Source organism: Salmo salar, chromosome ssa15 (genome assembly GCF_905237065.1).
Source record: "Salmo salar chromosome ssa15, Ssal_v3.1, whole genome shotgun sequence".
Classification (NCBI taxonomy): Eukaryota; Metazoa; Chordata; class Actinopteri; order Salmoniformes; family Salmonidae; genus Salmo; species Salmo salar.
This window is the reverse complement of record NC_059456.1, coordinates 67,829,596-67,961,363: the sequence shown is the minus strand read 5'-3', so window position 1 is coordinate 67,961,363 and position 131,768 is coordinate 67,829,596. Positions and strand designations below refer to the sequence as shown.

At 43.3% G+C, this 131,768-nt stretch overlaps 3 protein-coding genes and 1 pseudogene across 7 annotated transcripts; all 4 read left to right on the top strand.

Annotated features, from left to right (window-relative positions):
- The first annotated feature begins 26,600 nt into the window (after nt 1-26,600).
- Nucleotides 26,601-74,118, top strand: LOC106572271 (cAMP-dependent protein kinase type II-alpha regulatory subunit). Of its 3 annotated transcripts, XM_014146326.2 has the most exons (11): nt 26,606-28,055; nt 59,401-59,436; nt 59,816-59,952; nt 67,676-67,782; nt 69,031-69,184; nt 70,700-70,801; nt 70,905-70,979; nt 71,092-71,157; nt 71,320-71,328; nt 72,372-72,510; nt 73,151-74,118. In XM_014146326.2, exons 1-11 carry the CDS (start codon nt 27,809-27,811, stop codon nt 73,273-73,275), a joined length of 1,197 nt encoding a protein of 398 aa, XP_014001801.1. In that variant the 5' UTR covers nt 26,606-27,808; the 3' UTR covers nt 73,276-74,118. The 3 variants fall into 3 exon arrangements, with proteins under 3 accessions (XP_014001800.1, XP_014001801.1, XP_014001802.1); XM_014146325.2 differs by having other exon boundaries at nt 26,601-28,055; nt 71,092-71,328; XM_014146327.2 differs by lacking the exon at nt 71,320-71,328.
- Nucleotides 74,119-87,108: 12,990 nt separating this feature from the next.
- LOC106572273 (aminomethyltransferase, mitochondrial-like) lies at nt 87,109-90,816 on the top strand (annotated as a pseudogene).
- A 168-nt stretch (nt 90,817-90,984) lies between these two features.
- Nucleotides 90,985-107,794, top strand: LOC106572274 (interferon-related developmental regulator 2). 2 transcript variants are annotated; one of them, XM_014146328.2, is made up of 13 exons: nt 90,985-91,432; nt 92,756-92,818; nt 98,131-98,247; nt 98,364-98,454; nt 100,692-100,816; nt 101,173-101,330; nt 101,440-101,493; nt 101,655-101,833; nt 102,052-102,160; nt 102,394-102,528; nt 102,698-102,826; nt 103,019-103,111; nt 106,970-107,794. In XM_014146328.2, the coding sequence occupies exons 1-13, from the start codon at nt 91,393-91,395 to the stop codon at nt 107,048-107,050; spliced, it is 1,374 nt and encodes a 457-aa protein (XP_014001803.1). In that variant the 5' UTR covers nt 90,985-91,392; the 3' UTR covers nt 107,051-107,794. The 2 variants fall into 2 exon arrangements, with proteins under 2 accessions (XP_014001803.1, XP_014001804.1); XM_014146329.2 differs by lacking the exon at nt 92,756-92,818 and having other exon boundaries at nt 90,986-91,432.
- A 4,927-nt stretch (nt 107,795-112,721) lies between these two features.
- Nucleotides 112,722-126,142, top strand: zgc:136971 (S9 family peptidase). Of its 2 annotated transcripts, XM_014146331.1 has the most exons (22): nt 112,722-112,832; nt 113,110-113,242; nt 115,503-115,635; nt 115,812-115,899; nt 116,014-116,089; nt 116,268-116,419; nt 116,628-116,762; nt 116,969-117,060; nt 117,192-117,229; nt 117,368-117,489; nt 118,726-118,786; nt 118,955-119,049; nt 119,129-119,180; nt 119,293-119,381; nt 123,052-123,187; nt 123,285-123,368; nt 123,586-123,666; nt 123,754-123,842; nt 123,980-124,188; nt 124,423-124,525; nt 124,617-124,723; nt 125,868-126,142. In XM_014146331.1, exons 1-22 carry the CDS (start codon nt 112,821-112,823, stop codon nt 125,974-125,976), a joined length of 2,196 nt encoding a protein of 731 aa, XP_014001806.1. In that variant the 5' UTR covers nt 112,722-112,820; the 3' UTR covers nt 125,977-126,142. The 2 variants fall into 2 exon arrangements, with proteins under 2 accessions (XP_014001806.1, XP_045551936.1); XM_045695980.1 differs by lacking the exons at nt 123,052-123,187; nt 123,285-123,368; nt 123,586-123,666; ... (3 more) ...; nt 124,617-124,723; nt 125,868-126,142 and adding an exon at nt 119,458-122,303 and having other exon boundaries at nt 119,293-119,426.
- The last annotated feature ends 5,626 nt before the right edge of the window (nt 126,143-131,768 follow it).

The window sequence follows — 131,768 nt, the reverse complement described above, 5'->3', positions numbered from 1 at the left end:
GCGGGAACGGGATCATTGCACCCAATATTGAGCTACAAATGGCTAGGAAGTTGGTAGCCTAAATCCTGCCTGATGTTACTGCTGTTCCTGAAACCATTGACATACGTTAGCCTACTGTAACCACACACAGAGAGGGTGTGTGTGTGTGTGTGTGTGTGTGTGTGTGTGTTGGGCGATTGTGTACAAGCCTACATCGCCCGATTGCAATCCTCGATAGTCGATCGCTATGGGGGGAGACCAAGACGCAGCGTGGAGAGTGCTCATTTTCAATGTTTTAATGATGACACTTGACAAAATAACAAAAAACAACCTACACAGTCCCGTCAGGTACAAAGACTATAACGGAAAACAACTACCCACAACCCCAAAGGAAAAACAGGTTGCCTAAGTATGGCTTCCAATCAGAGACAACGAAAGACACCTGCCTCTGATTGGAAACCATACCCGGCCGAACATGAAAACCAACACATAGAAAATGATAACTAGAACAAACCCACATAGAAACAGAAAACCCAAAATACCTACAAAACAAACTCCCCCTGCCACGCCCTGACCACTCTACTATGGCAAATGACCTCTTTCACTGGTCAGGACGTGACAACCAATGTATTTCCATGGAAATATGTTTATTTGGAAAGTAATAAATCTATATATTTTTTAAAGCATTCATGATTTACGTAAATGTAATATACTAACTATTACTCTTGTTAAAAATATGAAATGGTATTACATTTGGTGAAGAGCACATTATGACTTGTTTAGGACTCGAAATTCAAAGTTTAGGACTTGAGACTTGACTCGGACTTGCCTGTCTTGACTTGGGACTTGACTTGGGATTTGAGGGCTAAGACTTGAGACTTACTTGTGACTTGCAAAACAATGACTTGGTCCCACCTCTGCTGGTAACTAACCTCTTCATCTGTGTTGTGACTTTTAGCTAGCAAGCTACTTACCAGCATGCCGGGAAAAGTACACTGTGTTGTAACTGGATACCATAGTGTTAATTTAAAATGGAACTGACAGCCTTTAAGCAACATGAAAACGTATTAAAATCTGTTCATATGCTCCCCCAGGAAGAATATGACACTTTTTTTTTTCTTCTGACAAGCGAGCACTTACATATGTTAATTTTCACGTTTTGATACATTCATAGAATGTTTGGGAATGACATATAGTAAGGCATTTGGGTAAATTATATAGCAAATATAGCAATATATTTGTTATAAAAAACATGAAACTATGACCCAAACTGGCCATTGTGTTATAAGAAAAACTATGGCCCTTTATAATGTCCACTTATGTACACAGGAGGCTGTATATAGCCTTTTAACATATTTAAACAAAAGAAGATAAATAATATTTATCCACCCCTTGCTGCTAATTAAAAAATATTGAAAAACTCCAAATAACAAAAACGTAGCTATAGGTTGTTGTAACATTTATGTGCACTGCATGGATCAACAGTGCAGTTGAATGCAGCATTGTTGCATGGTGCTGTAAACATGTATTGTTGTTGAATTCACCAATGTGAGCGCATCAGGCTGTAATTTCATAAAGTAGATGACTCAACTGTTAGCTCATTTATACTCGCTTGTGTGTCCTATTCAGCCCGCGGGCCTTTTGTTTGACAAATGTGCGCTAACCTATTAGCCACTTTGACTGACTTGTGATCATTGACATTGCTTGTATGCAGTGGCGACCCGTCATTCAGGCCAGAGCCCCAATTTTATTTGCAAAAACAAAATAATATATATAATTTTGGGGGGGCTTGCCTGCTTTGCATGTTTTGCCAGCAAAAAATAGAAGCATTGCACCGTAATTGGCTCAGTGTTCTGTCACTCATGAGGACACTACGTCATCGCGAAGTTTATGTCCTTAGTAAGGGTATATTATGCCATAGAGTTATATTACAAGTGCCCTTCCAAGAAGGCTCAAAGTCATTGGCCACAGATAAAATGACGTCAAATCATGTTATATGTACAGTAGCTTTGATTGGACTGATCATGTCAACATCTAGTGGTTAGGGCATTGAGCCAGTAACCGAAAGGTTGCTGGATCAAATCCCCGAGCTGACAAGGTAAAAAATCTGTCGTTCTGCCCCTGAGCAAGGCAGTTAACCCACTGTTACCTGGGCGCCGAAGACGAGGATGTTGATTATGGCAGCCCCCTGCACCTCTCTGATTCAGAGGGGTTGGGTTAAATGCGGAAGATGCATTCAGTTGTACAACTGACTAGCGCGGTGGAAATTCGAATCAACAATGAGGAGAGACAAGGTCAATCACCATTCAGGATATTACTTTATTCAAAACATATTAATAAGGAAAGCATAGAGTAATTAGCCCATCTGTAAATGGCCCACCCAATCTACCTACCTCATCCCTATATTGTTTTTATTTACTTTTCTGCTCTTGCACAGCAGTATTTCTACTTGCACATCACCATCTGCTCATCTGTCACTCCAGTGTTAATTTGCTAAATTGTAATTACTTGCTACTATGGCCTATTTATTGCCTACCTCCTCACGCCATTTGCACACACTGTATATAGACTTTTTTTTCTATTGTGTTATTGACTGTACGTTTGTTTATTCCATGTGTAACTCTGTGTTGTGGTTTGTGTCGCACTTCTTTGCTTTATTTTGGCCAGTTCGCAGTTGTAAATGACAACTTGTTCTCAACTAGCCTACCTGGTTAAATAAAGGTGAAATAAAAAAATGTAAAATAAAAAATTGCTTCTATAATGATGAGGCTGGTCGGCTCTACACTTCCAAGTGTTGTGGCGAGTAGCTCTGACATACAAAGAATACAAATAACTTTTATAGAAAAGATACGCCCTTTTAGTCTTCTTCACAAACAACAGATGTATGGAATGGGTCACAAGGGGGAAACTTGATATATGAGAAAGCAGTATACCGCCAGATAGCATTTGCTATGAAGACTGTTCTTATTGTTTAGTCTGGCAGGTAAGATGAGGCTCCGATGTCTTTCCTGGTACTTCATAGCACAGTAACACCAGTTCATTCTATGGCATAAATCAATTGTCAACTCCAGATACTCCCATCTCAAGTAAAATCCCTTCATGACCACACGCCTGGACAAGCTCAATGAGGGGAGAGAGCCTCCAGGTCATACACTCCCCCAGGATAGGTGCAACATCAGAGATGACATACAATTGTTCCAGACACTACCCCACCTATCTTTTCTCAGACCTTATCTCCCCCAAGGAGGGAGTGACTGGCTCACAGACATTGTGGAGACAAGTACATGGTTCCCCATCAATCACGCCATCCCTTCACATGGTTTAGAATAGGTGAAGACACATTCACATATGAAGACAATGTTCCCTCCTGTGCTCTTCTCTTTCTGATATTCTGCCTAGCACCAGAGATGTTTGAAAGACAAGCCTGACTTCTCCCCTCTCTGGGCCCCAAGTGACTGAGCCCCAGCTGAGGGAGGAAGTTCAACTGCCAACACCAGAGTCCGAAGTGATACATTCTAATAACAAGCATATCATATAAGACATGTTACCTAACTAATTCTGATTCTTCCGCCACACTAGGTATCCCCTTTTCCCTTTCCCTTTTTTACTTTCAAAGTCTTAGCTAGCAGTCATCATCATGAATCAAGTCGACAATCTACTGGCAAATCCTTTTTAATCCTTGTCATATGACGAGAAATAATGAAGAGAAATTAAAGATAAAACGTCTTGGTGCTCATGAACATAGACAGGTCTCTAGCTCCACAATGAGATAGGGTGCAGGCCAGGCAGCAGGCTGTTAGCCACCCTGCCAGCTTAGTGGAATCTGCCACTAGCATAGTCAGTGTTGTCAGCTCAGCTATCCCCATTGAGACTGTGTCTGTGCCTCGATCTAGGTCGGGCAAAACTAAACATGGTGGTGTTTGCCTTAGCAATCTCACTGGAATAAAAATCTCCATAGATGTCATTATTAAAAGAGATTGTGATATGTCACATCTCAAAATAGGGCTACTTAATGTTAGATCCCTCACTTCCAAAGCAGTTATAGTCAATGAACTAATCACTGTTCATAATCTTGATGTGATTGGCCTGACTGAATCATGGCTTAAGCCTGATGAATTTACTTTGTTAAATTAGGCCTCTCCTCCTGGTTACACTAGTGACCATATCCCCCACCCATCCTGCGAAGGCAGAGCTGTTGCTAACGTTTACGAAAGCAAATTTCAATTTACAAAAAAAAATAAAATGACTGCGTTTTTGTCTTTTGCGCTTCTGGTCATGAAATCTATGCAGCCTACTCAATTACTTTTTATAGCTACTGTTTACAGGCCTCCTGGGAGGTGTACAGCATTCCTCACTGAGTTCCCTGAATTCCTATCGGACATTGTAGTCATGGCAGATAATATTCACATTTTTGGTGACCTTAATATAAACATGGAAAAGTCCACAGACCCACTCCAAAAGGCATTTGGAGCCATCATCGATTCAGTGGGTTTTGTCCAACATGTCTCTGGACCTACTCACTACCACAGTCATACTCTGGACCTAGTTTTGTCCCGTGGAATAAATATTGTGGATCTTAATGTTTTCCTCATAATCCTGGACTATCGGACCATCATTTAATTATGTTTCGCAAACAAATAATTTGCTCACACCCACCCAACCAAGGATCATCAAAAGCCTTGCTATAAATTCTCGGACAACCCAAAGATTCCTAGATGCCCTTCCAGACTCCCTGCACCTACCCATGAACGTCAGAGTACAAAAATCGGTTAACCACCTCCCTGAGGAACTAAATTTAACCTTGCGTAATACCCTAGATGCAGTCACACCCCTAAAAACAAAAAACATTTGTCATAAGAAACTAGCTCCCTGGTATACAGAAAATACCCGAGCCCTGAAGCAAGCTTCCAGAAAATTGGAATGGAAATGGCGCGAGACCAAACTGGAAGTCTTCCGACTAGCTTGGAAAGATAGTACCGTGCAGTATCGAAGAGCCCTCACTGCTGCTCGATCATCCTATTTTTCTAACTTAATTGAGGAGAATAAGAACAATCCAAAATGTATTTTTGATACTGTCGCAAAGCTAACTAAAAAGCAGCATTCCCCAAGAGAGGATGGCTTTCACTTCAGCAGTGATAAATTCATGAACTTCTTTGACAAAAAGATCATGATTATTAGAAAGCAAATTACGGACTCCTCTTTAAATCTGCATATTTCTCCAAAGCTCAGTTGTCCTGAGTCTGCACAACACTGCCAGGACCAAGGATCAAGGGAGACACTCAAGTTCTTTAATACTATATCTCTTGACACATTGATGAAAATAGGCTTGGCCTCTAAACCTTCAAGCTGCATACTGGACCCTATTCCAACTAAACTAAACCATTCCTCTCTAATTACATTTTTTTTTTAACTGTTGCGCAGCAACTCACTGCCTTTCTGAAGACAATCAATGTATACGAAATGCTTCAGTCTGGTTTTAGACCCCATCATAGCACTGAGACTGCACTCGTGAAGGTTGTAAATGTCCTTTTAATGGCGTCAGACCAAGGCTCTGCATCTGTCCTCGTGCTCCTAGACCTTAGTGCTGCTTTTGATACCATCGATCACCACATTCTTTTGGAGAGATTGGAAACCCAAATTGGTCTACACGGACAAGTTCTGGCCTGGTTTAGATCTTATCTGTCGGAAAGATATCAGTTTGTCTCTGTGGAAATCAACTGACAAATCAACTGTAAATTTCGATGTTCCTCAAGGTTCCGTTTTCGGACCACTATTGTTTTCACTATATATTTTACCTCTTGGTGATGTCATTCGGAAACATAATGTTAACTTTCATTGCTATGCGGACATTACACAGCTGTACATTTCGATGAAACATGGTGAAGCCCCAAAATTGCCCTCCCTGGAAGCCTGTGTTTCAGACATAAGGAAGTGGATGGCGGCAAATGTTTTACTTTTAAAACCTGACAAAACACAGGTGCTAGTTCTAGGTCCCAAGAAACAAAGAGATCTTCTGTTGGATCTGACAATTAATCTTGATGGTTCAGTCATCTCAAATAAAACTGTGAAGGACCTCTGTGTTACTTTGGACCCTGATCTCTCTTTTCACGAACATATCAAGAATATTTCAAGGACAGCTTTTTTCCATCTTCGTAACATTGCAAAACTCTGAAACTTTCTGTCCGAAAATGATGCAGAAAAATTAATCCATGCTTTTGTCACTTCTAGATTAGACTACTGCAATGCTCGACTTTCCGGCTACCTGGATAAAGCACTAAATAAACTTCAGTTAGTGTTAAACACGGCTGCTAGAATCTTGACTAGAACCAAAAAATGTGATCATATTACTCCAGTGCTAGCCTCTCTACACTGGCTTCCTGTTAAGACTAGGGCTGATTTCAAGGTTTAACTGCTAACCTACAAAGCATTACACGGGCTTGCTCCTACCTACATGCCTACACGTACGCTACAGTCACAGGACGTAGGCCTCCTTATTGTTCCTAGAATTTCTAAGCAAACAGCTGGAGGCAGGGCTTTCTCCAATAGAGCTCCATTTTTATGGAATGGTTTGCCTATACATGTGAGAGATGCAGACTCGGTGTCACGATTCCTACCGACGGTGGCGCCCCCTCCTGCTCGGGTGGCGCTCGGCGGTCGTCGTCACCGGCCTATTAGCTACCACCGATTCCCTTTTTGTTTTTCCCTTTTTTTATGTTTTCTCACCTGCCCTGAGTTAGTCAATTAAGAGGGCTATTTAGTTCAGCTGGCCCGCTCCCTATTGTGCGGGATTGTCCTTCTGTGTGTCGACTGCGGTTTGTTCGACTGTGCTTGTCGATTGTATTTTCCCTGTTGTTGGGAAACCTTTTATTTTGTACATGTGGTTTATTAAAATTACCACACAGTGTTCGCTGCTTCGTGCGCTTCTTTCCGCCACACAACAGACAAGCCGTTACACTCGGTCTCGACCTTTAAGTCTTTATTGAAGACTCATCTATTCAGTAGGTCCTACGATTGAGTGTAGTCTGGCCCAGGGGTGTGAATGTCACGTCCTCGCCAGTATAAGGGTTAATTGTTATTGTAGTTTGGTCAGGACGTGGCAGAGGGTATTTGCTTTATGTGGTTTGGGGTGGTGTTTTGGTAAAATGGTGTTTGATTTAGTATTTCCGGGTTTTTGGTTTATGGTCTATGTTTATGTATTTCTATGTGTAGTCTAGTAAGTGTGTTTCTATGTAGAGTTTATTGGGGTGGACTTCCAATTGAAGGCAGCTGTGTGGTGTTGCCTTTGATTGGAAGTCCTATATTAGTTGGGTGTGTTTGTCTGTGTGTTTGTGGGAGATTGTTCTGTGTTTAGCCGTGTGCCTTGCCAGACTGTCTATTAATCGTTCGTTCTCTTGTTTTGTTATTTTTGTACGTTCATTTTGGAAGTTAATAAACGTCAAGATGAGCTTACACATACCTGCTGCGTTTTGGTCCTCTATTACCGACGAAAACCGTGAAGGTGAACGAAAAGGCACTGGAGCGACGAACCGCCCTTGCTGTCTCTGCCTGGCCGGTTCCCCTCTCTCCACTGGCATTCTCTGCCTCTAACCTTATTACGGGGGCTGAGTCACTGGCTTACTGGTGCTCTTCCATGCCGTTCCTATGAGGGGTGCATCACTTGAGTGGGTTGAGTCACTGACGGGATCTTCCTGTCCAGGTTGGCACCCCACTCGGGTTCGTGCCGTGGGGGAGATCTTCATGGGCTATACTCGGCCTTGTCTCAGGGTAGTAGGTTGGTGGTTGAAGATATCAATCTAGTGGTGTGGGGGCTGTGCTTTGGCAAAGTGGGTGGGGTTATATCCTGCCTGTTTGGCCCTGTCCGGGGGTATAGTCAGACAGGGCCACAGGTTCTCCCGACCCCTCCTGTCTCAGCCTCCAGTATTTATGCTGCAGTAGTTTGTGTCGGGGGGGATAGGGTCAATCTGTTATATCTGGAGTATTTCTCCTGTCTCATCCGGTGTCCTGTGTGAATTTAAGTATGCTCCCTCTAATTCTCTCTATCCCTTTTCTCTCTTTCTTACTCTCCCTCTCTTTCTTTCTCTCTTCTCTCAGAGGACCTGAGCCCTAGGACCATGCCTCAGGACTACCTGGCCTGATTACTCCTTGCTGTCCCCAGTCCACCTGGTCATGCTACTGCTTCAGTTTCAACTGTTCTGCCTGCGGCTATGGAACCCTGACCTGTTCACTGGACGTGCTACCTTGTCCCGGACCTGCTGTTTTGGACTCTCTCTCTACCACACCTGCTGTCTCTAACGCTGAATGATTGGCTATGAAAAGCCAACTGACATTTACTCTTGAGGTGCTGACCTGTTGCATCCTCTACAACCACTGTGATTATTATTATCTGACCCTGCTGGTCATCTATGAACGTTTGAACATCTTGGCCATGTTCTGCATGTTCTGTTATAATCTCCACCCGGCACAGCCAGAAGAGGACTGGCCACCCCTCAGAGCCTGGTTCGTCTCTAGGTTTCTTCCTAGGTTCTGGCCTGTCTAGGGAGTTTTTCCTAGCCACCTTGCTTCTACATCTGCATTGATTGCTGTTTGGGGTTTTAGGCTGGGTTTCTGTACAGCACTTTGTGACATCGGCTGATGTAAAAAGGGCTTTATAAATAAATGTGATTTATTGATTGATCGGCCATTGGACATAAAGATTACACAACAAGTTGGAAATCACAAATTAAACAATACATTTTTCCGAGTTCCCACCATAAATCCAGAGAATGCCAGACAAGCCAAGGTGAGTCCAAAAATGTCTTGTATGCTGCTGCATAAATGATGTAATATGCAAGGTAGATATGTATACTGTAGCTAAGAAAGTAATACTAAGTGTATGTTGTGTAGTAAGCTGTTAGTAGCCCATGTGCCTCACCCTAATAATTTGGTCTATTTTCACCTCTTGATTTCACCTAACGTTACTGTTCTGACTTGGTGGTGCTGCACATGTAGCCTATAACCTGTTTTTGAGAAATATCATCATCCAATATTGTAATAGGTTTCATTGTCTGCGTATATGCCCCCTTTATTTATCCTATGGTTCTGACGTGGTGTACAGGGAAAATACTCTAAGAGCAGCCCATGTTCTGCATTCTGTCGCTGTACATTTCAAAAGTACTGAACACAGTTATATTGACCACGTCCGTTGTTGCTCACTCATGTCTTAATCGAAATTACGGAATGCCTATTATCCGCTCATTGTTTCCTTTTGCCATAGATTGTACATCTCAATTGTCAGTAGAAACTGCATTTGTTTAAGCAAGTCAGCCATATCAGCTATGTTTTTTAAAAAGGCAGTAAACGAGGCTGAATTCATTGTTTCGCTGACAGACAAGGCTCCGCTGATAGCCAGGTGTAGCGGTGGTAAGGATTCACTCCATGGTGCTGAAAAGAAACCTCTGCTGTTGGGACAGCTTTGTGTAGGCCCTAACAGTTTGTGGGCACCGCTTGTTGCCGTAGTGTCTTGGCTGGCATGCTGCTAAACATTTGTATTTATTTTTTTCCCCAATAAGCTAGATTTACATGCTAAAATCGCCACTGCTTGTATGATTTTATTGAAGCCTTAGTGTAACGTTCGCCGTAAGGAGTGGACCAAACTGCAGCGGGTATATTTATCATCTTTTATTTGAAGGAAAAAACAACAAAACACTTACACAAAACAAACGACGGAAAACAGTCCCGTAAGGTGCTCAGACTATACAGGGAAACAACCACCCACAAACACAAGTGAAAACACACACAACTAAATATGGCCTCCAATCAGAGAGGACAAGAAACAGCTGCTTCTGATTAGAGGTCATTGACAAAACTAACAGACATAGAAAAACCACATAGAAATAGAAAACATAAACCAAAAACCCCGAAACACACTAAACAAACACCCCCTGCCACGCCCTGACCAAACTACAATAACAAACAACCCCTTTTACTGTTCAGGACCTGACAGTTACACCCCCCCCCCCCAAGGTGCAGACCCCGGACGCACCGAAACAAAAACCCCACAAAAAATAACCCCAAACATAAAGGGACGGAAGTGAGGGTGGCTACCGTTACCGACGGCTCCCGTGCTACACCCCCCACCCCCTCCCCAATCCTCCAACTACGGAGGTGGCTCAGGCTCTGGCTTTAGTCCCCATTCCAACCTGCCCACCCCCCTTGAAGGCTCTGGGCTGAGGTGCGTCGCTGGAGACCTCGGGCTGAGGAGTGTTGCTGGAGACCTCGGACTGAGGAGTGTTGCTGGAGACCTCGGGCTGAGATGCGTCGCTGGAGACCTCGGGCTGAGGAGTGTTGCTGGAGACCTCGGGCTGAGGAGCGTCGCTGGAGACCTCGGGCTGAGGAGCGTCGCTGGAGACCTCGGGCTGAGGAGCGTCGCTGGAGACCTCGGGCTGAGGAGCGTCGCTGGAGACCTCGGGCTGAGGAGCGTCGCTGGAGATCTCGGGCTGAGGAGCGTCGCTGGCGACCTCGGGCTGAGGAGCGTCGCTGGCGACCTCGGGCTGAGGAGCGTCGCTGGCGACCTCGGGCTGAGGAGCGTCGCTGGCGACCTCGGGCTGAGGAGCGTCGCTGGGGACCTCGGGCTGAGGAGCGTCGCTGGAGACCTCGGGCTGAGGTGTCTGTGGATATAACTGTAGCTGTTGACTTGTGAATGGTATATTTTCTGTAACACACCTGATAGTCACTATATGGTTTTTGTTCCATTCCATCCCTTCCATCCCTACGTTGAGTCTGAGAACTGCCAGCACACAGCTGACACAAAATCATTTTGTCCACAAAGGGAGTTGTGGTGTGTGTGTAGCATTTGTACACTGAACATAAAAATATAAACAATAATTTCAGAGTCACAGTTCATTTAAGGAAATCAGTCAATTGCAATCAATTTATTAGGTCCTAATCTGTGGATTTCACATGACTGGGGATACAGATATGCATCTGTTGGTGACAGTTACCTTATAATAAAAGGGAGTGGCGTGGATCAGAAAACCAGTCAGTATCTGGTGTGACCAACATTTGCCTCATGCAGCTCGACACATCATTCGCAAAGAGTTGATCAGGCTGTTGATTGTGGCCTGTGGAATGTTGTCTTTCCTCTTCAATGGCTGTGCGAAGTTGCTGGATATTGGCGGGAACTGGAACACTCTGTCGTACACGTCGATCCTTGCAACATGGGGCTGTGCACTATCATGCTGAAACATGAGGTGATGGTGGTGGCAGTGGCGTGTATTCATGGATGCCAGGCTTCGCCAAATATTTGATCAATACATTTATCTTTTTTCTCTGTTTTCATAATTTTCTGTCAATTCACAAGTGCCCGAGGGAGGGAATCAGCGCCCCGTAACGGTCGTCATAGGAAGTGGACCAAGGCGCAGTGGGTTGAGTGCTAATTTTTAACATTTATTGAACACTTAAACAAAAAACAAGAAGACAAACAGTAATGCAAAATCAACCTCCCACAATTCCCATAACAAACCCACCCCTATATATAGGACCTTCAATCAGAGGCAACGAGAAACAGCTGCCTCCAATTGAAGGCCCAATCCCAATAAACTAAACATAGAACTAAACCCCCTAGATCAGACATAGAAATACACAACATAGAACCTAACCAAAAACTCCGGACTAATCTAAACAAACACCCATCTACAAAACACATACTCTAACACACCCTGAACCACATAAAACAAATACCCCCTGCCACGTCCTGACCAAACTACAATAACAAATAACCCCTTAACTGGTCAGGACGTGACAGCCCCTCTGTCTCAGTATGTGCAGCCCATGTATCTGATGCTGTCTGGACCAAAAGAGTACAACATGTTGCTGCTATAGCATTTGATTGATTGATGCCAGCAAGCATTTGGCCTCCCTTGATAAAAAATTAAAAATAATTAACCAATCAGCGTTGAGCTAGGCTCAACTGTGGGTTGTCCTGGTGCAGCCACATGCTCCCCAATGAAGGCCAGTTTGGTTTTGGCATCACATCAATCAAATCACTTCCTCAGCAAAACGTCATTTTCAGAAAAACACGTCTGTTTCTGGTCTACTTGTGTTGATGTCCTGCAGTAGCTAGCTTGCAAAAACATTTCCTAAGCCATGGATGAAGGTGGGGGATATGGACTTGTGGTTTTGACTTAATTCTCTGTACAGGCCAATGATTATGGCAGCGATTCTGATGTAACCATAAATTAATATGTTGTGCCACTGGCCTGAGACAATTGAAGTTCAATGTGTAGCCTAGATGTAGACTAGTAGGCTCACATTAACTAGCTAGCTAACTTAGCTGGTTCATTGTTGCCCATGCGAGGAAGTTAGCCTAGCAAGCATTTTAGCTAGGTAGCCTATGACAACAAAAACTACAAGTGTACTGTATGACAGAGCCATAGACCGTTTTGCCAACATGAAAGAGAGGAGGATGGCATTGGCGTTCAACTAGTCTACAAGAATGGTCAGTCAACATTTTTTGTTTTACTTGTTCGCGCACACACACAGATGGACAGAAATCAGTACCAAGGACAGCCACAGGATATTTAGCAACATTGATTGGACTTTATTGTTTTTGGTATCTCTAAGTTTGTTTTCAGTGTATTAAACTAAGCATATATAGCCTTGTTGATTTGATGATGTTTAAGTTGAAATGGAGCTGGAATAACGGAGGCAGTGCTCCTGTTGTTTTTGTGCTGACTTGCGGTAACTCTGTGGCTCTAAATCAGTAGTTGTTTAGTAAACTGTCTTAAACATTAACTTGCTTGACCATGCTGACGGTGATATAACTGTTTGTACTCAATATATGCTTTGCGGACTTCACGAACAGATGCTGCTTTCCGGTTTTGTGATGAAACAAATATGTGAATTTATTCCGCCACTGTGTGACTGTTACATTTTTTTTGTCACAGCCTTATTGTATATTACAGTGGCATATGGACTAATGGGTTATAGAGCAAACAATGCAATTATCATAACATAGGTTGTAATATGGCTTTTTTACTGGCTTGGCTTCCTCAGTGATTTTACCCACGCACCGCTACTGGGTGGCAGATGAATGGGACGTACCAGCCCGGTACAGTTGTAACCGGGATTCATTCGTGAAGCGCACACTTCTCCAGCGTGCCAGTGGCCATCGAAGGTGAGCATTTGCCTACTGAAGTCGGTTACGATGCCAAACTACAGTCAGGTCAAGACCCTGAGGACGACGATCATGCAGATGAGTTTCCCTGAGACGGTTTCTGACAGTTTGTGTAGAAATTCTTCAGTTGTGGGGTCTCAGACGATCCCACAGGTGAAGAAGCCGGATGTGGAGGTCCTAGGCTGGCGTGGTTACACGTGGTCTGCGGTTGTGAGGCGGTTGGACATACAGCAAAATTGGAGGCAGTTTACGATAGAGAAATGAAAATTACATACTCTGGTAACAGCTCTGGTGGATATTCCAGCATTGCACATTTTAGAATGGCCTTTTATTGTCCCCAGCACAAGGTGCACCTGTGTAATGATCATGCTATTTAATCAGCTTCTTGATATGCCACACCTGTCAGGTGGATGGGTTATCTTGGCAAAGGAGAAATGCTCACTAACAGGGATGTGTCACGTCCTGGCCAGTATAAGGTTAATTGTCATTTTAGTTTGGTCAGGACGTGGCAGAGGGTATTTGTTTTATGTGGTTCAGGGTGGTGTGTTAGTTAGGAGGGCGTTTGATTTATTATTTCCGGGTTTTGAGTTATGGTCTATGTTGATGTATTTCTATGTGTAGTCTGGTTGATCTGTTTCTATGTTGAGTTAATTGGGGTGGACTTCCAATTGAAGGCAGCTGTGTGGTGTTGCCTATGATTGGAAGTCCTATATTAGTTGGGTGTGTTTGTCTGTGTATTTGTGGGAGATTGTTTAGTGTGTGTAAACCTAACAGGACTGTCAGTGTATCGTGCGTTCGTTTTTTTGTTATTTTTGTATGTTCGTTTTGGAATTTATAAAAAATTCAAAATGAACCATCTCAACTCTGCTGCATATTGGTCCTCATTTTCCGATGATGATTTCGCCATATCGTCCTCCGACGTAGAAATCCCTGACAGAATCTCCCACCAAACCAGGACCAAGCAGCAGAGGAAGGAGCAGAGGAATTTTGATTTGGACAAACGGGAGAGATGGACTTGGGAGCAGGTTATGGCCGGAGAAGGCCCATGGAGTAAGGCTGGTATGGACCGGGAACGTTTCCGAGGATCACGACTGGCGGTGAAGCACGAGAGGCACCCCCAATAATTTTTTTGGGGGGGGCACATAGGTAGTTTGGCTAGGCCTAGGAAGAGCCGGAAGCCAGCTACCCGTGGTTATATGGAGGAGCGTATGAGGTGGAGAGCGCCATAGTGCGCTCCTCAGCGAAACATCTCACCCATACGCACGCACAGTCCGGTGCGAGTTATTCCAGCTCCTCGCAGGTGCCGTGCTAGAGCGGGCATCCAGCCTGGTAGGAGGATGCCTGCGCAGCGCATCTGGTCGCCGGTACGCCTCCGAGGACCAGGCTACCCAACTTCCGCTCTACACACGGCTACCATCAGGCCCCTGCACAACCCAGTCCGCCCTGTACAAGCACCCCGCTCGTGCAGAGACTACTAGTTCAATCCAGCCAGGACGGGTTGTGCAGGAGGTAAGATCAAGACCGCCTGTGCGCCTCCATAGCCCTAGGTTTCCAGCTCCTGTCTCTCGTGCGGACCCGGAAGTACGTCAGCCCAGTCTGACTCGTCCTGTTCCCGCTCCCCGCACTAGCCTGGAGGTGCGTGTTCCCAGTCTGGTACGCCCAGTACCAGCACCACGCACAAGGCATCTAGTGCGTAAACCCAGCCACCAGTCTAAAGTCGCCAGAGCGGCCCGTCAGTCAAGAGTCGCCAGAACGGCCCGTCAGTCAAGAGTCGCCAGAACTGCCCGTCAGTCAAGAGTCGCCAGAACTGCCCGTCAGTCAAGAGTCGCCAGAACTGCCCGTCAGTCAAGAGTCGCCAGAACTGCCCGTCAGTCAAGAGTCGCCAGAACTGCCCGTCAGTCAAGAGTCGCCAGAACTGCCCGTCAGTCAAGAGTCGCCAGAACTGCCCGTCAGTCAAGAGTCGCCAGAACTGCCCGTCAGTCAAGAGTCGCCAGAACTGCCCGTCAGTCAAGAGTCGCCAGAACTGCCCGTCAGTCAAGAGTCGCCAGAACTGCCCGTCAGTCAAGAGTCGCCAGAACCGCCCACTAGTCAGGAGCTGCCAGAGTGGCCAAACTGCCCGGAGATGCCAGAGTGGCCAGACTGCCCGGAGATATCAGAGTGGCCAGACTGCCCCGAGCTGCCAGAGTGGCCAGACTGCCCCGAGCTGCCAGAGTGGCCAGACTGCCCCGAGCTGCCAGAGTGGCCAGACTGCCCCGAGCTGCCAGAGTGGCCAGACTGCCCCGAGCTGCCAGAGTGGCCAGACTGCCCCGAGCTGCCAGAGTGGCCAGACTGCCCCGAGCTGCCAGAGTGGCCAGACTGCCCCGAGCTGCCAGAGTGGCCAGACTGCCCCGAGCTGTCAGAGTGGCCAGACTGCCCCGAGCTGCCAGACTATGTTATTTTATCTCAGCATATCTACAGCTTCTCCCTTCTCACTGTTTTTGTTTGCTTGAAAATGTTGATACTGGAAACTGTTATCAGAAGAAACTAAGTAGCCTAGCATTTATAGCGGCTAAGAAATGCATTGCCATGAATTGGAAGGTTGGTTGTCCTCCCACAATGTCACAATGGATGGCAGATTTGATTTATTTTCAAGATTAAGGGTTTACTGTGCAACTTTCATAAGGTCTGGGTGCCTTATATGGAATACTGTGTGACAAAAGGGGTCTGTATTGAACACATGAGATTGTTTAGTCCAGCAGTCGCAAATAGATCATTTTTTTAGGGCACAAGAGACACCTGTCGGATTTGCACCTCTCAGTGGACTAATCCATTGAGGAGGCCACAGGGATGACACGGTCCAAGATTATGTGTATTGTGGCTCAGATGCACAAGGTATGTGTCTCTCCAGAATGAGTTCTCTCCCGCCATTTCATTGGTATTTTTTTTATTGGGTTTCATAACTTTGTGTGCATTGTTTGCTGTGTCTATCAATTCCCCAATACATGTATCACCAGTAGTAGCCTACATTTACCGTTAATTCCCATCATTTCTAATTTTTTTATTTATTTTATTTCACCTTTATTTAACCAGGTAGGCAAGTTGAGAACAAGTTCTCATTTACAATTGCGACCTGGCCAAGATAAAGCAAGCAGTTTGACACATACAACAACACAGAGTTACACATGGAGTAAAACAAACATACAGTCAATAATATAGTAGAAAAATAAGTCTATGTACAAAGTGAGCAAATCAGGTGAGATAAGGGAGGTAAAGGCAAAAAAGGCCATGGTGGCGAAGTAAATACAATACAGCAAGTAAAACACTGGAATGGTAGATTTGCAGTGGAAGAAAGTAGAAATAAAAATAATGGGGTGCAAAGGAGCAAAATAAATAAATAAATAAATACAGTAGGGGAAGAGGTAGTTGTTTGGGCTAAATTATAGATGGGCTATGTACAGGTGCAGTAATCTGTGAGCTGCTCTGACAGCTGGTGCTTAAAGCTAGTGAGGGAGATAAGTGTTTCCAGTTTTAGAGATTTTTGTAGTTCGTTCCAATCATTGGCAGCAGAGAACTGGAAGGAGAGGTGTCCGAAGGAGGAATTGGCTTTGGGGGTGACCAGAGAGATATACCTGCTGGAGCACGTGCTACAGGTGGGTGCTGCTATGGTGACCAGCGAGCTATGATAAGGGGGAACTTTACCTAGCAGGGTCTTGTAGATGACCTGGAGCCAGTGGGTTTGGCGACGAGTATGAAGCGAGGGCCGGCCAACGAGAGCGTACAGGTCGCAGTGGTGGGTAGTATATGGAGCTTTGGTGACAAAACGGATGGCACTGTGATAGACTGCATCCAATTTATTGAGTAGGGTATTGGAGGCTATTTTGTAAATGACATCGCTGAGGTCGAGGATCGGTAGGATGGTCAGTTTTAAGAGGGTATGTTTGGCAGCATGACTGAAGGATGCTTTGTTGCGAAATAGGAAGCCAATTCTAGATTAAACTTTGGATTGGAGATGTTTGATGTGAGTCTGGAAGGAGAGTTTACAGTCTAACCAGACACCTAGGTATTTGTAGTTGTCTACATATTCTAAGTCAGAACCGTCCAGAGTAGTGATGCTGGACGGGCAGGCAGGTGCAGGCAGCAATCGGTTGAAGAGCATGCATTTAGTTTTACTTGTATTTAAGAGCAGCTGGAGGCCACGGAAGGAGAGTTGTATGGCATTGAAGCTCGTCTGGAGGGTAGTTAACACAGTGTCCAAAGAAGGGCCAGAAGTATACAGAATGGTGTCGTCTGCGTAGAGGTGGATCAGAGACTCACCAGCAGCAAGAGCGACATAATTGATGTATACAGAGAAAAGAGTCGGCCCAAGAATTGAACCCTGTGGCACCCCCATAGAGACTGCCAGAGGCCCGGACAACAGGCCCTCCGATTTGACACACTGAACTCTATCGGAGAAATAGTTGGTGAACCAGGCGAGGCAATCATTTGAGAAACCAAGGATATTGAGTCTGCCGATGAGGATGTGGTGATTGACAGAGTCGAAAGCCTTGGCCAGGTCAATGAATACGGCTGCACAGTATTGTTTCTTATCGATGGCGGCTAAGATATCGCTAATCTGCAATGTTTGATTGGTTACGGTGATTTCTGTTAACGCATTCAATAAATTATTATTACAGTTATTTACCGTTCTCATTGTCAGATTGGACATGTGTTTTGTAGAACTCACAACCTATGCTACACTTGTGAGAAACACGTTTTGGTTTATTTCATTCCTTTTCTGGGTTTGTTTGAAATGCTCCAGTCAATGTTGAGTAAGGACTCACACCTGTTTACACATAGCACTAGTTTACCTGGCTTGCATGCAAATTTAGGCTTAAAAATGTGCCCAGTTGGGGATGTCTGGTAGTATTTCTGATTTTCTTAACTCACCACCACTAATGGATGAGCTGTGGAGCTTCTCAACTTCATTTTTCCTTACCTCAAACAGCAAGTAAACAAAGTCTGTTTTTAGAATCCTCAAAGTATTTGAACAATATTTCCAGCTCTCTCCCTTTTTCTCTCCCTTATAGCCACTCGGCAAGAAAGGGGAAAATGTAATGCTCTGATCCAGTGGAAACGTCCTAAATTATGTGATTTTTTTTTGTCAGGGACAGTAGAAATGTAGAAATGCAGGAAATGAGCTTTAGATGGCCCAATTGAGATGATTGTTTCTTATCGATGGCGGCTAAGATATCGCTAATCTGCAATGTTTGATTGGTTACGGTGATTTCTGTTAACGCATTCAATAAATTATTATTACAGTTATTTACCGTTCTCATTGTCAGATTGGACATGTGTTTTGTAGAACTCACAACCTATGCTACACTTGTGAGAAACACGTTTTGGTTTATTTCATTCCTTTTCTGGGTTTGTTTGAAATGCTCCAGTCAATGTTGAGTAAGGACTCACACCTGTTTACACATAGCACTAGTTTACCTGGCTTGCATGCAAATTTAGGCTTAAAAATGTGCCCAGTTGGGGATGTCTGGTAGTATTTCTGATTTTCTTAACTCACCACCACTAATGGATGAGCTGTGGAGCTTCTCAACTTCATTTTTCCTTACCTCAAACAGCAAGTAAACAAAGTCTGTTTTTAGAATCCTCAAAGTATTTGAACAATATTTCCAGCTCTCTCCCTTTTTCTCTCCCTTATAGCCACTCGGCAAGAAAGGGGAAAATGTAATGCTCTGATCCAGTGGAAACGTCCTAAATTATGTGATTTTTTTTTTTGTCGGGGACAGTAGAAATGTAGAAATGCAGGAAATGAGCCCAAAGAATTCTGAGGGAGGACCCCTAAACCCACTGCCAGGTTATCCCCCCCCCCCCCACACTTTGAAAACCAAAGTTGCGCTCCTGTGTAAATTTGGCAGATGTTGGAATCTGTCTCTCGGGTCTTATGCCATGTCTTTGTGTAGTGTTTTTCTTCGTTTTTTTTCTTTATAGGTGGGTGAGGAGTGTGCCCTCGCCAGCAGCAAGGCCTACAGGAGAAAAACAAAGTGGACACCCCTTCAAATTAGTGGATTCAGTTATTTCGGGCTCACCCGTTGCTGACAGGTGTGTAAAATTGAGCACACAGCCATGCAATCTCCATAGACAAACATTGGCAGTAGGATGGCCTTACTGAAGATCTTGAGTGACTTTCAACATGGCACCGTCATAGGATGCCACCTTTCCAACTAGTCAGTTCGTCAAATTTCTGCCCTGTTAGAGGTGCCCCGGTCAACTGTAAGTGCTGTTATTGTGAAGTGGAAATGTCTAGGAGCAACAACGGCTCAAACGTGAAGTGGTAGGCCACACAAGCTCACAGAACGGGACCGCCGAGTGCTGAAGCACGTATCGGTCCATGGTTGCAACACTCCCTAATGAGTTCCAAACTGCCTCTGGAAGCAACGTCAGCTCAAGAACTGCTCTTCGGGAGCTTCATGAAATGGGTTTCCATGGCCAAGCAGCCGCACACAAGCCTAAGATCCCTATGCGCAATGCCAAGCGTCGGCTGGATTGGTGTAAAGCTCGTCGCCATTGGACTCTGGAGCAGTGGAAACGTGTTCTCTGAAGTGATGAATCACGCTTCACTATCTGGCAGTCGGACGGACAAATCTGGGTTTGGCAGATGACAGGAGAAAGCTACCTGCCCGAATGCAGAGTCAAAAGTTTGGACACCTACTCATTCGAGTGTTTTTCTTTATTTTTACTATTTTCTACATTGTAGAATAATAGTGAAGACATCAAAACTATGAAATAACACATATGGAATCATATATTAACCAAGAAAGTGTTAAACTAATCAAAATATATTTTCATTTGATAATATATCAATTCTAAATATATCAAAGTAGCCACCCTTTGCCTTGATGACAGCTTTGCACACTCCTGGCATTCTCTCAACCATCTTCATGAGGTAGTCACAGGTGTGCATTGTTAAAAGTTTATTTGTGGAATTTATTTCCTTCTTAATGCATTTGAGCCAATCAGTTGTGTTGTGACATGGTAGGTGTGGTATACAGAAGATAGCCCTATTTAGTAAAAGAACAAGTCCATATTATGGCACGATCAGCTCAAATAAGCAAAGAGAAACGAGATTCCATCATTACTTTAAGACATGGTCAGTCAATCCGAAAAATTATTCAAGTGCAGTCGCAAAAACTATCAAGTGCTGTCATGAAACTGGCACTCATGAGGACCTCCACAGCAAAGGACGAGCCAGAGTTACCTCTGCTGCAGAGGATAAGTTCATTAGAGTTATCATCCCAAATAAATGCTTCACAGATTTCAAATAACAGACACATCTCAACATCAACTGTTCAGAGGAGACTGCGTGAATTAGGCCTTCATGATCAAATTGCTGCAAAGAAATCACTAGTAAAGGACACCAATAAAAAGAAGAGACTTGCTTGGGCCAAGAAAAACGAGCAATGGACATGAGACCGGTGCAAACCTGTCCTTTGGTCTGATGAGTCCAAATGTGAGATTTTTGGTTCCAACCGCTGTGTCTTTGTGAGACGCAGAGTAGGTGAACGGATGATCTCCGCATGTGTGGTTCCCACCATGAAGCATGGAGGAGGAGGTGTAATGGTGTGGGGGTGCTTTGCTGGTGACACTGTCAGTGATTTATTTAGAATTCAAGGCACACTTAACCAGCATGGCTACCACAGCATTCTGCAGCGATGCGCCATCCCATCTGGTTTGCGCTTAGTGGGATTATCATTTGTTTTTCAACAGGACAATGACACAACACACCTCCAGGCTGTGTCAGGGCTATTCTACCAAGAAGGAGAGTGATGGAGTGCTGCATAAGATGACCTGGCCTCCACAATCACCTGACCTCAACCCAATTGAGATGGTTTGGGATGAGTTGGACCGCAGAGTGAAGGAAAAGCAGCCAATAAGTGCGCACCATATGTGGGAACTCCTTCAAGACTGTTGGAAAAGCATTCCAGGTGAAGTTGGTTGAGATAATGCCAAGAATGTGCAAAGCTATCATCAAAGCAAATATATTTTCCTTTTTTGTTTACTACATGATTCCATATGTGTTATTTCATAGTTTTGATGTCTTCACTATAATTATACAATGTCGAAAATAGTACAAATAAAGAAAAACCTTTGAATGAGTTGGTGTGTCCAAACTTTTGACTGGTACTTGTATATATATTGGTGCACAATTTCTACTTACACACAAAAAGTGCCTTTAATTTTTTTAACGACCCACATGAATGTTTCCCTTCTTCTGATTCTCAAGTGTGTGCTTTGTAGCGTCCACAAAGACTCAAGGTCTGTTTCTAAGAAAATAGCCTTGGAACCCAATCTGACCAGGAAAACAACCTCTCAGTCAACGTCAACAAAACAAAGGAGATGGTCATGGACTTAAGGAAACAGCAGAGAGAGCACCCCCCATCCACAAAGACGGGACAGCAGTGGAGAAGGTGGAAAGTTTTAAGTTCCTTGACGTACACATCATGGACAAACTGAAATGGTCCACCCACACGGACAGTGTGGTGAAGAAGGCGCAACAGCGCCTCTTCAACCTCAGGAGGCTGAAGAAATTTGGCTTGTCACCTAAAACCCTCACAAACTTTTACAGATGCACAATTGAGAGCATTGGGTCGGGCTGTATTACCGGCTGTTACGGCAACTGCACCGCAGACAACCGCAAGGCTCTCCAGAGGGTGGTGCGGTCTGCACAACACATCACCGTGGGCAAATTACCTGGCCTCCAGGACACCTACAGCACCCGATGTCACAGGAAGGCCAAAAAGATCATCAAGGACAACAATCACCCGAGCCATTGCCTGTTCACCCTGCTACCATCAGGTGCATCAAAGCTGGGACCGAGAGACTGATAAACAGCTTCTATCTCAAGGCCATCAGACTGTTAAACAGCCATCAGTAACACAGAGAGGCTGCTGCCTACATACAGACTTGAAATCATTGGCCACTTTAATAAATGGATCACTAGTCACTTTAATAATGCCACTTTAATAATATTTACATTTCTTGCATTACTCATCTCATATGTATATACTGTATTTTATACCATCTATTGCATCTTGCCTATGCAGCTCATCCATATATTTATATGTATATATTCTCATTCCATCCCTTTACTTAGATTTGTGTGTATTAGGTAGTTGTTGTGGAATTGTTAGATTACTGTTAGATATTACTGCACTGTCGGAACTAGAAGCACAAGCATTTCGCTACCCTCACAATAACATCTGCTGTATGTGACCAATACAATTTGATTTGATTTGACCAAGAATCTACTTGAACAAACCACATTTCTATTAAAAGTGTAGTTTATTTTGGTGTGTGATTCGTGTTGCGTTGTGCCTTATTCCCATGACCTGTGTGAAAATAACGTATACTCCTTGGTCACTTAAAGACTGACTGAACATTGCTGAAGGGCTTAAGCTACATTCTCATGTGATCCACTAGAATCAGCCACGCCACGCAGCAGTCAGTCTAGACAGGGGCTTGAGCCAAACAAAAGTTATTTTTGAATCACCTCATACAGTAGGTGTTCTCTGCAGACCTAGCTCAAATAGATAATTACTTTCAAGTAGATTAGCTGCACTTGATTTGGCTTGCCTACAATGGAACCAATGAAATAGTCCCAAAAGTGCAAATGCCAAGTTAATTGAGTGCAGCATGTATTTGACCTAGGTCTGGTGCTATGATGGTTTTGGTTACATACAAGATGTTGATGAGAGACTGACGAAAGATGTTGGAACAATGATTAATGATCTGTCGTTTGTGTTTCTCAAACTGAAAAAACTCTGGAACACTAACTGCTGTATATGTTGCATGATATATATTGAAATGACTTGTGACCACTGAGAAACAAGCAACTTATTAAACTAGCTAAAACCTATTCAAACAATGTTACAAATAAACCTTGACTGTTGAACTATCTGACTTGAGCTATTTCCTTGCCTCTTTTTATTTTCTAAACTGTTGACAGTGATCATTATCAGGTCTGTCACTATGGGGATGGTGGGAAGTGAGATATGCTTGTCTGCTTGATAGCTGGGAAATTATTATGAGATTCTCATCAATGATAACCTACTTGCTGATGACTGGGCTATTATAGTAAATTGACAAAATTACCTATTTACAGTATTTATCACTAATTAGCACGTACAGGGACCTTTATCTTCAACTTGGATATGTAACATTACACATTGGCCAAAAGATGGCGATATAATGCCACATTTCTTCCAGCCATGTAAAGGGTTTTGTCTGGCATTTCTGATTCTAACTTAAGACACAACTACGGAAGTCCAGAGAGGACACATGAATACAAATAAATGGTTCCCTCATTATGTTGAGATCACAACTTATTAACTCATGATCACGACATAACAAAAGTTATTTTGTTGAGATCACAAGATCATTTTCTGGTGATCACGACATAACAAAAGTTGTTTAGTCGAAATCACAATAATCAAAAGTACTACACATTAGCCATTAATTTGTTCAGTTGCATGATAACCACTTCATCAAGGAGCCCTGTGGCTGCGTAGATCACTATTTATTTTATTTTATTAGGATCCCCATTAGCCGACGCCAATGGCGACAGCTAGTCTTACTGGGGTCTGACACAACAAAAAAATAAGTTACAGACAAAATACTTTACAATTTACATACATGTTATTGTTTTTAAATGTAACACAATGTGGGGCATTTAAGCCCTGAACAATGCCTGACAGGCATCCCCGTCTCCCAGACAGCTTGCCGCCCCAAGACCACAGCCAATCGCATGTAAGGAACAACACAGCTAACTTTGTCTTGTGAGCCAGCTAGTTAGCTACGTAGTCTTGTTAGATAGGTAGCTAGCAAGCTAGCTTGTTATCTATGCTGGTTGTTAGCTTGTATAAGTGATATGTGTATAATTAAAAGGGACACTTTATGCTTTGTGGATAATACTTACATTTACAGTGGGTGAGCTCCATTCCTGACAGGCTGATCAGATTCAATTTCAGCCTTTGAGGCTGATAAGTCAGGAGGCTGTGTTATAGGTAAGGCTCCATGCAGGCAGATTAGCAGTCAAAGTGCTTTATAGGCAGATGCATATCTGATCCAGGGGGTGAGCTCCATTTCTGGCAGGCTGATCAGATTCAATAGCAGCCTCAGAGGCTGATGTCAGGATGCTGCTTTGTAGGCTATTTCATAGGTAAAGCTCCTTGCAGGAAGCCTACTAGGCAGCATCCTGACTTAACAGCCTCTGTGACTACTATTGAATCAGATCAGCCTGCCAGGAATAGAGCGCACCAGTCTTGGTCATATACATAATTCACTGACTGCTAATCTGCCTGCAAGGAGCTTTACCTATGAAACAGCCTACAAGGTAGAATCCTGATTTATCAGCTTCTGAGACTACTATTGAATCTGATAAGCTCACCCACTATGTAAATATTATTAGATTTTTTGTTACTGGCCTACACACAATACCCCATAATGTCAAAGTGGAATTGTGTTTTTGGAAATGTTTACAAATTAATAAAATATGAAAAGCAGAAATGTCTTGAGTCTTGAGTATTCAACCCCTTTGTTATGTAAATTACATATTTCTGTATTTCATCTTCAATCAATTTGCAAACATTTCTAAAAACATGTTTCCACTTTGTCATTATGGGGTATTGTGTGTCGATGGATGGGGTATGAATACTTTCTGAAGGCACTGTAGCTGCGTTGTTGCTTGCATGCGATTGGCTGTGGTCTTGGGGGTGGCATACAGCCTGGGAGACAGTGTTGCCTCTCAGGCATGTTCAGGGCTTAAATGCCCAACAAGGGCTTAGATTCCCCAAGAGTTCTTAGATCAAGGTAACGGACATTTAGCTTGTTAACATTCTAATTTATGAACTGATTCTAACTTATGAACTGAACTGCCATACTGTCAATCTATTATCAATGCATCCACTCCTGTTCATAGAGTTTATCTCGTGATCTCGACAAAACAACTTTTTTTATGTTGTGATCATGCGATAAATAAGTTGTGATCTCGACACAAGGGCTTTTTTTTCTTCATATGTCCTCTCTGGACTTCTGTGAACAACTCGCATAGGTAAACATTTAAAACATTAAACAAATACTTATCATACATAAAAAATCTATCATATTGTAACACGTCATATCAACGTAGAGAATTGTAGTGTTCCATAAAGCGATTTTGTGAATTGTCCAGTCATTTCATGATATGGGGTTGACACCACTGATGCCATATTGGGAGCACAATAGAATGGTAAATACAGAATGGATGTCTGTGATGATGAACACAGCATGAAATCCAAATCCATTATTAAGTCTGGCTGTGTCCACCTTATTCCACTGTTTGGTTCTCTTTCAATCAACAAACAAACACAGTCATGAATGCCTTACTGTCACACTATAGACACAGACTGCTGGGACCCACATTACCGTAACAACAAACCTTGTTTCTAAAAAAATAATAATAACAAGGAGCACTGTGAGCAAATTGGAGGGGTCCAAAACATTTGGATCCCCATCTGTCACTGTCAATTATTCTCAGTGCTGCATCATTTTTTTACCCAGTAAAAAAAAACAGAGCCTGTGCCAAAAGATGAACCTCCCCAGGGAGTGAATCACTGTTTTACCATAGAGATTAACCACTAGTATTATGTAGCTCATTTTACAGGGCCTGGGAAATATTGTTCAGAACGACACTGTTGTTGTAGTATGACACTGTTGTTGTAGCATAACTACATACTCTTTGGCTATTGTATTTCTTTATCCACCAGAGGGAGACTCAAGGCAAGACTCTCTACAAGTGGTCGGTTAATCTGAGGACTTGAAGTCAATCAGTTCCAATGTGATCATGGCAACTGCTTTACCTATGCCTCTGAGGTAAGAGAAACCAGGAATAGGCTGCATTATATTTGCTATACAACCTGTTGCATACATGTGGGAAAGCCATCCATGAATTGGCTCCGGTGATTATGTGGGGAGATTCTTAACACAGTTGTAAGAAAGGCCACAACTAGGGTCTGTTTGATTTGGCCCATATAGGCCAAATATGGTCAAAATATATAGGGCCTAAATAGACAGGGCCTACCTGTTGGACCCCAATGAAACAGACAGGGCCAACTACAGGTAATACAAATACTGTTATCTTGAAAGAAATACAAATACACTGTGTATTCTTATTGAAATGCATTGACCAAATATATATCGATTATAATACAATTGTGTTCACATTCCCTTCCCTTTGATATGCTTGGTGCGCCACTCTAAGGCCGTGTTTCGAGAGCATCAAAACCATGATATTTCATGGGTACATTTTGACCGACTGAGTGATCTACAAACAATACTGAGTAGTTAATCAGACAGACGTCACTGGTCAGCGTCTGTCGCCCCTCCCTTTATCGTCCTCCGCTGTGCACGCCCCTTACGCCTTAAAAACGAACGCGATAAATCCTCGCGTGTCATGAGTCTTCGAGGGGATTGGTGAATCAACCGTGTCTACGTTCGTCCCTGTAAAGTGACCACGCCCCCGAAAATAACGCTCGTGCGGTGGAGCAAAAAAAAAAACAAAAAAAAAAGAAGAGCCTCAACTGTAGGCAGAAACGGATTTACCGAATAGCACAAGTAACGATACCAACATACCACACATTTTTATTGTACGTTTTTTTTTGAAACACTGGGTAATTTGGATTCAAGGTAACGTCTTGGTTGTCCCTGCCGCTCCTTGTTTACGGGAGTTTGGGATACGCCGGTTTCGAATTGTCTGAACTGTCGTAACATCAGACGCTTCTTAGCTAGCCAGTTTGTTGGCTAGTTTAGTTACGGGTAGCTTGCTAAAAAGTAACGTGATCGATTAGCTATAACCGCTGTTACTTATGCGTATAATACTAAATCAGCCCTCGGGTATTTAATTATATGTTGTAGTTAGTTTCTTTAATCGGAAGAAACCGGTTAGCTAAAGTTAACTGTTACATTCACAAGTCCCACCCTCCAAAGTGTCATTAATTATATGCTAAATTAGCTGGATAGTTTGCTAGCTGGTGTAACAGTAGTAAGTAACTACGTCGTCCGTTCGCTAATCAGTTAGCTAGTTTAACTCAGATTGGATATAATTGTTGTATAAACTGTTGATATTGATCAGTTATACCACTAGCTGGAGGGTTTGAGTCGCTACCCTGGCAAGGAGACGGGCGAAAAAGAGGAGGCGAAATAAAGAGAACAGGGAGGCCAGCGAGGGAACCAGCTAACGGTCGTTATCATTTGTGCTAACGTTTACGGGTCAGTTGTCATAAAAGCATCTAGCGAGCTATCTAGCTAACGCTAACTTGCCCAACTTGACAGCTCAGTCAGATATCATAAACTAACGCTAACGTCACTGGTCATATTTCATTCTTTACACAAGACCGACCTCCCTTCGATAAAGAAGTGTCACTATTTGCTTGGACATTGTGTTTGCTGGCTAAACTAAGCAACCTCTCCAGTGAACTGCTCATCAATGTCAGCAAGCTAACCCAGTTTCTCTGAAGCTATTACCAGTGTCAGCTATCTCACAGTAGCAGTAGCTAACTAGCGTGCTACACATGGACTGATAGAATTCGTAGCTAGCTACATTTATATTTTTGTAAGAAAACCACAGTATACCTGAACGTATTTGTAGTTAGGTAGCGCCATCTAAACACAGCCATGAGTATCGAGATACCGGTGGGATTGACGGAATTGCTGCAAGGCTACACGGTGGAGGTGCTTCGACAGAGGCCACCGGACCTGGTGGAATTCGCCGTACAATATTTCACGCGCTTGCGGGACACCAGAAGCCAAGATGGGGCGGGTGCTGGTGTCACGCTCGGGAAAGGAGTGATGTTTGATGGGGAGCCGATGCAAACAGAGTCAAATGGAGACGAAGACGGGTCAGACGAGTCTGATTTCGAGCGTAAGTTACTGCCTGATAAGGCCTTTCACCTAATATGACCCAGACTGAATACGATCATGCTTAGTTGGTCACTTGAAACAGATGTGATAGTGATGAGTACAGATGGACTAAAGGTCTACACTTCAGGACTGGAGTTGGAGAACCTTAGTTAAACTAGTTAGTCTTTATGACTGCAACTGTCAGTGACATCCTATAGGCTACACATGTAATATTAGATCCCGCTGCTGATCTTATTTGGTTGGTTATAATTGTCTTCAATGATGACATAAGTGCATGCACCACACACCCATGCCATGAAAAACATATTTTCAGAAGAAAGATGCGGCCAGCTAATGTCTGCCAGCCCTGGCCGGACATAAGATGCCAAGTTTAAGTTCTATTGTTACATGCACAAGTACAGTGAAATGCTTAACTTGCAAGCTCTACCCAACAGCGCAGTAATCAATATCAAAATAGTGTAACTTATTCAAAGTAAAAATAGTTCCTACACCCCCTTGAAATGTTTCACATTTTGTTGCGTTACAAAGCGGGATTGAAATGAATTTAATTGTAATTTTTGGTAACACTTCATTTTAAGGGGTCCTTATTACATAAGTAATTAAACTGTAATAAGTATTCTAATTCATAGCTACACTGTAATTGCAGTCTAAATATAGTGGTGTAACAAAGCATGTTACCATGCTTGTTACAAAGTGTTAGTGTCCTATAGCATCCCAACAATATTTCTGCCTGCACAAACCGTGTGATAATTGTTAGCCAATTGATAACCTACCACCTCCCTGACACAACTCTGCAGTAAAGGGCTCTGGAGTCTTGATGGCAAAAACGGGTTCAGAAACAATTAAACATTTTTTTTTTAAATACTTTAAATTGTAGAATCATTTGACTGCATTTGACAATGGGTCGATTATTGAACCATCAATATAAATTTGAACACATTCTAAAAAGTTATGTTTAAATTGTGGGAGTCATTTGTGCTTGCCAAATTGTATGCTTATAAAGCTTGGTTGAATAATGGGTTTAGGGCTGACCCCAATTAGTTGACTGGTCGATTGTTAGGCTGTTGGTCGACCGAGATTGTTTTAGTCGAGCAGTTATACATACATGCATGCATGCAGTGCCTTCAGGAAGTATTAAGACCCCTTGACTTTTCCCCCATTTTGTTAGGCTACAGCCTTATTCTAAAATGGATTAATCTACACACAATACCCCATATTGAGACAACATAAACAGGTTTTCAGAAAAAGTTGCTAAATTATAATGAATAAAAAAAAACGAAATATCACATTTACATAAGTATTTAGATCCTTTTCTCAGTACTTTGTTGAAGCACCTTTGGCAGCGATTACGGCCTCAAGTCATCTTGGGGATGATGCTACAAACCTGGCACACCTGTATTTGGGGAGTTTCTCCCATTCTTCTCTGCAGATCCTCTCAAGCTCTGTCAGGTTGGATGAAGAGTGTTGCTGCACAGCTATTTTCAGGTCTCTCCAGAGATGTTATATCATGTTCAAGTCTGGGATATGGTAGGGTCACTCAAAGACATTCAGAGACTTGTCCTAAAGCCACTCCTTCTTAGGGTTGTTGTCCTCTTGGAAGGTGAACCTTCGGCCCAGTCTGAAGTCCTGAGCCCTCTGGAGCAGGTTTTCATCAAGGATCTCTGTACTTTGCTCCATTCATCTTTCCTTCGAGCCTGACTAGTCTCCCAGTCCCTGCCGCTGAAAAACATCCCCACAGCATGATGGTACCAGGTTTCCTCCAGACGTGAAGCTTTGCATTCAGGCCAAAGAGTTCTATCTTGGTTTCATCAGACCAGAGAGTCTTGTTTCTCATGGTCTGAGATTCTTTAGGTGCCTTTTGGCAAACTCCAAGTGGGCTGTTATGTGCCTTTTTACTGAGGATTGGCTTCCATCTGGCTACTCTACCATAAACGCCTGATTGGTGGAGTGCTGCAGGGATGGTTGTCCTTCTGGAAGGTTCTCCCATCTCCACAGAGGAGCTCTGTCAGTGACCATCGGGTTCTAAGTCACCTCCCTGACCAAGGACCTTCTTCCCTGATTGCTCAGTTTGGCAGGGCGGCCAGCTCTAGGAAGAGTGTTGGTGGTTCCAAACTTCCTCCATTTAAGAATGGAGGCCACTGTGTTCTTGGATCTTCAATGTTGGAGACATTTTTTTGGTACCCTTCCCCAGATATGTGCCTTGACACAATCCTGTCTCGGAGCTCTACGGACAATTCCTTTGACCACACTGCTTAGTTTTTGCTCTGACATGCAGTGTCAACTGTGGGACCTTATATAGACAGGTGTGTGGCTTTCCAAATCATGTCCAATCAATTGAATTTCCCACAGGACTCCAATCAAGTTGTAGAAACATCTCTAGCATGATCAATGGAAACAGGATGGACCTGAGCTCAATTTTCTGAATACTTAAGTAAATAAGATGGTTCAGTTTTGTCTTTCTTTTCGGGGGGGGGGCAACATTTCTAAACCTGTTTTCGCTTTGTCATCATGTGTAGATTGAAGAATTTTATTTAATCAATTTTAGAATAAGGCTGTAACGTAATAAAATGTGGATAACGGGGCGGGGTCTGAATACTTTCCGAATGCACTGTAACCTTGCAAGGGTTTCACTGTTGAGGAACAGTCTCACTTTTGGATGAGATTCCTTGGTGCAGAATAAATATCAACCTGCACAGAGAAGCACAAGATAGAACTGAACTCAATTTTCTAGAGTTTTCCGCCTATCAACGTTTCCCTTTACTTTGGGAATTGTGATCGAGTCAACGCAATATTAGCCACTTTCAATGCAACATACCGAAACACAACAAACTATACAAGAGATTTTGTTTTAGGCAGAACATATCGGAGTAGGATTCTATTGTGTGAACATGCTCGACCCAGCCCGTACTCTACGCAGACCGGTGCGGCATAACCAATCAGAGCTGCAGGACTTTATGCAAATAGATCATTGGATCTGTGCCATTCACTTTGAACTTGACTGTGTTTACAGCATGAGTGGTCGTGAGTAGATGTGCTTGTTTTGATATCAAAGCCAGAGCTGCATTTAGCCACGTGTGCACATTTGTCCATATCCTTTGCTAATTAGTGAGTTATTAGTCCAGTCCTAGATCATTTTCAGTCAGCAATGGGGGAGTGATTGTTTCTTACAAGGGCACAAGACATCTTTGAAAAGTGAGTTGGGTAACAAGTTATTTTTTTTTCCTCCCTAAAGGGGCAGTTTTGTATTGAGACGCGCTTGAATAAGCTAAGTAGCCAATAGGCACAGGGTAGCATTGTTTGTCTGATTCTCTCTAATAATGTTATGTGAATAATAATGAATTTTATTTTTGTAAAGTGGCTTCTTGCATCAAACAACACAAACCTTTTAGTCACCTTGTCTGAAGGACAAGTGGATAAACAGGTTACAGTCAAGCTCTGCATGCTTTTTTTTCTTTCGACAGTCTCATGGAATGTAGGCATTGAAAACCACACGTTGACTGCTACTGTAGGCTGAATGATAAAACAGCTATTTCCATGTTAAAATGTTATGGGATGTATTTTCCCCATCGTTTTTTTTATGGCAGGCCACTCTGGCAGCCACAGTAGCCTACTTGACCACTTTCTGAAACTGTAACTTAACTTCTAACATCTAGGGGTTCCGCTAGCGGAATGCCTCGCCAATATCCAATGGAAGAGAGTGGCGCGAAATACAAAAACCTCAAATGCAATAATTTCAATTTTTCAAACATACGACTATTTTACACCATTTTAAAGATAAGACTCTCGTTAATATAACCACATTGTCCGATTTCAAAAAGGCTTTACAGCGAAAGCAAAACATTAGATTATGTTAGGAGAGTACACAGCCAAAAATAATCACACAGCCATTTTCCAAGCAAGCATATATGTCACAGGAACCCAAAACACAGCTAAATGAAGCACTAACCTTTGATCTTCATCAGATGACACTCCTAAGACATTATGTTATACAATACATGCATGTTTTGTTCAATCAAGTTCATATTTATATTTAAAAAAACCCGCTTTTTACATTGGCGTGTGATGTTCAGAAATTGTATTCCCACCGAAAACTTCTGGTGAATTTACTAAATTACTCATCATAAACGTTGACAAAATGCATAACAATTATTTTAAGAAGTATAGATACAGAACTCCTTTATGCAATCTCTGTCAGATTTTAAAATGGCTTTTCGGCGAAAGCACATTTTGCAATATCCTGAGTACATAGCATTGACACCCGCCAAGTTCGGGACACACTAAACTCAGAATTAGTATTAGAAAAATTGTATTACCTTTGCTGATCTTCGTCAGAATGCACTCCCAGGACTGCTACTTCCACAAGAAATGTTGTTTTTGTTCCAAATAATCCATAGTTATGTCCAAATACCGTTTTGTTCGTGCGTTCTGGTCACTATCCAAAGGGTAATGTGCGAGCGCATTTCGAGACAAAAAAAATTCAAAATGTTCCATTACCGTACTTAGAAGCATGTCAAGCGCTGTTTAAAATACATTTTTATGGTATTTTTCTCGTAAAATAGCGATAATATTCCAACCGGACAATAGTGTATTCATTCAAAGAGGAAAAGAAAAAACCGCGTGGTCTCGTGAATGCGCATATCCAATCTCTTAGTCACCAGGCAGACCACTGACAAACTGAGCTCCTATTATCTGCCCAGAGACAGGAGACGCCTCAATACGCTTTCTGAAGGCTTTAGAGAGCCAATGGAAGCCTTAGAAAGTGCTACGTAACAGCACAGATACTGTAGTTTCGATAGAGAACCAAAAGAAGAACTACAAATTCTCAGACAGACCACTTCCTGCTTGGAATTTTCTCAGGTTTTTGGCTGCCATATGAGTTCTGTTATACTCACAGACACCATTCAAACAGTTTTAGAAACTTTAGAGGTTTTCTATACAAATCTACTCATAATATGCAAATATTTGACTCTGGGCCCGAGAAGTAGGCCATTTAATTTGGGTACGTTTTTCAACCGGCCGTGAAAATACTGCCCCCTATAGCGAAGAGGTTAAAGTGGGTACACCTTCAGTGTTCACTGTAAACGCACACTGGAATTTGCACAAAAGTTTCACAACATTCAAGTTTGCGCTCAGCCGACCTGAAATGTGCTCAGTGTTGAACAAAATTTTTAGGGAACATTGATCTGCACAACACGCTCGAAATAACGACCACCTCAAACAAGCCCACGTGTTGACATCAACATCATGTAACAAGTGTGCAAAGAACGGGGTCGAGAAAGTCAGTGTACAAAATTCAGACATTGCAGCGAGAGACAGTGTTGTAGGTCAAAACGTCAACACGGGAGAGCGAAAGTACGTTTTTGTTTTTGACGGGCTTGCCCATTAGTCTAGCTAGCGTGTTACCTAAAACAGAATAGAAATCTGGAGTTCAACATTTTTTTTATTAGCTAGCTAGTTTTCTAACCTTGGCTAGCTAGCTAGCTAAAGGTGGTGAAATAGCTAAAGGTGGTGAAATATGGTATGGTTGCTACTCTCTAGCTAGTTAAGATGCTGGGTGCGTCTCACGTAATAACCTTGGGTAATGGATACCCTGAGAACAAGGTTAAGGGAAGATAAGACCATCGAGCCCAGTTATCGTTAACCTGTTATGGCTAGGGGGCAGTATTTTCACGGCTGGATAAAAAAAACGTACCCGATTTAATCTGGTTACTACTCCTGCCCAGTAACTAGAATATGCATATAATTATTGGCTTTGGATAGAAAACACTCCAAAGTTTCTAAAACTGTTTGAATGGTGTCTGTGAGTATAACAGAACTCAAATGGCAGGTCAAAACCTGAGAGATTCCTTTACAGGAAGTGGCCTGTCTGACCATTTCTTGAACTTCTTTGCCATCTCATTCAATTACAAAGGATCTCTGCTCTAACGTGACACTTCCTACGTCTTCCATAGGCTCTCAGAGCCCGGGAAAAAACATAATGTCGTCATCCCAGCCCCAGGCTGAAACACATTATCGCCTTTGTCAAGTGGCCGATCAAGGGACTGTGGGCTTAGGCGCGTGCACTGGTCGCCCCCGTCTTTGTGATTTTTCCTCTGTTTGCCGAAAAGGAGATTCCCGGTCGGAATATTATCGCTTTTTTACGAGATAAATTGCATAAAAATTGATTTTAAACAGCGGTTGACATGCTTCGAAGTACGGCAATGGAATATTTATAATTTTTTTGTCACGAATTGCGCCATGCGCACGACCCTGATTTACCATTTCGGATAGTTTCTGGAACGCACGAACAAAACGCCGCTATTCGGATATAACGATGGGACCAAACCAACATTTGTTATTGAAGTAGCAGTCCTGGGAGTGCATTCTGACGAAGACAACAAAAGGTAATCAAACTTTTATACTAGTAAATCTGATTTTGGTGAAGGCTAAACTTGCCGGGTGTCTAAATAGCTAGCCCGTGATGGCTGGGCTATGTACTTAGAATATTGCAAAATGTGCTTTCACCAAAAAGCTATTTTAAAATCGGACATATCGAGTGCATAGAGGAGTTCTGTATCTATAATTCTTAAAATAATTGTTATGCTTTTTGTGAACGTTTATCGTGAGTAATTTAGTAAATTGTTAGTAAATTCCCCGGAAGTTTGCGGGGGGTATGCTAGTTCTGAACGTCACATGCTAATGTAAAAAGCTGTTTTTTGATATAAATATGAACTTGATTGAACAAAACATGCATGTATTGTATAACATAATGTCCTAGGTGTGTCATCTGATGAAGATCATCAAAGATTAGTGCTGCATTTAGCTGTCTTCTGGGTTTTTGTGACATTATATGCTAGCTTGAAAAATGGGTGTCTGATTATTTCTGGCTTGGTACTCTGCTGACATAATCTAATGTTTTGCTTTCGCTGTAAAGCCTTTTTGAAATCGGACAGTGTGGTTAGATAAAGGAGAGTCTTGTCTTTAAAATGCTGTGAAATAGTCATATGTTTGAAAAATTGAAGTTTTGTATTTTTGAGGAATTTGTAATTCACGCCACGCCTATCATTGGATATTGGAGCAGGTGTTCCGCTAGCGGAACGTCTAGATGTAAGAGGTTAACACTAGCTTGCTAGCTAGATACTTGTGTCAATACACTTAGTTCATTAGTTCATTTTCAATGCAGGTAACTTATATATTAGTGTTAGCAAGGACTATTATTGTTAGCTGGGTAACACCACAACTAGCTAGCTATATGCCTAAACTATATAAATCATGATGGTGATGATCACTAGATGTAATGTAGTGTCTATGCTAAATTGACATACATTTATCTTCTCTACCACAGATTCCCACAAGGTCTGACTCCAGGATAGGTTAATGCTTACAAGAAAGAAACCGATGAAGACAGTCAGAGACAGTTGTCGATTTCCATTTTTACTTGTAATGTAAAAAGGGAAGAAAAATACAATCCCATTTTTCTAAATTATCTACACTACCAGTCAAAAGTTTAGACACACATACTCATTCAAGGGTTCTTTATTTTTACTATTTTATACATTGTGGAATAATAGTGAAGACATCTAAACGATGAAATAACACATATGGAATCATGTAGTAATCAAAGTGTTAAACAAATCAAAATATGTTTTATATTTGAGATTCTTCAAAGTAGCCACCCTTTGCCTTGATAACAGCTTGCACACTCTTGGCATTCTCTCAACCAGCTTCATGAGGTTGTCACCTGGAATGCATTTCAATTAACAGGTGTGCCTTGTTAATTTGTGGAATTTCTTTCCTTCTTAATGCATTTGAGCCAATCAGTTGTGTTGTGACAAGGTAGGGGTGGTATACAGAAGATAGCCCTATTTGGTAAAAGACCAAGTCCATATTATGGCAAGAACAGCTCAAATAAGCAAAGAGAAATGACAGTCCTTCATAACTTTAAGACACGAAGTTCAACCAATCCAGTCAAGTGCTATGATGAAACTTCCTCATGAGGACCGCCATAGGAAAGGAATACCCAGAGTTACCTCTGCTGCAGAGGATAAGTTCATTAGAGCTACCAGCCTCAGAAATTGCAGCCCAAATAAATGCTTCACAGAGTTCGTCTGCGTGAATCAGGCCTTCATGGTCGAATTGCTGCAAAGAAACCACTAGTAAAGGACACCAATAAGAAGAAGAGACTTGCTTGTGCCAAGAAACCCGAGCAATGGACATTAGACCAGTGGAATTCTTTCTTTTGGTCTGATGAGTTCAAATGTGAGATTTTTGGTTCCAACCACCATGTCTTTGTGAGACGCAGAGTAGGTGAACGGATGATCTTAGAATTCAAGGCACACTTAACCAGCATGGCTACCACAGCATTCTGCAGTGATACGCCATCCCATCTTGTTTGCGCTTAGTCCCACTATCATTTGTTTTTCAACACGACAATGACCCAACACACCTCCAGGCTGTGTCAGGGCTATGTGACCAAGAAGGAGAGTGATGGAGTGCGGCATCCGATGAACTGGCCTCCTCAATCAACTGACCTCAACCCAATTGAGATGGTTTGATGGTTTGGGATGAGTTGAACCGCAGAGTGAAGAAGAAGCAGCCAACAAGTGCTCAGCATGTGGGAACTCCTTCAAGACGGTTGGAAAAGCATTCCAAGTGAAGCTGGTTGAGAGAATGCCAATAGTGCAAAGCTGTCATCAAGGCAAAGGGTGGCTACTTAGAAGAATCTAAAATATATTTTGATTTGTTTAACCCTTTTTTGGTTACTACATGATTCCATGTGTTATTTCATAGTTTGTATGTCTTCACTATTATTCTACAATGTAGAAAATAGTAAAAATAACTCTTGAATGAGTAGGTGTGTCCAAACTTTTGACTGGTACTGTATGTTTTAGTGCTATGTTCCAAATGCCTGTTACGCAAGAATCAAGTTTAATTTCGTTTTTTATGATTCTTATTTATTTTTGGTCTCGTCTCCTTCACTCCTTCTGTGCGCACGATGCAATTTCTCACTTGTACACAGACAACAAGACCCTCCGCCTGCCACTTACAACAGCAAAGACGAAAGATCAGTTCTTCCTCTCTGACAACAAGCATTTTCAACTCACTATTTGCATTTGAGGTTTGGTCCAACAGCAACAGTATCAATTAATATGATTCTGGAAAAATGTATGCTCAGTTTCTGCTGCGTGCGGCATTGCGGTACTGCTTGCTACGTTTTAGCCACAATACTATTATGTGCTAGCTGTCTAGTCTTTTAATTGTACAACAAAGCTTATTTAGTTCTTTGCACTCTGGGAGGGGGGCACTGTAGAGTTGTCGATTTGATGGAGAGGTCTTTGAGCGGGCAGGCCTTCCCCGGGAGGAAGAGCGGCTCAGTCTCGTTGAGCTTGAGGTGGTGGGCAGACATTCAAGCTGAGAATTCCTCTCTTGGCGTAGAAACCATCGCTCACGCATAACACCACTACTTTCAGCCCACTGACACGCTTGGACATTTTTCTTAAAATGTTATTGGCATATTATGGCAGACCCTTGGTCCCCATGAGAATGGAAGTTACCATCATCAAACTTGACACTGAGACGGGATAATCACGTTTTGTATCTTGTTTATTTTGTAAGCGACCGTAGCTGAAGTAATATTCAGCGCCATACTTAAAGGGGCAATTTGCGATTTACTACATCCATTTATTGACTAAATTCATGATATATACTCATTGATTCTTAAAGAATATAAATGCCTCTTGCGCTGACTTCAATTGTCTTACCCAAATATGCTTGTTTGACTTAAACACATACGCCGGGTAGCCTCAACATGGTTAAAACTGTCATTTTGAATTCATGGATGGTCAGTCCTTGCGTCCGTTGTCCTGTATGAATTTGAGTGGTTACATTTCTCTTGCCCTTTTTGGAGTGACCGCTTTATTGTTTGAACTGCAGTTTGCCCCTTCAAGCTACTTAAAGGTGCTACAAATAGGATTTCTTTAAATGTTTGCGTTGACATTTCAGAAAATGGAAGGAGCCATTGTACTGTCTAAATCCCTGTGAAATATATTTTCAATAACAACAAGAAAACACTTTACAGCTGGGGACCAAATCCATCATGTTATGGGATGAGGGGAAGATTTTGTTTTGAATGCAGTATAGTCCTGTCTCAATTCACCTTGCTTCCACATAGTGGAGAAATTCTAAGTGTAGCACCTTTTTAACCTCTCTAGGGCCAGTGGGATGATTTCGTCCCACCTACGTAACAGCCACTGGAATCCCGTGGCGTGTTATTCAAATACCTTAGAAATGCTATTTACTTCAATTTCTCAAACATATGACTATTTTACACCATTTTAAAGACAAGACTCTCGTTAATCTAACCACACAGTCCGATTTCAAAAGGGCTTTACAACGAAAGCAGGACATTAGATTGTCAGCAGAGTACCCAGCCAGAAATAATCAGACACCCATTTTTCAAGCTAGCATATAATGTCACAAAAACCCAAACCACAGCTAAATGCAGCACTAACCTTTGATGATCTTCATCAGATGACAATCCTAGGACATTATGTTATACAATACATGCATGTTTTGTTCAATCAAGTTCATATTTATATAAAAAAAACTGCTTTGTATATTAGCATGTGACGTTCAGAACTAGCATACCCCCGCAAACTTCCGGTGAATTTACTAAATTACTCACGATAAACGTTCACAAAAAACATAACAATTATTTTAAGAATTATAGGTACAGAACTCCTCTATGCACTCGCTATGTCCGATTTTAAAATAGCTTTTCGGTGAAAGCACATTTTGCAATATTCTAAGTAGATAGCCCGGCATCACAGGGCTAGCTATTTAGACACCCACCAAGTTTAGCCCTCACCAAAGTCAGATTTACTATAAGAAAAATGTTATTACCTTTGCTGTTCTTCGTCAGAATGCACTCCCAGGACTTCTACTTCAATAACAAATGTTGGTTTGGTTCAAAATAATCCATAGTTATATCCAAATAGCGGCGTTTTGTTCGTGCGTTCAAGACACTATCCGAAAGGGTAAAGAAGGGTGACGCGCCCGACGCGTTTCGTGACAAAAAAAATCTAAATATTCCATTACCGTACTTCGAAGCATGTCAACCGCTGTTTAAAATCAATTTTTCTCGTAAAAAAGCGATAATATTCCGACCGGGAATCTGTGTTTTAGTACAAAGAGAGAGAAAATAAAAACATCCGGTCGCCTCGTGCACGCGCCTCAGTCTCATTGTCCTCTGATAGACCACTTACCAAAGGCGCTAATGTTTTTCAGCCAGGGGCTGCCTCGACATCATTCAGCTTTTTCCCGGGTTCTGAGAGCCTATGGGAGCCGTAGGAAGTGTCACGTTACAGCAAAGATCCTAAGTTTTCAATAAAACGAGTCAAGAAGCCCAAGGAATGGTCAGAGAGGGCACTTCCTGTACAGAATCTTCTCAGGTTTTTGCCTGCCATCTGAGTTCTGTTATACTCACAGACACCATTCAAACAGTTTTAGAAACTTTAGGGTGTTTTCTATCCAAAGCCAATAATGATATGCATATTCTAGTTTCTGGGCAGTAGTAATAACCAGATTAAATCGGGTACGTTTTTTATCCGGCCGTGTAAATACTGCCCCCTAGCCCTAACAGGTTAAAGGAATTAAAATATACTTTTGAAAACAAGCTGTTGCCTCAATCCTATTGTCATCGAAGAAGAAGTGCCATTAGGGCTCGTTTGAACCAATAGCCTCCTAACATTTTTGCACATTTTGTTCTTTCCTCACTGACCTTGTTTTGTTATTGCGAGGAGGGGAAATTAATGAATAGTGGTATATTGATGTTTAAAAAAAAAATAATAATTGCTGAGAGACAGAAGAGGAATAGATGGGCAGTAAAAGACGGGGGAGGATAAGACTGGCTGTATAGAGAGAGAGCCTATAGGAAGAGGAAGAACGATTTACACTGGCACTTCATAACTTGTCTGAGTGCATTACAAGGCCCTGTGAATAGAGGAGAATCGCCTGAATGAAAACATGACAGACTGCAGGCAATTGTCAGGACACTTTGCAGCTGGGTTGCTGTAACCAGATTTTGTATCACAGGGGTTGTGTTAACCCAGAATTATGTTTTTCACACAGAAAAAAAAAAAAAGGTGACAAGCATAAGAAATATCTTGCTGGCTTTGAAATCGCTCCCTGTCTCTCCATGTGAGCGTGAATGGGGAGGCAAACTTCTAGACATCTGCATGCAGTTTACTGCTCTATTTTCAGCCACGTTTTGATAAGCATCTGAACTTCTGGCACTTCCTAATTCCCTGTGCATCTCCTGTGGCAGGAAACTGAGGGAAAGCCCATCCTCGCTTTTATTTGCAGTTCGTACGGCCCGCGCTCCCATGCCAGGTTGTGCACTATGAAGTCCCCATGTTGAGCACGAGCAGTCACCGTGTTGTCACTTGTTCATGGATTTTATGCGGCTTGGCCGCTCTACGTTGAATGATATGGAAACCATCTTTCATCATTCTAATTAGACTGAACAAAAATATAAATGCAACATGTAAAGTGTTGGTCCCATGTTTAATGGGGGGGGGGGGGGTGTATTTATGTCTGTAATAAAGCCCTTTTGTGGGGAATAACTCCTTATTGACTGGGCCTGGCTGCCAAGTGGGTGGGCCCATGCCAACCTATGGCTGCACCACTGCCCAGCCATATGAAATTAGGGCCTAATGAATTTATTTCACTGGACTGATTTCCTTCTATTTTTTTGGCATTTTATTAGGATCCCCATTCCTGGGATCCATACAAAACATGGAACATTGTACAGAATGAGCTAATACAGAACATCAATAGACAAGAACAGCTCAAAGACAGCACTACCTAAAAAAAATTTAAAGGCACACGTAGCCTACATGTCAATGCCTACACACAAACTATCTAGGTCAAATAGGGGAGAGGTGTTGTGCTGCGAAGGGTTGCTTTATCTGTTGTTTTTTGTAAACCAGGTTTGCTGTTTATTTGACCAATATGAGATGGAAGGTAGTTCCATGCAATTAGTGCTCTATATAATACTGTATGCTTTTTTGAGTTTGTTCTGGATTTGTGGACTGTGAAAAGACCCCTGGTGGCATGGCTGGTGGGATAAGCGCGTGTTAGAGCTGTGTGTAAGTTGACTATGCAAACAATTTGGGAGTTTCAACACAATGTTTCTTATAAAAAGAAGTGATGCAGTCAGTCTCTCCTCAACTCTTAGCCAAGAGAGACTGGCATGCATAGTATTTATATCAGCCCTCTGATTACAATTAAGAGCAAAACGTGCCACTCTGTTCTGGGCCAGCTGTGGCTTAACTAGGTCTTTCCTTGCAGCACTGGCCCACACGACTGGACAATAATCAAGATTAGACAAAACTAGAGCCTGCAGAATTTGCTTTTTGGAGTGTGGCGTCAAAAAAGCAGAGCATCTCTTTATTACGGCCAGACCTCTCCCTACAACCGTTGAATCTATATGTTTTGAACATGACAGTTTACAATCTAAAGTAACGCCTGTAACTGACTGCATCACTTCTTTTTATAAGAAACATTGTGTTGGCAATGTGTCCTGACAATTGCCTGCAGTCTGTCATGTTTTCATTCAGGCGATTCTCCTCTATTCACAGGGCCTTGTAATGCACTCAGACAAGTTATGAAGTGCCAGTGTAAATCGTTCTTCCTCTTCCTATAGGCTCTCTCTCTATACAGCCAGTCTTATCCTCCCCCGTCTTTTACTGCCCATCTAACATGACAGTTTACAATCTAAAGTAACGCCAAGTAATTTAGTCTCCCCAACTTGTTCAACAGCCACACCATTCATTACCAGATTCAGCTGAGGTCTAGAACTTAAGCAATGATTTGTACCAATACAATGCTCTTAGCTTTCGATGTTCAATACCAGTTTATTACTGGCCACCCATTCCAAAACAGACTGCAACTCTTTGTTAACGGTTTCAGTGACTGCATTAGCTGTGGTTGCTGACATGTGTATATGGTTGAATCATCAGCATACATGGACACACATGCTTTGTTTAATGCCAGTGGCAGGTCATTGGTAAGAATAGAAAAGAGTAGAGGGCCTAGAGAGCTGCCCTGCGGTACACCACACTTTACATTTTTGCCATTAGAGAAGCTTCCATTAAAGAAAACCCTCTGAGTTATATTAGATGGCTCTGAATCCACGATATGGCAGAGGTTGAAAAGCCATAACTCAAGTTTTTTCAACAACAGCTTATGGTCAATAATATCAGTCTGCGCTGAAATCTAACCGTACATCTCCCGCAATCTTCTTATTATCAATTTCTTTCAACCACTCTGTCATTTGTGTCAGTGCAGTACATGTTGAGTGCCCTTCTTTATAAGCATGCTGAAAGTCTGTTAATTTGTTTACAGAGAAATAGCATTGTATTTGGTCAAACACAATTTTCCCATACATTTTGCTAAGACCTGGCAGCAAGCTTATAGGTCTGCTGTTAGAACCAGTAAAGGCGGCTTTACCGCTCTTGGGTAGCGGAATTACTTTGGCTTCCTTCCAGGCCTGAGGACAAATACTTTCCTCTAGGCTCAGCTTAAAAATATGACATATAAGAGTGGCTATAGAGTCAGCTACCATCCTCAGTAGCTTTCCATCTAACTTGTCAATGCCAGGAGGTATGTCCATTATTGATCGATAACAATTTTTCCACCTCTCCCACACTAACTTTACAAAATTCAAACTTGCAATGCTTTTCTTTCTTTTATGCATGAATACAATTTCTCACTGTTCGTCATTGGCATTTCCTGCCCAAGTTTGCCCACTTTGCCAATGAAATAATCATTAAAATAATTGGCAACATCCAATGGTTTTGTGATGAATAAGCCGTCTGATTTGATGAAAGATGTAGTTGAATTTGTCTTTCTGCCCATAATTTCATTTAAAGTACTCAAGTTTTTTTCCATCATCACTTTAAATCAGTGATCTTGGCTTTATAATACAGTTTCTTCTTCTTTTTGTTGAGTTTAGTCACATAATATCTCAATTTACAGCAAGTAAGCCAGTCCGATATGCAGCCAGACTCATTAGCCACTCCTTTTGCCCCATGTCTTTCAGCCATACAGTTTTTCAATTCCTCATCAATCCATGGAGCCTTAACAGTTCTAACAGTCAGTTTCTTAACAGGTGCATGTTTATCAACAATTGGAAGAATCAATTTCATAAATTCATCAAATGCAGCATCTGGATGCTCCTCATTAATCACATCAGACCAACAAATATTTTTAACATCATCCACATTAGAGTCACAGCAAAATATTTTGTATGATCTCTTATACACTATTTTTGGCCCAGCTGTTGGAACTTTGGCTTTCCTGGATATAGCCACTATATTGTGATCACAGCATCCAATGGGTACTGATACAGTTTTAGAACAAAGTTCTACAGTATTAGTAAAAATGTGATCAATACATGTGGATGATATAGTTCCTGTAGTGTTTGTAAACACCCTGGTAGGTTGATTTAATAACCTGAACCAGATTACAGGCACTGGTTACAGTAAGAAGCTTCCTCTTGAGCGGACAGCTTGATGAAAACCAGTCAATATTCAGGTCCCCAAGAAAGTAGACCTCGGTTTACATCACATACACTATCAAGCATTTCACACACATTATTTAGATACTGACTGTTAGCACTTGGTGACCTGTAGCAACACCCCAAAATAAAAGGTTTTAGATGTGGTTGCAGGTTCACTTGGCACAACACTTCAATAACACTTGACTTAAGATCTTCTCTAAGCATTACAGGGATATAGCTCTGAGTATGTATGTGTGTGTACAGCAACACCTCCCCATAAGAATTTATGTCTCTTCTTTAGATGTTATATCCCTGTATTGCTACTGCTGTATCATCAAATGTATTATCTATAGTAAGTGAGTCTCAGAAATTGCTAATATATATGAATGTTATCTGATGTTAGCAAGTTATTGATTTCATTAACCTTATTTCTAAGGTTACATATATTAATATGGGCTATTTTCAGACCTTTCCTGGGTAGCTTATCAGAGATGGGCTTAATACTGAAAAGAGCAAACAATGAGCCTGTCATAGCGGATATAAGCAATGTCCCCAAGGGCTCTGGCAGCTTTCATGACTGGGATCAGTTCTGTCCTCTTCTGGCTCACAGCTTCAGGATAGTCCTCGTTGAGGAAGATATGAGTTCCTCTCAAGTTCTTGGCTCTTTCCAGAACAGCTACCTTGTTCTTGAACCTCAGGAATTTGACCACTATCGGCCTGGGTCTATCACCTGGGCTGGTCGTGGGTTTTCCAGTTCTGTGGGCGCGCTCCACCTCAATCTTCCTGTGGTCCATCTTCAATTTCTCAGATCTCATTTCCCACACTTTGTCCTCAGACTCTGTCCAGGTCTCATGAGGAGATTCTGCAATTCCGTCCACAACCATGTTCCGCCTTGATTGTCTCGAGATAACAATGACAGATCTGATTTATCATGGATTCACACACACACAACTGATTTCCTCTCTCAATGACTTGCAGATTGCTGTCATCTTGCCATTCTCCTGTTTCAACTCATCGAGCTGACCCTGGGAGAACTGCAATCTGTTCTTCTACAAAACACTTGATACTATTTTCTTGTTGTTGTAACAACTGCTTGTAGGTCCCTTTCTTTTTTTTTCTCATTTTAAAAGATCCTACACGTGTGATAGACATCACTGTCCTCAACGGTACTCCCAACGGTACTCCCACCGGCTTTGGTCTTTGTCATGGTAGCTAGCAACGTATGCTAGGCTGTTACTCCTCATAGTTCCAGACAGGGCAGGTCACGGAGAAGATTGATAACAACAAACAGCAGGGATCTCGACAGCCACAAACCCGGGACAATGAACTATAACTCGGTAGTATTTATTTTTTTGTTCAGTGTGCTGTACATATTGTTATGGAATGCATAATGACGTAGCTAACAATGAGACTGCACAAAAGTGTTAACTTGTTGCATGCTTTGATAAATGCCTCCACTGACGTAGTTGATCATCTGTGGCTTTGTGCCCCAGATTGCCTGACTTTATTTTTGATACTACCGGCCCACTGTAATATCGTTAACAGTGAAATTCGAATCAAGTTTAAAACACACCGTCAAGACTATCCTTTCCTGACTATTTTCTGGTCCTGGCTCTCACTCACTCAGGCACATAGTAGCCGTCAGGATTAACACACGCACGCCTTAACTCTCCCTGCGCTGGGTGTGACGGCATAGCTTCTCCATCTGATTATACAAGGTGGTTTAGTGTAGTGTTTCCCAACTCCTGTCCTCGAGTACCCCCCCCCACCCCCAGACAGTCACCTGATTCAACTTGTCAACTAATCATCAAGCCCTGGATTAATCAGGTGACTTTGTCTGGGACTGCAACAAAAATGAGGTCTGGAGTTGGGGGGGGGAACACTAGTTTAGGGAGAGTGGGCTTAACAAGACAGAGACACAGAGGCTGTCAGGGTGGGGCAGTGGTGGAAAAAGTACCCAATTTGTCATACTTGAGTAAAAGTATAGATGCCTTTTTTTAATAGAAAGTTACTCAAGTCACAGTCACCCAGTAAAATACTACTTGAGTAAAAGTCAAAGTATTTGGTTTTAAATATACTTAAGTATCAAAAGTATAAATAATTATAAATTCCTTACATTAAGCAAAGCAGACGGCACCATTTTCTTGTTTTTAAAATTCATGGATAGACGGGCACACTCGGACATTATTTATAAAAGATGCATTTGTGTTTAGTGAGTCCACCATAGGCAGAAGGGATGACCACGTGTTCTCTTGATAAGTGTGTGAATTTCACAATTTTCCTGTCCTGCTAAGCATTCAAAATGTAACGAGTACTTTGGGTTGTCAGGGTAAATGTATGGAGTGAAAAGTACAATATTTTCTTTAGGAATGTAGTAAAGTAAAAGTTGTCAAATACTCCCAAAAACGCCTTAATTAAAAATACTTTAAAGTACTACTAAGTACTTTACACCACTGGGGTGGGGTCACTGGAAAGGTGCTGGAGCCGAGGGGTCTAATCACCTGGCTCTTTCTAACAAACCATACCGATATATGTATGGTATTTTAGTAGAGAGGCATATGGGCTATAATCAGTGTTGGGGAAGCTACTGAAAATATATTTTACCAAGCTACCAATTACTTAACACTGGAAGAAGTTAAGCTACCCTAAAGAAAAATATGGTTTACTTAACTAAAGTTACATTGAAAAAGTAGTTCACTACATCATGATACATTTTCATATCTAAATCTGAAATTTCATAGACTACAAATTGCAAGAACAGATCACTCTAGACTCGGATGTTAACAGAATGTGTAATTTAGCCTATTAAATACAAACTGTTTCAAGGGAAATTCTTGCCTACTTCATATTTTTGGCAAACTAGTGGAGTGCCATTAGTTAACTACACCGCTACATTGCAAAAAGTGATTAACTACTGAAAACACTACCAAGATTTGAATTTAGTTCAACTACCACCAAGCTACTGCAAAATTTAGTTAAATCTCAAACACTGGTTACAATACATGAAAATAGACATGGAAGATGTCTGACAAACATTTTCCAGGTTTTTGTCTGAAATGACCTTGTCTTGTCAAAGCAGAGTGAATACTGTCCAGGCCACAACCTCGGCCCTGTCCTCTCTAAACCAATTAGAGTGGGAATAAAGTGGACGGGCAGCGACCTTGCCTAATCAGACAGTAGATAAGCGCAGAGGTTCAGTAGTAGTTCACGAAGGGTGTTTTTACATATTAGTCTCTTTTAAAATAACTGATGAGTCCTCTTTAAAACTCTGTGGTGGTAAAAAAAAGAAAGCTAAATAACTGTTCTCTTTATGCCCCTTGCCAGTTCACTTCACCTGTTTTGTTGTTCAAGTCCTCTTTACATTCACATATCTGTTTAGAAAGGAACCTGGACCTTTTTCCAGCATTCACTCAATGCACTGTGGGTTTTTACAAAGTGCAGGACAAGCCATTTCATCAGAACGTGTTATCGGACAGCTACTTATCGGATATCTACTTATATTCAAATATGAGACATACACTGCTCAAAAAAATAAAGGGAACACTTAAACAACACAATGTAACTCCAAGTCTATCACACTTCTGTGAAATCAAACTGTCCACTTAGGAAGCAACACTGATTGACAATACATTTCACATGCTGTTGTGCAAATGGAATAGACAACAGGTGGAAATTATAGGCAATTAGCAAGACACTCCCAATAAAGGAGTGGTTCTGCAGGTGGGGACCATAGACCACTTCTCAGTTCCTATGCTTCCTGGCTGATGTTTTGGTCACTTTTGAATGCTGGTGGTGCTTTCACTCTAGTGGTAGCATGAGACGGAGTCTACAACCCACACAAGTGGCTCAGGTAGTGCAGCTCATCCAGGATGGCACATCAATGCGAGCTGTGGCAAGGTTTGCTGTGTCTGTCAGCGTAGTGTCCAGAGCATGGAGGCGCTACCAGGAGACAGGCCAGTACATCAGGAGACATGGAGGAGGCCGTAGGAGGGCAACAACCCAGCAGCAGGACCGCTACCTCCGCCTTTGTGCAAGGAGGAGCAGGATAAGCACTGCCAGAGCCCTGCAAAATGACCTCCAGCAGTTCACAAATGTGCATGTGTCTGCTCAAACGGTCAGAAACAGACTCCATGAGGGTGGTATGAGGGCCCGACGTCCACAGGTGGGGGTTGTGCTTACAGCCCAACACCGTGCAGGACGTTTGGCATTTGCCAGAGAACACCAAGATTGGCAAATTCGCCACTGGCGCCCTGTGCTCTTCACAGATGAAAGCAGGTTCACACTGAGCACACGTGACAGAGTCTGGAGACGCCATGGAGAACGTTCTGCTGCCTGCAACATCCTCCAGCATGACCGGTTTGGAGGTGGGTCAGTCATGGTGTGGGGTGGCATTTCTTTGGGGGGCCGCACAGCCCTCCATGTGCTCGCCAGAGGTAGCCTGACTGCCATTAGGTACCGAGATGAGATCCTCAGACCCCTTGTGAGACCATATGCTGGTGCGGTTGGCCCTGGGTTCCTCCTAATGCAAGACAATGCTAGACCTCATGTGGCTGGAGTGTGTCAGCAGTTCCTGCAAGAGGAAGGCATTGATGCTATGGACTGGCCCGCCCGTTCCCCAGACCTGAATCCAATTGAGCACATCTGGGACATCATGTCTCGCTCCATCCACCAATGCCACGTTGCACCACAGACTGTCCAGGAGTTGGCGGATGCTTTAGTCCAGGTCTGGGAGGAGATCCCTCAGGAGACCATCCGCCACCTCATCAGGAGCATGCCCAGGCGTTGTAGGGAGGTCATACAGGTACGTGGAGGCCACACACACTACTGAGCCTCATTTTGACTTGTTTTAAGGACATTACATCAAAGTTGGATCAGCCTGTAGTGTGGTTTTCCACTTTAATTTTGAGTGTGACTCCAAATCCAGACCTCCATGGGTTGATAAATTGGATTTCCATTGATTATTTTTGTGTGATTTTGTTGTCAGCACATTCAATTATGTAAAGAAAAAAAGTATTTAATAAGATTATTTCATTCAGATCTAGGATGTGTTATTTTAGTGTTCCCTTTTTTTTTTAGCAGTATATTTGTAATCAGATGATACTATTAACATGTAAATGCATATGAATTTGGAGGGCAGAAATTCTTCAATATTAAAGCGTTAGACCTCTCACTAAAGGCATCAGTCATACAAAAGTTATACTTAAATCTGAAATGGTTCTCTAGCAAATTAGTAAGAATGTCTCACCCCATGTTCAAGAATGGCCTTTTTCCCTTTATTCAGATTACAACCGCTCACTTTCGGTTATTTGAAAATCAATACTAATTGATAAAAATAACTATTTTCCGATAAAATGTTTAGAAAAGGTATAATCTTTGTAAGTTATATCATAACTCTACTGGTCCTACTTATGTCACACATGCAGCCAACACAAATAAATGGAAATGTCTGCTCTACCCAAAATTACAACCAACGAATTGCAGCATTACCGCAAAAATGGAAGAGGCAAGTGGAAGGGGGAAAAAGTAAGGAACTTGTCTGTCGGCCCTGCATTAAAGACCAAAATTGGTTAAAAGAAAATTGTGATAAATAAAAAATATACCAGTTTAATTTCAGGACCAAGCAATTGACAGCTGTGCTATATAGATTGCAAGATAGTTGGGAAGAGATTTTCGATGTACTGATTCCATGGCACATGGTTTATGAATTGACACGCAAAACGACGCCGGATTCAAAACACCTCAAGTCCTCAACTGGCAGCTTCATTAAATAGTACCCGCAAAACACCAGTCTCAACGTCAACAGTGAAGAAGCGACTCCGGGATGCTGGCCTTCTAGGCAGAGTTGCAAAGAAAAAGCCATTTCTCAGACTGGCCAATAAAGAGAAAAGATTAAGATGGAAAAAATAACAGACACTGTACAGAGGAACTCTGCCTAGAAGGCCAGCATCCCAGAGTTGCCTCTTCATTGTTGACGTTGAGACTTGTGTTTTGCGGGTACTAGTTTGCGGGTACTAGACACTCTAATGTACTTGTCCTCTTGCTCAGTTGTGCACCGGGGCCTCCCACTCCTCTTTCTATTCTGGTTAGAGCCAGTTTGCTCTGTTCTGTGAAGGGAGTAGTAGACAGCGTTGTACAAGACCTTCAGTTACTTGGAAATGTCTTGCATAGAATTGCCTTCATTTCTCAGAACAAGAATAGACTGACGAGTTTCAGAAGAAAGCACTTTGTTTCTGGCCGTTTTGAGCCTGTAATCGATCCCACAAATGCTGATGCTCCAGATACTCAACTAGTCTAAAGAAGGCTAGTTTTATTGCTTCTTTAAGTCAGGACAACAGTTTTTTTCAGCTGTCCCAACATAATTGCACAGGGTTTTCTAATGATCAATTAGCCTTTTTTTTAAAATGATAAACCTAGGTTAACTATCACAATGTGCCATTGGAACACAGGAGTGATGGTTGCTGATAATGGGCCGCTGTACGCGTATGTAGATATTCCATAAAAAATCAGCCGTTTCCAGCTACGATAGTCATTTACAACATTAACAATGTGTTCACTGTATTTCTGATCAATTTGATGTTATTTTAATGGACAAAAATTGTGCTTTTCTTTCAAATACAAGGACATTTCTAAGTGACCCCAAACTTTTGAACGTGTGTGTGTGTGTGTGTCAACCTTCCCAGCTCTGCAGATTTTGCTGTGAGGAGGCAGAGTCATTAGATAATTTATTTTGGTACTGTCCATATGTAGCTCGTTTTTGGTCACAGGTCCAGGAATGGCTGAAGAATTGCAACATTTTACCTGGAGCTAACTCTGCAGATAGCAATACTGGGTCATTTGAAAAGTCATAGTCAATCGATCAATAAAAAAAAAAGCTAAAATAATTATATTTTCATTTAAAATCTGTAGAAACTATGAGAATAGAAAGGTTCAGAACTTTTGTGAAGCATCACAGCACAGTTGAAAAATATATGGCAAATAGAAATCGAAAATGGATGGTGTTAAGAGATCGATGGTAGGGGTTGAATGAAGCTGAAGGGTGGGACTAATGACAACAAGATAACAATTGTAAAAAATAATCTGTAAAATGTATATAGGTTCAGAAATAAAGGAAGGCCAGGACTAAAAACAAATCTAATTTAACTATTATCAAATAGATTGTGTCTGTAAAATGTATATAGGATGTTTCAGCTGGAAGTGGAAGCTTAAGTGTTATTGTTTATTAGTTTACTCCAATTAGGGGAGGGGTGGTAGGGTTTGCAGGGAATAATAAAGGAAAATATATTTGAAAAGTGTGTGTGTGTGTATTTACACCAAAAATATATGGGGGATTGGAGATGATGCAGAAAATTATATTGATGGAAAATGCAATATTAAAGTTGATCCACCCCCTAAGAAATTATTTTTTATTATTGGTAACAGAATATACAGCAGAAAAATAACTGCACATTAAGTAATCCTGTAATTGAAAATTATACACCCAATGTAGGCTAATGCCCCTTTTTAGGAGCTAGAATTTTTGTACCCTATGTTGTGATTCTCACCAAATATGTTGTCTTCTCACACTATTCAAACCCCACAATCGAATAACCAGCTTATGAAGCACTATACCCCATACCCACCGAGGGTTCTATCAAAGGCGCTTCAATCTTTTGTCTTGCCCGTTCACCCTCTGAATGGCAAACCTACTCAATCCATGTCTCAAGGCTTAAAAATCCTTCTTTAAAGCTGCAATGTGTAACTTTTTGGGCGATCCAACCAAATGTAGTTATAGATTTCATAGACTCACTTTCATTGAGAATGAGCAGAGGTAGATCTGTTCTATGTGTGTTATTTCTATGCTTCCCGTTCATCAGTTTCAGTTTTGCAGCTTTTACTTTTGGTTTGGTATACCAATTTCAAACAGCAGAAAATACAATATTTTTGATTATGGAAAAGGTATTTCACAGCAGTTTAGATGGTACAATGACTCTCTACACTATACTAGCTTGTTTTGTCACGAACTGAAATTAGCGGAAATATTTACAATTTCAGCAACCAGGAAATGGCAGAGCGATTTCTGCATTGTGAATGTTTAACCAGTCTCCTCCCCTTCATCTACACTGATTTTGAAGCTGATTTAACAAGTGACATCAATAAGGGATCATAGCTTTCCCCTGAATTCACCTGGTCAGTCTGTCATGGAAAGAGCAGGTGTTCCTTAGCTGAGTGAGCGTAATCATTTTTTTGTTACTGGACTGAGGGCCTGCTTCTGAGGGGAGGGAGGGAGCAGCGGTGAGGCTCACCGTCCCTCCCCTCTCTCTCCCTTCACTGAGAAAAGGGGACACAGTCTTCCAGCTGATGCATTATTTCTGCCTCATGCACCAATTCATGTCGTTAATCCGATTTCCAGATAAAGTGAAATATTGCTCCATATAAAAGAGACAAGCCGCTAATAAAAATGCAAGCTTATCGAAACACTGTAGCGCACACGTTGTAGGTAGAACGCACATTTTATGGCTTATAAAAGTGTTGAATAAAGTGTTGACAGTGCTGAATAACAACTTAAACATGAACTCACTCATAAAAACAGCAGTGCTTAACTCTGTGCTGTTTATGTTACCAACACCAGAGAGTCCCATGTGCCCATTTACAGTAACAAAGCCTTTCTACTTGTTTCAACTTCACAATTGAAAGCGTGTTAACCGGTGGTCACCAACCGGTTTTATGTTTTTGAAATCTCACAGTATCAACTATGCTGTGCACTCTGATTCCTGTAGATGCACTTGATTTGCTCTCTGGGCCTGCCGGGTAGGTGGAGTTCTACCTTTTCGGACACATGAAATGGTTCAAAATGGGAACACTTTGCCTTCCCGTCGCTAGGGTTGCTGAATCAAGTGCACCCTCTGCCAACAGCACACGAAACCAAATAGAAAAATGTTAATGTAAGGCTTTATCGTTGTTTTGTTTTTTTACAGAAATGTTTGGTGATCGACTAGGAATGCCTTGGCGATCGACCAGTCCATCGTGATCGACCGGTTGGTCACCACTGGTTAACACGCTTTCAATTGTGAAGTTTAAACACAAGTAGAAAGGCTTTGTTACTGTAAATGAGCACATGTGAGTCTGTGCTGTTTGTCACCAGGACTAGGTCTGAACGTGGCAGTCTCTAGACCCTCGAAAGCCTCGCTGCTGTTTCTCTGCCCACGCAACAAGCTTCCCTTTGACTTAGGCTATAGTCTATCGATGTGGAGTTGTTACATCTTTGGCCAAAGTCCTAGCTAGTGCATCTGCCATAAAATTGGCACCCAGACCTCTCCGACATGAAGGGGTTAACAACGCAAGCACTAAACAGGACAGGGCCACTTCCTTTTAAGGACTTTAGTCTGTAGAGGGAGAGTTGGATAGGGGGAGGGAAATGTGGAGTGACAAAGAGCGAGCGTTGGGCATGGTAAAGGAGGCAGATTGACAGGGAGAGAGGGAAAGCCGGAAAAGACACGGGGAGATAAAAAATATATATATATATATAATTAATTTCCATGAGTACAACAGTTGAAGACGAGCTAAAAATTCAGAGTAATCTCTTGTACTCCAGCTTGTAGTGGAAATCCTCTCGCAAAGAACAGAAAACCGAACAGCCTGTGTGTGGAATGTGTGTGTAATGTTCTGTCACACAGTGGTAAACTTGTGGTGGGTGTGGGAAAAGTAGGCAGTCGAGTACATGTTTTCCCAGCATTTGGCCTGCCCTAGCAATTTCACCGACATACCATACATTTTTCCCTTTACTATCTGACTTAATTTTTTTCTTTCTTACTATGGCTGATTTTGCTGGTAGCTACGTTATTGAGGAAAAATGCACTTACTATGACTGGGATATGTGGTTGTCCCACCTAGCTAGCTACCTTAAGATGAATGAACTGTAAGTCTCTCTTAGTCTGCTAAATGGCCAAAATGTCAAATCATTTTCAACAGTCCTTGCTTTAGCACGGCTCGTTGTAGCGTGTACAGGGCCTCTACGATTTGGTAGCAAAACAACAATTTATCACTGGCTTTTGTGTACAAACTCGGCATCCACAGATGACTCTCACATGACGAGAGGTTTCTGAAGCAGCGTGAAACACAAAACACGGTGTGTATTCACTCGCAATGATCACTTATCCACGCCTCCTCGCCACACCACCGCCTTGATGTTCAGGGAAAATGGTGGATTAGACTGTGTGTGTGTGTGTGTGTGACTGGATTTACTCAGCCTTGTGACTAGTCTATACAGTGCTGTCAAGTGCTGAGCGGTGCACTTTGGGGAGGGGCCACATTGACTGGTGACGTCTAACTGCAGCACATTATTGATAGCACAGAGGACTACAGGGGTGAGTGAAGCCAACTGCAACGTTCCTTGACCCATCATCATCATCATCGTCAGGGCTGTTTGGAACACGTATGCATTAAACAGATGTGTGTATGTGAGGAAAAACAGCAGGGCTGAAATTGGACAGGACTCGCTGTTAAACAGTGGCAATTGTTACCGATGTAGACGATCCTGGCTAAATAAATACAAATGACAGGGCTATAAACGTACAGGGGAACACACACACACACACACACACACACAGCTGTGCCCTCTTGAGAGAGTCAGTGAGTGCATGCATGTGTATAAAAGAGTAACATAGTGAAGTATGAGGTAAGGCTAACCTTATCTCCTTGCGGCTTGGGCCTCACTGATCACTGGTTAAGAGGTTGTGTCAAAGCAATCGGCTTAGCAGATGTCCAGCATCCGCACAGAGGAGCATTAGCAACAAGCTTGCAGACACAACCATTTCTGCGTCCGAAGTGGCACCCTATTCAATATGGCAGATTTTTTTTGGGGGGGGGGGGAAATAGGTAACCATTTCAGACGCAGCCAATGGCTCGCCTTCCAGCTCGTCTATTGCCGCTGTGCTACCGCGTATCTCAGAAGATATCTTAATCCATAGGCTAGGTAAGGGGTAATCAACCAGGGGCGTTCCCGGGAAAATAGTGCACGATGTGGAAGGTGTGTTCCACGACGCGTTAGCAGAGTGGAACTGATCTTCCACGGAGTTGCATTATTTTCCAGAGAACGCATAGAGCCCTGGAGTTGATTATGCCTTTTATACCATGGCTATAAATGAACATATTTCAAATCCAATGTTATTTGTCACATGCACCGAATACAACCGGTGTAGACCTTACAGTGAAACGCTTACTTTACAAGCCCTTAACCAACAATGCAGTTTTAAGAAAAAAATAAGTGTTAAAGTATTTACTCAGTAAACAATAAATGAAAAAAATTAAATAGAAAAATTACTAATAATTAAAGAGCAACAATAAAATAACAGTAACGAGGCTATATACAGGGGGTACAGAGTCAATGTGCGGGGGCACTGGTTAGTCGAGGTAATTGAGGTAATATGTACGTGAAGGTAGAGTTAAAGTGACTGCATGGATAATAAATGAGAGTTGCCGCAGTGTAAAAATGGGTGGGGTCAATAGTCCGGGTAGTGTGAGCAGTGGTCAGTCATGAGCAGTGTGACAGCCTTGACTACAATAGACTCTTTTACGGTTGTGTACAGCTGTGGCAGTATCTGAGAGCGCGAGAGAGCTCCCAGCCAGTCTAGCCGCCTCTCTTCTCCCTACTGCTTTCATGGCTGGCTTCGCCCCATTGGCAAGGTCGGCCATGTTGGTTTGGAGACACGGATGCCCCTATCCTGCCCTGTCCCCACGGTGCTCTAACCACACCAGTATGCCAACAGAGCGTGTTCTGACTTAACCCCCCCCAGTCCCTTCCTAGTCTCTTGCCCTACAGCCTCACAACAACACTTCCCTTCTTAATGTCCTCGTGTGTTCCTGATCTGCCCAATAGGGCCCATTGACGCTGGTTGCTACTTCACAGTCCTGTCTTTATTAACAGTCGCTCTGTCTGCGTATATAAGATAATGCTCTGTCGTGTTCATGTGGTGCCAAGAGATAAACACTCGTTCAGGCGTTGTGGGATCTTAGAATCTGGTAAGAACGCAACCAGCGAGAACAACCAACCATTAACTGTACCCATGTTTGATGACCACGTCACCCCCCCCCCCTGTTGGCAATGTTCCACTCCACATCAACGAAGCCACGCCCTCTGAGCTTGTGGTTGCCGAGGAGACACGTGAGGCACACCGCTCCCTCTCCGGGCTGGTCTTCATATGACCCAGTGCTTATCAGACAGGCCTTGACTATAACACCAGGGAGGGGGAGAAGAGAGATAAACAGGGAGGGGGGGGGGAGAGGAAGAAATGGACAAAGAGGGAGAGCGAGAGACTGACAGATAATGAGTGGGAGTGGGGATTGAGAGGTGAGAAAGCAACATTGAGGGAGGTGTGAGGGAAGACTGTTCAACTAACAGCAGGACAGTCCGTACACAGCCAGTCTGGTCAATATTCGCACTATCTGTTATCACCATTTTGTTTATGCTCTGTACACAACAGTGGGATGCAACAAACCACTCACACCGACGTTTCTTTGTTTGGAAGTGCTCTCTGACTGCTCCCGTTCTCCTCTGCTCTCTCACATGGGCAGGCTGAGTAGAGCAGTGCCACGTTGATCATCTTTCAGCTCGAGCTGCAATTAGCAGGGCCAGCAGACAGTGATAACGTGTGATAGAAATCAATTTAGACGTCAGCCAGCACAGCGTAGGAATTGCTATCGTGATAGAGGGGAAGAATACCGGGTTAGATAGAGGGTTAACCTGGCACTTAGGAAGAGGTAGTTTCAGGAGGGGGGTTGTTATGGCAATGAGGTCTTTCCTTGTGTTTTGTTGTCAAGGCAACTTCAGGCACTTGATATCCCCCATACGTGACGACAGGCGAGAGCACTTCACACACTCTCCTTACAAACCCCGCAGCACACGCAAATGCACATGTCCTTGCACGATGGCACACTTAGTCTCCACTCGTTCCCGTGGTTCCCAGAAATGCACTTTAGTATAATGATTATGACACCCTGAAACATCCATTATGTTAATATAAATCAATAAACATAATAAAACGATCCAGATTTGAAAACGCATAAAGTAGCCTAGAACTAGCCTGCTGTTTTCACCCTTCCCTCTCACATGATGAATGACTTATTTAACTTTATGCCTGGCCAGCTGATGCCCTTTGTGCCAGATTAGGGCGAAGGCCACTCTGGCCATGACTTTATTTAACTGAAGTGAAATTAGTCATGCCCATATTTCCTAAAATCCCATTCTACTCACCATTTTCAGTCAGTGCTCAGGGTTTGGTAAGATGAGCTGATCAGTTTTGCCTTTCGGATCACAATGAATGTGATTTTTGTTTTAAATGGGCCCGCGCTGTTGGCGCTCGTAGCATAACAATTTCACTGTACCCTGCATGTGACTACTAAACTAATCTAATCTACATGGACAAGAGGGGACCTGATCCTAGATCAGCACTCCTACTTTGAGACACTTGAAGCATACGGGCCCAGATGTGTGACTGACTGACCTGAAGACGGACAAATCTAGGGCAACGGGAAGAGTTAAGGTCCTACTCCAGTCTCCTTTTCACCTTATTTATCAACTGATTTACTTATTGGCAATTCCATGGTAGCAGAGTGACGCTGACTCTGATTTTTCACTTAAAAATGTATACTTTACAACCAATGATTTGTATAGGTAAACAAACCATACAAATCTATGCACAAGGACGACTTAAAAAATGTTCACTGAAAATGTTATAGAAACACATTTACTTGAAGAACAGTGCAGATGCTAAGTTTGGTAACAGAATGAACGCACAAACCGTAATTCTGTTACTAAACTTTCTGCACGGTTCTTCAAGCAAATGTGTGTTTGTAACATTTTCTGTGGAAATTGTAATTGTATGGTTTGCAAAGTTAAACAATCATTGTTTTTTGTTTGACATGTATTTTAAAGTGGGGGAAAAACCTGAGTCTCAGCATCACTCTGTTACCGTGGAATTGCCCTTAACAAAAGGCACATCTCAGTAGGTGTTACCAGGTATCCTCATGGGCAGGGTAGGAAATGAACTAGCCACCGTGGCAGGCAGAAAGAAAAAAACATTTGCACCAAAAAAATCACTGAAGGATGAGAATGCTTTGTAATGTTTCTAAAACAAGAAATGTATTACCAGTAAGAAGTAGTAATTTGCTATATTGCTCAATTTCATTTTTTGTGTCCTGAATATGTTAAACTAAATAATTTAGATACAATGGTAAAAACAGGAACAGTTCTGCAAATGAACATCAACAAACGACAAAGTACCTACCCTGCCACAAGGCTGAGCGATACGGCTAGACTGTGTATTATTACAGATCAGGGCTCTACGCTTTTATGAGCACAATGGAAGTATTTGGGAGTTTTTAATGAGGAATGAAATGTGTTTTTTTTGGAGTGGTCCGTGCTCAATCAATCTCAATGTACCCTCAAATATTCGAGTCATTAGTTGTGACGACAATGTTTAGATGCCCATATAAGGGGTGGGCCGTTACCACGGTAACAGGGCATTCTGTGTCTGTCAGAGGATAATCACAGCAGACAGTTGCAGAAAACACAAACTAATATTGGAAAAGCAACCTAGCGTGTGAACAAAACGATGTAACTAGCCAAGAAACACGTGGACATAGTCACATTTTAGTAGCCTTTTGGGTAGATTCAACCAATATGTGCTTTGGATAAAAATAAATGAAATGTTCCCAAATGCTCTGTGACCACTCGCCGACGTGGCTGGTTAAATATATTCTTACCCAACTATGTCTCAATCTACCCACATTTGGGTGGCGGGTGTTAACCCTGGGGGGTGGACCTTTTCCTCTTTTGTTCTCTATTGCTCCTCTATTGTTCCCACAAGCAAGGGGGAGGCCGTACAAATTTATAGTACCAATTGCAAAAATGAAATTGTAGGACGTAACATCATACGAAATGGGTGACGGGACCACTTTTGGCTCGGGAGCACCACTTTTTCAAAACGACTGGCTGAAATGATCCAGAAGTTTAAGACTGCATCTTTTAAGTGTGTGTACTTTACTGTATTTATACTTGGGACATTGCTTTTCAAAAAGAATAGCTGGAGGATGTCTTTAAGCTGTAGACCTTGGGCCCTAGGGAATAAACTATGAAGTGTGTCCCAGTGAGGAAGGGGAAGGTGAGGGGGTTGAAATGTGTGCCTCCACATCGGGCCTGCGTTCACATGTCCTCGTTAATGGTTGCTGACAGCTTGGTAATAGAGTGTGAAGGGAGACAGAGGATGGGAACCCTGGGCTGTGGTATTGACACTGTCCTGTCATTTGCCCCCCCCCCCACGGACCCCACAGACCCCACACTCGCATCACAGGCCTCTATCTCTCTCTCTCTATAGTAGCTTTCCTCCATTCACTCATTAAACATTCATATTCACAACCGGAGTACACTGGATACATATTCATGATCAACACTGGCCTTCCAGGCAATCCATGTTCCGCTGTCTGTCCGACCCTACTGTCACAGCCCTAAGAGTCTGCGTCTAAGACACCCACGCAACAGGCTGTGCGTTGGGAATTTTGGGGAAATGTGTGGGTTTGGTGGTGTGCTTTCTTCTTTTGTGTGATTTTTATATTTTGCCTGGCTTTATCGGAGTGTGAATACGTAAATGTATGCGGGTCGGGTCAGGTCTCCTTTCATGTGTTTTGAGTTGTTTCTCTCTGCCGGGTTCGAGAGCGCTATGCTAGCACTTATGTCAGAGGTCGGACCCACAGGCTCTGCAGTTGCAGCGACGTGTGAACTGTGAACAGGAGAGAATGTTCCCCTGCTAACTCTCTCTCTCTCTCTCTCCAGCCCCTCCCCCCAGCAGATACAACCGCAGAGTGTCAGGTGAGTTCTGTTTGACGTCACCACTCCCTAATGTGATCTGCAGCGGTGACGTTTTGCATGTTAAGTAGGTGTAGCCAGAGATCTTTGCTCTGGTGTAATCTTACCGGCCCTCTGAATGCCTCCTGGGTGTTGACACTAAGTTACTACTGGTTGTCTTAGTGTATCACTATATGCTGATAACTTCTCAGGGTGTGTCACACTGGTATTAGTCCCCCGACGTGTGCTTTACAATGTGTTCCCTCGTTGTGACTAGCACATTGAGGAATGCCTTACTTTGACTCTTTAGGTGTTTGTTACAGTAATATTGTTGCCCCAGTATGTGTGTTACAGTATTACCCCCCCCCAAGGTTGTGTTACAATCTAAGTGTTCTCCCACTAGTGTGCGCGGAGGCCTTTAACCCAGATGACGATGACGAGGTGGAGGAGCCGAGGGTGGTGCATCCCAAAACAGACGAGCAGCGCTGCCGGCTGCAGGACGCCTGCAAAGATATTCTACTGTTTAAGACCCTGGAACAGGTACGAAGACGAGACAGACGCGCCGTAACCACAGTGACAGGAAACCTCTTCACTTTAGTCAAGTCTGTGATGAGCCACACAGTCTCATGCGCTTCTGTTCCAATAGGTTGTAGTTCACATCAGCACGTTCACAACCTAATAGAACACTCATTCAATTCTAAAGCATTTAAATGAATTGTTCAGTCTTTTGGGATAAATGGTTACTGCTAGTTAGTTTGTTTATTTCCTGGTACACTCAGTAACACAGTAATACACAAGCTGCCAGACGGGCACAACTCACACCTTCTGTCTGTCAATAACCCCCGAGATGTGGAATCAATTAGCATAATAAATAATCTGCATCAAAATCCGTCAGTTTTAAGCTAGAGATGATGTTAATGTTGTTAATGTTAATGTTGTTTTAAGCTAGAGATGATATCTTGTTAATGTTAATGTTGTTAATGTTAATGTTGTTTTAAGCTAGAGATGGTATCTTGTTAATGTTAATGGAAATGTTAATGTTAATGTTGTTTTAAGCTAGAGATGGTATCTTGTTAATGTTAATGTTGTTTTAAGCTAGAGATGGTATCATGTTAATGTTGTTAATGTTGTTAATGTTGTTTTAAGCTAGAGATGGTATCTTGTTGCACGATGTCGCACCTGCGGTGAAAGGTGTCAGAGCTAGAGCGGTGTTTGTCAGACCATGAGACATCCCGAAAATCGGTCTTCTCACGTCTGTAGAGTCCAAATGGTTTGGCCTACAAACCCCTCTGTGGAAAGATGACTCTCATGAACACGGTGGTGTTTTCCGTTTTGCACCCCCCCCCGAAGCGTCACTCTATGGAAAGGCGAGTCTCTCACAAACGCATACATGTCGGTTGTTTTGCTCTAGGACCCCTCACAAGACTAGTCTGAAGGTAGCTAGGTACCAGTTAAAAACATTTATGGAAGTGTATATGGAGATAGTTTAGTGCCTAAAGGGGTTAAATACATCAAAAACAAAAAAAGATAAAGGACAGACATTTCAGAAAATATTACGTCAAATCACATATCTACCGTAGCTTTGATTGGACTGATCATGTCAACATCATACTTTCAAAGTCTTAGCTAGCTAGACAAGCAGTCATCATGAATCACGTCGACAATCTACTGGCAAACCCTTTCCAATCCTTCTCATATGAAGAGAAAATATAGATAAAACGTATAGGTGCTCATCGGCCATTGGTCATAAGCGTAACACAACAAGCCGGAAATCGCAAATTCAACAATGAGTGGTTTGGAAGGAATCAGTGGCTAACTGCAAGCGTCGCAAAGTAATCACTATTTTGCTTCCACTGCTTGCTATTCAGTGGAGAGGGTGTGTGGTCCCTCTGGGTTTAAAGATGTAAAACCTCTGTCTGAAAGGGCCTCTTTTCCAAGCTTTAAAATGATAAACATTCACACGCAACACCATGGGCTGGAATTCATTGGCCATGCTGTCAATCCAGCATGACTTCATCCAGAGAATGCCAGACTTTGACTAAGTTTGATGACAGTTTGCCCACAAGACGTACCACCACACCACCTTCCTGTTCAAGTGAGCACAACAAAGTCCAAAAATATGTCTAGTATGCTACTACATACAGTAAATTATGTAATATGCCATGGATATATGTATTTATTTTTAATTTTTTATTTCACCTTTATTTAACCAGGTATGCAAGTTGAGAACAAGTTCTCATTTACAATTGCGACCTGGCCAAGATAAAGCAAAGCAGTTCGACAACATACAAAAACACAGAGTTACACATGGAGTAAAACAACATACAATCAATGATGCAGTAGAAAAAAAAAATAAAAAAAATAAGACTATATACAATGTGAGCAAATGATGTGAGATAAGGGAGGTAAAGGCAAAAAAATGCCATGGTATACTTTAGCTAAGAAAGTAATACTAAGTGTATGTTGGGCTACTAACAGCTTACTACACATGTGCCTCACCCTTAGATACACTGTTCTGACCTGGCGGTGCACATGTAGCCTGTAGCCTGATTTAGAGAAATGTCATTGAATATTGTAAGAGTTTATATCGTCTGCTTATATGCCCCCGTTATTTCAAATCAAATATTATTTGTCACATGCACCATAATACAACAATAATAGAACCTTACAGTGAAATGCTTACTTAAAAGCCCTTAACCTTCAATACAGTTTTAATAAAATACCACAAAAAAAGTAAGAGATAAGAATAACAAATAATTAAAGAGCAGCAGTGCATAACAATAGCGGGGCTATATACAGGGGGGTACCGGTACAGAGTCAATGTGCGGGGTCATCCGTGTCGACGTAATTTGTACATGTAGGTAGAGTTATTAAAGTGACTATGCATAAATAATAACAGAGAGTAGCAGCAGTTTAGAAGGGGTGGGGGGGGCAATGCAAATAGTTCAGGTTGCCATTTGATTAGGTGTTCATGAGTCTTATGGCTTGTGGGTAGAAGCTGTTTAGAAGCCTCTTGGACCTAGACTTGGCGCTCCGGTACCACTTGCCGTGCAGTAGCAGAGAGAACAGTCTGACTAGTGTGGCTGGAGTCTTTGGCAATCTTTAGGGCCTTCCACTGACACTGCCTAGTGTAAAGGTCCTGGATGGCAGGAAGCTTGACCCCGGTGATGTACTGGGCCGTACGCACTACCCTTCTGTTGTCATCAGCAAACTTAATGATGGTGTTGGAGTCGTGCCTGGCCATGCAGTCATGAGTGAACAGGGAGTACAGGAGGGGACTGAGCATGCACCCCTGAGGGGCCCCTGTGTTGAGGATCAACGAGGCAGTTGTGTTGTTGCCTACCCTTACCACTTGGGGGCAGCCCGTTAGGAAGTCCAGGATCCAGTTGCAGAGGGAGGTGTTTAGTCCCAGGGTCCTTAGCTTAGTGATGAGCTTTGAGGGCACTATGGTGTTGGAACACTGAGCTGTAGTTAATCAATAGCATTCTCACATAGGTGTTCCTTTTGTCCAGGTGGGGAAGGGCAGTGTGGAGTGCAATAGAGAGTGCATCATCTGTGGATCTGTTAGTGCAGTATGCAAATTGGAGTGTGTCTAGCGTTTTTGGGATAATGTGAGCCATGACCAGCCTTTCAAAGCATTTCATGGCTACAGATGTGAGTGCTACGGGTCGGTAGTCATTTAGGCTGGTTACCTTAGTTTTCTTGGGCACAGGGACTATGGTGGTCTGCTTGAAACATGTTGGTATTACTGATTCAGACAGGGAGAGGTTGAAAACGTCAGTGACGACACACTTACCAGTTGGTCAGCGCATGCTCGGAGTACACATCGTGTTAATCCGTCTGGCCCAGCGGCCTTGTGAATGTTGACCTGTTTAATGGTCTTACTCACATCAGCTGCGGAGAGCGTGATCACACAGTCGTCCGGAATTTCTGATGCTCTCATGTGTGTTTCAGTGTTACTTGCCTCAAAGCGAGCATAGATGTTATTTAGCTCGTCCGGTAGGCTTGTGTCACTGGGCAGCTCTCGGCTGTGCTTCCCTTTGTAGTCTGTAATGGTTTGCAAGCCCTGCCACATCTGACGAGCATCGGAGCCGGTGTAGTACAATTCGATCTTAGTACTGTATTGATGTTTTGCCTGTGATGGTTCGTCAGAGGGCATAGCGGGATTTCTTATAAGCTTCCTGGTTAGAGTCCCGCTCCTTGAATGCGGCAGCTCTACCCTTTAGCTCATTGCGGATGTTGCCTGTAATCCATGGCTTCTGGTTAGGGTATGTACGTATAGTCACTGTGGGGACCACGTCCTCGATGCACTTATTGATAAAGCCAATGACTGATGTGGTGTACTCCTCAATGCCATCGGAATAATCTCGGAACATGTTCCAGTCTGTGCTAGCAAAACAGTCCTGTAGTTTTTAGCATCTGCTTCATCTGACCACTTTTTATTGACCGTGTCACTGGTGTTTCCTGCTTTTAATTTTTGCTTGTAAGCAGGAATCAGGAGGATAGAATTATCGTCAGATTTGGCAAATGGAGGGAGAGCTTTGTTTGCGGAGTATAGGTGGTCTAGAATAATTTTTTCCCCCTCTGGTTGCACATTTAGCATGCTGATTAGAAATTAGGTAAAACTGATTAAGTTTATCCTACGGTTTTGACATGGTGTACAGGGAGAATAATGTAAGAACGGCCCATTTTAGAATTCTGTCGCTTTCCATTTCAAAAGTGCTGAACAAACAGGAATGTCCACTACGTCCGTCATAGCTCACGCATCTAATGTCATCAACGAAATTACGGCTTGCCTCTTATCCGGTCATCAGTCCCTTATGCCGTAGTTTGTACATCTCAATTGTTACACTGCATTACACAAAAAGTATGTGGACAACTGTTCGTCAAACATCTCATTCCAAAATCATGGGCATTTAATATGTGGTTTGTCCCCCCCGTTGCTGCTATAACAGCCTCCACTTTTTTGGGAAGGCTTTCCACTAGATGTTGGAACATTGCTGTGGGGCTTCCATTCAGCCACAAGCATTTGTGAGGTCGTGCACTGATTTTGGACGATTAGGCATGGCTCACATTCAGTGTTCCAATTCATCCCGAAGGTGTTCGATGGGGTTGAGGTTAGGGCTCTGCAATCCAGTCAAGTTCTTCCACACCGATCTCGACAAACCATTTTCGTATGGACCTTGTTTTGTGCACGGGGGCATTGTCATTCTGAAACGGGAAAGGGCCTTCCCCAAACTGTTCCCACAAAGTTGGAAATATAGAATCATCTAGAATTTCGTTGTATGCTGTAGTGTTAAGATTTCCCTTCACTGGAACTAAGGGGCTTGAAAAACAGCCACAGACCATTATTCCTCCTCTACCAAACTTTACAGTTAGCACTATGCGTTCGGGCAGGTAGCGTTCTCCTGGCATCCGCCAAACCCAGATTCGTCCGTCGGACTGCCAGATGGTGAAGCGTGATTAATCACTCCAGAGAATACGTTTCCACTGCTCTAGAATCCAATGGTGGCAAGCTTTACTCCTATCCAGCCGACGCTTGGCATTGCGCATGGTGATCTAAGGCTTGTGTTAGGCTCCTCGGCCATGGAAGCCCATTACATGAAACTCCCAACGAACAGTTCTTGAGCTGAAGTTGCTTCCAGAGGCAGTTTGAAATTTGGTAGTCAGTGTTGCAAGCGAGGACAGCACTTAGAGTTGACCGGGGTTGCTCTAGTAAGGCAGAAGTTTGACGAAGTGACTTGGAAAGGTGGCATCCTATGACGGTGCCACGTTGAGTCACTGAGCTCTTCAGTAAGGCCATTCTACTGCCAATGTTTGTCTATGGAGGTTGCATGGCTGTGTGCTCGATTTTACAAGGTGTGGCTGAAATAGCCGAATCCACAAATTTTGAAGGGGTGTCCACATACTTTTTTATATTCTGTTACGTTACAGGCTTATTCTAGAGTCGATGAAATATTTTTTTCCCCTCATCAATCTACACACAATACCCATAATAACAAAGAAACGTTTTTTTTTTTTTTTTATTTGTGCAAATTTCTTAAAAATGTAAGACTGAAATATCACATATACAGGTCCTTTACTCAGTACTTTGTTGAAGCACCTTTGGCAGCGATTACATCCTCGAGTCTTCTTGGGTATGACGCTACAAGCTAAGCACACCTGTATTCGGGGAGTTTCTGCCATTCTTCTCTGCAGATCCTCTCAAGCTCTGTCAAACCCTCCCCTAACCTGGACGATGCTGGGCCAATTGTGCGTCACCCTATGGGACTCTCAATCACGGCCGGTTGTGATACAGCCCTGGATCGAACCCAGATCTGTAGTGACGCCTCTAGCACTGCAATGCAGTGCCTTTGACCGCCGCTCCACTCGGGAAGCCCAAATATTTATTTTTCAACAAAAAGTTCAGTAATGGACCCATGTAACTCCAGTTGATATTGTGAGGGTTGTTTTGTTTGCGCAATGCGCTGTCTGCGTCGGTATATTGTCTATAAGTGGATCCTCGTGATTGTATTTTCCTAGCTTTTTAGACCACATAGGCCTATTAAAATACTTCAAATGTTTGGCTGAGTCTCTCTCTCTCAATTTTCAAATCAATTCAGTGGACTTTATTGACATGGCAAGTTAAATGACTTACATTGTCAAAGTATACATATAACAAAAAACTGTGAGACCAACAGCAATAAGGCATCAATAGTAGTAGTGGAAATGTGATTAGCATTAACAGCAACTACAACAACAATATTAATGAGAATAACAATACATTGAAGCAATAGCAGTAGACCCGTCTCAACATGACTGAGAAGCCACATGACAGGATATGAAAAACAAAACCAAAATGGGAAATATTACATTGCACTTTTCACTGGCTGTCCCTCAGGTTGTGGAAGGAGGACACACATTTTGGCTTTTCACCCAATAAATATGACATTTTTCCTCATGTTTTTATAGTTTCAAATTCTTTGTACTGAATGATAGTTTTGGGAAATAAATATTGTCTTAGGTCTGAGTATTTATCACAGTGTAATAGATAATGCAACTCTGTCTCTACTGCTCCCCTGGAGCAGAGTGAGCACAGCCTGTCCTCTCTGGGCAGCCAGGTTTGCCTGTGACGACCGGTCTCTATAGCCAGACTGTGCTCACTGAGTCTGTACCTAGTCAGTGTTCTGTCTGTCACAGTGGTCAGACAGACTGACACCATGTACTGTCTGTTTAGAGACAAATAGCATTGAAGTTTATTTTGATTTTTTTTGTTGTCTTTCCAATAGGTGATATATTTATGTTTTGCTTTGTGATGATTTGGTTGGGACATTTTCTAAGTGTTTTCTCTCTTTGTGTGAGGTGACTGAAAGAAAAGTAAACTTAAGGCCTCAACGTCTTGCTACATCTACCTGAATTTCTGTCGGTGTCCATTTTTGAAAGCGCTGAACGAATAGGCCTACCTTGTTGTAGCTCATTTGCTTGCACTTGCTTATACTTAGCTCTAAGTGTTAATGATATAAAAACAAACATTATGAATTCACTGAACACAAATGTGATGCTTGTGTGTGGTTCAAAAGTCATGTCAGCATTCGTTATTACCGAAGGAGAATGTGGTTCTTATCAAGTTACACGAATCCACAAGGAGTCAATAGAAACCATTTTTTATTTAAGCATGTCAGCCGAATCAGCTATGGTTTTTAGAAAGGCGGTAAATGAGGCTGAATGAGCTGTTTCGCTGCCAGACGAAGCCCAGCTGATAAGATGTAGCGGTGGTAAGGATTCACTCCACGGTGCTGAAGGGAAAGCACTGCTGTTGGAACAGCTTTTATCTAGGCCCTAATTAGTTTTTGGGCACCGTTTGTCACCATTTATAGTGCAATTAATGTGTTGTATAGTGGCTTTGCTGGCATGCCTTTTTGTTTTTTAAATCAAACCCGACCAAGATTTTCATGCTAAAATTGCCACTGAGTAAGGCCAAATTCTGTTTCATCAAATCTTTTATTTAAATATATTTGTTTGATACCTTAAGGGGGCCTACAACTCCAAATCAAATAGCTAAATGATCCTTGGTATGACAATCTTAAAACAATTCCATATGTTAGCTTAGTAGAACTCACAAATGCGAGTGAAATGCACTGTGGAGCCCTGATCTCCCGCCAACGTGGCTAGTGAAATAGACATCTACCCGCCAATGCCAAAATCTAGCTGGATTTGGCAGGTGGCGGGAGTTAATCACCCCCTCCTCTCCTGCCTGACTGGCCCTCCCCTCTCCCCCTCACAGGAACAGTTCTCAGAAGTCCTGGATGCCATGTTTGAACTGCGCGTACAGCCCCAGGAGCATGTCATCGACCAGGGAGACGACGGAGACAACTTCTACGTTATCGAGAGGTGTGTGTAGTTACTTAGGAATCTTAACAATCAAGATATTCACTAGAAAGCAGCATTCATAACAAACACACCCCCACTCATCTTCCAACAAGCCCCCCTTGGGCATGATCCTCTAGTTGTTTTGTCTGCCGTGCGTCCTGGGCCTAGGCTCTATGTTTGTGTCCCAAATGGCACCCTTTTCCCTATATGGTGCACTTTCTTTTGACCAGAGCCATATGGCCTTGGTCAAAAGAAGTGGGCTACATAGGTAATAGGCTGTGTCTCAAATGGGACCCTGTGAGTGGGCTTATTCTCTCTGCACCTTAAGCTCCCTCCTCAGTCATGCTAGTGCCTCAGCCTGGGAGGCTTAGGTCTAGATGCACGTCATAAGCATGTTAACCAATTCCCTCCCTACGCTCTGCCTTGCAAAGCATCATGGGAAACCCTTTGGTCACCTACATGGCCAAGTGATCATCATACTAATCCCCCCCCAAACAAAGTTAATGCTCCACCGGCAACCACAAAGTAAATTCCCAGAACTGAACTCGTAGTACTCTTGGCCCCCCCTCCCCCCTGGTTGGTCAATCCCAAGAGTGGTGCGTAATGGTCTTAAGAAAACATGAAGTCCAAGCTACAGGTGAGAGATTTAGATCAGTGATCAACTTTATTGTAGATGAAGAGTAGTCTGCATGGTTTCCAAATATCTCATGTTTGAGTTTTCTAATATTATTAGACCGTTCTTAATTTCTCTTTTGTCTCTCTACTCTCTCGACCCTGTTTTCTTTATTTCTTTTTCTTTCTTTCTTTCTCTTTCTTTCTTTTTCTTTCTCTTTCTTTCTTTCTTTCTTTCTTTTCTTTTCTTTTTCTTTTTCTTTTCTTTCTCTTTCTTTCTTTTTCTTTCTTTCTTTTTCTTTCTTTCTTTCTTTCTTTCTTTCTCTTCTTTCTTTCTTTCTTTCTTTCTCTTCTTTCTTTCTCTTCTTTCTTTCTTTCTCTTCTTTCTTTCTTTCTCTTCTTTCTTTCTTTCTCTTCTTTCTTTCTTTCTCTTCTTTCTTTCTCTTCTTTCTCTCTCTCTCTTTTTCTCTTTCTTTCTTTATTTTTTTGTCTTTCTTTCTTTTTTCTTTCTTTTTCTTTTTTTCTCTTTCTTTCTTCTTTCTTTTTCTTTTCTTTTTTCTCTCTTTCTTCCTTTTTCTCTTTCTCTCTCTTTCTTCCTTTCTTTTTCTTTTTCTCTTTCTTCCTTTTTCTCTTTCTCTCTCTTTCTTTTTCTTTCAGAGGAATCTATGACATAGTGGTACTGATTGATGGCGTAGGGAAGTGTGTGGGGCAGTATGACAACAAAGGCAGCTTCGGGGAGTTGGCACTGATGTACAACACCCCCCGCGCTGCCACTATCATCGCCACCCAGGAGGGGGCGCTCTGGGGCCTGGTGAGAGACACACCCACACTGCCCTGACACTTGACCTCTAGTTCACACTGCTATGCTCTACCACAGCACCTCCCTGTGGACACCAGGGAGAATAACACAGTGGCCATATATTAGAGATACATAATGTTTTGAGAAAAATAGTGTTTTTTTAGACATCATTGCGAAATTCAAGGAGTTGACCAGTTCAAGGAGTTGACCAGTTCAAGGAGTTGACCAGTTCAAGGAGTTGACCAGTTCAAGGAGTTGACCAGTTCAAGGAGTTGACCAGTTCAAGGAGTTGACCAGTTCAAGGAGTAAGGAGTTGACCAGTTCAAGGAGTTGAACAGTTCAAGGAGTAGACCAGTTCAAGGAGTAGAACAGTTCAAGGAGTAGAACAGTTCAAGGAGTTGGTCTTATGGGTCTACTTGATGTCATAGGGCCCCCCCTTGCTTGCGAGAACAATTAAGGAAATGAGGAAAGGCCCATTCCTCTACTTGTACCATGTCCTGAGAACTCCCGCACCAGCTACTGAAATGCACCTTTTGTTAAAGGCCCAGTGCATTCAAACAAGTGATATACCTGTGTTTTTATATTTTCACACTGCGGTTGGAATAATACTGTGAAATCGTGAAAATTATGAGAAGGCCCTTTTAGTGTAAGAGCTGTTTGAAAAGACCGCCTTAATTTCAGCCTCTTTTAGTGGGATGATTTTGGCCTACATCACCAGGCAGTAAATAAGTTAATAGACCAATAAGAAAGAGCTCCAAACTTCTCGGCCATTAACAGCTAGTTTTCAGTTTTCCCCTCCCCACTCAGACAACTCCCAGACCACTCCCAAACAGTCCTAGCAACGTTCTTGCTTCTAAAATTGCCCTTTGCTAAGAAGCAATTTTAGTTTCTTTTTGACTATTTTAATTGAAAACAATCACTGTAAGGTACTTAATTGTTACCCAGAAATGATTTGCTATTGAGAGAGAAAAAAAAGATGGCTGCATTGGACTGAAGTGAATCAGGTCAAATTACATTTTCTTGGTCACATACACATGGTTAGCAGATGTTATTGCGAGTGTAGCGAAATGCTTGTGCTTCTAGTTCCGACAGTGCAGTAATATCTAACAAGTAATACCTAACAATTCCACAACAAATACCAAATACACACAAATCTAAGTAAAGGAATAGAATAAGAATGTATAAATATGTGGATGAGCAATGTCAGAGCAGCATAGGCTAACATGCAATACATAGTATAGAATACAGTATATACATACTTTGAACTTTAAGACTCTTTATGTAAATGAAAAGTGCTATAAAAGTTGAATGAATGATATATTATTAGATGATGATTGTAAATGTTATAGAAGATTAGTACATAGATATTATAGTAAATGGTGGCAGATCTATCCATAACTTTCCCCCACTAGAAATGTATAACATAAGAAGGAAATAGCCGGTCTGTGTTTAGCCGGTGTCGGTGTGATTGAGTGTTATCCTGCCTGTCTGTGTGACCGTGACCGATGCTGTCTGTGACACCATCAGGACCGGGCCACGTTCCGTAGGCTCATTGTGAAGAACAATGCCAAGAAGAGGAGGCTGTACGAGCAATTTGTGGAGTCTGTGCCTCTACTGAAGTCTCTGGAGGTGAGGAGGGGAAGATGGACAGTGATACATGTAGCACTGATATGGCCACCTTGCCTTTGCTTTTCCTCGTCAAACCTCTCTCCCGCTCTTCTACCCCTCTTAGTTATCCGAGAGGATGAAAATTGTGGATGTATTAGGAATGAAGACGTTTTCCGATGGCGAACGCATCATCATGCAGGTAGGACGTTCTCCATTGTTAACGTGCTGAAGGTTGTCTTGGCATTACTGGTAATGACGACCGCGAAGAGTTGTAAATGTGACGGTCCCTGTTGGTTTGTGTTGCGGTGTAGGGGGACAGTGCAGATTGTTTCTACATCGTGGAGACCGGAGAAGTGAAGATTATGATGAAGAGCAAAGTAAGTCTACTTCCTCCTTTTCTCACCCTCTCGTTTCTGTCTGTGCCTCATCACCAGATAATGTTTAAAAAAAATTGCTTTGTTTTATGTTCAAGTCGCCCTGTTATTCTTTTCTCTCTCCTTTTTTCTCATATGTACTACATAACAAACCTGCGCCCAAAGACAAAGATGGTATGACTAATCATTTAAATTGCAATATTAACAATGAGTAATAATACAAGTTGAGCACAGCGATCCTTTTTGAAAAGAATCAAACAATTGTGATTCGAATCTGAATATTTGTCATTCATAATCCAGAAAAATGTTTTAATTATATTTTAGCTAGCTAAGTAGCTATGGTTCCTAACGTTAACTAGCACTAGTTGGCTGTACCTGCGCCAAAACTCCTTCTCATCTTAATAACTTCTCCATCTGATAACTTCTTAGTAAATGGTGAGCCAACCATTTTGTTTCCAGCACTTTTCTATAAGACAGAACGGTGCAAGACAGAACATTTCCAGATCCTGTCTACCTTCTGCTATGAGTTTTTTTGAAAATGTTTTAATATGAACATTTAGTTTTCATAACGCATTGCTTGTGTGCTGCTTTTAGTGTCTGCATGGTCATTACTGTGTATTAATTGGTGTTGTATGTATTAGCTGCTGCAGTCAAATTTCCCCTTTCGGGATCAATAAAGTATTTTTTCTCAATAGTGAGTTTTCTCATGGCTCTGTCCAGACTTGGGTTCAAATACTATTTAGGGTATTTCAATGACTTTCAAACTGTCTTAGAAAGGAAGTCTTGATTTTCTACAAGTAGCTGAATATTGGAATGTATTTCAAAGTACACTTGGAATGTATGGGCATATATTTGAAAATACAAATATTTAAATACACCATGCATTTAAACTGTTCAGCTATCTATAGGAAGTTATTTGTAGCTGATTTGGCCACATTATTTGAAAATACTCAAATACACAGAAATGAAAGATATTTGAACCCAGGTCTTACTCTGTCCCTCTGCAGCAGACATGGCCTATAGCCTAGTGAACAACATGTTTGGGCTTCCTTGGTGCTCGTGCTCCATGCTAAAACATCATTTTGTGAATATTTGAATCGGCAACCAATGATTTGAATCCGCTACATATTATTCCAATTAGAGTAAACAAATTGAATCCTCTTTTCTGTAACCCCCCCCAAAAATAAATAAATAAATAAACTCCTCTCTCCCTCAAGACAAAGGCGAACCAGGAGGATAATGTGGAGGTTGAGATCACCCGCTGTAGCAGGGGTCAGTACTTCGGGGAGCTGGCCCTGGTCACCAACAAGCCCCGCGCTGCATCAGTGTACGCTGTAGGAGAGGTCAAGTGCTTGGGTAAGGCCCCTCCATACATTTACAGATATTTGTGTGTGTGTGTGTGTGTGTGTGTGTGCGTGTGTGTTATTTTGACACAGACACACATGGGTGGGTGTCCATCTGCGTGACAGAGATTTTCTGTTTGTTGTGTCTCCCTGAATCTCTTAATGGTAGATTACTGGCTTGTAAGTGTTGTAGGTGACTATCCCTCCCCCCCCAAACACATAGTTACAGACGTACTCGTGATAATGTTCAGCTCTCTTATGAATTCTAAAGTCTTTGCACATCTCACAGTTCTCCAGGCGTATGGTTAGGGTATCAACATTGTCATGTGAATTAAATGGCAATATCTGCACACTTTAGCGTGCTCCACTATAGTTTTATTGCAATGTTTTGACTGGGAGGTCTGGAGTGTTTAAGCTAAGCGTTGCAGAGAACCTTCGGAAATAAACTATACAGGAGGATATGCTACAGCAGGGTGATATTCATTAGTGCACACCGTAGTGACGCGTTTTGCAGCGGAACATGAAAACAAGTTCAGGAAGTCCCTCCCCGTTTCGGGCTGTTTGCTTCCGTTTGGTTCTTAGATTGACACCTGGGTCATATTCACGATCTGTTGTGCAGCTGTGTGAGCGATGCTGTCTCCTGTGTTTTTCAGTAATAGACATCCAGGCGTTTGAGCGTCTGCTGGGTTCCTGTAAGGAGATCATGAAGAGGAACATCACCCACTACGAGGAGCAGCTGGTAGCTCTGTTTGGCTCCAGCATGGACCTGAGAGACTGACCACCCTCCTCTGTGCCTTACACAAGCAAATTTACATGAATTAAAAGATACACACCCACTTACATAGTATAAGTACACTCTGACACAAGATTTTCTAGCTCAACACTCCTTTATAAGCTCACTAATAGGTGTACACACCCTTTCTACTCACCCCGAAATATCACACACCCTCTTACAGTTGCTTGAACCTCCTTCAGCCTCTTTGTTTGAATTGAAAAAGCGGTGTCCCTGCTGATACAACCCTGCCACCGCCACAGCATAGCAAGGACATACTACACGCACGCACTCATGAAGGCTTGTCCTTTCTCTCTCACAGATGCATCACACACACACACACACACGCCAACAAACCTCCGCCAAGGACCCATGCACTCCGAAAGGCACCACCCACACTTTAAAATACAGACACCCGATGAAAAAGAAAATACATTTAAAAAGAGAGCAAAATAAAAAGTAAAAAATGCACAAAAAAAAATGTAAAGGTTTAAAGAGAAGTTTTAGAATCATTTTATGAAGATAAACCGAAGCTTTGATAAAATATGATTTAAAAAAAGTGTTTCTTTGGGGTTGAGTCCTTTCTGAAAGCTCTCCTACTGTTGTTGATTGATTCAGTTAGTGCCGGTGATTACCACAGAGGACCCTACCTTTCAGGGCTATTGTTGTCATTAATCCACACATGTATTGATTAATGTATTATTATATATTCATTATTTTGTTTTACTTTGACCAATTCAGATAAAGCACCATCTCTGACAATGTCAAACAAAAATATAGTGCTTATTTCTCCTTGATCATTCTGAATGAGTTGTCTTGGATAAGAATAAAGCAAACATTTTTATTATATTGCTGTGTCAGTGTGTTGCTTGTATTGGGTGAAAATATACATTTATTACATGTTATGGTTTCCTGATTATAGAAGAGCCATTGTTTGATATGGGGGGAGGGGGGTCACCCCTATTTAACCATCCAATGACTGTATATGGTTTATTTCCTGTCGTTTTCTAAAATATGCTATGACCCATTATTATACCTTTAACTAGGCAAGTCAATTAAGAACAAATTCTTATTTACAATCACAGCCTACCCCAGACGACGAGGAGCCAATTGTGCGCCACACTATGGGACTCCCAATCGCAGCCTGGATTCGAACCAGGGACTGCAGTGACGCCTCTATACACTGAGATGCAGTGCCTTAGACCGCTGCACCACTCGGGAGCCCACATGGAAACGAGCTCACAGCCAAAGATTTTCTAGTGTATTTCCCGACAGAGTGCATGACATGGTTAAATCCTGATCGCAGACCAGTGAAAGTGACTGAACCATAGACGGATTAGTTTGATCACCGATCCAGGAACGGTGCGTCTCACTCTCGATACCAATTTCAGCGGGAGAAGCGTGAAACCCTGAAAATGTAGCTATTACTTGTGGCGTTAGGCTATAAGAGCATACATTTTTTCACAATTGCTTTGCACTTTAACCCAATACAAACGTTGGCAGTTAGGTCTTGGATAGTTGGAAATATGTTGAAAGAAAGGTTCCTGGATGAGTGCTTGAGGTCGAGGCGTAATTTAGAATAGTCTGTTTCAGTGCACTTTAAGAAACAGACTACCGAACCAGCACGATTTATGTTGCCTTTGATGGCGTTCACAGAGATGGCCTCCCAATTATTTATTGCGTTCTGTACTGTAAACGCAATCCATTTAGGACAAAAACGGTTACATTGTGTCAAGCGCTGTCACTCTTTTTTCATTTTTAAAAATCTGCCCTAATTTGGTAGTGTGAGTGAACGGTGTCAGTTTGTACCTACTGTGTATTGTAGCGCCTATCCTCCTGTCATTTTTCATTATAAACTGGGTAGATCGAGCCAGAATGCTTATTGGCTGACAGCCGTGGTATAGTTAAGCAATAATGATAATTTTTGTCTTTAAAACTGGGTGTTGGGAAATAAAACATACCACTGGGTGAAATAATTAGAAACATGGTCTAATTAAGCAATAAGGCATCTCTGGGGTTTGTGATATATGGCTAATATACCACAGCTAAGGGCTGTGTCCAGGCACTCTGCTTTGCGCCTAAGAACAGCCCTTAGCCGTGGTATATTGGCCATATACCACACCCCCTCGGACCTTATTGCTTAAATAGACCATGTTTCTCATTATTTCACCCAGTTGTATGTTTTATTTCCCAACACCCAGTTTTAAAGACAAAAATTCCATACCTGCAGCTTAATTAAAACCTGTATCCACATACATTTAGCAGTGGCTTTATTGTAAAATACCATATAGTGTACAGATCATAATTACATCTCCCCACTAAATTCCATGTTATTTGGAAAAGTATAGGCCAACAATTTAACAGTGCTTGTTTAGACATCTAATTTGTAGCTACGCATCAGCAGACATTAACCCACTAACAATTTACTGGAAGAATCAGCTCTTGCTATGTTTGTCACTAAGGAAGAGTGTTATTTAACACTTGATGAGATAATGAGTTTGTGGTTGAGCTGCTGTCATAACTCATGTATTTCCTGTTGTTTTATGTCTACAGTAGTATGTTCAGTGTCATGTCATTAGGCTATGACATACTCTTTCCTCTCTGCCTGCCCGTCACTAGTCCTCTTTGCTAGCAGAACTTGGCACCAGGTAAGATGCTGGCCATTGCTAGGGCGTGCTGTTTCTTTTGACATTTTCTTGGTTATAGACCTAGTATACTACAAATATGTGTTTTAAACATAGCTGCATACGTTTTTCCTTAGCCCACGTCTATAATATGTCATGCTCAGCAAATACACTGCATGTAAGGCAGTGTTTCCCTAACTCTGTTGTCTGGACCCTAAGGGGTGCACATTTTGGTCTATGCCCGAGCACCACACAGCTGATTCAAATAATCAAAGCTTGATGATTAGCTGATTATTTTAATCAGCTGGGTTTGGGAAATGCTGATTTAAGGGATGGTGGGGCTCCTGTTCACAGCTACCCAGTTTTGCAGCCTGGTCTCATAAACAAGACGTAACATAGTGACGTGACATAGTAAGATAAATCCGGGATGCTCAAATTAGTATGATATGTTACATTTGGTATGGTTTCATAAGACAGAAGGTTACTTACCGCAAAAACGAAAGGACAGTGGGCGTATAACGCGACCGTCTAGCAACCCAAAGGTTGCGTATTCGAATCTAATCATGGACAACTTTAGCATTCGAGCTAATTAGCAACTTTTCAACTACTTACTACAAGTCATGAGATGGTCTGAAAGAGCGATTTGCAAAGTTGTAAAGGATGTTGCTCTGATAAATGATAGAACTAGTAGAAAATGTGCAATATCATCATTCTAGCAGCATTTCTAACAATGCTATTGAGATACTGGAAATATAATAGCATTCATTGAGGAGTAGACTACATTATGAGCTTTCTATAATGATAATATTATTCACATCATCTTGTATTTTAGCTGATGTTCTGTACCAAGAAATGACCACAAACTGAATGAACATATAAAGATGAAACATATTTTCTTACTTTTACTTGAGTTTATCTGCATTGTTGTTTTCGCAGTAATGTTTTTAAACCAAGTTGGTTTTAGCCATACAACACGACTCGCAGATCATTTTTAGAGTCATAAACTGACAAGCTGGCAGCCACAGGTCTTGATGAATCAGATATTCTCAACTAGTCCAGTCAGCTTCTCTCTTCCAATCACCAGGGTGAGGAGAGGAAACATGCTTTCCTCAGTGGTCAATTGGAATGGTAATGATGCAACACACCCCATTTTCTGTGGAGAACGTTATGTACATTACAGCAACATGTATCTCAAAAATGAGTGGGTTAGGTGTGATTCCACCTATTATCAAGAAACACAGTGGAGCAATGGCTTCCCCATTTCTGTCCGAGAGAGATGGTATGCGTATGTAACAGTATAGCTTCCGTCCCTCTCTTCGCCTTGAACCAGGGACAACTGCCTCCCACAAAGCATCGTTACCCATCGCGCCACAAAAGCCACGGCCCTTGCAGAGCAAGGGGAACAACTACTTCAAGGGCTCAGAGCGAGTGACGTCACCAATTGAAACGCTATTAGCGCGCACCCTGCTAACTAGCTAGCCATTTCACATCGGTTACACGTATACTGGTGTTATAGACACGCTGGTGTGTATGTGGTGTGTAGCTCTACTGTAGGTGCAGTGAAACAGGGTGTCCTTTGACCCTCAGTGTCATAGACAAGAGGCGGGCAGAGGTCACAGGGGAGGGAAGGGATGAAGAAAGCGAGATTAAAAATCTCTACTTTTATCCTGGCTGATGTGGGTTTTATTTCACCCAGCGATGAGCCCGTGGATTGTCAGTAAAGACCAAGATCAGTGCAAGAATAGACTACCTGAGTTCTGCTGAGGTTGTGTCTATGATCTATGATGCCAATCAACTGTTAGAGGTCATATTGGGTGTCTATCAGATAAATGCTGTGTCATAAGTAACTGTACTTTGTGACACACCGGGGGAATTTAGTAGTTCCCAGTGCAGTCGTCTAATGACGTAACCAGGTGCATGAAGATGGATCCCTTTCCTCTGTGTGTTCTGACCCTGGCTGTTCCCTGATGTCTGGGGGGTCACAGGTGTGTCGGGGGGAGGGGGGGTGGGTGATCCCTCTACACCAGCGCCCAGACCTGTTGGAGCCCTGTGCTGACTTGGTGAACAGCAAGGAGCAGCGGTGCCCGGGTCCACGCCCTCCGGAAGTCTTTCCAGGAGTTCCCTGTGGCCCTGGTGCTGCTGCAGGGCTCTGGGGACAGGGACGGTGGGGACGAGGGGCACATCCAGCTGTCCCGCCTGGTGTTCCGCCCCGCCTGGTGTTCCGCCCCGGGAGCCTCTTTGTGGAGTCAGTGATGGTCTCCAAGGTCCAGAGGGGGAAGGGCTATGGTCGTACACTGATGCAGGAGACAGAGCGTTACGCTAAGACCCGAGGGTTCAAGAGGCTGTGTCTGACCACCCATGACAAGCAGTACTTCTACGCCCTCCTGGGCTATGTGCTGTCCACACCGGTGCAGAATGCTGGGGTCATGGGTTCCTTCATGCCCATGGATGTGCAGGAGAGGTTCTCCGGGCTCCCAGGGACAGACAACACCCAGGGTGTTCCCCCTCACACCTAGTGTTCCCCCTCTTCCTCCTCTTTCTAGTCTTCCTACTCTATCAGCTCATCCTCCCTTTATACCCCCTCCTCCACCTCCTCCCTATTGTCTACCTCCTCCACCTCCTCCTCCCTCTATTCCTCCTCTTCCTTCTCAGTGTCCGGCCCGGATGGTGGTTCAGACCCTTGAGGAGACACCCTACCGAGAAGTCTAAAGGAGTTCCTATCTTCTGGACGCAGAAGGACATCTGAGTTTGGGGCCTGGCTGACCACAGGCCATTCACCCATGTCACTCAGCATTACACACACCTGCTCAGGACAGAGGTCAAAGTTCATAGGGGAAAGGTCAGTCCCTCTGGGCTATTTAGTAGTAGCACATCCTGTAGGGTTTGACAGACTGAGACGGAAGGGTATTTTATGGGTCTGGCTGGCTCTCTGGTGAACTGTGTAGTCCCTAAGACCTAACAGAGATATTCTTGCTGCTGTAGACTGAGAAAGTACTTGACCAAAGTTCCAAAGTAGTTTTTCTTCTTGTCGTGAAAGAGAAAACATATGAATTTAATGGTTAACTAAATAATTATCACTGGAGCTATATTTTGTGCCTCATGTTTCAATTGTTTTGGTGTTGAAATACAGAACTGTGTATTTAAGTGTCTTGTTACATGTTTTCTATGAGTCACCGTTTTAAGATTGGTACTTGCTAGTGATCAGCTCAAGCCACACTCCTGGTCAGGCATAGGCTCCCCTGGAAGCCCCGAGGGGGGGCGAACCAATACCCCACTGCCACCCATGTACTGTCCTATGCCAGACTGGCATTCGTCCACACCCTCCACTTACTCAACAAGGTAAAGTATAACATTACTGTGTTTTTACAGTTATAATCACTTCTGAAAAACCCACTACCACTGATTGTAACGAACATCGTTGGAAGAATGGTCGGACCAAGGCGCAGCGTGGTTTGGGTTCATCATCTTTTATTAAGGTGAACCAGCAACAAAACAAGAAAACAGAAAACCAACAAAACGTACAGCTTTGTAGGGCTAAAAAGCAACAATACAAAAATCAAGATCCCACAAACAACAGGTGGGAAAAGGCTGCCTAAATATGATCCCCAATTAGAGACAACAATAGACAGCTGCCTCTGATTGGGAACCATACCCGGCCAACATAGAAATACAAAAACTAGAGTACCCACACTAGTCACACCCTGACCTAACCAAAATAGAGAATAAAAAGGCTCTCTAAGGTCAGGGCGTGACACTGATGCTCTTATGTTATGAATATTATACCGTCTTTGATATAATATCTGGCAGAATGTACTATTCTCATGGATGATATGAACCTACGTTTTAGGTAAAGTAATCAAGTTGGTCTCCCATTAATCTGGGCATGTTGACAGTGACATATGGGCACACCTGGCAGGAGATGCCAGGAAAGATATTCTGTTCATTTCAGTGTGTGTGTGTGTGTGTGTGTGTGTGTGTGTGTGTGTGTGTGTGTGTGTCAGTGGAGACTGCTGAGGGGAGAACAGCTCATAGAAATGGCCAGAAGAGAGCAAATGAAATGGCATCAAACACCTGGAAATCCTGTGTTTGATACCATTCCACGGATTCCACTCCAGTCATTACCACGAGCCTGTTCTCCCCAATTAAGGTGCCACCAACCTCCTGTGGGGTGTGTGTGTGTGTGTGTGTGTGCGCGTGCATGTGTGCAGACGGACCTGGAGCACACACTGGGAGAGAGTGCAGCGCTGGGGAAAGCAGGAGCGGTGTTGTGGGGGGAGCTGAGGTTCGCTAAGTCAAAGATCAGATCCTAGAGACCTCAGTCTGTGCATGAACATCCACTATAATGTACATTTATTGTACGCATACATACCTCTACAGCCATTATTACCTTGACTGTGTATGCAGTTCAGTTTCTATTAGATTCTTTTTGTATTTGTGAATGAATCTCTCTCTCCCTCTCGGCAGTGTCAGTGTGTGATACTGAGGGACTACATTCATTCTGAACTGGGAGAGTACATCAGCACCCTGAAGAGAGGGGTGCAGCGAAGAGCGATGCCATGGCAACGATTGTTGTGCCAGACAGGACCCATACTCTGACCACATGATCCTCCTTTCTGACCCCTTCTCCAACTTCCTCCCTGACCCGTGTCATGACCTCAGTCGCCTTCTCACTAACTTCCTGTTCCAGTGCTATCAGGACTGGGCGGGTGAGGAGTGTCAGGAAAGGATAGCCTCGATCACCAATATATAATAAGACCTCTTTTGTTTATTTAGTTGGTGTACGGTGGCATCATTGCAATTCCACCAAGTGTATCAAATTGAGAACAGTGGCATTCGCCATGCTAAGGCACTTCCTCGGCGTATTCATTAAATACAATTCCGTTCCACTCGTGACATGTGGAAGTTGTGATAGTCAGACAGAATTTCCCAAATTGGCACAGTGTTTCAGGTAACAGAATGGGTGTGACATTACATCGTGCATTTACTGTCAAATGCATAAATGCAAAAGAATACCACTTCTAAAAGTTAGATCACATGGGCATCTCCAACCTGAACCATGTCTGTATCCCAGTGCAGTTGTGTGAGTACATTCATTGTCAGTTCAAGAGTGCGGTACCTATAGACGCTATAAAGTGTTCAGTACCCTGCCATTCATACCGGATGAGTATCTTCTTTGTGTTATATGTCTACCAAATCAAACAACGTATAAATATCCAGTATAAGGAAACATTCTCGTGGGTTTTATAACACCTGGGCTCTGCTCATATGGGGGTAGGGGCTAAGGGTTGTTTCTGGATGGGCCCAAGGTCCAATACCATGTGCAGGGAAGGGATTTGACTTGATGTTGGTGTTACAGTCTCATTGTCCATGGGGCCTGTAGGACAGGTCCCTCGGGGGCCAGTGGGTGAAGGGTGTTCCTTTCAGTGACCTCTGCTCCTCAGAGTCCTTCCGTGATGGCTGAGAGGTTATGGCGCAGCGCCTGCAGCTCCTGGATGAGTTGGGAGATCTCTAGGGCTGCAGCCTGTCTCTCCCTCACTGCCTTAGTCAGGGACCGGAGAGTGCTGCCCTGCTGCACTGGAGGGGGGGGACGCAGAAACACAGTCACACAAAGGGACACCAAGGCAAAACATGCAGGCACCGTTGGATTGAGAAAGAGCAAATGAATAGCTTTACCTAAGAAATAGAAGATAAGAAGTAGCATCAATAGCATCAGCGCTATCATGGTGTATCGAAACCAGGTGGGTGTCAACAGGTCTCGGAACGTCCTCTGCCATCGACTTGTCATTGGATGCCCCGTCTGACTGTCCCTGAGATGGAGGTTCCCATTGGTGGAGAGAGCAGGAGGAAGAGGAGGTCGTCTGGTGCCTGAAGAGACCATAGAGACAGTGGAGATTACAGCGACTGTAACCAATGGGGAGCAATGAGCAGCACATTTCAGTGGTGCCTTTGGATGCAAGTCTATAGCTGTATGATACAGCACGGCAATGTGTAGTACCTTTGTGGTTGTATTCTGGGTGGGTTCGGTGTAGGTCGTTGATGGACTCCACGGAATGTAGCTCGATCTCAGTTAGGTCCCGGTCACTGATCCGGGTAAAGAATACTGGAGTGGTAGGGGATGGAGGGGGTTTTGCCATTTCCCCTTGAGGGAAGGAGGGAGAGAGAGAGAGAGAGAAGAGGGCGACAAAATTGAACCCACTTGGCCTGTCATGGACACCAGGTTTCTAAATGTTATTGCTGTAAATCTATATAAAACTGTTATCTGAAACGTGGAATTTGGACTCAGGGCTAAGACCAGTGGAGAGTTGATTGAGAACAGGCCCTTTGTCCGACTGTGATTTTTTCCACATGTCAAGCCAGAATAAGAAGCCATTTTAGCCATGGAGCCTAGTTGATATCAGAACAAATGTACTGTACAACAATGCTATAAGCACACTAAGCTGCTACATATTGGCATGATGGCATTGATAGGCAGGCACTATTATTTTGATGATGTAAGGGACACATTAAATACTTTCACACACACAAAAACACATGCATGATTCATCAAACCAAGCATATCTACCCCTTTTTCTATTCTGGTATCCGGGCTTCACCCAAACACTTTCGGGACACAATGTCCACACAATCAATCAAGTGTCCAGCTAGTGCCATCCACCAAAATCAGCCACCTTGCGTTCTTCCCTCTCTCTGTTCTTACCTTCTGTTAAGATGAAACAGGAGAAAGATACTGAATTCACGTGTCTCTGAGTGTGTGTCTCCACAAGAACAGAAAGCTGCTTCAATAAGTTCCCAATACACGTCGACAACGAATGATGGAAAAAGTGAGGTGAATGTGCAGGACCATGATACACACAAACAGAATATTAATCCACAACTGTATTAGCCTTCTGCATAGAGTCCAGGCTGAAATACTGCCTCGTCACACGGAAGTGAGTCCAGTCCCAGTGTTTTGTGTCTGTGTCTTGTGACCCCGAACCCTGCCCTGTTCCCTGCTGCTAGCCCCTACCCTAACAGCTTCGACCCTAAAATAGAAGCTGGAACTAAGGTGGTATTAATAGCTGCTACTGGACCATAGGATCATTCAATTATCCATCAGGGGCAGAGGAGACACAGCAAGCAACAGAACCCAGAGCAAAGTGAAAGGTCCCCGAATAGACTGCTTTTTAGTGTGTTAATATGTTATGAATATGCAATTCAACAAGCGATCCAATGACAGTGTAAAGCTAACAGTTTATCTATTCAATATGAGACGCATCAGGCTATATTGAAGTGGATGAGGAGGCACAATATAGTGTAACACATTGCTACTGCTTGAGAGGTAGGCTACTGTACCATCACCCCGGGTCCAGAAATGATACAGTGTTGAGCAAGTTTGCTGCAATTCTACACATTTTGCAATGGGGCGGAGATAAGATTTAGCAATTTTATAACTCATTTGATGCAATTCCACTCCTTTTGCCATGGGGTGGAAAGAAATGTTTGCCTTTTTTAATGTGGTAGCTGAGTGAGACTGACAAACAAAATCAATGGGAGCCTCTCTGCTGGCTGCTAGAGTAATGTACCAATCACTTTTGTTTTTGCTGACCTATGGCTAATTGCCTGACTATCAGTCACTGACATAACAAGAGAAAAACTGTTGATGCGGAACCAAATTTGGAAATTCCCCTCGGCAACTAGTTCCATATCCCTGGACCTTATGCGAGACTTCAGCGTAGGTCTACTATCTGTGCCATGAAAGTCCAGGCCTCCTGACAGAGATTGTTGTGTTTTGAATGTGTGCTGACAGTGGGCCTATTCACTTTTTAAAAAATAGGCAAAGACAGTAAGACAGAGCTTGTGTGAAAATGTTGTTATAACATAATCATTACTATACAATAATAAATTATTACAATATGCATACTATTTATGTATAGAAAGAAAGAAAGAAAAGTGTAGAAAACATTCATTTACTATCTTTCTTTGTTCATGACAGCAACATTTTAGTGTTGATACACAATCCCCGCCTGTGTAGTGTTTTTCTCCAAATGTTTGAAGAATCTGTAATTTAATCAACTACATTTCCCAAAATGCATTGCTCTGACCATGGTTGCTGTTTGCAGAGAAAGCAGAATTCTGAGTACGGAGTCTAAAGAGTTGGCGACGGCAAGGTGTTTATATAACGTGATTTCGTCTGCAAGGAAGATACGATGTGGGCTCGGGTGCTGTCTGGCGGCCGCGGGTTCTGATTCGGCTTCCGAGTCCGGAGGGAGTGTCTACAGAGCGCTGGACTCGGATTAGCGGCGAGGCAGGAGAGGCATGCTTCAAATTCAGAGGTACTGTTCCATGAACCTGCAGGGCAAATGTATGCAGCTCACTAAAAGCCACCCAAAACGTAACAATTCTAAAGGATTTGTATATGCAGTTGGCATTGTGCTTGGAAATATTGAATATTCATTTGAACCTTTTTTTGGATTATTTTTTCATATACAGTTGAAGTCGGAAGTTTACATACATCTTAGCCAAATACATTTAAACTCAGTTTTTCACAATTCCTAACATTTAATCCTAGTAAAAATTCCCTGTTTTAGGTCAGTTAGGTTCACCACTTTATTTTAAGAATGTGAAATGTCAGAATAACAGTAGAGAGAATGATTTATTTCAACTTTTATTTATTTCATCACATTCCCCATGGGTCAGAAGTTTACATACACTCAATTAGTATTTGGTAGCATTTCCTTTAAATTGTTTAACTTTGGTCAAACGTTTTGGATAGCCTTCCACAAGCTTCCCACAATAAGTTGGGTGAATTTTGGCCCATTCCTTTTGACAGAGCTGGTGTAACTGAATCAGGTTTGTAGGCCTCCTTGCTCGTCCACGCTTTTACAGTTCTGCCCACACATTTTCTATAGGATTGAGGTCAGGGCTTTGTGATGGCCACTCCAATACCTTGACTTTGCTGTCCTTAAGCCATTTTGCCACAACTTTGGAAGTATACTTGTGGTCATTGTCCATTTGGAAGACCCGTTTGCGACCAAGCTTTAACTTCCTGACTGCTGTCTTGAGATGTTGCTTCAAAATATCCACATAATTTTCTTTCCTCATGATGCCATCTATTTTGTGAAGTGCACCAGTCCCTCCTGCAGCAAAGCACCCCCACAACATGATGCTGCCACCCCTGTGCTTCACGGTTGGGATGGTGTTCTTTGGTTTGCAAGCCTCCCCCTTTTTCCTCCAAACATAACAATGGTCGTTATGGCCAAACAGTTCTATTTTTGTTTCATCAGACCAGAGGACATTTCTCCAAAAAAGTACAATCTTTGTCCCCATGTGCAGTTGCAAACCGTAGTCTGGCTTTTTAATGGTGGTTTTGGAGCAGTGGCTTCTTCCTTGCTGAGCGGCCTTTCAGGTTATGTCAATATAGGGCTCGTTTTACTGTGGATATAGATACTTTTGTACCTGTTTCCTCCAGCATCTTCACAAGGTCCTTTGCTGTTGTTCTGGGATTGATTTGCACTTTTTGCACCAAAGTACGTTCCTCTCTAGGAGTCAGAACGCGTCTCCTTCCTGAGTGGTATGACGGCTGCGTGGTCCCATGGTGTTTATACTTGCGTACTATTGTTTGTACAGATGAACGTGGTACCTTCAGGCGTTTGGAAATTGCTCCCAAGGATGAACCAATTTTTTTTCTGAGGTCTTGGCTGATTTATTTTGATTTTCCCATGATGTCAAGCAAAGATTGAGTTTGAAGGTAGACCTTGCAATACATCCACAGGTACACCTCCAATTGACTCAAATGATGTCAATTAGCTTATCAGAAGCTTTTCCAAGCTGTTTAAAGGCACAGTCAACTTAGTGTATGTAAACTTCTGACCCACTGGAATTGTGATACAGTGAATTATAAGTGAAATAATCTGTCTAAACAATTGTTGGAAAAATGACTTGTGTCATGCACAAAGTAGATATCCTACCCGAATTGCCAAAACTATAGTTTTTGACTTCAACTGACTTCAACTGTATAAGATTTCGATATATTTTGTTATAAAACCTTGATTTTGTTATCAAACCTTGATTTTGTTCTTATTTTGATGCATAAACTATTGCAATATGACAGAAGAGTGATCATGGTTTTCTTGCTCAATGCTTTTTCCCTGTCTTATTTGTGGCACACTTGGTCATGCAAGTCAAATCTACATCTGTCCCAGCTGAATGCCCCTGAGCCTGCACAGATGCCCTCACTTGACTGGCTGCTGCAGATGAGGATTTTATTTAAAGCATGAGAGTAGTGGCTTCTGTATGGGGATTATTGATAGCCCTGCCTCAGAACACTTATCTCTAGAACTAATCTATTTGAATGAACAATCCATTCCATTCATAGTCCCGATTCTCAGTTCTACTGAGATTTCATTTCATCATTTAGGCTGCTGGAGCTTTACTGTCAAATGTTAAGGCAACAGTAGCCCACTGCAAGTCAGGGTCCTTCACTGAAATCTTCCTTGGATTAATAGTATCCCTGTGAAAAAGTTAGGGGTTGAGTACTAGTTTGAAGTTTTAAGAGTGGCATTTTGTGTTTTGTTTAGGCCTTGTTTACACCTCTCACTGCTATTTACCATTGTAAAGAATGTATGTAGGACTGTTGTTCACTCTTTACAGTAAATTAATAAGAATAGGTTGGTAGGCATCCTGAACACTGAGCACATCGTACCTATCAAGCAGTAGATATTAGCAGTGTTCGTTTAGACTGCAGAGAGTGAGGGAGGTGACTTGGATTTGTTTCGCAAAAGACCTGTAAGCAAGCACTGCTCACTGCCCAGTGATAAGAGCAAACAGTGGCTGGGTTAAAGGTCAAAGATGACACTAGTTGCAGTAGAGTAGTCTACGCAATAACCTGGGTGTATTTATTTCTATCGCGCACCAGACTCATACTGTACACTGTGGCTGACGAAAGAGACTAATTTATCACCAACATTATTACTGTTATATATTTTAGGACTATTGCCTGTATTTTTTACGGTTATGTTATGGTCATGATGATAACATTCATCTTTCCAGTCAGACCTGCTGCTGTCCTCCACCCAGTTATGTGTTCTCACCTACAATTATATGATAATCCATTGTATGTATCAGTTACGTGAACATCCATTAGTCTTACAGGACTGATAACATTACAGTAGTGGCATTATAGCAGTGACAACGAGTCGTACAACAATAACGAGTGTTTTCTTTCTGAACCAGGCCTCTATGAGGAAGACTGCTCTGTTTGACTTCCATCTGGACCGGGGAGGTAAGATGGTGGAGTTTGCTGGCTGGAGCATGCCTGTCCAGTACAAAGACAGCCCCATCAACTCCCATATGCACACTCGCCAGCACTGCTCCATCTTCGACGTCTAGTCACATGTTACAGGTGAGAGGGATTTCACTATGCCGATTTGGGAACTGTCAGATATCCGGTGGTTATTGTATTGGCTATAGCATCCATTTCTGTGTCTCTCTATCAGAGCAAAGTCCATGGGAGAGACAGAGGGAAATTCATGGAGTCTATGATTGTTGGAGACGTAGCAGAGCTGAAGGACAACCAGGTGAGAAAAATGTCTGAAAGCAAAGGCACACATGTGCATGCATGCCCACACACAGACGCAGGCACACATAACACACACACACTCCTCCCACTTTTTTTTTATCTCCAGGGCACGCTCACCCTCTTCACCAATGACAAGGGAGGAATTAATGATGATCTCATCGTCACCAAGACAGACCAAGGCTACCTCTACGTGGTGTCCAACGCTGGCTGTGCAGACAAGGACTCCGCCAACATGAAGGTCAGTAGTCTGCAAACATCCAAGTTGTGGATGGATTTGTAATGCTTTGATAATATGTCATGTCTGTATGTGTTTCATTTATCTGATACTTTCTGTGCTTGCTGTAGGCTAGACTGGCAGAGTTTAATGCTGCTGACCATGGTGTGGATCTGGAGTTTCTGGGGGAATGTTTGATTGCTGTTCAAGGGAAGTTTTCTTATGGCAACAGTTCTACTCAATATGTTTATATCGGAAGGTTCCACAACATTGTGCCCTCCTGAACGTGGCCCTGTGTTAAAGTAGTGTTTGACCTGAGTCGTATTCATTAGGCACCAAATGGAAGAAAACAGTGTGAAACAGGGAGCGAGTAACTGAACTTGTCCAATAAGAAACACTTGTTTTCCATTTGAAAAACATTTTTCTACGGTGTGCACTAATGAATACAACCCTGTACATGTCCTCCTCAGGTCCCTGCATGGCCCAGGTGCTCCAGTCGGGTCTGACAGATGACCTCAGCAAGCTGACCTTCATGACCAGCACCTTGGCCACAGTGTTTGGGATCCAGGGCTGCAGGCTGACCCGCTGTGGCTACACCAGAGAGGATGGAGTGGAGGTGTCTCTTTCACTCTTTCTTAGTACTTCAGTAGAGGTGGATGTTCTTGTGTGCATTTACTTCAAGTATCCTTTGTCTGAAAGCAGTAGGCCTTTGTAAACAAGAATGTGTTTATTTCCCTGTGAAGCAACCTTTAAAGTATCAGACATTTCCTCCTCCTCCTGCTCAGATCTCAGTGCCTAAGTCTGGCGTGGTGGCCCTGACTGAGCACCTGTTGGCCAACAGTGAGGTCAAGCTGGCCGGACTGGGGGCGCGAGACAGTCTGAGGCAGGCCTCTGTCTCTATGGCAATGACATCGATGAGACTACTACCCCTGTGGAGGCAACCCTGTTGTGGACTATAGGTGACTCCTCAAAATTATACACTCCCCTATAGAGCATATTAGTGTGTGTGTGTTTGTATGGGTGTGTGGGTCTGTGTGTGTGTGTGTGTGTGTGTGCATCAGTGTTTGTGTTGGTGTATGTCTGCGTTTGTGTCTCTGTTTGTGCTAATTGGGTTGTTTGATGGACTTGCAGGAAAGCGGCGGCGTCAGGCGAAGGATTTCCCCGGTGCGGAGATCATTCTCCCCCAGATAAAGGCGAAGACAGCGAGGAAGCGTGTGGGCCTGGTGTCCTCGGGACCCCCTGTCAGACAGCACACCCCCATCCTCAGCCCAGAGGGAAAGGTCATAGGTCAGTTAGAGGATCTCTACTAGCTACGACAAAATACAAGAACAATCTATGTATTCTCACTGTGGTGAGGTTTGAATAATCATATGTAAAAATGTGATCATACCTACTTAGGATCAGGATGCTTTCAGTAGGCCTCACTGTAGTGTTATTTAGGCCCAACTGGCCCGCTGTTCCATTGAAATGCAGCTGTGTGTGGATTGCTTTTGAGATTAGATTCAACTTTCATTTCATCTGTTTTTTTTCTTCAGGTGAGGTCACCAGTGGTTGCCCCTCCCCCTGCCTGAAGCAGAACATCGCCATGGGTTACGTGGATGCGCCATACGCCAAGAATGGAACTCCCATTCAGGTGGAGGTGAGGAAGAAGTGAGTGAAGGCGGTGGTCAACCAGATGCCCTTTATGCCTATAAACTACTACTCTGGCCAGTAGATCTGTCTCTCAATGGACACCCAGCTTATGCAATCAGCCTGCGTGCCAGTGGACAGTAACCTGACTAGACAGACCTTCTCCCACTGACCACCAGAGATCAGTCTATCAGTCTATCAGAGCAATGCTGCCCCCTTGTGTTTACCTCGAGCAGTGACACTCAAACCTGAAGGACTGCAAGGCTTCTTTAGCAACAGAGAACGGGTTATGAGTGTGTGTTGCCTTGCCTGCAGCCATACTCAACACAACTATAAACACAGCTGAACCCTTGATGATGAGGCTTTTCACTCCTGTTATCTGAAGCGTGTTAATGGTCCTCAGACCACTGTGAGTTGTATGAATGAGCCATACGGTTGGAAGGACAGGAAAGGGAAATCGCTGACTGGTCCTCAAAAGCAGCATAACGTGCTATGTAAACCAAGAGACAAAGCAGGATGTCGCTTGAACAGGACTAGTGTGCAAAACTTGTTTTCTCCTTTCTAATACTAATTAGATGTTGAATTTAAACGAGCATTTTGCAGGCTTAGTGACCCAATGACGTGTGTGTTACATAAATGTTCACTAATTGCTAACTTAATACTATATATCAACAGGACCAAACTCTCCATATGATTCCAAATTGTGATATTATATGTCATTAGGCTTGTACAATGATCTTAGTTGTTACAGTCCCAACAAACTGAAACTTAACAATACAATACATGGTGTGTAGTGGAGGGTAAACGCAGCTCATCCGTTTCTTTTTCCTTCAACAAATGGCCCACCTTTTACGGAAAAATTCATTGAAAGTATAGAGACCTTTACTTTTTTCACAGGGACCGGCGATCGGTTTACACACCTAGGATTTTTCATCACTACATCACTGATGATATGCAGTAACATGGCCAAAAATCTTAAAAGAAAGCTTTAGAAACTAGAAGTGGGACTATTGTAAAGTAACTTCGAGGTGTTCGTGGTCTTGCATCTCCACTGTACTACTGAAATATTGTCTCATTGTTTTGGGATTGACGTGTGAATGCCTTCATTTGTACAGCTAGGTAATTATGTCGTTTTTGTATCTAGCACCCTTATATTTTCCTTGTAATATAGGGTGTAATTCACAATATAATACGCCTTTCCCTATGTTGTGGAATGCCTTAACTTTGTAGAAATTGCTTTGCATTTTTGGAGGTCACTATTTTCATGTCATCATATGACTCCACTAGATCGAAGTTAAATATTATCTTTCGCTGATCTCATTTGCTAAAATGAGTACGAGTACGATTGCCATATTTGTATGGACTATATTCACTGTTTATTCATGCATTAGTCCATGGAGATTGATTCATGCACTGTGTTTTTGTCCTTTTAACTGAGATTGGGTTGTTTATAAATGATTCTATAAATAATTAAACACGATAAAAGGCACAAAATAAACCAATAAATGAGTTTCAAACCGCTAGTGTTATTTACATTCCTCAGACAGACAATCCAAACGGCTTCATTAAATGTATGGGATTGTGGGCACTGTAGCTTAATCGAAGATGAATTCATGCTTTGGGTACTTGAGCGAGAATCATCATATGACTACAATACCCAGCTTCGCCTACAATATCTAAAAAGAGGTGGAGCATGTCCGGTCTGGAAAGCGGTTACTGAGGAGAAGATGGTGGAATTTGAAACAGTAATGTGCTCGATACTCTGTCCCAAACACTTTGAAAAATATTTTCTATCTCAACCTGGCATTAGATATCGGCTACCCGGAGACAATCACAGATAATATATTCTGAAACATTGAAGAAAACGACATTCATCGAGTTGTACAGCTAACTCAATGATATTGTCTGCCTTGGTGGCTGAAACGTGGTGCCACTGAAAACACGACGTGGGGGGTATTGTTAGTTTGGCTAGCCAAGTTTTGGAAATCGGGTGTCATCGCACAAACTAAGAGCTTGAATATCCTCTGGGATTGTGTTCAAAAGACTGACACCGGTGGTGCCCTGCTGACAATTGGAGGTGAAGAAACCTGACTGGCGACATGCCAAGGATTAAAAAAGGGAAACGTGGTTCGAACAAGTGTAAGCTAACTGCTAACCTTTTCTTTTTTACCAACACACGATCCTGTAGTAGAAGGGCTAATTACTTCTATACTGGACAAACTAAGATGGCATAGCTAGTAAGCTAAGTGTGCAACTGCCAGAATTGATCTGCATATGGAATACATTTACTAGCTATTATAGTAACGTTACTTTCTTATTGAATGTCAATTTCTTTGATACTAACACATAACGGCTATAAGACATATCTGTATGCTATGCATTGTTATATTTTTGCATTCCTAGCTAGCCAATTTATCTTGCCTTAGCTAACTTGATTTACCACTTGATCATTCAAAGTGACATTACAACATAGTGTAACGTTAGTGGCAAGTCTGCTTTAAAGCGAGACAAGCATGAATGGTACAACGCTTGTCCCTGAGATGTTCTTTTTTAGCAGGGCTCGTGTCAGTCTCTGAAAATGTCTCAAAGTGAGGTCATTTGCCTGTGATGCAACACGACTCGAGCCTGGTCCTTTGACCGGCAATGCTGTCATATTTCACACGTTTAGATCGGAATCAGGGACATAGTTACAATGCTTGTGTGTGCGCTTTTCGTTATGCCTATTTTGTGCCGACCACAGGTTTGCCAGAGCTTGTAGCTATGTACCTAGCAGGGCGTTCTGCTCGCCGCCCCTGGTCAATTGCGGTTTGATGTGGGTAGTGCACATCACATGCTGACGCAACACATCCCCGGTGGACTCGGCAGAGATTTCAATTGCGTACTCCTCACGTCCTCGTCTCCTTCTCAAAACCCATTGGAGGAGAAGATCGGAGGGGAGGGACCTCTGGCTTTCTCATCCAATGGGTTTTGAGGAGGATATGACGAGGGGGAGAAGAGGAGCATGCCATTGGGTTCTTCTCTGTGTCGGATTGCTGATGCTGAAACTCAGTTTTGCCAGATGTACAGGTGGCCAAATGTCAGTAGTGTGGTGGAAACCTCCAAATTATGGATCATAAATTAACTTCTGCTCAACTAGAATGCATTAGCTAGCTAGCTATCTCCAAGTAAAATCCAGGTTTATCACAACCACAGACTAATCTCGTAGTAGATATTACACTTACACACAACTCTCCATATGACAATACTAAAGATGGCAGAATTCATCTTGTTCCATTTATGAGAATTATCAAACTGTAGAAAATGTCCTGACGGGTTTACAGAGAAGACTGTCTGGGGGAAGCAAGAGATACATTTCTGAAAGCAACATGAGGAAGTTCAGTCTGTCTAAAAGTCTCTTCCTTCACCCATGGCCAACTTGCTATCCATCCACCCCTCCCCTCTCCACCTGAACCCCTTTTACAGGCTCTCTCCGACATGAGGTTCTACAATTGCAGCTGTCAGCCAAGGGCCCCCTGTCTCTCAAAGGTAACGCAGCAGAGCTCCAATCCCTGGCCTGCTTCAAACCTAACTCCTCATTTTGTCACCTGGACCCATTTTATGCCTATGGCCATCTGTCAACTATTCCTGTTTGACCATCACATCCCAATACTTCCACACCCACTTAACTCCTCTTTACCATTAGACGTCATTGTCACTATTAATATGGTCTTGCATGGCCCATGACGTTACAGGTGTAGTAGCTACTTTCAACCATTCCTAACCATAGCTGTGTTCAAATACCCATACTAGCATAGTGTATACTACATACTTAATGGGTAAATACTACATACTGTATACTATTAGTTAATTTTAGTATACAGTAAACCATCGGTATCATTTCAGTTGAGCGTACTAGCGCTTCACCTGTCTACCTGGAATTTGATGCTGTTGCTATGCAACCTCTTGCTAGCTTGTCAGCATAACAAATGACTAGCTAGACATTTTACGATTTCGAGTGTGTACATAAATTCAATATGGAGTGCCAGAGCGCGCTCTGGGCATTTTGTAAATCCAGAGCGTTGTCAGATTGTCCGTTTAGTAAATTCAGAGTGTTTCACTCTCTGGCCGAGGAGTAGGGTTGATCCGAGCTTTCTGACCTCACAATGGCAGTCAAGCACCCAAGCTAACTTCCTAAGTTGGCTAGCTTGCTAGCTATTTCCAGACACGAATGAGAGGAGAGAACTCTGACCACTTTACTCGCCCTAGCAGAGCTGGTTAGACTGTTATCCACAGTGTTGGTGACCGTAACTGTGCTGCTGGCAACAATTTAATTACGCTTTCTTTTGACAACATTTACTGACATATATTCAACGGGTGTTGAACGTTTGTAAATTCATCCATTATTCTGCACTCTGGCACACTCAGAAGAGAGTGCTCTGAAATTGGAGTAGATGGCCAGAATTAACAATGTCCATTGAGAACGCACAACGGCTATACCACTTAGCTAAGAATGACTTGAATGATCAAGTCAATAAACGTTGGGTAGTTAGATTATAATGAATATGCCTGCCGGGCAAGTTCAAAGTATTAGTAGTCAACTAACTTTAGGTAACTAGCTAACAACATACCGGTACATATTACTGCAGTAATGCTATGTGGTTCATAAGGATAGCGTAGCTAACAAATTCAGCCAACAACGTGTAACATAACTAATTTGAAAATTCATTACTTTATTACATTGCTCAACATTTTCTTAACGTTTGTCATAATTAGTTAAAGCAATGAATTTCTAACCATTCTCTCGTCGGACTTTGGCTGCATAATTTCTGCCGTTTTTCTTCAAATCTGAGAATTGTGAAGCCGTGTCCATTTGCTGAAGAAATGCATTATGGGCCCTAAAATCACGGAAATGGTGTCCACATGCTTGTATACTTCATATTTTGGCGAATTTAGAACAACATCCGGGAACTTTTGGCGTGCTAACTATATCTGTACTATCACCAGTACTACATACTCAATTTATGTCACAAATAGTATGGTTAGTGTGTTTAGTATGAGTATTTGTACACAGCTCTTGTCTTCTGGGAGTTGACTGCCATATGTTTTTCCCTGCCTCACATCACCTCAGCTGGTCTCATGCCCCAGGATTCCCAGCGTTCTCTCCCCCTCTGTCATGCTAACACTGTATCACCAGATGGATACTCCCAGCTCCACCCTCCCCTCTGCACCCCTCCCCTGATTGTGATGCCATGTTAGCTAACTCACTGACCTCACTCTTCTCATAGAGGCTTCATTCAGAATGCTGCATGGCACTCTCTCAAAACCATAGCATTACCATTCGTCAGCTTTCCTATCGCATACACCCCGTGTTGTTTTGATGCTCTATGGTTCAGGTTCTTTCCTCAGAGAAACCTGTTTGTAATTCCAGTCATGTTGTGATGTGCCAGAATCTGACTTAGTTTTTAACCTTGAGCAGCTGGGAAATTGCTTATGAAAATCTGTGTTAAAGACCCGATTGGCCAAGACTAAGTCTATATGTGGGCACAGGAAGCCCATGCTGGTATGTGAGAGACAGTATAGTCCCAAGTAAGGGGGGGGGGGCGTGGTGATGGCAATGAGGTCCCACCCTTTCCTCTCACTGGACGTATGGAGAGAAGAGAAGCCCTGCCACTCAAGCACCTCCCCTTGGCATGACTGAGGTGCAGTGCAGACAGTTGTGGAAACGTTGAGTGATCGCTATGGGCTGACACGTGCATGGTGGTTCGGAACACAGGCATGCACTCCCCGGGGGGGGGGGGTCAAGGTTGCTCACCAGTAAGTCATGTGACTGATAAAGGCCCACTCAGGATCACTAGGAACAGAGTGGTGAGATGAGGGACACTTATTGAATTAGATGTAGCTAGAATAGAAACTAAATGAATGGACATGTTTTCTGGAAGCCATTGTTTATCTTTGGACTTCATACTATTAATACTATTATTATTATTATTTTTTTTAAACTAGGCAAGTCAGTTAAGAACAAATTGGCCAAACCCTAACTCGGACGACGCTGGGCCAATTGTGCACCGCCCTATAGGGCTCCCAATCACGTCTGGTTGTGATACAGCATATCATCGAACCAGGGTCTGTAGTTATGCCTTGTACACTGAGATGTAGTGCCTTAGACCGCTGCACCACTCGGGAGCCCACATTATATAAGCCTGGAGGTCATACTATTATACAAGCCTGTGGACACTACAATACTCGTCAGCTCATGCCTCAAAGTTCCTCCTGTGTTTTTAGCCAAGTTATTCTCAGACATGTCATTTTAAAGGCTTCCCCTAGCCCTACAGCCATTGAACAGGAAGGGGATTGTATTGCTGGATTCCCTCTGTCCAGGTCTGTCAGCCCGGTGAACTTTCCTCCAGTAAAGCTCTCTCTGCTGGGGCAGGCCAGATGACTGGCTTGGCTAGTGGGACAGAGATATAGGTAGGGGGGTGGGGGGGTCAGCCTGGCCAGGACTGGGTTAGGCTCCCATGCTGCCTCAGGGCTTTCTAATGTTGTCAGGATTACCGTGGGCCCGTCACATAGTCGTTGCATTGAGCCGGCCGGTCATTGTGTGGGATGGGGGTCAGGCAGGTCGTGTCAGTGTGACCCAGAGGGTACAACCTCACTGTGGAACATGGAAACTGGCGTCTACAGGGAACAGTACTGTAGGAAGAGGAAAGGTCATACCTGTGTCAGGGCCACTGAGGTCATGGATCTCATTGATATCCATAAAGCCCTCCATGGTAGACGAACTGTCAAATCAAGATGGAGAAAATACAAGTCAAATGTTATCCAATTTACCAGAAATACTGTTGATTTTAATTGAAGAACATGTACAAGTTGAAAGACTTGTGAGAGCTTGTCCTGAAGAGCCGTCCCTCACTTTGAATTCAGGCAGGAAATCAACATTTTCCCAACAGTTGGTATCTGTAGTTTAATAGCAGACAATGCAGAACCAGTCAAATGTTAATAATGTAATGGAGACTATGGTGTTTCTGCCACCTGTCAGGTTAGGGACACCGTCCGGTAGCTGTGCTACTGGCAGTGCCAGTCGAATCAAATCAAAGGTTATTCATTTATTGCATTCACAGATTTGCAGATGTTATCGCAGGTGCAGCGAAATCCTTGTGCTTCCAGCTCCAACTATGCAGTAATACCTAGCAACAACAAAAACGATACACATAATCCCGAAAAATTCTAAGTTACAAAGGATGAGCCATGACTAGAGTGTAGTATGTAAAACATTTAAGCGAGCAGTGTTCCGTGACTGTATGTCCATAGGGCAGTCGTCTCAAGCTTCAGGGCAGGGTACTGGGCGGAGTGCTGCAAGTGTTGACTGCTTAACAGCCTGATGGTCTGGAGATGGAAGCTGCTTCTCAGTCACTCGGTCCCGGCTCTGTCTCCGCCGTCTAGATGGTAGCGGGGTGGAAAGGCTTTTGCTCGGTAGCTGAGGTCCTTTGATCTTCTTGGAGGGCAGGAAGTGTGCCTCCGGTGACGCGTCGGGCTGACCGTACCACCCTTTGGGGTGCCACTGCGGTTGCGGATGGTGCAATTTCCGTACCAGGCGGTGATACAGGCTGACAGGATGCTCTCAATTGTGCATCTGTAGAAGTTTGTGAGGGTCTTAGGGCCCGAGCCAAGTCTTCAGCCTCCTGAGTTTGAAGAGGCGCTGTTGGCCCTTCTTCACCACGCTGTGTGAAGGGACCGTTTTCAGGTTGTTAATGATTAGCACACCGAGAAACTTGACGCTTTTGACCCTCTCCGCTGCGGCCACGTCTGTGGATGGGGGCATGCTTTCTGCTGTCTCCTGTAGTCCACAATCCTTCCTTTTGTTGAGGCTGAGGTTATTTTCCTTCCACCGGTCTGCCAGGGCTCTCATGTACTCCCTATAGACAGTCTCCTCATTGTTGTTGGTAACCAGGCCTACCACGGTTGTGTCGTCAGCAAACTTGATGATTTTGTTTGAGAAGTGCGCGGTCATGGATGAACAGGGTTTACAGGAGGGGGGCTGAACACGCCACCCTTGTGGGGCCTCTGTGTTGGGGATCAGTGTGGTTGCCTACCTTCACCACTTGGTGTCGGACCGTCAGGAAGTTCAGGACCCAGTTGCACAGGGACGGGTTCTGACCCATGGCCCTGAGCGTAGTGATGAGTTTAGAGGGTACTGTGGTGTTGAAGGCCGAGCTATAGTCGATGAACAGCATTCTTATATAGGTATTTCTCTTGTCCAAGTGGGATGGGGCAGTGTGCAGTGCACTGGCGATTTCATAAACTATGGTTCGGGAATCAAAGTGAGCCCTAGGCATGTTAGAGGTGGGTCACGAGTTATGAGAATACATCTATAATCACACAATTATTTCTTAGTTTGGGCCTATGGAGGACGATTTGGGACACGGATGGACGGTTAGTTTCTCATTTGGGTATCAAGCTGAAAAAGTTTAAGAACCCTTTGTCTAGGGTGTAAGGAGGTGATATGGTCCCTAACTCGCATCTCAAAGCACTTCATAGTGACAGACCTGAGTGGTGCGGGGCGATAGTCATTTAGTTCAGTTTCCTTCGCTTTCTTGGGCGCAGGAACAACGCGACCAGCATTCCCAGTTTAGCTACATGGATGTGCTCGTGTCAGCACCGTGGGCAGAATAGACCCTGCTCTCTATAAGGAGCGGTTCCTGGGATATCATTACTGACGGACACCAACAGCTGAGCCACAGACAGAGACAAGGTTCACTTCGAGCTCACTCTTCTTCTCCCCCCTCCCTCCCCTCCGGTCCCTCTGTCCTGCTCTCACTTCCTCTCCTCTCTGTCCTCAATTCCTTCTCTCGTTCTCGTAGGCGGGAGGAATGGGGTAAAGGGCGAGTCGGGTGCCAGTGATGATGAGCTGGCGTCTGACGTGCTCAGTCACTACAGCAGCGCCAGCGAGAGCGCTTCAGTCGTGGACGAGGCCACTGGTGGGTGCGCGCACACACACACACACACACACACACACACACACACACACACACACACACACACACACACACACACACACACACACACAGCATCATTATTATCTTGTCCACCACAGGGGGAGGTGGTGAACCAGTAGATGAACAGACTGCCCAGGAGGAGACGGAGGACAAGCTGAAACAATGCATAGATAACCTGATGGACAAAAGGTGCGTCTCACAGGATTTAAAAGGTTTTTATGAAAGGACTTATTGTACACATTCTAACTGCACAAAAAAGGAAAGCCACCGATGTTGCTAGTACTTGCCTAAATGGACATTAGGAACATGGGGTGTCTTCAGAAAGTTTTCAAACCTCTTGACTTTTTCCACGTTTTGTCGTTAAAGCCTGAATTCGAAATTGATTTAATTTACATTGTTTGCCATTGGCCTACACACAATAATATCCCGTAATGTCAAAGTGGAATTATGTTTACAAATTAATAAAAAATGAAATGTCTTGAGTCAATAAGTATTCAACCTCTTTTGTTATGGCTAGCCTAAATAAGTTCAGGAGTAAACATGTGCTTTAAGTTGCATGGACTGTGTGCAATAATAGTGTTTAACATGATTTTTGAATGACTACCTCATCTCTGTACCCCACACATACAATTATCTGTAAGGTCCCTTGGTTGAGCAGTGAATTTCAAAAATAGATTCAACAACAAAGAACAGGGAGGTTTTCCAATGCCCTGCAAAGAAGGGTACCTATTGGTAGATGGGTTAAAAAAAATAATTAAAAAAAACAGACATTGAATATCCATTTGAGCATGGTGAAGTTATTAATTACGCTTTGGATGGTGTATCAATATCAAATCAAAGTTTATTTGTCACGTGTGCCGAATACAACAGGTGAAATGCTTACTACCAGGCTCTAACAAATAGTGCGAAAAAAAGGTGTGTGTGTCGGTAAGTGAAGAAATAAAACAACAGTAAAAAGACATTTGAAAATAACAGTAGCAAGGCTATATACAGACACCGGTTAGTCAGGCTTATTGAGGTAGTATGTACATGTAGGTATGGTTAAAGTGACTATACATATATGATGAACAGAGAGTAGCAGTAGCGTAAAAAGAGGGGTTGTCGGGTGGTGGGACACAATGCAGATGGCTAACCGGGCTAATGTGCGGGAACACTGGTTGGTCGAGCCAATTGAGGTGGTATGTACATGAATGTATAGTTAGTGACTATGCATATATGATAAACAGAGAGTAGCAGCAGCGTAAAAGAGGGGTTGGGGGGGGGGCACACAATGCAAATAGTCCGGGTAACCATTTGGTTACCTGTTCAGGAGTCTTATGGCTTGGGGGTAAAAACTGTTGAGAAGCCTTTTTGTCCTAGACTTGGCACTCCGGTACCGCTTGCCATGCGGTAGTAGAGAGAACAGTCTGACTGTATAGCCAGTCACTACAAAGATACAGGTGTCCTTCCTAACCGAGTTGCCGGAGAGGAAGAAAACCTCTCAGGGATTTCACCATGAGGCCAATGGTGACTTTAAAACAGTTGAATGGCTATGATAGGAGAAAACTGAGGATGGATCAAGAACATTGTAGTTACTCCACAATGCTAACCTAATTGACAGAGTGAAAAGAAGGAAGCCTGTACAGAATAAAAAATATTACAAAACATGCATCCTGTTTGCAATAAGACACTAAAGTAAAACTGCAAAAAATGTAGCACGGAAATTGACTTTGTCCTGCACATAAAGCATTATGTTTGGGGCAACACAACACATCAGCATGGTGGTGGCTGCATGGTGTTAGGGGTATGGAGCTAGGCACAGGCAAAATTCTAGAGGAAAACCTGGTTGTTTGTTGCTTTCCAACAGACACCAGGAGTCAAATTCACCCTTCCACAGGACAGTAACCTAAGACACAAGGCCAAATGTACACTGGAGTTGCTTACCAAGATGACATTGAATGTTTTTGAGTGGCCTAGTTACAGTTTGGACTTAAATCTGCTTGAAAATCGATGGCAAGACTTGAAAATGGCGGTCTAGCATGATCAACAACAACTTGAGAGCTTAAAGAATTTTAAAGCTAATGTGCAAATATTGTACAATCCAGGTGTGCAAAGCTCTTAGACTTACCCAGAAAGACACAGCTATAATCACTGCCAAAGGTGATTCTAACATGTATTGACTCCATACTAATCTAATCAAGATATATTAGTGTTTTATTTTTCATGATATGTAGATTTTAATTTTTTTAATCAAATTTTCCAATGAGAGAGTATTTTGTGTAGATCGTTGACAAAAAACAAATGACAAGTCCATTTTAATCCCACTCTGTAAAAACGTGGTGCGAATACGTCAACAACGGTGTAAGAGTTGTCCTCTCGTAACGACAGCGATAAGGCAGAGCTGTGTAGAGACGTACTGACGTGGCCCTTCCTCCCGTCCCTCTTAGTGCAAAGACGCGCCTGGCAGCCCTAGACTCTCTGGGAGGGGCCTTTTCCTCCAAGCTGCTCTATGACTTCCTGATAGAGAGACGCCTCACAGTCAGCGACTGCTTGGAGCGGAGCCTGCGCAAGGGTGAGACGCCACAGCACTGTGTGTGGGTTGGGGTCTATGAATTACGGTGGTAAATGTAGTCAAACGTACATCACTTTAGGTGGTGCTGGCCTGAGTCAAAACTTGAAAAGATGATTAGGACTTACACTATTACTCTACCGTACCTTTATTTGGCTTGAAATTTAACTATTTCTATCCAGAATGGACCTTCGTCGAGTCTGAATTTAGGCTCTACGAATTCAGTTAATCTTCTGATTGACCAAGTCCCGCGATAGCCTGACTTCTCTTGTCGAGCTTGTAAAAAGGGATCTTACCCCTCCACCCTTTTCCATCCCTCTACTCTGTTTCTGTCCCTTCTCTCCGTTCTTCTCTCTCAGGTGGTGGAGAGGAGCAGGCTGCAGCGGCCACAGTGTGCGCCCAGCTGTGCGTGCAGCTCGGCGGGGGGGACGAGGGTGAGGAGGGTTTCAAGATCCTCCGGCCCGTCCTCAGCGCCATCATGATTGACGGCTGTGCCAGTGTGTCCGCCCGCCAGAGCGTGAGTGTCACCATTGGCCTTCGTCACACTCCTGTTGTCGACGGCAGTTTTTCCACTAAGAGTGCATTCTTGTAAGTCGCCGTTTTTAAGTTGTACATCCCTCTTGCAGTGTGCCCGAGCGCTGGGTATGTGCTGCTACGTTTCTGCTGCGGAAGACGGAGAGGTGAGGTTCTCTAGAAATCCTTTTCATTCTATTTCTCTGTAGCTGGGAAAGAGATGTAGTATGGAAAATCAAGATCAAGAAATTGAGTCAATGCATGGTTAACTCTTTCTCTCTCGCTTTTTGTCTCTGTCATAATTTTTTCCACTCTCCCTCTGTGGCAGGACTTGGTGAAATCCATGAGTCACCTGGAGAGTGTATTCACCATGTCGTACCCCAACCGCGAGGGCACCCTGCCCACCCCCAATGCCGGTGCCCCAGGGCTCCACAGCGCCGCCCTGCATGCCTGGGCCCTGCTCGTCACCCTCTGCCCCGCATCCCGCCTTACTGTGCTGCTGGACCTGTGAGTGACAGACACACACACACACACAGGGGCTGCGTCTTAAATGACACCCCCGTTCCCCATTTAGTGCCGTAGTCCTGTACTGCATATTTGACTAAAGAAGTGCACTGTATGGCCACTACATGGGGAATAGGGTGCTATATGAGACACAACCGGGATCTGAATATATAACCTGCCACGTTGCTCAGCTCACGTCCTCGGTCTCCTCTTGTGCTCAGACATCTACCCAAGCTACAGGCCTGCCTGGAGAGCAGCGACGTGAACTACAGGATAGCTGTGGGGGAGACCATAGCCTTGCTGGTTGAACTGGGAAGAGATATAGACAGGGTATGTTTTGCCTAATGAACAACCAGGGGCTGTAGGCATCAAGCATCTGAGTAGGAGTGCTGATTTAGGATCCGTTTTGCCTTCTAGACCACAATGAATATGATTACATGGACATGTAAATACAGGCCCTGGTTCTACTCGCTCGGCAGCTCAAACACAATATGGAGGCAATGCAGAGCCCATGGAGAGGAAGTGGGGGAAATATCCCTGCTGATCCTTGTTTTTCTATGTAGGAATTTGAGTTTGAAGACAGCGACACGCTGTGTGAGTGCCTGAAGGGCCTGGCCACCGATGGGAACAAGCACCGTGCCAAGAACGACAGGAGGAAACAGCGCACCATATTCAGAGAGGTGCTACATTACATAGAGGTGAGGAACCACGATTCACCCTGAACATTAACCGGTGCAAGGTTCTAACGTTGCTCGAGGGTTTTTAAATGACACCAGACCAGTCACTGTAACTGGAGACCGTTGGTCAGTCACTGAGAGAAATATGAAATGTTGATTTTGATTGACATTTTTGCCCGATGTCGTGCAGAACGAGGACTTCTCCGAGGAGAAGATCCGCTTTGGTGTGGAGGGCATCTACATCGACAGCTGGATGCGCAGGAGGGTCTACGACGCCTTCAAAGAGGTGCTGGAGTCTGGAGTGAGACACCATCTTCAGGTTTGAACAAACATCTAGGTCTATAACTGTGTTGGTAGGATATAGTTGATATCTATGCTATAAAGAGACTATCTCTGCAACCAGCATGTTCTAATAAAATCTTTCTGGAAGGTTTGTGATGCTTGCTTGCCTCTTAATTATCCTTTGGAAATGGCTAGTTTTTAAATGGTGTGCCTGGTCTTGTCTCTCTAGTTTAACCCGCTGCTGAGGGACATATTTGGCCTGGGACCCCCCCTGATACTGGACTCGTCTGTCAAATCCAGCAAGATCTCCCGTTTCGAGAAGGTGACCCCCATGACCTATGACTGTCTCCAAACACACCTCCCACCGGCACATAACCCCTCGTCATGAAACCACGACCACTGACAAATACCCACTTAACCTGTTCAACAACCATATGGTGCATTTCATGTGAGAGCTCCACTGTCTAATTATACTGAACAAAAATATCAACTTACCATGCAACAATTTCAAACATTTTACTGAGTTACAGTTCATTTAAGGAAAATCAATCAATTAAAATAATTTCATTAGGCTCTAATCTATGGATTTCACATGACTGGGCAGGGGTGCAGCCAAGTGGGTGGGCCTTGGAGGGCATAGGCCCACCCATTGGGGAGCCAGGCTTAGCCAATCGGAATGAGTTTTTCCCCACAAAATAACTTTATTACAGACAGAAATACTCCTTAGCAGCCCCTCATTGACGATCCACTACATGAAGACGCCCTGGGCTGGCGTAGTTACACGTGCTCTGCAGTTGTGAGGCCGGTCGGACGTACTGCTAAATTCTCTAAAACAGCGTTGGAGGAAGCTTATGGTAGAGAAATTATTCAATTCTCTGGCACCAGCTCTGGTGGACATTCCTGCAGTGAGCATGCCAATTGAAAAATCTGTGGCATTGCGTTGTGACAAAACTGCACATTTTAACCTCCCTGGGCAAGGTGGGAGGTTTGCGTCCCACCTAGTCAACAGCCAGTGGAATCGCGTGGCGCGAAATACAAATACCTCAAAAATGCTATAACTTCAATTTCTCAAACATATGACTATTTTACACCATTTTAAAGACAAGACTCTCGTTAATCTAATCACATTGTCCGATTTCAAAAAGGCTTTACAGCGAAAGCAAAACATTAGATTGTCAGGAGAGTACCCTGAAAAAAATTATCACACAGCCATTTTCAAAGCAAGCATATATGTCACAAAAACCAAAACCACAGCTAAATGCAGCACTAACCTTGATGATCTTCATCAGATGACACTCCTAGGACATTATGTTATACAATACATGCATGTTTTGTTCAATCAAGTTCATATTTATATCAAAAACCAGCTTTTTACATTAGCATGTGATGTTCAAAACTAGCATACCCACCGCAAACTTCTGGTGAATTTGCTAAATTACTCACGATTTAACGTTCACAAAATACATAATTATTTTAACCTCTTACATCTAGACGTTCCGCTAGCGGAACACCTGCTCCAATATCCAATGATGGGCGTGGCGCGAAATACAAACTCCTCTAAAATCCGAACACTTCCATTTTTCAAACATATGACTATTTTACAGCATTTTAAAGACAAGACTCTCGTTAATCTAACCACACTGTCCGATTTCAAAAAGGCTTTACAGCGAAAGCAAAACATTAGATTATGTCAGCAGAGTACCCAGCCAGAAATAATCAGACACCCATTTTTTGTTCAATCAAGTTCATATTTATATCAAAAACCAGCTTTTTTACATTAGCATGTGACGTTCAGAACTAGCATACCCCCCCGCAAACATCCGGTGAATTTACTAAATTACTCACGATAAACGTTCACAAAAAACATAACAATTATTTTAAGAATTATAGATGCAGAACTCCTCTATGCACTCGATATGTCCGATTTTAAAATAGCTTTTCGGTGAAAGCACATTTTGCAATATTCTCACTAGATAGCCCAGCGATCACGGCTAGCCATTTAGACACCGACCAAGTTTAGCCCTGACCAAACTCCGATTTACTATTACAAAAGTTTGATTACCTTTGGTGGTCTTCGTCAGAATGCACTCCCAGGACTGCTACTTCAATAACAAATGTTGGTTTGGTTCAAAATAATCCATCGTTATATCCAAATAGCGGCGTTTTGTTCGATGCGTTCAAGACACTATCCGAAGTGTAAATAAGGGTCACGAGCATGGCGCAATTCGTGACAAAAGATTTCTAAATATTCCATTACCGTACTTTCGAAGCATGTCAACCGCTGTTTAAAATCAATTTTTATGCCATTTTTCTCGTAAAAAAGCGATAATATTCCGACCGGGAATCTGCGTTTAGGTAAACAGACGAAAGAAAACAAGGCATGGGGTCGACGCGGGCACGCGCCTAAGTCTCACAGTACTGTAACCAGCCACTACCCAAACACGCTACTTTTTTTTCAGCCAGAGCCTGCAAAGCCACGATTCAGCTTTTTGCCGCCTTCTGAGAGCCCATGGGAGCCGTAGGAAGTGTCACGTAACAGCAGAGATCCTCTGTAATGGATAGAGATAATCAAGAAGGGCAAGAAATTGTCAAACAGGCCACTTCCTGCATGGAATCTTCTCAGGTTTTGGCCTGCCAAATGAGTTCTGTTATACTCACAGACACCATTCAAACAGTTTTAGAAACTTTGGAGTGTTTTCTATCCAGAGCTAATAATTATATGCATATTCTAGTTTCTGGGCAGGAGTAATAATCAGATTAAATCGGGTACGTTTTTTATCCGGCTGTGAAAATACTGCCCCCTAGCCATAACAGGTTAAGAATTATAGATACAGAACTCCTTTACGCAATCGCGGTGTCAGATTTTAAAATAGCTTTTCGGCGAAAGCACATTTTGCAATATTCTGAGTACATAGCCTGGCCATCACGGCTAGCTAATTTGACACCCACAAAGTTTGGCCCTCACCAAACTCAGATTTACTATAAGAAAATTTGGATTACCTTTGCTGTTCTTCGTCAGAATGCACTCCCAGGACTTCTACTTCAACAACAAATGTTGTTTTGGTTCCAAATAATCCATAGTTATATTCAAATAGCGGCGTTTTGTTCGTGCGTTCAGGTCAGTATCCGAAGGGTGACGCGCGAGCGCATTTCGTGACAAAAAATGTCACAATATTCCATTACCGTACTTCGAAGCATGTCAAACGCTGTTTAAAATACATTTTTATGCTATCTTTCTCGTAAAATAGCGATAATATTCCAACCGGGCGACGTTGTATTCATTCAAAGGCTGAAAGAAAAAAATGGAGAATTCTCATGAACGCGCTTCTCAGTCTCACTGTTCCCAGCCTGACCACTCACAAACAGAGCTGCTGTACTTCGCCCAGAGACTGCAGACACCCCATTACACTTTCTGGTGCCTTCTGAGAGCCAATGGAAGCCTTAGAAAATTTCACGTTACAGCAGAGATGCTGTATTTTCGATAGAGATGCCACAGAAGGAGAACAAGTTGTCAGACAGGGCACTTCCTGTATGGAATCTTCTCAGGTTTTGGCCTGCCATATGAGTTCTGTTATACTCAGACACCATTCAAACAGTTTTAGAAAACATTCTAAAGTTTCTATCTAAATCTACTAATTATATGCATATTCTCGTTTCTGGGCAAGAGTAGTAACCAGTTTAAATCGGGTACGTTTTTTTTATCCGGCCGTGCAAATACTGCCCCCTAGCCCCAACAGGTTAAAGTGGCTTTTTATTGTCGCTAGCACAAGGTGCACCTGCGTAATGATCATGCTGTTTAATCGGCTTCTTTATATGCCACACCGGTCAGGTAGAAAGATTATTTCTGCAAAGGAGAAGGGCTCACTAACAGGGATGTAAAAAAAAAAAAATTGTATTAATTGCACAGAATTTGAGAGAAATAAGCTTTTTGTGCAAATGGAAAATGTCTGGGATTTTTTATTTCAGCTCATGAAACATGGGACCAACATTTTACATGTTGCGTTTATTTTTGTTCAGTGTAAATGCATGTCGGTTAAACAAAATGTACTGGTCCGTTTTGATTTAGCAGTACCATGAAATGTTATAAGTTTGCCTAGTCTTCACAAGACTGCCCTCCATATTGTCATTCTTTATTTTGAAGGGTGTAAGTCTAACCTGTTGATTTATTTTCCTCTCACAGCATCTGTTCAACTCAGCGGCATTCAAAGCCAGGACTAAACTAAGGAACAAAGTGAGGGACAAGAGAGCAGATGTGATGTGAGGAATTGATGGAACGTGCCGTAGCCATATAGGACGAAGCCCGAGGAGAAGAAGACTGGGGTGTATTCATTGACGCAAAAGGTCTGGAATGTTGGAGACCAATGTAATGAATAGAGCTGACATGATTTCCTATTCAAAATGGCAGACAATCCTATCTGTTTTACACAGTACATTTCTATAGTGAACCTTCTGTGACGTTGCACCCTCCTGTACAGCCCCCTGGCCCAAATTGTCATCCTGCTCCGTGCCCGTCGTCTCACAGGACCCAGTGGCTGCTGCCAAAACAGGGACTTTGCAGACAATGCAAACGTGTGTTTTTATTTTATTTAACACCACAATAAAACTGACCTATGAGATGCCTGAAAATAAAACAAAAAGGTAGTTTATTGTACCTTTTTTTAATTAATATTTTGGAAGATCATCTAAACCATTTTTGGTAATGTATTTTACTTTCTAATTTATTGAAAGTGGGAGAACAGTATGATTTTTAAATTAAGTTATTTTTAGACTTCAAATATGGGAAAAGGACAAAGAGAATTAAGGTGTCATTTTTCATGTATATTTTTATGCAGGTTGGTTGTGCATAATAATGCATATGTGAATATACAAATGCATATGTATGTATTCAAGGAGTGCATTTAACAATGGAGATGTATTTTGACAAGCAATGCTATGTAATAACCCAAAGGGTTAGGCATATTAATTGATTATGGATAAATTAAATGTAATAAACACTCACACCAAGGCTGTATCTGTTCATTATTTTCCTTAAGTGGGTTTAAAAAATATATTTGAATGTTGACATTGTAATGCAGATACCAAAGGCGAGGCATGAGAAGGTACCAATTAAACTCAGCAAAAAAAGAAACGTCCTCTCACTGTCAACTGCGTTTATTTTCAGCGAACTTAACATGTGTAAATATTTGTATGAACATAAGATTCAGCAATTGAGACAAACTCAACAAGTTCCACAAATGTGACTTAACAGAAATTGAATGTGTCCCTGAACAAAGGGGGGGTCAAAAGTAACTATCTGGTGTGGCCACCAGCTGCATTTATTTTTTTATTTATTTTTTATCTTTATTTTAACAGGGAAAACAGACTGAGACCTGGATCTCTTTTACGGCTGTGCCCTGTGTAAACATGTTGACATGTACAGTTTTAGGCATACAGACAAGAACATTTCAAACATACAAAACAAAGACACAATTCAACAGAAACAATCACAGACAACATCATATTGATCCTCCATAACATTTTTAAAATGGGCAAGGGACACCAGAGTGTCTAACTTAAGTTGGATCTGCAGTTTGTTCCATAAATAAGGCGCAAAGGAACTAAAGGCAGTCCTACCCAACTCTGTGGAGACCGCAGGAGTCTCTAATTTAATCCACATCTGTGATCTGGTTTTAAAATTTGTATATCTAGTGGAAATTAATGATATACATGGAGGTAGTTTTAAAAGAAGCGCTTTATAAATAAACAAGAGAGCATGTTGCTCTCGCCTCACAGATAGAGAGGCCCAACCCACATGTTGATATTGATATAGGATACAGTGATGAGTTTTGTAACTATCACCGTGATAAACCTGAGTGCACAATGGTAAATAGCATCCAGTGGTTTTAATGTGTTTGCCGATGCATGCATATAGATAATATCACCATAATCTAAAACGGACATAAAAGTAGCCTGCACAATTTGTTTTCTATTTACAAAGGACAGACAAGCCCTGTTTCTGTAAAGGAACCCTATCTTGAATTTGAGCTTTTTTCCCAATTCAGTAACATGTTTTTTAAAAGAAAGCTTATCTAACCATACCCCTAAATATTTATATGCAGAGACCTGTTTGATTTGAGTACCATCCAAGCTAGTGATTACAAAAGTGTTTCTAACAGAGTTTAGACCTAGAAAAAAACATGACATTTGTTTTCTTAGCGTTTAAAACAAGTTTAAGCTGTAAAAGAGACCCCTGTAGTATCCTAAAATCAGACTCCAACTGCATTAAAGCTTGGTCCGCTGTTGGAGCAATAGAGTACATCACTGTGTCATCTGCATATAAATGGAATTTACAATATTTGACATCATCACCAATGTTGTTTATATAAAGTGAGAACAATAGTGGGCCAATTATTGAACCCTGAGGCACCCCTTTAAGTAACTGTAAGGAGTCAGACTTGACCCCGTCGACCATGACGGCCTGAGTTCTATCTTTAAGATAGTCATAAAACCATCGGCAGGCATCAGTGCCCAGTCCTATAGATGACAGCTTACTCAAAAGGATAGCATGGTCTACAGTGTCAAAAGCTTTTGACAAATCTACAAACAACGCAGCACAGTGCTTTCTATAATCTAAGTCATTTGCAATATCATTTACAACAAGCATAGTGGCCGATGTGGTACTGTGTTTAGATCTAAAACCAGATTGATTAGTGCTAAGAATACTGTTAGCAGAAAGAAAAGACTGTAACTGTTTGTTGACTATAGATTCTAGGATCTTTGCCAGACAAGGGAGCCTAGAGATGGGTCGATAGTTATCCAAATCACTACCGTCACCTCCCTTATGTAATGGCAGAACAAAAGCTGCTTTCCACACCTTAGGGATAATTCCTGTGCTTAATGTTAGATTAAAAATGTGTGTCACTGAACCAGCAATGATAGGTGCAGCACACTTAAGTAAGAACGGGTCTAAATTGTCAGCGCCTAAGGATTTCTTAGTATCAATGGCACACAGGGCAGCTAGAACCTCTGCTTCGGTTATTTTCTGGAAACTAAAAACAGGGTTACCATTTTTCAGAGTAACGGTTGAAAAGCAAGACGAAAAATCAACTAACTGGCCAGTACCACAATGGCCACTTTTCCTTTCAAATAAAAAACCAGCAGAGATGATATGCTTATTAAAAGCATCACAAATATCATTTTTTTTCACTTAGGATACAGGAATCTGAGGTAATTTGCTTAGGAAGAGAAACAGAAGAATTCCCCCGTTTCAGTGAATTAACGGTTTTACAGAATTTTGCAGGATCTCCTGCAGAATCTGTCATAGCATTAAGGAAGTAATTTGATTTTGCCTTTTTGACAGCTGCAGTACATTTATTTCTCAATTGCCTAAAAAACAGCCAATCAGCTGGAGTACCTGTTTTCCTCGCCAAGGCCCAGGCCCGATTCTTTTGCAGGAAAAGACCTGACAATTCAGGAGAGAACCAAGAACTGGTTCGGTTTCTTACTCTGTGATTCTTAAGCGGGGCATGTTTATCAGACATAGAGGTAACAATAGAAGAGAAAAAAGCAAGGGCTAAAACCGGGTCCAGAAAGCAGCAAGTGGATAAAAACTCAGAGTGATATAAGTCAAGGGTAAAAGCTTGCTGTGAGAAATGTTTATAATTTCTCTTAGAGATTATACAGGGATCAGAGTGTTTCAGCCTGGTATCTCTAATACAAGCAATAGGGCAGTGGTCACTGATATCATTTGCAAAAACCCCACTGGCTGTGTATTTATGGGGGGTGTTTGTTAGAATAATGTCTAGTAGAGTAGATTTTACTGGGTTCTTAAAGTTGGGACGGGTTGGTTTAGTTATCAGCTGAGTTAGATTTAGCTCAGTACAAATGTCTTTTAATTTATCGGATACTGGTGAAAGCCAATCCAGGTTAAAATCTCCCAAAATCAGTAATTCAGAGTTTGCATAATTAGACAGTATATCAGATAATTTGCATAGAGTACAAGGAGGAGCTGAGGGGGGGCGATATACCCCTCCTAGAGTTAAACGAGCATTATTACCAAGTACCAAATTTAAAACTAGACATTCATATTGCTTTGGGACAGAGGTTGATATGGACACAGAAACATTTAAGCAGCATTTTACATAAATCGCGATACCACCACCTCTAACTCTATCAGCTCTATAAATATTGTACCCAATCAACTTAACATCTGAATCAGGCACAGAATCACACAGCCACGATTCAGATACAACCAATACGTCAACATTTGATTGTGAGACCAAAATTTCAATAAAGTCCAACTTTTGTATCAGGCTTCTAGCATTCAAATGAATTATTCCAATGCCATTGCTACAGGAATTCATATCAGATGGAGTATCCAAGGTAGCACCTGAAGCTGCACTGGATGAGCAATAAACCATTTTCGAGCTATTGACAGAGCTCAATTTTATGGGGACAAGATTACTACTAACAATACCTCTCTGCATGTGAGTAGTATTCGCAATACGGTGATTGGACAATAATCTAGGAATTGCAGAAAGGTTGTTAACTGTAGTTTGTTCCATATTTGCAATTGAGGGACTAATTCATGAAACTGGGAGAGGAGCAGTGCATATTCTCATGGACTTTGCCAGTTCTTGCTGTGAGATGTTACCCCACTCTTCCACCAAGGCACCTGCAAATTCCCGGACATTTCTGGGGGAATGGCCCTAGCCCTCACCCTCCGATCCAACAGATCCGAGACGTGCTCAATGGGATTGAGATCCAGGCTCTTCGCTGGCCATGGCAGAACACTGACATTCATGTCTTGCAGGAAATCATGCACAGAACGAGCAGTATGGCTGGTGGCATTGTCATGATGGAGGGTAATGTCAGGGTGAGCCTGCAAGGAAGGGTACCACATGAGGGAGGAGGTCTTCCCTGTAACGCACAGCGTTGAGATTGCCTGCAATGACGACAAGCTCAGTCCGATGATGCTGTGACACACCGACCCAGACCATGATGGACCCTCCACCTCCAAATTGATCGCGCTCCAGAGTACAGGGCTTGGTGTAACGCTCATTCCTTCGAAGATAAACGCGAATCCGACCATCACCCCTGGTGAGACAAAACCGCGACTTGTGTGAGAGCACTTTTTGCCAGTCCTGTCTGGTCTAGCGACAGTGGGTTTGTGCCCATAGGCGACGTTGTTGCCGGTGATGTCTGGTGAGGACCTGCCTTACAACAGGCCTACAAGCCCTCAGTCCAGCCTCTCAGCCTATTGTGGACAGTCTGAGCACTGATGGAGGGATTGTGCATTCCTGGTGTAACTCAGGCTGTTGTTGCCATCCTGTACCTGTCCCGCAGGTGTGATGTTCGGATGTACCGATCCTGTGCAGGTATTGTTACACGTGGTCTTCCACTGCGAGGACGATCAGCCTTCCGTCCGGTCTCCCTGTAAGCGCTGTCTTAGGCGTCTCACAGTACGGACATTGCAATTTATTGCCCTGGCCACATCGGCAGTCCTCAGGCCTCCTTGCAGCATGCCTAAGGCACATTCACGCAGATGAGCAGGGACCCTGGGCATCTTTCTTCTGGTGTTTTTCCAGAGTCAGTAGACAAGCCTCTTTAGTGTCCTAAGTTTTCATAACTAAGACCTTAATTGCCTACCGTCTGTAAGCTGTTAGTGTCTTAACAACCGTTCCACAGGTGCGTGTTCATTAATTGTTTATGGTTCCTTGAACAAGCATGGGACACAGTGTTTAAACCCTTTACAATGAAGATCTGTGAAGTTATTTGGATTTTTACAAATTATCTTTGGGATTCAAATGGTGGGATTGGATGGGGCAGGAGATGTTTATTTTTTTGAATGGTTAGTGCTATCTGGGATTCTTTGGACCTCCCGATCGTTTTAAATTTCAACTTCAATGGGATGACGTCAGAGTTGGGGTGAAATCCCAAGGCGCCATTAATCACTTCCTTTGTGAATCCTACAAAATGTGTTGCTGCTGCCGCCTTGCGTTTGGTCTCTTCCATCAGCCCCTGTATGAAATGGTATCGGCCGTCGTGTCGACATGGAGTTCCTGGTAAAAGACAACTATTGTTATTTTTTTCACAGATTTATAAGTACCACTTTAGCTCAAAATGGACATTTGTGTTCCATCTACGTTTATCTTAACATTCGTCTATCTAACCGTTAAAATGAAGCTGATACATAATGTTCGTTTGTTGAACGCATGCAGTCACATGGCTTTATTATCACCTGCAATCGATGAAAGTGATTAGTTAGCTAGCTAATGTACTGTAAAAGTGTTCCCAAAAACAGTTTATAGCGGCATGTCTAACTAACGCTACTGCACCTAGGCACGAATGGAACCCGACGCTATCAGCACTTTGTATCGCGAATATAGTGGGTATCCCACCCCTATTTCTGCCTTCGTGACGGCGAATGACTACATGGCACTATTAAACGGCACGAGTTTCACTTTATGTACAGGTGAGACACTGCACACACACACGCACACAATAGAGATGTATAGAGATCGCAACGTTGTAACTGTCCCACTATGGTGTCTGTGAAACCACAGGTAGCGCCTGAGGCCATCACCATTTTGAAGTAGTCAATTTTCATCTGCTTCTGAGTTGGTTAACAAACTGAAAGGGTGTATTTTCATATATTTTTTTTATTTAACCTTTATTTAACTTGGCAAATCAGTTAAGAACAAATTCTTATTTACAATGACTGACTGTAATGTAACCAGAAACAATTAGGGTGTGGGGTTTCTCGCTTCCTCTGTGTCTGCTGCTACCATAGAGATACATAGAGGACTCATCTTGTGTCTGTGCCATTATAGCAAAGATTTCATAACTAACCCAAGATAGACCAGAGCATGTCATTTCCACCACTCTAGTCATTCAGGTTACGCCTCTACAGAGCTCTGGACATTCAGGTTACGCCTCTACAGAGCTCTGGACATTCAGGTTACCCCTATATACACTGTGCTCATTTAGGTTAGTGTTTTCCATTAGCGTCGGCTGTACAGCCGGTTACACTAATTTTCAGCTGGGTACTTTTTCCACTTGAATTTAACTATGCTACTTTTTTACAATTCACAAATCAGAAAAAAAAGTTCACGAGCCCCCTCCCACTAAAATGAATGATATGCATCTTATAGTGTGTGTCAGTCAAAGTGAGCGACGACAGGGAGACAGTCTGCTGGTTTGACAGTCTGCTGGTTTGACAGTCTGCTGGTTTGACAGTCTGCTGGTTTGACAGTCTGCTGGGTTGACTGTCTGCTGGGTTGACTGTCTGCTGGGTTGACTGTCTGCTGGGTTGACTCTCTCTGTACCTCCTGGGTGTGTATGTTGTGTACACTGTGCTTGCAGTCACATTTCTTTACACGGTGGGAGAGAGCACAGAGGAGGATGGTGGCTGGAGCTATAGGAGGACGGGCTCATTGTAATGAATGGAATAAATGGAACAGTCAAACATGTGGTTTCCATGTGTTTGTTTGATACCGTTACATGAATTCCGTACCAGCCATTACGATGAGCCCGTCTTCCTGTAGCTCCTACTACCAGCCTCCTCTGAGAGAGCATGATGCTCCTTCATTGTCTGGGAGTCAATTTGCACGTCCCATATAATGTGGTAACGATGAGTCGAAATCCACTTAGTACATTTTCTGGAACATTAATTTATATTCTTTCTCATGCTCATTGGCGATTTTAGCATGTAAATCTTGGTGGGGCAAACTCCCCCCAATTTTTTGGTCATTTCCAATTTGAGCAAATTAATCATAGTGGGCAGAGCCAAGCACGAGCTAGTAAGATCCTATTGGCTCGCTCTAGTATTTATTAGCGTATTTCCGTTAAGGAATGCCTACTTTGTTGTGTGAGTGTGCAATAACTCAATTCACCCCTACACTCCTTCTAAACAACATCATTTTTGGCAAAGGGTAAAGTCTACCAAATGCAGTCCACTCTGTTTGTTACAGATTCTAGTTTTGGAAACAGAAAACTGTATGGCGATCAAATGTTTCATTGATGAGAATATTTGCATAATTTTGGCCAAAATCCATCTTGCGCCGTCTTTTCCCAGTGCTGGGCTTCCTCACTACCATATTTGGTAGTGTGTGGAAACGCCAACCGGATGCTTCACATTTATACATCCAGGGAAATATCTGACTCATTGTTCTATATGTGACAATAGCGTCTATGACAGCATGGGCAGCGCCATTGAGGCTATCTCCATTTTGAAGTAGTCAATTTTCTTCACGATTGGCTGGATCCCTCCTGATGACCTGGATGGACATGACTCCAACAGGATCAGCCAATTAAGTGTGAAGTACCACCCAGTTGCTGACGTTAAAATGGCGGAAGCCTTCAATGCTACCTTTTGGTCACTAGAGGCCTCTATCATTCTGAAAGGCCTCAGTGGTGCTGCCCATGCTTTAACAGGCTTTTGGGCATTAGCCCTCTATACATCACACACACACACACACACACACACACACACACACGCACTGAAGAACACTGAACAGCAGACAAATTGGTACCCATAAAAAACATATGCAGACAAGCAGTTCTCCCTGATTTATGATATTTATAAACCTGGAAGTGTATTTGTTTTTTTTGACTGCTCGTGTGCTATCATGTTTGCTTGGTTGGGAAAAAAATTGTTTGGATTACTTTTTAAATCTTTTGATGGGGGGGGGAATATCCTAGTTATTAACCTCTCCTTCACCTGTGCCTATCAGAGTGGAGTCAGACTGAGACGGTCCGGGGAGCCAGACTGCACTATGCCCAGCAGTGGACGCTGATTCAAAACTACAGTAAAGAGACCGACATAGACATCCAACCACCAAGCCCCTGCAGCCTTTTACACAGCGAGTAAGTAGACAGACGGACACATTAACACTCCCTCACCACTCATTCTCCATCCCAGTGTCTGGTGTTGATGACGTAATGTGTAAGCTGATTATATAGGGGAGGTATTTAATAAAGATTACGAGAGGTCCTTCTCTGAGCTACCATTTTCAATGCTTTCTTCCTTCCTGCTCAAATAGATTTCTGAGTTCCTATTCCCTGTCTGGAGATCTGAAGGCGGTTGTCAGGGTAACCAGCGGTCAGGTTGTAGTACAACAGTTCCTGGAGGTAAGGATGGAGTAGTCTGGGTGTGTCCGTCATCATTTGGCTAAATTCCTTCACCCACCCTGATACGGTGCATACTGGTTTGCTTTAACTTTTATAGGGTCTGTTCATTTTCAGGTATGGAGCAACAGCTGTTTAAAAAAGATCCTCGATCTCACAGCTCTCAACAAACATGGGAGAGTGTATGAGGATGGTAAGGCCTTTTCCTGGGTGGTTTTAATGCCTATGGCGCTCTGAGTATTCTGTCCGATGCTAGACCTGTCCACTGTGGACCTAATCGGCGCCATTTGCTTGAATTCATCAGCCACACTCTCTCTCCATGTCGGTCTGTCTTTGTCTCTTGTTCGCCGTCTGTCTGTCTTTGTGTGCAGCTCAGTTTGGCTGCCTGGCCTGGTCTACATGTGAGAGCAGGCTGCTGTATGTTGCTGAGGGGAAAAGGTCTATAGGAGAGTCATACGCTTCAGCCTCCAGCCCATCAGCTGGAGAGCCAAGAGCAGGGCCCTCGGAAGGCCCTTCTGAGAAGGTATCAGAAACACCCTGATCACTTCTCCTCTATTACTTGTCTTTGTATTTTTAGCCATGCATTCAGTTGGATGTAGTCCTTAAAGTGACATTCGGGTGGTTCTGGAAGTACTCTTAGGATGGCTGCTATGTGTAAACATGATCCAGTGTTTATTTATATTCTTTTTTTCATGGCTTCAACACCCTTCCTTTCCCCTGTTGTGCATCAGGATAAGAGTGTGTACTGGGAGGACTGGGGGGAAGGCTTGACCAGTAAAAGTGTCCCAGTGCTGTGTGTGGCCGACGTGGCCAAGGGCACAGTAACAGTGCTGCAGGGTGTCCCGTCACACGTGTCCCCAGGCCAGGTGAGCAAAAACGGGGCCTCACACACCCACACCCACCAATAAAGGCATTAGCAGAGCATCGTATGGTATTTGCAACTTCACTGTAAAGATCACCAGTCACATGACATGTCTTGTGGTCATGTAATTCTATGTAATATCATGTTATGCCATGAAATGTAAATGTACAGTAATTGTTGTCATGCTGATTGTCTGTCTGGTTAACACAGGGTCTCTGGGCCCATGATGGCGAGTCTGTGTTTTTTGTGGGCTGGTGGCATGAGCCCTTCAGACTGGGCCTGAGGTTCTGCTCCAATAGGAGGTAAGGAACAGCCTGTGTAGTCTACTATGTTTACGTCGTCTCACTAATCAATATTCCAGAGTAATAGACTGATCAAGATATGCCCTTATGTGTTATTTTAGTAAGACTAAAATGAGAGCTTCTGGTTTCAGGTCAGCTCTGTTTTGTCTGGACCTGGAAGGAAACTGTGGTGAGTATTTCCTGTGTTCATTGTCATGGTAATCAACTTGTTAATTCACCATGAATTCACAGCGAATTAACAACAAAGCTTCTCTTTCCTCCTCTCAAACCTCCAACCTGCAACCCCTTCTTGTCTCTCCTTACACAGAGTGTCTGTCTGGGGACACCAGCTCAGTCTCGTCCCCCCGTCTGAGCCCTGATGGACGCTACCTGGTGTACCTGGAGGGACAGGTGTTTGGCCCCCACAGCCAGTGTCTCAGCATGCAGCAGGTGAGTCCCAGCCCGACCTCCAGCCTCCCAACTCCCAGACCCCAGTCCAGACCCCACTCCCAGCCTAGCCCCTAGTCCTCAGCGTGACCTCCAGACCCCCGCTCCCAGCCTAGTCCTCAGCGTTACCTCCCGCTCCCAGCCTAGTCCTCAGCGTTACCTCCCGCTCCCAGCCTAGTCCTCAGCGTTACCTCCCGCTCCCAGCCTAGTCCTCAGCGTTACCTCCCGCTCCCAGCCTAGTCCTCAGCGTTACCTCCCGCTCCCAGCCTAGTCCTCAGCGTTACCTCCCGCTCCCAGCCTAGTCCTCAGCGTTACCTCCCGCTCCCAGCCTAGTCCTCAGCGTTACCTCCCGCTCCCAGCCTAGTCCTCAGCGTTACCTCCCGCTCCCAGCCTAGTCCTCAGCGTTACCTCCCGCTCCCAGCCTAGTCCTCAGCGTTACCTCCCGCTCCCAGCCTAGTCCTCAGCGTTACCTCCCGCTCCCAGCCTAGTCCTCAGCGTTACCTCCCGCTCCCAGCCTAGTCCTCAGCGTTACCTCCCGCTCCCAGCCTAGTCCTCAGCGTTACCTCCCGCTCCCAGCCTAGTCCTCAGCGTTACCTCCCGCTCCCAGCCTAGTCCTCAGCGTTACCTCCCGCTCCCAGCCTAGTCCTCAGCGTTACCTCCCGCTCCCAGCCTAGTCCTCAGCGTTACCTCCCGCTCCCAGCCTAGTCCTCAGCGTTACCTCCCGCTCCCAGCCTAGTCCTCAGCGTTACCTCCCGCTCCCAGCCTAGTCCTCAGCGTTACCTCCCGCTCCCAGCCTAGTCCTCAGCGTTACCTCCCGCTCCCAGCCTAGTCCTCAGCGTTACCTCCCGCTCCCAGCCTAGTCCTCAGCGTTACCTCCCGCTCCCAGCCTAGTCCTCAGCGTTACCTCCCGCTCCCAGCCTAGTCCTCAGCGTTACCTCCCGCTCCCAGCCTAGTCCTCAGCGTTACCTCCCGCTCCCAGCCTAGTCCTCAGCGTTACCTCCCGCTCCCAGCCTAGTCCTCAGCGTTACCTCCCGCTCCCAGCCTAGTCCTCAGCGTTACCTCCCGCTCCCAGCCTAGTCCTCAGCGTTACCTCCCGCTCCCAGCCTAGTCCTCAGCGTTACCGCCTTATCAGAAAGAAGCAAGGATGGTCTGGAGGTCAGTGGGGGGTGCTGCTTATGCTTCGCTGGTGGTATTCTGCACTGTTATACTGTTATATCCTTACCTTCTCTCTGTCCGCAGTATGACCTGGAGACAAGGAAGATCTCGGTGCTGGTGGACGTAGTCAATAGGCCAAAGAAAGGTACAGAATTTGAATAACTTTAACGCAACATTTTGAACTTGACATAGAATGGCACCCCATTTCCTACTGCACTTTCCATCTCTTGCTTCTCACCCATTTCCTTCCCGGACCCAATCTATCAATTCCCGTTCCTGTGCCGCCCCCCCCCCCCTTTTTGTCTGTCCCTAGATGAGTTTGCTGGGCTGTATGAGGCTCTGCCACCTCGATGCTGGGCGTCAGACAGCCAGAGAGTGGTCTTCAGTAGTGCCCGGAGGAACTGGCGGGTATAGTGTGAACATGCACACAAGCGGACACAACTTTGTACTCCATGATCTCACTTTCCCATCTCTCCCTCTGTCCCAGGACCTCTTTGTAGTGGACAGGACCACTAGGAGAGTAACCCGCATGTCTGACTGTAAGCTCTCCTTTATATGATTATTAGTCTGTTGGGTTTTCATCTCCAGCTTCTTCAACTGAAACTAGTCCGAGCTGTAGCAAAACCGTTCAAGCTTTCTCTCTCCCCTCAGCTGAGAAATTTGGGAGCTGGAAGCTGCTCACCATCCAGAATGACCTCATGGTGGTCCACTGTTCCCATCTGAACGAGGCCCCACGCCTGGTAATACAGTATTGTGGTCATTCATATATCGCTCTGGGCATTCAGGTTACCCCTATACAGAGGTCTGGGCATTCAGGTTACCCCTATACAGAGGTCTGGGCATTCAGGTTACCCCTATACAGAGGTCTGGGCATTCAGGTTACCCCTATACAGAGGTCTGGGCATTCAGGTTACCCCTATACAGAGGTCTGGGCATTCAGGTTACCCCTATACAGAGGTCTGGGCATTCAGGTTACCCCTATACAGAGGTCTGGGCATTCAGGTTACCCCTATACAGAGGTCTGGGCATTCAGGTTACCCCTATACAGAGGTCTGGGCATTCAGGTTACCCCTATACAGAGGTCTGGGCATTCAGGTTACCCCTATACAGAGGTCTGGGCATTCAGGTTACCCCTATACAGAGGTCTGGGCATTCAGGTTACCCCTATACAGAGGTCTGGGCATTCAGGTTACCCCTATACAGAGGTCTGGGCATTCAGGTTACCCCTATACAGAGGTCTGGGCATTCAGGTTACCCCTATACAGAGGTCTGGGCATTCAGGTTACCCCTATACAGAGGTCTGGGCATTCAGGTTAGTGTTTTCCATTAGCGCCGGCTGTTGGCTGTACAGCCGGTTACACTCATTTTCAGCCGGGTACTTTTTCCACTTAAATTAACTATGCTACTTTTTACAATTCACAAGTCATAAAAAAAAAGTTCACGAGCCCTCTCCCACTAAAATGAATGATATGCATCTTATAGCGCGTGTCAGTCAGAAAGTGAGCGACGACAGGGATGACTGTCTGCTGGGTTGACTGTCTGCTGGGTTGACTGTCTGCTGGGTTGACTGTCTGCTGGGTTGACTGTCTGCTGGGTTGACTGTCTCTCTGTACCTCCTGGGTGTGTATGTTGTGTACACTGTGCTTGCAGTCACATTTCTTTACACGGTGGGAGAGAGCACAGAGGAGGATGGTGGCTGGAGCTATAGGAGGACGGGCTCATTGTAATGAATGGAATAAATGGAACAGTCAAACATGTGGTTTCCATGTGTTTGTTTGATACCGTTACATGAATTCCGTACCAGCCATTACGATGAGCCCGTCTTCCTGTAGCTCCTACTACCAGCCTCCTCTGAGAGCGCATGATGCTCCTTCTTTGTCTGGGAGTCAATTTGCACGTCCCATATAATGTGGTAACGATGAGTCGTGGCACATTAATTTATTTTCTTTCGCATGCTCAGTGGCGATTTTAGCATGTAAATCTTGGTGGGGCAAACTCCAATTTTTTTTATTTTCGGTGCATGTTAGCAAAGCCACTACACTAAACAGTACATGAATTGCACTATAACGGTGACCAACAGTGCCCACACATGGTTAAGACCTACATAAAGCTGTACCAACTATAGAGCTTTCTTTTCAGCACCACAGAGTGAATCCTTACCACTGCTACACCTGGCTATCAGCGGATCCTTGTCTGGCAGCGAAACCGTTCATTCAGCCTCATTTACTGCCTTTAAAAAATAATAGCTGATACGGCTGACTTGCTTAAACAAACATGTCTGAGATTTTCCAGTTCCGAGTTTCCAGTTGTTTTGAATGCTGCAGAAGTAACGCTGGATTGACAGCATGGCCAATGTATTCAACCTTTTCAAGCCCATCGTGTTCAATGTTTATCCTTTTTAAACACCCACCCCACTGAATATCAGGCTAGTAATTGCTTTGCGACGCTTGCAGTTAGCCACTGATTCCTTCCAAACCACTCATTGTTGAATTAGCGATTTCCAACTTGGTGTGTAACGTTTATGTCCAATGGCCGACAAGCACCGATAAGTTTTATCATAATTTCTCATATGACAAGGATTTGCCAGTAGATTGTAGACTTAATTCATGATGACTGCTAGCTAAGTATGATGTTGACATGATCAGTCCAATCAAAGCTACGGCAGATATGTGATTTGACGTCACTTTATCTGTGGCCAATGACCTTGAGCCTTCTTGGATGGACACTTCTAATGTAACTCAATGGCTGCGTTTCAAACATATAAAAGACACACCCTCGTCCACTTACCCTTGCCTTATGCCCTTGGGGGAATCCCCGTGGCCATATTTGTCAGTCCAAATGATTAGCCAAGCAAGGGAAGTTTGCAACGTAAGCCCCTCAGCCCTCGTTTTTAATGGAATTTGCAGGTGTGCAATTATGTTCACTTCGGGGCCTGAAATGCCCCATAATTCAATTTGCGATGATGGTACATCCGCTAAGAAAAGTCAGCCAAAACCTCAAGGTCAATATGGAGTCAAGTGTAAGTAAAAACAAATGTAAACAAGTTAGAAATTGTGCTGCTAATACACCAACACGTCTCGTTAAAAAGTAAATGTTTATATTTAGTTAGCAACTCCATGTGCTTGTGGAAAACATGTAGGTTACCCCCCTATACTGGTCATTTAGGTTACCCCCCTATACTGGTCATTTAGGTTACCCCCCTATACTGGTCATTTAGGTTACCCCCCTATACTGGTCATTTAGGTTACCCCCCTATACTGGTCATTTAGGTTACCCCCCTATACTGGTCATTTAGGTTACCCCCCCTATACTGGTCATTTAGGTTACCCCCCTATACTGGTCATTTAGGTTACCCCCCCTATACTGGTCATTTAGGTTACCCCCCCTATACTGGTCATTTAGGTTACCCCCCCTATACTGGTCATTTAGGTTACCCCCCCTATACTGGTCATTTAGGTTACCCCCCCTATACTGGTCATTTAGGTTACCCCCCCTATACTGGTCATTTAGGTTACCCCCCTATACTGGTCATTTAGGTTACCCCCCTATACTGGTCATTTAGGTTACCCCCCTATACTGGTCATTTAGGTTACCCCCCTATACTGGTCATTTAGGTTACCCCCCTATACTGGTCATTTAGGTTACCCCCCTATACCGGTCATTTAGGTTACCCCCCTATACCGGTCATTTAGGTTACCCCCCTATACCGGTCATTTAGGTTACCCCCCTATACCGGTCATTTCGGTTACACCACCCCATCCCGGTCATTTAGGTTACACCACCCCATCCCGGTCATTTAGGTTACACACCACCCCATCCCGGGTCATTTAGGTTACACACCACCCCATCCCGGGTCATTTAGGTTACACACCACCCCATCCCGGGTCATTTAGGTTACACACCACCCCATCCCGGGTCATTTAGGTTACACACCCACCCCATCCGGGTCATTTAGGTTACACACCCACCCCATCCGGGTCATTTAGGTTACACACCCACCCCATCCCGGTCATTTAGGTTACACACCCACCCCATCCCGGTCATTTAGGTTACACACCCACCCCATCCCGGTCATTTAGGTTACACACCCACCCCATCCCGGTCATTTAGGTTACACACCCACCCCATCCCGGTCATTTAGGTTACACACCCACCCCATCCCGGTCATTTAGGTTACACACCCACCCCATCCCGGTCATTTAGGTTACACACCCACCCCATCCCGGTCATTTAGGTTACACACCCACCCCATCCCGGTCATTTAGGTTACACACCCACCCCATCCCGGTCATTTAGGTTACACACCCACCCCATCCCGGTCATTTAGGTTACACACCCACCCCATCCCGGTCATTTAGGTTACACACCCCCCCCCATCCCATACTGGTTATATATGCATTGTCATTGCAGGTAGTGGCTTTTCTTCCGTTGGCCGGGGGGGAGGGGGAGGTGTCCTGGGACCCTCTGGGCGAGTCGTGTCTACGTGGTGCTATCGTCAATGTTCTGGACATCAGCCCTACGCCCCAGGAGGAGAACCCAGAGTACTGTGAGTCAGTCAATAGTGGTTTACAACTTGTCTGGTTGCCATAACTGCATGTCCTTGAGAACAATAAAATGAAGTAAGTTGTGTGTCTCTTATGTAGCTGGCCTAGACTTCGGGGCCCTGCTGGTTACGTCAAACCACCTTCCGTCACGCACCAAGGTTCCTCTGGTGGTGTTTGTCCATGGTGAGAGAAACCTCTGGAGAATCTAGCTCCTGGGCCGTATTCATAAAGCGTCTCGTAGTAGGAGCACTGGTCTAGGATCAAATCTTCGTTGTATATTTAATTTGTATAAAAACTGATCCTAGATCGGCACTCCTATTCTGAGATGCTTTTATGTATATGGGAACTGATCTATGAAAGTGATCACGGAGGACTCACTGAAGCTTGTGTTCTTTCCCAGGTGGGCCGCACTCCCAGTTCTTTGCGGAGTGGAATGTCACTACAGCAGTCCTGGTCAAACTGGGCTTTGCTGTACTCATGGGTAAGATAGTGGACTTCCTCCTTGGCTCACACCCACACACACTGGTATCCACTGATAGAATATTGTTTCTCGCTCTGTGTTTTGTAGTGAATTACCGGGGTTCCACTGGCTTTGGCCAGGACAGCATCCTCTCTCTGGCCGGTAACATCGGCAGCCAAGACGTCAAGGATGTGCAGGTACCGAGTGAGCTCTCAGCTGAAAATGACTACAACAGTTTCAACCCAGGGTGTCAGTCAGGTTGCTAATTTTTGTTCTAACTCAATACTACTAACACATCTTGTTAAACTAACCTCTTCCTAACTATCATTCCCAGAGGGCTGTGCTAACTGCCCTTGCTGACCAAACTGCTGAGAAGCTCTTAACCCTTGACCCTGATAAAGTGGTGGTGATGGGTGGGTCCCACGGAGGCTTCCTGGCCTGCCACCTGATTGGCCAGTTCCCAGACTTCTACAAGGCGTGTGCCGTCAGGAACCCAGTCATCAACGCTGCCACCTTACTGGGAACCAGTGACATCGTGGACTGGTGAGACTTGACACTCTGTCTCTGTATCAGTGTATAGGACTGGGGAGTCCTAAATGAGACTGTAAAACACTAATTGTAGTGCACTAGTTGGGGGATGGAAAGGGTGTGTGCACTGCATATTTAAGATGCTGTAAAAATAATAAATACATAAAAATACAAGTACTATGCAAATACAATGTGATTAATTGGTTGGTTGATGGATAGTTGTCCTGTGTCTCCCTCTACCTTTCCTAGGCGTTACTCTTGTGTGGGGCTGCAGTACTCTTATGACCAGCTGCCCACCCCAGAGGCTCTCACCACCATGCTCCAGAAATCCCCCATCACCTACGCACCTCAGGTTTGAGGTTCATGCACACAAATACAAACACACTCCCCTATAGCTGTCAATGAGACAAGCATATCATTTGGTTTCGTCTGTCTGTGTCCAGATCAAGGCCCCAGTGCTCCTGATGCTGGGGGGTAAAGACAGGCGAGTGTCCCCTCACCAAGGTTTGGAGCTGTACCGCTCTCTGAAGAGCAGGGGCTCCCCCGTCAGGTGACAACCGCTTGTTATATTATCCATCATCCTGCCCACATGAAAAAATAACTATAGAACACTACAGTACTTACTATAGAATTTGGCTCAAATGCATTAAGGAAAGAAATTCCCCAAAATAACTTTTAACAAGACACACCTGTTAATTGAAATGTATACCAGGTGACTACCTCATGAAGCTGGTTAAGAGAATGCCAAGAGTGTGCAAAGCTGGCATCAAGGCAAAGGGTGGCTACTCTGAAGAATCTCAAATGTTAAAATATATTTTGATTTGTTTAACACTTTTTTGGTTACATGATTCAATATGTGTTATTTCATACTTTTGATGTCTTCACTATTATTCTACAATGTAGAAAATAGTAAAAATAAAGAAAAACCCTTGAATGAGTAGGTGTGTCCAAACTTTTGACTGTTACTGTCGATGAAAAAGCTCTTGGTACATATTATGATCTGCAGCTTACCATGAGGTATTCGTACTCAGGCGACCAAAAACTTGAGACTTCCTTAAAATTAGAGTTTGTGCACCAGCTGTTGAGACACTCCTCCCCCTCTCAGCTTACCCGAGGCTGTCTTCTGATCTTACCAGTGAGGTGTATTGTCCTTGTTCAGGCAAGACTTCTTGAAATGTAGGATATTGCAGTTCTTCAGGTCCCGTTGATAGGATAGTCGCCAACAGTTTGTTCTCTAGTGATTGTACGTTCGCCAACAAAACAGACGGCAATAGTGGTCTAGATGCCCGCCGACGTAGACTAATCATGACGCCGCCTCGCTTGCCTCTCTTTCGCCGCTGCTTCCTCTTTCGAGTCCCGGGGATCAGGGCCAGGTCCGGGGTAAACGACCAGAGCTGCCGACTCGTTGAAGTAGAAATCTCTATGCGAATCGAGGTTCGCGATTGCTGTTCTGATGCAGAATTTGGTCAGAAGCCGGTAAGACGGCAGCTATCCACTGCAGCGCCGTCCTAGTTTAGCATTGTTATTAGATGGTTCGTTGACCTGTGTGAACTCTGGGCCGTATTTGTTAGGTACCTAATGGAAGCGGAACAAACTGAAACAGGGAGGGACTACCTGAACTTGTCCAATAAGAAATTGCTTGCTTTTGTTTTCCTACGTTGTCCGCTAATAAATACAACTGCTTGCCCTTGCAGGTTGCTTTGGTTTGCGGAGGACGCCCACTCTCTGGCTCGTGTGGACACTCAGGCTGACTGCTTCCTCAACGTGGTGCTGTGGTTCCAGCAGCACCTCTACCTGCACTGAGCCTCTACTGGTATGACTGGGGACACACACAGGGAACTGTGGAATTAAGACATCCACACTTGTGTGTACTGTACTCCTTTGTACATTTCAGTTGTTACCAGGTCCTTCTGGTGTTTTCTATGGTTGCATTATGCCAACAATAAATGTTTTGTTGAAAATATGACAACCTTTTGCGTTGATTGTAAATTGTGTACAACCTTCCGTGAGGCAATGGATGATTTACTTAACTGCAGATGTGGGATTCCTGTGGATTTGTCTGGAAAACATCCAAAACACCAGTGTTGGGGACGATACTCTAAAAATCTAGTTTGCCATGCTACCCATTACTTCACACTGGAAGAAGTTAAGCAAGACATAACTTTTTAATTCCAAGCACAGATGGGACCCTTGGAAATGAATTTGCTTAGGCATTAATCATGTAAAACACATTTCTTTATTGTGACACGGCGTCAGTGAGATTCAAATCTATGATCTTCTGTTTCCTATCCATGGAATTAGTCTACTGCACAACCAGAATGGAGCTAGCGTGCCATGTTTCTTTTCACTCATACGAGGCTGTTCATTTGTCTATTCAAACAAACCCCATTTCAAAGGAAACAAACACGCATTAAGATTAGGTGTGGCCAATTAGTCGGCACAGCCAACACACCTAAACGTTACTGAAGTTTCCTTGTGGTTTTTATGGAACGTTTTTTAACGTTCTCTGAACGTTACTAAAGTTTCCTTGTAGTTTTTATGGGAAGTTTTCTTAATGATCTTGGAGCAATTTCAGAACATGACTTTACATAGAACCATGAGGAAACCTGTGGGAAACATTATACAGAAATGTCCTCAACGTTGTTTCTTAGCGTTCTCTGAACTATTTGAACATTCCCAATGTCAGACCAGTTGGAGAATGTTCCTATAACATTACCAAAAATGAAATGTAACATTGTTTGAACTTTTAGGGAACGTTCTATTAAAGTAATGACTTTTTTTTGTGAAGTCCCTTAAATGTGCTGAGAATGTTCCAAAGCCAAGCAACTATCCAGCACCATTCCCAGAAAGTTGTGGGAAGGTTGTGTACAAATAAACCATAGGACAACCACATTCTCACCAAGCTCTAAGAAACATATGGTTCTCAGAACGTTATGTGATAGCTGGGTAGTTCACTGCATCCAAATTATTTTGTGTGTTCATATGAGAAAATCGGAAATGTCTATTGCAAGACTGATCACGTTGTGGTCATATGTTAAAATAATGTGTTATTTATCCTATTACACACAATGTTTCAAGTGAGAATTAGGCAGGTCGTTAACACTTGACACTCAGTGTCGTAACACTTTATGACATGGTCATAACAGCTGACAACTTGTCATATGGTCAACAGTCGTGACCAATATATTTACACCTGTTGTGACATATATTGCGTTGTTTTGTGGCTGTTACTGACACCTACATAAGTGTCAACCCACATTTATTCAAATGAGTTTTCTCCCTGCCATGAAGTTTCTTTTAATTTGAAAGTTTGTTTCTTAAATCCTTTGTTGTAATGAATTCTTGATGTTTTAAGTAGCTTGTAGGAAATCAACTTTGACACTTTCAAGAAGCATATTGATCATCCTGTGTCACTTCACTTGGACTAATAAAATACACTATGACACTGTCAAGAAGCATTGTGACCATCATATAAGCCTATCGCGTACATGCCCTCTATCAGACATCAGTCAAAAAGAGTGTCTTGTCAGCTCCTGAAATCTGCTCCTGCATTCATCCCGGTCATCAGCAACTGAGCTTTGGGGTAGGTGCATGTCTGACGTGTGCGCAATTACAATTGAATATGGTCAATAAAAATAATGATGTAATGTTTTTCCTTGTGTGGTAGGTTTTGTGGGTTTGACACTCTTACGTAGGTGACATAACCAGACCTAAAATAATGCAATATATGGCACAACAGGTCTAAATGTGTCACGAAGGTGTTATAACAGCTTCTGACACTATGTCTGCAGTTATAACTGCAGTTATGACATGGTTATGACTGTCAGTGTTGTGACTCTAGGTGTCAAGTAAGGTGTTACCGGCAGGTCTGATGCCGAAAAAGAAACTCAATTATTGCACACTTTACCCATATTTTATTTTTGTGAAAAAAGTAGGTTAGCTTCTGTAGTTCGCTACACTACTACATGGCACAAGTCATTAACTACTGAATTTAGTTCCCTACTCCCCAACACTGCAAAACACCATAGTCAACTGCAGACAAAAACATATACCTGCCGTGTTCAGACAACACTCACTCCCACAAGGGAACAATGGCACCTCTACAGATTACGTAACATACACAGGGGGCACAACCACACCTTCATAGATACCGTTCACACTCGGTATGAAGATAGCACTGACTCTCTCTCCATGGTAAAGTAGTATTTTTCAGGCAGATGATGTAGAATCCAATACTTCAACCCTCCTTTGGTGAGATTGAAAGAACCCAAAACAATGTGAGACAGAATCTGAGGATAGGGGAAAAAATGCAGTTTAAAATGTATTCCTCGTGACAAATTTATTTGAATATGAATGTTTCTGTTACTGTAGGGCTAAAACAGCAATACCTCTAGATTACTATCATTTATGATGGGTTGAACCCAAGCCGCCATCGCTTAACCATATTTCATGGTCATCTGTAAACATGTGGTTCTAGTTAATCTGATCTATCCAACCGGATCTCAATTTACCATCCTGTGGAGTACAGTGCAGTTCTGGTATCCACCACCAGAGAGCAGTAGGGGGTGGGGGTGCTGTTGGCTGAGACCACTCTATCTTTGACCATGGCAGCATGGCTAAGTCATCATTGTGTCCTCACCTCTGCTGTTGATGTTGGCTGGTGTCAATACTGAGCAGAGTGGTAGCAGTAGTACCCTGATGGCTAAAACATAAGATCAGAACCCAGTAGAGAGAGAGAGGCAGGCGGAAGGAAGGAAACACGAGCACTGTCGGGAGGGCAAGAGTGGACCCAGAGCGAGAGAAGTGGGCCGATTTGTAGAAATATGGCTCTGTTATGCGCTGGCCTTTGTGTTACGGTTCTGTATTTCAATGGTGGCCTGCGGCCTGTGTGAGGGCTGTTTCTGTACTGTCTGTTGTGTGTCATGTGTTGATGTCATTCATAGTGTCTGTTTGTATACCTCCCTGCATGTTACTCATTGTTTATCAGAATCTTAGTCTGTACCCAGTTAACACATTTGGTTCCTTGGAAATTGTGGGAACAACATTTTTGGTTTCCCATTGGTTCTGTGAACAAAGCCATACGTTTCCTGACGAGTAAACTGAACTTTAAAAAAAATGTTCTGAGAACGGAAGTGAACATTTCTCCTGTTCTGGGAACGTACATCTTTAGGTTGCAGGGAGGTTCTGAGAACGTTTTACTATGGTCCCTGAACATTTTCATGGGTTGTCTTATTAACCTTCTGAGAATGGAAATGATAGGTTATTTGAAGGTAATTAAATAACGTACTTAGAACATATTTTAATAACACTGCTAGGTTAGTTTGACTGTTTTTAATTCCAAGCGCAGATGGGACCCTTGGAAATTAATTTGCTTCGGCATTAATCATGCAAACACTTTTTGTATTAAGGCAGTGAGATTTGAACCTATGACTTTCTGTTTTCTATTCATAGAATTAGTCCACTGTGCCACTAGGATAGAGCTAGCATTCTGTGTTTTTTAATATTTTTATTCATACAAAGCTGTTCATTTTAGTCTATTCAAATACAGAAACACATACTCATTAAGATCAGGTGTGGCCAATTAGTGGGCGCGGCCAACACACCTCAACACAACTATGAGGATGTACAACATTCTTACTAGTGTTTTCTTGTGGTTTTTATGGAAAGTTGTCTTAATGTTCTGAGAACATGACTTTAACTAGAACCAGGAGGAATCCTGCAGAAAAACATTGTGCTGAAGTACTGAAATTCACACAGGAGAACATTGTTTGTTTCTTAATGTTCTCGGAACAATTTGAGAACACGACTTGAAATACAACCATAAGGAAACCTGTAGCAAATGATCTGAAATTCCCACCTAAGAAACATATGGTTCTCAGAATGTTATGTGCCAGCTGGGCAGAAATCTGTGGAAATGACCACAGGGTCTCCCTACACAACTCCACACCACAGTAATCTGTTCCATTGTATTCTCTACTTATACACCAACCGCACTGTCAGAGATACTGTAGAGTCAGACACTCCTGTGTGTGTGTCTGGGAGAGTGGGCTTCGCCAAAGGGCCTGTGTGACCATAAAGCCTTAAAGGCCAGTGTGATGGGAACTGGGCAGCAGCTACCTAATTTAATTCAGGTTCACAGCACTGCTCTGTGAAGACTGGACCTTTGACCAGCTCCCTGTAGCTCGTCCACACATCTGAGGCCCAACCCACTGTGAGGTCAGAGGTCATGCATAACAGGATGCCTGTGAACCCACACAGCCTTTGGTCCAGCTGACCAGGGTCACCAGGTGGTCAGCAAGACCTGTGACCAGTGAGTGCCAGCCTCACGATTGTTGTGTTACCTCTGACCTGAATGTAGCATCTTTCATCTGAGGGACATAGAGGATAGATGGAACATATAAGGTTTTTAACAACAGGAGCGAGAGCCATGTGTTAAGAATCTCTCTCTCTCTCTCTCTCTCTCTTCAATTCAATTTGTTTTATTGGCATCATGTAACAATGTAGATATTGTCAAAGCTTACTTTAGATATTTACAATATGAAAATAATAAGAATCAAAATTGTCAACAGGACAACAGTAACAACAATAACCAAGAGTCAAAATAACCATACATTGGACAATAACAATAAGCATACAGTAGATGACATGTGGAGGTTGATTGGTCTGTCAGACACTGTCCCTCATCTTATGGCAGGCAGCAATGTAGTGCGCTGCCAACCCACAGCTCTCTGCGTCCTCCCCCAACAGGACGGGTAGCCTACTCTCATCAGAGAGGTCTTTGAAACCTTTAATAAGGGTTTCAAATTTGGGGAAATGACACTCTCTAATTGTTTTATATTTTTTACATTTTGTCAGGAAATGCAGCTCTGTCTCAGTGGTTGCACAGCCTTTCCTCTACAGGGAGCCAGGCTTTCCTGTGTCTACCCTTCTCAATGGCAAGGCTGTGCTCACTGAGCCTGTATTTGGCGTTGTTCTGCGTTTGTATCAATTTGAACGGTGTTGTAGAGTGTTTTAAAATGGATTCAACTGTTCTGCCTGCGGCTATGGAACCCTGACCTGTTCACCGGACGTGCTACCGGTCCCAGACCTGCTGGAACCCTGACCTGTTCACCGGACGTGCTACCTGTCCCAGACCTGCTGTTTTCAACTCTCTAGAGACAGCAGGAGCGGTAGAGATACTCTCAAAGATCGGCTATGAAAAAGCCAACTGACACTTACTCTTGAGTTGCTGACTTTTTACACCCTCGACAACTACTATGATTATTATTATTTGACCATGCTGGTCATTTATGAACATTTGAACATCTTGGCCATGTGCTGTTATAATCTCCACCCGGCACAGCCAGAAGAGGACTGGCCACCCCTCATAGCCTGGTTCCTCTCTAGGTTTCTTCCTAGGTTTTGGCCTTTCTAAGGAGTTTTTCCTAGCCACTGTGCTTCTACACCTGCATTGCTTGCTGTTTGGGGTTTTAGGCTGGGTTTCTGTACAGCACTTTGAGATATCAGCTGATGTAAGAAGGGCTATATAAATTTGATTTGATTTGGTTGTCCATATGTCACCATTTTGTATCGCTAATTCCTCGTTTCAATTTTTT

Excerpts from the sequence above, each read along its gene's own strand:
- LOC106572271 (XM_014146325.2), top strand. The coding sequence starts at position 27,809 with ATGAGTATCGAGATACCGGTGGGATTGACGGAATTGCTGCAAGGCTAC. Across the intron at positions 59,953-67,675 it reads TGTTTAAGACCCTGGAACAG|GAACAGTTCTCAGAAGTCCT; the intron begins GTACGAAGACGA and ends TCCCCCTCACAG. Across the intron at positions 67,783-69,030 it reads AACTTCTACGTTATCGAGAG|AGGAATCTATGACATAGTGG; the intron begins GTGTGTGTAGTT and ends TTTTTCTTTCAG.
- LOC106572274 (XM_014146328.2), top strand. The coding sequence starts at position 91,393 with ATGCCAAGGATTAAAAAAGGGAAACGTGGTTCGAACAAGT. Across the intron at positions 100,817-101,172 it reads GGAGCGGAGCCTGCGCAAGG|GTGGTGGAGAGGAGCAGGCT; the intron begins GTGAGACGCCAC and ends CTTCTCTCTCAG. Across the intron at positions 101,494-101,654 it reads CTGCTGCGGAAGACGGAGAG|GACTTGGTGAAATCCATGAG; the intron begins GTGAGGTTCTCT and ends CCTCTGTGGCAG.
- zgc:136971 (XM_014146331.1), top strand. Across the intron at positions 116,090-116,267 it reads TGGGAGAGTGTATGAGGATG|CTCAGTTTGGCTGCCTGGCC; the intron begins GTAAGGCCTTTT and ends CTTTGTGTGCAG. Across the intron at positions 124,189-124,422 it reads ACCAGTGACATCGTGGACTG|GCGTTACTCTTGTGTGGGGC; the intron begins GTGAGACTTGAC and ends TACCTTTCCTAG.